The sequence below is a fragment of the Castanea sativa genome, chromosome 3, assembly GCF_040712315.1.
Source record: "Castanea sativa cultivar Marrone di Chiusa Pesio chromosome 3, ASM4071231v1".
NCBI lineage: Eukaryota > Viridiplantae > Streptophyta > Magnoliopsida > Fagales > Fagaceae > Castanea > Castanea sativa.
In genome coordinates, this window is record NC_134015.1 from 53508031 (window position 1) to 53652209 (window position 144179).

At 38.3% G+C, this 144179-nt stretch overlaps 6 protein-coding genes and 1 pseudogene across 6 annotated transcripts; 4 read left to right on the forward strand and 3 right to left on the reverse strand.

Moving 5' to 3' along the window:
* Positions 1-21638: 21638 nt before the first annotated feature.
* LOC142629612 (LEAF RUST 10 DISEASE-RESISTANCE LOCUS RECEPTOR-LIKE PROTEIN KINASE-like 2.5) lies at positions 21639-44665 on the reverse strand. The gene is made up of 3 exons (XM_075803624.1): positions 43809-44665; positions 23525-23557; positions 21639-22888 (listed from the first exon to the last, which is right to left on the reverse strand). The coding sequence occupies exons 1-3, from the start codon at positions 44584-44586 to the stop codon at positions 21774-21776; spliced, it is 1926 nt and encodes a 641-aa protein (XP_075659739.1). The 5' UTR covers positions 44587-44665; the 3' UTR covers positions 21639-21773.
* Positions 44666-69227: 24562 nt separating this feature from the next.
* Positions 69228-69948, reverse strand: LOC142629161 (uncharacterized). The gene is made up of 2 exons (XM_075803141.1): positions 69562-69948; positions 69228-69512 (listed from the first exon to the last, which is right to left on the reverse strand). The coding sequence occupies exons 1-2, from the start codon at positions 69946-69948 to the stop codon at positions 69228-69230; spliced, it is 672 nt and encodes a 223-aa protein (XP_075659256.1).
* A 6375-nt stretch (positions 69949-76323) lies between these two features.
* Positions 76324-86773, reverse strand: LOC142629611 (LEAF RUST 10 DISEASE-RESISTANCE LOCUS RECEPTOR-LIKE PROTEIN KINASE-like 2.5; annotated as a pseudogene).
* Positions 86774-120106: 33333 nt separating this feature from the next.
* On the forward strand, positions 120107-121378 carry LOC142628336 (glutathione S-transferase U10-like). Its single transcript, XM_075802439.1, has 2 exons — positions 120107-120531; positions 120746-121378. The coding sequence occupies exons 1-2, from the start codon at positions 120208-120210 to the stop codon at positions 121097-121099; spliced, it is 678 nt and encodes a 225-aa protein (XP_075658554.1). The 5' UTR covers positions 120107-120207; the 3' UTR covers positions 121100-121378.
* A 1163-nt stretch (positions 121379-122541) lies between these two features.
* LOC142626664 (glutathione S-transferase U10-like) lies at positions 122542-124158 on the forward strand. Its single transcript, XM_075800374.1, has 2 exons — positions 122542-122942; positions 123637-124158. The coding sequence occupies exons 1-2, from the start codon at positions 122622-122624 to the stop codon at positions 123994-123996; spliced, it is 681 nt and encodes a 226-aa protein (XP_075656489.1). The 5' UTR covers positions 122542-122621; the 3' UTR covers positions 123997-124158.
* A 648-nt stretch (positions 124159-124806) lies between these two features.
* On the forward strand, positions 124807-126004 carry LOC142626665 (glutathione S-transferase U10-like). The gene is made up of 2 exons (XM_075800375.1): positions 124807-125197; positions 125463-126004. The coding sequence occupies exons 1-2, from the start codon at positions 124874-124876 to the stop codon at positions 125814-125816; spliced, it is 678 nt and encodes a 225-aa protein (XP_075656490.1). The 5' UTR covers positions 124807-124873; the 3' UTR covers positions 125817-126004.
* Positions 126005-131585: 5581 nt separating this feature from the next.
* LOC142627146 (glutathione S-transferase U10-like) lies at positions 131586-132842 on the forward strand. Its single transcript, XM_075800948.1, has 2 exons — positions 131586-132040; positions 132316-132842. Exons 1-2 carry the CDS (start codon positions 131717-131719, stop codon positions 132715-132717), a joined length of 726 nt encoding a protein of 241 aa, XP_075657063.1. The 5' UTR covers positions 131586-131716; the 3' UTR covers positions 132718-132842.
* Positions 132843-144179: the final 11337 nt, after the last annotated feature.

Sequence of the window (144179 nt, forward strand, 5' to 3'; positions counted from 1 at the left end):
GAGGAACGTGGAAGGGCCCGAGGGTAGCAACACTCCTACTAGACCAGAGCGGCAGGAGACTAATCGGCCATCCGTCTCGGACACTTTGCCAACTCACATAGCAGCCGAGATACAGGAGATGAGGGAACGTATGGATGTGATGATGAACGCACTCAGAGGACGGATCTCCAGCGACCTGGACGACCTAGTCCATAGAACAGATTCGCCTTTCACAGCGCTCGTGAATTCATGCCCTCTCCCTCCAAAGTTTCGCATGCCTTAGGTGGAGAATTACGATGGATCCAAGGATCCATTGGATCACTTGGAATCTTTCAAGACCCTCATGCATCTTCAGGGCGTACCGGATGAAATCATGTGTTGGGCTTTTCTCACCACGTTGAAAGGGCCTGCAAGGGATTGGTACAGTAGGCTGACACCTAATTCCATCAGCACTTTTAAGGAATTAGGTGCACAGTTCATATCACACTTTATCGGGAGTCACCGGCATAAGAAGTTTACTACGTGTCTGTTGAACATTAGGCAACGAGAGGACGAGACCTTAAGATTATACATATCTCGCTTTAACAAGGAAGCCCTCTTGATAGACGAGGTAGATGACAAGATACTTGTGACAGCATTCACAAACGGGCTGCGAAAGGGTAAGTTCCTATTTTCTCTGTACAAGAATGACCCAAAGACTATGTTCGAAGTGTTTTATAGGGCAACGAAGTATATGAACGCAGATGATGCCTTGCTGGCTCGGGAGGACAAACCCAGAAAGAGGGAAAGGCAGGAAGAAACACAACCGGACAAGGGACGAAAAATGGCAAGAACCAGAGAATGACAGGAAGATCGACGACCCAAACCGCCTACGGGAATATTTATGAACTTCACCCCCTTCATAGCCCCAATTGACCAAGTGTTAATGCAGATCAAAGATGAAGGAACCTTGACGTTTCCTGGCAAGCTAAAGGGAGATCCGAACAAGAGGCCAAGAGACAGATACTGCCGTTTTCATGGCGATCATGGCCATGATATGAAGGACTGTTATGACTTAAAGCAACAAATTGAAGCCCTCATTAGGCAAGGAAGGTTGCAGAGGTTTGTGAGGAAGGAGAGAATGGATCAACTTTAGGAATAAAATTCCCGATGGGAAAACGAGCGTCCCAGACCACCTGTAGGAGATATACGAATGATTCTAGGGGGCACTACTTTTGCAGGGTTATCTAAAAAGGCCAGAAAGACCTACTTACGGACGGTTCAAAGCGTCCAGTCGACAGGTTCCTCACTAAAAGTGACACGACGAGATAGCCCTAGCATCGGGTTTTCGGAAGAGGATGTGCGATGCCTTCACCACCCACATGACGACGCACTTGTGGTCAACATACGGGCAGGAGACTACAATATGCATCAAGTTTTGGTGGATAACGGAAGCTCAGCAGATATCCTCTACTACCCCGCATTCCAGCAAATGGGAATTGCTAAAGAACGACTGATCCCAACGAATGCACCTCTTGTTGGCTTTGGAGGAACAAGGGTCTATCCTTTAGGCATCGTCACGTTGTTTGTGACGGTCGGAGATTACCCACAGCAAATAACCAAGGATGTAGCTTTTCTTGTGGTTGACTGCTCTTCAGTGTATAACGCCATCCTCGGACGACCCACTCTCAATGCATGGAAGGCTGTCACCTCTACCTACCATCTAATGATCAAATTCCCCACCGAATATGGAATTGGAGAGTTGCGGGGAAATCAGGTGGCTGCACGGGAATGTTACATCGCCATGATGGAAATGGATGACCACCTACAAGCAATGAGCATCGAGGAACAGAGAACAGTGGCAGAACTGGTGGAAGAGTTGGAAGAAGTACAACTGGATGATTCTAGGCCCGACTGAACAACCAGAATCGGCACCCTCGCCAACCAAACAGTTTGACAAGCGCTCGCATTATTCCTCAAAGAAAACCAAGATGTTTTTGCATGGAGTCACGAGGATATGCCGGGAATAGATCCAACAGTCATAGTTCATAGGTTGAACGTGTCACCCTCTTTCTCTCCTGTTTGACAGAAGAAGCGAGTGTTCACCCTCGAACGAGATTGAGCCATAACAGAAGAAGTACGGAAGCTACAAGAAGCAGACTTCATACGCGAGGTGTACTACCTTGATTGGTTGGCAAATGTAGTGATGGTCAAGAAGGCCAACGGGAAGTGGAGAATGTGTGTCGACTTCACGGATCTGAATAGGGCCTGCCCTAAGGACAGTTACCCACTCCCACGCATTGACACCCTGGTAGACTCCACCGCAAGACATGAAATTTTAAGCTTCATGGATGCCTTCTCCGGTTACAACCAAATCAAATTGGATAAGACTGATCAGGAGAAAAACTCGTTTGTAACGAGTCAGGGGTTTTTTGCTACAAGGTAATGCCTTTCGGGCTTAAAAATGCGGGAGCCACATATCAGAGATTGATGAACAAGATGTTCGCGCACCAAATTGGCAGAAACGTGCAGGTTTACATGGATTATATTTTGGTAAAAAGCGTAAAGGTGTCTGATCACTTGAGGGACCTCCAGGAGACTTTCAATACTCTTCAGACATACAAAATGAAGCTGAATTCGAACAAATGCGTGTTTGGAGTAACCGCATGAAAATTCTTGGGATTTATGGTATCACAGAGGGGCATTGAAGTCAATCCAGAGAAAGTAAAGGCGATTATGGAACTGTCTCCTTCAAAGACGGTAAAGGAAGTACAAAGCTTGACCGGGAAGATAGCAGCCTTGAACAGGTTCGTATCAAAAGCGACGTACAAATGCCTCCCATTCTTCTGAACACTGAAGAGATCATTTGAATGGATAGACGAGTGCCAAAAGGCATTTGAAGAGTTAAAGATATATCTCTCCACTCCGCCGTTGCTTAGCCCATCTATGCCGGGGGAAGAATTGTTTCTGTACCTTGCCGTCTCCTCAGCTGTGGTCAATGCAGCTCTTATTAGAGAAGAAGGAAAGGTACAAAAGCCCGTGTACTTTATAAGCCGGGCACTAAGAGGAGCAGAAGAGAGATACCCTCAGATGGAAAAACTCGCATTTGCTCTTGTGACCGCGGCTCGGAAGCTCAAGCCATACTTTCAAGCACACACCATAAATGTCTTGACAGATAAACCCTTTTGGAGAACAATGAACAATCCCGAAACTGTTGGACGGATGGCGCTATGGACAATCGAGCTAAGTGAATTCAATATCCAATATCAGCCACGGACGGCAGTGAAAGGACATATATTGGCAGACTTCGTTGCCGAATTCACTACCGCAAAGGAGCAGGGGGCAGAAGAGACGCCCATATGGAGAATTCATACAGACGGATCTTCCAATAAGCATGCTGAAGGTGTTGGAGTCGTACTCCACACCCTGGAAGGAGACAAGATTGAATGCATGATCCGTCTGGACTTCACCACTACTAACAACGAAGCGGAATACGAGGCCTTGGTTGCGAGACTAGAGCTTGCGATAGTGGCAGGAGCTAAGAAGGCGGTAGTCTACTCCGATTCTCAAATCGTGGCTAGTCAGATTAATGGGAGCTATGATTGCAAGAATAAGAGGATGAAAAGGTACCTTGGGGAAGTGAAGGGTCGAAGGAATAACCTCTAATTCACGATGATTCAAATCCCAAGGGAGGAGAACCAAGAAGCAGACTGACTCGCAAAGGTAGCTTCGGCCGAACCCATGAACATCCTTGAACAGGTATTGTCCTTCGTCCAGCTTTCATCATTATTAGATGACATTAGCATGCAGGAGGTAAGCAATAAGTATTGTTGGACGGCTCCAATTATGGCGTATCTCAAGGAAGGCAAGCTGCTTGATAACAAAGAAGACGCAAGGAAGTTGAAGGTTAAAGCTGCCAGGTTCGTCTTGATTAAAGACGTCCTATACAAAAGAGGATTCTCCCGACCATATCTAAGATGCCTCGGCCGCGGAAAAGCAGACTACATGATGAGGGAGGTCCATGAAGGACTTTGTGGAAACCATTCTGGATCAAGGTCTCTAGTGCACAAGCTCCTCCGAGCAGGATACTACTAGCCAACAATGCAAAAGGATGCCCACTCATATGTTAGAGCTTGCGACAAGTGTCAACGATTTGGCAATTTCATTAGGCAGCCAACGGAAGAACTTACCCCTATGACGGCTCCATGGCCGATTGCATAATGGGGGTTAGACATCATGGGTCCATTCCCAACAGCGGTGAGGCAGCTGAAGTTTTTAGTGGTTAGTATAGACTACTTCACCAAATGGGTGGAAGCAGAGGCTCTGGCTACTATCACGAAGAAAAACATCTGTAGTTTTGTGTGGAGAAGTATTATTTGTAGATATGGAATTTCGAGGGTGCTCGTTTCAGACAACGGGAAACAATTTGACAATGACACATTTAGAGACTTTTGTTCTCAGCTTGGAATAAAAAATCACTACTCATCGCCCGCCCACCTGCAGGCCAATGAACAAGTTGAAGTCACGAACCGGTCCTTGTTGAAGATTATCAAGACCCAGCTCAAAGGGGCAAAAGGCATATGGCCAGACAAATTACCATGTGTTTTATGGGCATACAGGATAACGGCGAGAACACCAATAGGAGAGACACCGTTTTGATTGGTGTATGGTACTGAGGCCTTCATACCGGCAGAGGTAGGATTAATAAGCTACTGTGTGGAAAGCTACGATGAGAGCAAGAATGACGAAACTTTGCGTTTACAACTCGACCTTGTAGACGAAGTCAGGACAGCAGCTGAACAAAGACTAGCGCGATACCAAGACATGATGGCAAAACATTACAACTCCAAGGTTAGGCACAGGGATTTCTAGGTGGGAGATCTGGTCTTATGAAAAGTACTTAGCACTACAAAGGATGCCTCCCAAGGAAAACTGGGTCCTAATTGGGAAGGACCATACATAATCATTTCATGGCATTAGACGGAAGAAAGCTGAGCCATCCATTGAACACAGAGCACCTGAAGAAATACTACCAGTAGACAAAGGGCAAAGACAACAGCAACATCTACCTCCTCGTTTCCAGTTTATTTTTAAATAGTCATAATTTTTACTTATTAAAGCCAAAGTTTTTTATTTTCCATGAACATATAGTCTACCAGTATGTCATAATGAGAGGAGTTTTATTTAAAACGTATGGAATGTGTTTTGCTCAAAATCTACTAAGTCCGTACAATAGACGGATCATCCAAAATGGATGAATATCTACTAAGTCCGCACAGTGGACGAATCATCCAAAAGGATGAAAATCTACGAAGTCCACACAGTGGACGGATCATCCAAAATGATGGAAATATGTAAGTCCACATAGTGGACAGATTATCCAACCAGGATGAAACTCTACTAAGTCCGCACAGTGGACGGATCATCCAAAATGGATGAATATCTACTAAGTCCGCATAGTGGACGGATCATCCAAAAAGATGAAAAGCTACTAAGTTCACACAGTGGATAGATCATCCAAAAGGATGGAAATATGTTAAGTCCACATAGTGGACGGATCATCCAACCAGGGTGAAACTCTACTAAGTCTGCATAGTGGACGGATCATTCAAAAAGGATGAAAATCTAGTCCATATAGTGGACGGATCGTCCTAAATGGACGAATATCTACCAAATCCACATAGTGGACGGATCATCCAAAATGGATGAATATCTACCAAGTCCACATAGCGGACGGATAATCCAAAATGTATTAAGTCCAGATAAGTGGACGAATCATCCAAAGTGAATTAGAATATAGTCCACATAGTGGACGGATCATCCAAAGTGTATTGAAACCTACCAAGTCCGCATAGTGGACGGATAATCCAAACTGGATGAAAAGTTATTAGTTCCACAAGGTGGACGGATCATCTAAAGAAGGATGAAAATGCATCAAGTCCAAATGTGGACGGGTTATCCAAGAAATATAAAAATACATTAAAATTCACAAAATGAACAGATTGCCCGACGAAAAATAAAAAACCAACTAGATTATAAAAAGAGAAAGTCATACACATTACCAAAATAAAGTTAACAAAAGACAATGATAAATTGTTTTCGTTCACTACAAAATTTACATTAGTCTTGAACTACAACGGTCTCTTCGTTATTCTCGGGACCTTCTGACAATGGCTAGTGGGTGTCGACGACGACGGTTTCTTTTTCAACTTTGGTGACCCCGTCATCACCAGGACCTTCGCCAAAGAGGTCCTCTGTCCCCTCATAGTCGACGGGGCGAGCAGGGGTCTGGGCCTCAGCGTCGATGTTGATGTGAGCAAGGTCCAGGTTAGGAAATGAAGCCTTCACCTAACGGAGACAGTCATCGAACCCGTCGCTAAAGGAGGAGCCAAGCTCGGCAAGAAGGGAGTTGGAGTCACGGTATTCCCTAATAGCTTCAACTTTTGCTTGGCGAATGTTGTCGTCATTAGCTTTTACTGTCTCCCTCAGCTACTCCACTTCTTTCTCCAAGTTCTCACGAGCCTGCTCGGATAGTTTCAGTTTCTGCTCATGACGAACCCTCCAAAGCTTTAGTTCTTCTAGCTCCTCTGCCATCGCCTTTGCCTTGGCGTGAACCCGTTCAAGAGCTCTCTCTTGGGCCAGGTAACGGTCCATCAAGCCTTTGGCCACAAGCACCCCCTGCACCAATTTCAATAAGTTAGTTCAAGGCATAAAGGAACAAGACGGAGTAAATATGTGACGGGTACTTCCCTGAGTTAAGCTGAATAGACATGTTTCCCCCATAGCCTTAGTAGCATGGTTTCCGAGATCTTCATAGTCCTCATCCGTTATTATAGACCCCATCTGATGGAGGGCATATTAGGGATCTTCCCAGAGCAGGATGGGAGGCTTTTCCTTGACGGGGTCTAGGTTAGTCATTAGGCCCTTACCCTTGCCTATTCCCAGCTTGGGAGGCAGCCTCATCATGTCGGACCCCTAACCGACAGGTAACCCCGTCACCAGCTTCTGTTTTTTGCTGTGACGGTCCCATTTTTCAGTGTAAGGTCTCTTTGTGGCAGGGGCAGGATGAAACAGATCTGTCTTAGGAGCATCACCTTCTTGCTTCTTTTTGGTTGCCTGCTGCTTGATAATAGCCCATCTCCTTGCATCGTCCATTTCTGCAAAAGAAGACGGTTAAAAAAGCTGCATAAAGTAGAGTAACGACGGAAGGATTCCAGAACTTACGTTTACGTACTCCTACGTCGTATCGACGGGCTGTGGGTGTGGGTTCAGGACCGTCACAATACCAGTGCAGCGTGTCTAAGGTGACGAGCTTTGACCAGGTCCCCTCTGATAACTTAGTTTATTGAAAAATTCTCTCCAAAAAGCCGAACTGCTCTGTCGTAATGGGTGGACGGTCCCTCACTGTTAAAAAAAGAATGCTAAGAATAAATCCATAGAAAGAAGGTGTGAGGGTTGAGAATAAGACGGGCTCATACCAGACGGGGGCATTATCCCCCAAGTTTTATCTACCAGCATGTAGTCGTCATCACCTGGACGACACATCTAGTTATCTTCTCGAAGGAAGAAGTATTGAGCCTTCCAGTTACGATTGGAGTCCGGGGTCTCGGACACTAGCCTAAGTACCGGACTCTTCGGCACAAAGCTGTACATGCCCTTTGATTTGGTAATCTTGGACGGACGGTAACAATGAAAGAATTCTTCCACTGTTAATCGTCTCGCCCCGTCCGACATTACACCGTACAACACCTCGACGCTCAGAAAAACCCTCCAAGCATTTGGTGAGATCTGGGTGACGGCCAGACCCAGGTATTGAAAAAGACGACGGTGTAATGCACTCAGAGGAAAATGGAGGCTAGCTTTTAGCATCTGCTCATAAACCCCGATGTCTTCAAGACCGTCATAATAACATTTATCTGATTTAAATGGAAGACGGATGGGTATGGTGTCGGGTATTTGGTACTTTTGCCTTAACGTATTGAAGTGCGCTGGCTTAATGGTTGAAATGAAGTCGTTCACCGTCCACAAGGGGAGCAGGACGAATTCTCTGAAACCATCAGGGCCTATGACGGATTGGACCAGTGGATCGATACCATCTAGGTCGTCGGTCGAGTCATACTCTGACCTGTCCCTATCCTGCCCTTCATCTTCCACATGGGAAGGAGAGCTACTTGACGGTTTCCTCTCCTCGCTGGAGGTGTCTTGGTCTGCTTGACCTGATGGGAACACCTCTTCGTAGCCCGCTCCCTTGTGGGCATAGGACTGACTACTTGACGCCTCACTAGACATCTGACACCTACAGATGACAGGTAAAGGAAGCCTAAGACTCTAGATCTATACCGACGACAGGACCAACATGCAAAATAAAGAACAAAAACTAAGTAAAAAAGGTACTTACAGGTAGACGGCGAGTAAATGTGACGGATGAGCTAAGAGAACGCTGGATCTCGGCTTTTAGAGGCGATGGATCACACAAGGTGGACGGTTGCTCTCTGAACAAGGTGGACGGTTGTGCTCTAAACAGCAGAAAATTCTCTAAAAGTGTAAAAATGAAAACGGTGGGTAGTATATATAGAGGGAATGGCGCGATAAACGAAGGGACGCATCGATTCCAGCAAACAACCAGTAAAGTACCCCCACGTGTCCCTGTGCATTTATGATAGCATTCTAGCCTGTCCGTCAAAAACACACCTGTCAAGTGTCATAGCTAACCGTCATTCTATGAAATCGCAAAGGATAGGTGACGGTCTCATGAAATGAGGGGGCAACTGAAGGGGAATAAAAGTGATCTTGACGGACCTACCTGGTAGATATGACGACGTAAGGATGACGGATGGGTACAATGCAGGGATCAACCTTCCAGGATTATTTCCAAGAAGTCTTAAATAAGGGTTCACACTATATAATTAGGGCTGATGTGGCCTTAATTAATCTCCACATAAAAACGTGCATATAAGGGATTCTTGCATTGCACGATCCCTCTTATGCACGTTTAGCCTTGATAGAAGGCATTTGAAAGGAAAGGGTTTTAATCTTATAAGGAAAGGACTTTTGTAATCAAGGCGTGGATGAACCCTACACCATTATAAATACACCGAAACCCTCACAAATCAAGGTACACATAATTAGTTCAACTCTGGCACTCTAGGGTTGTAAAAAACAGACTCTAACTTGGCCTTTGGAGGGTTTTTGGCCGGCACCACACCAGTGCTCTCTTTTAGGTCCTCTGTTTTCTTTTTTGCAGGTGTTGTTTCGATTTGGGAGTGCTTGCAGTTTACTTGTGATTTTTTCAGCATCATCAATTACAAAAATTAAAAAAGCGAATTCTGTCCTATTCATTTTGAATGCCAAGAAAAAGATGCGAAAGGTCATAGGCTACCAACTCCACAGCACAAGCTCACCAAATCCAGCAGTGTTGAGTACAACACATCTAGGGACAAATGGCCTTAAAACTTCTTATATTTTGATGCACCATCAGAAATATCTATATGACATTTACTCTCCTCATTGAAACTATCCTCCGGATCCATAACCAACCACCAGGAAATGCGTCCTTGAGTATCTTCTGGGTCCATGTGTGCCACCAGTCTAAGTGTTTTGCCTTGCTCCAGCTCAAAGGATAAGCATAAAAAATCTCGATTCACCTTTATTCCAACCAAAAGAGCTTCCTCATGAAGCCAACCAATAATTTGGCTTGCAACTACATAGAGAGTATGATCCGTGAGAGGTTTTGAGGAGGGAGAGTATTTGATCTGTTTAATGTTATGTTTTCGGCATAAAATGTGTAACTCTAATGGCAAATGGGAAGGTCGGTTACGAACCACTAATGGAAAGGACCACAGGTAGGTAAAGTATCAAAAATTAAACCATAAGTAGGTAAATTGAATTTTGGGCAAATCATTTGTGGGTAAGTTATAATTTTCCAAAAAAAAATTTCTCATGATCCTGTTGACTTATAAAAATGTTATGTTTTTTTTATTTTTATTTTTATTGGTTGATAAAAAATATGATAAATTTTTCTCCTTTTTTTTCCCCCTCAATGGAGGGTCTCTAATTTGAATTTAAAATATTACAAAAAAAATGTGAGAAATAATAATATAAATCAGTATTAATTAACCTAGAAAAAAGAAAGATACATAAGCATTAACAAACATGGTGAGGCTACACCATAATCACCAATCCTTGTTTTATAAAGTTATTTTTTAAAAATAAGGTGAGTTCAAAAGCATCTTATGCTCAGAGGAGCATTCTAGACAGAAATGTTATCACGATGGGCAAAACTTATTGCATACACTTTGTTGTACGCACATTTACACACACATAGAATGTAACTTGGAGTCACGATTTCCAAGAAGAGCATCTTGTTGAATTGGGAATGACAAATCAATATGTATATGGTTCAATAGTTGGCTCCCTTTGAAATCTCAACCACGTGTCACTTCTCTAGTCTTACACACCATCAAAGGGAAGCTAAGGTTAGTTCTTTGATTGATTCAATTTCTAGATGCTGTTTGGATGAAAAAATTGATGCCACCTTTCTACATTTGGAAGCTACAATGATCAAATAAATTCCACTAAGCCTTAGTTGGCTAAAGGATGTCTTGATTTGGCCATTAACTAGCAGTGATCACTTGATGAAGAGGGAGTTAGAGAGCCAATATTTATGAAATCCAACCTCTTGGATTTCTTTTTTGAATTAATAAAAGACTGAAGAAAAGAAAACTACAGAAAAGGGTCAGCCTCCTTTACGATCTCACCTTCGACACTGGGAGGACTACCAAAATAAATTGACTCAAGATAGACCCAGCTAAAGAATACATAACCAATTTCAATAGATGCAGAGTTAATAGCCGATACAGAACCAAGACCAGCCTCTTGGATGTCAACAATATGACTCCCCCTTGTACATATATTGATAGCATTTAACCCGTGGTATGATTGGTGTAGTGGCAAATTAGAAAGATTTATCTAACAGGCAAAAACCCCTCTTTAAATTACAATGCTTCTAGGATTTGCTTCTTATGTGGCTTGAGGCACATCACAACACAAGAAAACTTCGCTTTTGTTGGGATTTATAGACAAACCAGACATGTACTTGAACTCTTCAAGGTTTTCTGTCACTAATTTAATTGAGGATTACTCAGTAGCAGTGAATATTAAAAGATCATTTGTAAGCTTAGTTGAGTTAACTTCAAATCCTTGCAATAAGGGTGAAACTTGAATTGGCTTTCGCATTGTTCTAGTGAAGACCTCCAGGACAATGACAAGGAGAAAGGGGAAAGTGACCCCCATTGTTTAAGGCCTTTGCTTCCCTTGAAATAGCCAATCATGCTCCCATTTAGGCCAATAAAATAGCTTGTGCTTGTTATGCACTTCCTCACTTAGATAGCAAAATTAATTGGGTATGCAGCAGCTATCAAATACATCAGGATAAATTGTCAAAGTGATAAAAAACATAAGGCTTCCTCAAATCAGCTTTGATGGCACATCTACTAAGGGAATTATTCTTATGATAACCCATTACAAGTTCATAGGCTAGCAACACATTTTTTGAGATGTTTCTTCCTTTTATAAAAGCTGTTTGATTAGAGCTTACTGAGAAACCCAAGAAACCTTTAAGTCTATAGAAGGATTTTAGTAATACATTTGTAGACTACATTATAGCATTCAATTAGTCTAAAGTCAGCCATTGTTGAGGGATTTGGGACCTTAGGAACAAAGGCAATAGGGGTTGAGTTTACCTCAAAGAGGAGCTTTCTAGAATTGACAATAGGATCTAATGACAGCCACCACATCAGGTTTGACAGTCTGCTAGACCTGCTTGAAATTTTTTGCAATGAAGCCATCTGGTCCAGAGGCTTTATCATCTCCCGTGAAGAATAGAGCCTACTCAATTTCATAGTCAGTAGCCTCTGCTTATAGCCATGAACTCTGATTCTCAATGATATGGCATTTGGAGTTCCAAGTAGTCCTTGGAAGAAATCCACTACTAACTGCTTAATTTGCTCTGCATCCTCCAATCTTTTTCTTTTATTATCCAGCAAACCTTTGATACAATTCTTTGATTGCTTAATTTTAAGAAGGTAGTGAAAATTTGGAATTGTTTGGATCACCCGGATTAAGCCATTTGTTCCTAGTGGATGTCATACTACATATAAGCTTATTGTCACCTTTTGACAATTACAATAGTTCTCAAAATTACTATTATCTAGGTGATATATGTATACCGTACTGTTCACTTACCATACTAACACTAACTTTCCTTTAATTCTTTTTTTCCTACGTTGATATTTACTACACCAAAATTATAATATGATCTTGTCTTTCTTTTTTATATCATTTATTTGTTAATCGGGAAAACCAATTGAAGGGTAAAAATAAGAAATTCTGAGTTATGCAGATTGTGGAAAAGAAACTTAACAGGTTTCGAACATTGTCAAGCATTCAAAGTATCTTTTTATTTGAAGTGAAAGATTTCAATTTCCATACTAACTCGAGGTCGAGTTTTATTCAAGTGGAGGGGATTGATATAGAACAAGATGCAGGGCTTAATTTTTATTGCTTGTTAATTTTTGAATTTATGTGTAATTTTCGTAATTTTAAGAGAGATGACTTTATTTTGTTGATTCTAGATGTTTTAAGGGTTTGTTAATAAAAATAAATTCCTATTATAGTATTGTATCAATTACAATATCTTCAAGAATATTTTTACTTGAAAAATAAGTTTTGTGAAGCCATCAAATAAGCTTCCAAAATGTAAAACGGAAGTATAGTTCTAAATATCAATAGTATTTTGAAGAGTGTTATCTCTTCTTTCTGTTAGGATTAGTGCCCTTAAATCCTATTGTATGATGCTATGTATGATATTATGTATGACATTATGTATGACATGATGTATGACTTAATATTGTGTTTGATAAAGTTATTTTATTATTATCTAAAATAGTGGTTACGTGAATATGGGACATTATCATATAGTCCATGAGATGCATTGTATATGATTTATGTGAAAAGTCACAGAAGATGTAAATCACAAGTTCTTTGTAAACTCAGAATTAATAGTTCGTAGTCGGTGATGAAATTAGGCATTTCATCTGCGAAGACTATAACGTGTCAACTAAGATGATTTGTCTTGATCATGGAAGTGGAAGCTTCTAGTTGATATGTTGATATGTTTTAAGAGTTAAAACATATTGAACAGGACCGCTGTGAGATTTATTATTCTCCTAATGACTGTCAAATGAATAATAAATCTTACGACTTCTATTTGCATGAACTCTTAATCCTGAGAGAATAATGGACCTGATCATGAAGTGTAGGTTGCTTTGATATATCAGGAGTGAGATCTGAAGTGACGGTCAAAACCTCAGTATATTGGGCAGCCACATTTAGTGTTGATGGAACATATATTCTCAATATGGAATTCATAGTCTCTTGATGGAGATATAAAATATTCCCTTGAGATAAGTTTAATGGTTTCAGTTATTCAGAGAGTTAGGCCTAACCACTTTAGTAAGAAATTACTAAAGTATATATTTATGAAATTAGATTTCATAAATATATAATGAATAACTTTAAAGAATTAAACCGGGTACTCAAGGATAAGATGTAGTAATTTACAAAGTGGCAGTCTACATTTATGACTTTGTGTTACTACGAATATTTTATGAAGGGGTTACGTGTATAATAAAGTCTTGGGATATAATTTATTAATAAGGCCTAGAGTGCAATTATATTTATATAGTGGTATTAAATATAATTAATGGTAACTTTGGACTTGTCAAGAGTTGACGGAAAAGCCCAAGGCCCATTGGAGCTAGTGTCTTATTGGTCCCTTTTGGTCCCACTCCAAGCCACACACTAAAGCCCAATTGGAAAGGCCCAATAGGCTAACCCAATTAGATAATCAGTTAGTTATAAAGGGAGAAACATACAGAATTTTTATAAAGAAGAGATTAGAAAAGAAAAAAAACTGTGTGTGAGAGAGTGTGAGACACACTTTCATTCTCCCTTTGAAAAACTGATTGAGAGACCACACATCTTGGGAGTAAAGTGGAATTGGAGTGAAGATTAAAAGTGTTCCCAAGTGCTTCTAATCTTTGTTTTGAATTTCTCCACACCAAGGTACGCTATCTTGTTCTTAAATTCTGAAATTTACATTGTGCACGTTATCAATCATGAATGAAATAGATCCTGAGTCTCGTCGCTTCCGCCTGCTTTTGCATGAGATGCAAAACCAGAATTTTTCCATCAATTGGTATCGAGCCGAGGCTTTTCATATCATGATTTGGATAATATGTGATTAAATTTTAGAATTTAAGAAAAACCGTTGTCTTTGTGTTTTTAATTTTCTGCATCATATGAATATAATGAAGAGAATTGCATCACTTGTATATACATATCCGTTTCTTCACAAGGATATATTGTTTTTATGTGAAGCCATGTCTTGTAGAAAAGTGCTTGAATATGAATACAATTGAGTGTTGATGCATTGATTGTTATTTCATAGTTGATATACGGATTGCATGCCTTATGGTAGTTATTAATTGATGAAGTAACCGCTTGAAAAAGGATAACTGCTTCAGTTGTTGAACCCGACTTTGAATTCAATTTGCATTGTTTGAATTTGTTGCACGGGTTGACTTCACACATGGCTTGGTCATTTTGAATACCTTAGAAAAGGTGATGGCCGAATATTATATATTAATCATATAAGGGATCCATTCCTTGATGGCCCACGGTTCATGCATGAACTTTTACATATAAAGTTGTTCTTTGCATGAGACAAAACTTAACTTCATGGATTGTCTTAAAATACAATTCCTTGATGGCCCACCATGATAAATAATAAGACAATTCCATGGCAATTGTCTTGTTGGACGTTGTCTTGATGTCCAATAAATATGTATATATATATATATATATATATATATAATATAATGTAATTAAATAAATATTATATATATTAATTGGTATATTATATTATATATAATATAATATAAATTTTTATATATAATAAAGGTTTTTATTACGTTATATATATTTACATATATTAATGCTAGTTTAATGAAATTTATTCCTAATGAGATTAGGATTATATTTTTTTTCACGTGTCTAGCATTATTATCATTCTTGATCTTAAAAACCTTTATTTTAAAATATCTGTGGAGAGAGATTCAACCTTGGATCTCACGGCCTCCATCCGTCGTTCATAGTGTGAAATATATACCGTCTTTGCGCTCGAGCTTAGCATTCCATGCGGAGAGTATTTATTTTTCATCTACAAGATTGAATTTCTTGGTTTATAGTGGTTTGATAAACACCTTGTCTTAGCTTCGAGCTTTGCATTCCATGCGGAGGGTGTTTTATCATGGTACTACAAAATAAGCCTGTTAAAGGGATGAGATGTGGTTACACATGATTCTAGACAATGGTATACACTAGACTAAGTATTTTAGTATCCTCTATGCTGAGTTCTTACTATTATTACTTAGAGGCTAAATATAAAACGGCATATTATTAGTGTTTGATAAGAGTTGTCATGATAGCACTAATAATGAGAATAGTTCTCAATCAATCATAGTATTTTATGTTCACTCTATGCTGAGGGATATTGAATATGAGATTGGGTTGTCGTTGCATATATTATTTTATGGTTTTATTAAGGTTCCATATTATATGCTTATATGCTAAATTGATAATGTCTAGTTTACTTATTATATTCATGTTTATTATTTTCAGATTTTATCATGGCATCATTTAGCCCACTTGTTTCTATTCTTAACCAAAACAAACTGACTGGATCCAACTATGTTGACTGGAAAAGAAATTTGGACATTGTTCTTACTGCTGAAGAGCACAAGTATGTGCTTACTCAACCATGTCCTAAATTTCCTTCATTAGATGCTCCTCATTGAGGAAAAACAGACATATGATCGTTGGCAGGAAATCTAATGAGATGGCCAAGTGCTACATCCTAGCATCTATCTCAAATGTTCTACAAAGCATCAAATGCAGGATGTAGAACTTGCTTCGGAACATAATGCATAGTCTGAAGGAGATGTTTGGTGAGTGTGGCCGTTCTGCAAGGCAAGAAACCATGAGGCAAATTTATAATACCAAAATGGCTGCAGGAAGTTCAATGAGGGAGCATTGTCTTAGGATGATTGCTAATCGTAACACATTAGAAGTTTTAGGTGCCGACATCTGATGGAGAATCCCAAGTGGATATGATACTCCGAGATACTTACCGAAATCATTCAAGGAATTCAGACTCAATTATAATATGAACAAAAAAGATTTATTCTTTGTCTGAATTAATGAATGAGTTAGTGGCGGCGGAAGGCATCCTTGGTACTTCTAGTGTTGAAGCCAATGTGGGTGAAGCTTCTACTTCTCAACCTAAGTCGAAAGGCAAGGGTAAGAAGAAGAAGAAGAAGGACTTCACTAAAAAAGATGGTAAACAAATTGCCTTAGGAGTTGCTAACAAAGGAAAGAAAACCAAAGGAAAATGTTTCCGTTGTGATGAGAAAGAACATTGGAAGAGGAATTGTCCAACATTCAAGGCTGCCAAGAATAAAAGTATGAAAAGTTCATTTCTTCTTGAAATATGTTTGGTAGAGTAATCCAGAGATTCTCCCGGTGTGTGGATTCAGGTTGTACTAATCATATCTGCAATTCTTTGCAGGGGTTCCAAGAGACTAGAAAGTTGAATGAGAGAGAACTATTTCTTACTTTGGCTGATGGGAGCAAGATTCCGGTTGAAGCCGTTGGAGTGCTTAATTTATGTTTTAAGTCTAGAGTTTTAATATTGGAAGATTGTTTGTATGTACCTAATGTTTGTAGGAATTTAATTTCTGCAACTAACTTAGGTAAACATGGATATTGTATTATCCCGAAAGACAATGTTGTAATAAAGAAGGATAAAGTGTTTACGTTTCAGCAATATTGTGGATGGTCTTTATATTTTAACTTCCTTATAAGCATGAATTATACAATTTCGAATTAGATAGTAACTCTCATGTAAAATCATTAAAGAGAAACTTTCCTTCTACTAGTGATGCATATCTATGGAACTTGCGTTTAGGTCATATTAATTCAAGTAGGATTCAAAGACTAATCAAAGATGGACTTTTACAGCCCATGGACTTTGATGGTTTTCCAGCGGCGAATCTTGTTTGGAAGGAAAGATGACCAAACGACCTTTTAATTCAAAGGGTAGAAGAGCCCAAGATTTGCTAGAACTAGTACATTCGAATGTATGTGGTCCTATGTCAATCCAAGCAAGAGGTGGCTATGAGTATTTCATTACTTTCACCGATGATTACTCTAGATTTGGTTATGTGTACCTAATGAAACGGAAGTCTCAAGCCTTTGAAAAGTTCAAAGAGTTTAGGGCTGAAGTTGAGAATCAATTAGGTAAACACATAAAGGCCATTCGATCTATCGAGGTGGCGAATACCTTCTTGGTGATTTTAAGGATTACTTGACGAAAATGGGATTATATCCCAATTGACTGACCTGAACTCCACAACAAAATGGTGTAGCGGAAAGAAGGAATAGGACTCTTTTAGATATGGTTAGGTCCATGTTGAGTTATTCGACTCTACCAATTTCTTTTTGGGGATATGCCTTAAATACTGCAATGTATCTTCTGAATTTAGTACCTTCGAAGTCTATTCCTAAAACACCTGTAGAGTTGTGGAATGGGCGTAAGCCTAGTATGAGACATCTCCACATTTGGGGTTGTCCAGCACATGTGTTGAAAGGAAAGTCGACAAGTTACAGTAAAACAGAAGTGGTATTTTTTGTAGGGTATCCAAAAGGAACAGTTGGAGGTTTATTCTATAGTCATAAGGATAATAAAGTGTTTGTTAGCACAAATGCCAAATTCTTGGAAAATGACTATATGAATAATTTTACTCCGAGAAGTAGAGTTGTCTTGGCTGAAATGAATGAACCTATAGTTGAACAACCAATGGATGAAACTAGGGATGATGTGTTTGTATTAGATACACCACAAGATACTACTCATGAGATGTCTAGTACACAGGTGCCTCGTCGTAGTGGGAAAATTGTTCGGCCTCCTATAAGATTCATAGGTTTGGGAGAAACTTATGAGGCTATCTCAGAAGAGGCTGAATCGGATCCTTATACTTATGATGAAGCAATAAATGATATAGATGCACATCATTGGGTCCAAGCTATGAAATCTGAATTGGATTCTATGGATTCCAATCATGTATGGGATCTTGTAAAGGCGCCTGACGACATTAAACCTGTTGGTTGCAAATGGGTTTACAAGAGAAAGAGAGGGATAGATGGAAATGTTGAAACCTTTAAAGCAAGACTAGTGGCGAAAGGGTATACACAAAAAGAAGGTATTGATTATGATGAAACTTTTTCGCCAGTAGCCATGCTTAAATCTATCAGAATTCTCTTATCCATTGCTACTCATTATGATTATGAGATTTGGCAAATAGATGTCAAGACTGCATTTCTTAATGGCAATCTTGAAGAAGAAATATACATGTTGCAACCAGAAGGTTTCATAGCAAAGAACCAAGAGCATATGGTATGCAAGTTGAATAGGTCCATTTATGGACTTAAACAAGCATCTAGGTCATGGAACATCAGATTTGATCAAGCAATCAAGTCATTTGGTTTTGAACAAAATCTTGATGAACCATGTGTGTACAAAAGGCATCGAGACAAAGTAGTAATGTTCCTAGTGCTTTATGTTGATGATATTCTACTCATTGGGAATGATGTAAGGGTAATGTCATCGGTTAAAATTTGGTTGTCAAGTCAATTTGATATGAAGGACTTGGGTGAGGCTAACTTTATTCTAGGGATCAATTTTTGGCGAGATCGCAAGAATAAGATGTTAGGCTTATCACAAGCTGGATATATAGATAAGGTTCTAGAACGGTTTAGCATGCAAAACTCCAAGAAAGGATTGCTTCCTTTTAGACATGGAGTTCCTCTGTCTGATGACCAAAGGCCTAAGACTCAAGAGGAAGAAAATATGATGAGACAAGTTCCTTATGCTTCTGCAGTGGGAAGTCTCATGTATGCCATGCTTTGTACTAGACCAGATATTTGTTATTCAGATGGCATGGTCAGCCGATATCAATCAAATCCAGGACCAAAACATTGGCAAGCTGTAAAACATATTCTCAAGTATCTTAGGAGAACGAGAGATTATATGCTTGTTTACCATAGTGAGGATTTGATTCCCATTGGCTATACTTCGACTTTCACTAGATCTAGATTTCGAGGAAAATCCACTTCAGGATGTGTTTTCACCTTGGGAGGTGGAGCCATAACTTGGAGGAGCGTTAAGCAATCTTGTATTGCGGACTCCACCATGGAAGCCGAGTACGTTGCCGCTTGTGAAGCAGAGGAGGCTGTTTGGCTCAAGAAATTCCTTTCTGATCTTGGTGTTGTGAGAATGGAGCAAGTTCCCATCACATTGTTTTGTGACAATAGTGGAGCGGTTGCACAATCCAAAGATCCAAGAAATCACAAGAAAGGAAAGCACATTGAGAGGAAGTACCACATCATTCGAGATATTGTTGCTCGTGGAGATGTCAGGTAGCAAAGATTGAAAGTGCAAATAATGTAGCAGATCCTTTTACCAAAGCCTTACCTCAAAGGACTTTCGAGTCACATTTGGAGGGAATGGGAGTTAGATTAGTGCACAATAGTCTTTAGGGCAAGTGGGAGATTGTTAGGATTAGTGCCCTTAAATCCTATTGTATGATGCTATGTATGATATTATGTATGACATTATGTATGACATGATGTATGACTTAATATTGTGTTTGATAAAGTTATTTTATTATTATCTAAAATAGTGGTTACGTGAATATGAGACATTATCATATAGTCCATGAGATGCATTGTATGTGATTTATGTGAAAAGTCACAGAAGATGTAAATCACAAGTTCTTTGTAAACTCAGAATTAATAGTTCGTAGTCGGTGATGAAATTGGGCATTTCATCTGTGAAGACTATAACGTGTCAACTAAGATGATTTGTCTTGATCATGGAAGTGGAAGCTTCTAGTTGATATGTTGATATGTTTTAAGAGTTAAAACATATTGAACAGGACCGCTGTGAGATTTATTATTCTCCTAATGACTGTCAAATAAATAATAAATCTTACGACTTCTATTTGCATGAACTCTTAATCCTGAGAGAATAATGGACCTGATCATGAAGTGTAGGTTGCTTTGATATATCAGGAGTGAGATCTGAAGTGACGGTCAAAACCTCAGTATATTGGGCAGCCACATTTAGTGTTGATGGAACATATATTCTCAATATGGAATTCATAGTCTCTTTATGGAGATATAAAATATTCCCTTGAGATAAGTTTAATGGTTTCAGCCATTCAAGAGTTAGGCCTAACCACTTTAGTAAGAAATTACTAAGTATATATTTATGAAATTAGATTTCATAAATATATAATGAATAACTTTAAAGAATTAAACCGGGATTAACTAATAATAAGATGGTACCAATTTACAAAGTGGCATTACATTTATGACTTTGTGTTACTACGAATATTTTATGTGGGTTACGTGTATAATAAAGTCTTGGGATATAATTTATTAATAAGGCCTAGAGGTGCAATTATATTAAAAAAGAGGTATTAAAAATAAATAATGGAAACTATGCACATGTCAACAGTTGACGGAAAAGCCCAAGGCCCATTGGAGCTAGTGTCTTATTGGTCCCTTTTGGTCCCACTCCAAGCCACACACTAAAGCCCAATTGGAAAGGCCCAATAGGCTAACCCAATTAGATAATCAGTTAGTTATAAAGGGAGAAACATACAGAATTTTTATAAAGAAGAGATTAGAAAAGAAAAAAAACTGTGTGTGAGAGAGTGTGAGACACACTTTCATTCTCCCTTTGAAAAACTGATTGAGAGACCACACATCTTGGGAGTAAAGTGGAATTGGAGTGAAGATTAAAAGTGTTCCCAAGTGCTTCTAATCTTTGTTTTGAATTTCTCCACACCAAGGTACGCTATCTTGTTCTTAAATTCTGAAATTTACATTGTGCACGTTATCAATCATGAATGAAATAGATCCTAGTTCGTCGCTTCCGCTGTGGGTTTTGCATGAGATGCAAAACCAGAATTTTTCCATCACTTTCTTCAAGATCACTTACGAATTTAAGGGTCTCGAGATCTAGATCATTTCAAGCCGGCATCACGAGCTGAGTTTTTGAGGCATAAAAAACTCTGAAATAAGTTTCATCTTCTAGTTTCTTTAAGCCAAGAGGCACTCTAGAAGATTAAGCAGAATAGTTTCTTTAAGCACTAGCGGCAGGATATGTTCATCTTCTAGTCCCTCCTCTCCTTCCCCAAAAATAAATAAATAAAAGAAAGAAAGAAAAAATTTCCTTGCTTTGTAGTATACTTTTAATTTATTCGCATCAACCACAGGGAAGTATATAAACTTTTAAGGCTTTGCCTATAACACAATTTGGGTCGTTTGTGCTGTCAATTATTTTGGTTCTTAACTGTTTTCTTTTAACAATTTTCAAACGCTTTCCTTTTAGTTTCAACTTATAGAACTATCTTATTTTAGTATAGGTACCATATTGTTAAGACACATGACGATTACTACTGGTAGACTTGCAGCATTGCTAATTCATAGTCGAAGCCACAATGCCAGAAATTCATATTGTAGGTAATCATAAAAGGATGTTCATCTACAAGTCCAATATCAATATAGTTCACAAAGATGTTCATTACCATCTACGACAGATTAAAAGAAATGCAGAACAGAGTTGCATTTCATAATGACACTGTTGCAGTAGATGAATCTACAGTTCTTCTTGGTGGGGAAGACAAGAAAGGCTTGGGAGAAATTTGCAAGGAGTTGAGGCTTCCTTCCAACATATCCACCACTTTACTAATTGATGGTCGGCTTGAGGGATCAGTTTGTATACACCACAAACTCACTATTATCATCTTCTTTGCAATTTCTTCGTCCTCTTTGCTAATGAGGCCTTGCAGTCCTAGTTCTTCATCAAGTTCAATGCGCTTGTAAATCCAGTGTGGAAAATATATTTCACTGTCATGATCAACACTAAAATCAGTATTATTTCGTCCCCCAACCATTTCTAAAACCATCATTCCATAGCTGTAAACATCTGACTTATGGGAGACCCTACCAATATTTCTACAAAATACTTCTGGAGCTATATATCCCATAGTTCCTCTTGCTGTCAACATTGATATGACACTCTCTTCTCTAGGGCATATTTTTGCAAGGCCAAAATCAGAAATCTTTGGACAAAAGTTTTCATCCAAAAGAATGTTGTGAGGCTTTATGTCAAAATGCAAGATTCGTGTGTTGCAACCTCTGTGCAAGTACTCTAATCCACGAGCAATGCCAACTACAATCTTGTATAATGTTTCCCACCCCAATTGACGGTCAGCATTTGAGGGATTTTTTTTATATATGAATTTTTCAAGAGATCCATTTGGCATAAACCCATAAATGAGAGCTCTTTTAGATTCTTCAAAGCAAAAACCCATGAGAGTGACAATGTTAACATGGGAGGTCCTACTTATGCTTGCAACCTCGTTAAGGAATTCCTCTCCATTGCCCTTTGATTCTTTCAAAACCTTCACAGCCACAAAACAACCATCTTGTAACTCTCCCTTGTATACACCACCATAGCCCCCTTGTCCCAATTTATCGTTAAAGGAGTTAGTCATTTTCTTTATATCTGAATAACTGTATCTTCTAATTGCTAGTGGTTCATTTTTCCTTAGAAAGGCCTCTACACTCTGATAGGTTGAAGTTTCCTTCTTCCAAAAATAAATAATTTTCTTAGATGAGTGCTTTCCACAGAAGTAGCAGATTATAACGACCAGAACTCCAATTCCAGCAAATGAAGTGACTGTAATCAAAGAATAGAGATCACAAAGTCATTCAGCGCATAAAACAGAGTAGCTCAAATTATCCATTGAGATCTCTTGAGCCTTATATAATTTACATTTTCTTTTGGTGACAACAGACTAACAATGAAGAAAAAAATTGAAAGAATAGCTTGGCATGGGACTTGGGTTACCTTATGCAAAATAGAGTAGCGAGGTTTTGATTGACAGGCAGACTGGTTGCCTTGGAGAAAAATCATGAATTGTGAAATTTATCTATTGTAGGTCAATGAAGAAATTTATGCATCATCGTAGTTGAAATTTTGAGGACAAGTTTTAGAAGTCTTCTTATGGATTCTATATAATACAAGCACATCCTTTTGAATGATAAAATATAGGCAAGTTGAACCACGACCAAAACTAAAATAGAAGTTATTTGAAAACTTATCATTGTATGAGATAACAAAATAAGTGCAGTATAGCTTTGATGGTTAGCCATACCCAGTCAAGGAGAAAATCATGATGGCTTGGAACTGTACCTTAGATGTGTTGAAAAAAAAAATGTCACTTTTAAGATGGAATAATTTAATTTCCATATACTGTCCAAGCACACGTGAATATCAATTGCAACAAGAAGTATGATTGAAGAGGCATCTTACCTAATGCTATCACTAGTACCCTTTTGTTATTCCCTGCAGCAAGATCCATACAAAAATTTTGTTAGTTAAACAGAAAATATCAAAATGACGCAGCTAAATTGGCATGCTTTGAAATCTTAGCAGCCTTATGGATAATAAACATGGATACAAAAGGATGTAAGCGTAAGAATCAATATTCGTAGCAAAGTATCGCAATGCTTGGGTTTACTTAATCCATGTAAGTAAAAATAAAAAAAAAGAAATCTTAAATCCCATTTGTTTTTTTTTATTTACTTGTTCATAACATAAAAAAAGTGAAAGTTTCAACTAAAAACCAACTAGTATTGAATTAGTAATAATGTAAATATTTTGGATTTAGAAATCCAACTACTTCGGTTATTCATTTGATCTTTTTTTCATCTGTCTTAAATTAAATGAATTTCTATCACTAAAATAAAAATAAAATTTTGTCATTATAGAAGACGACATTTTTTAGTAGTAGACATTTTTTGGTAGTAATAATAAATAGGTATAAATAGAACAAAAGAGGGTGCTTATATAACTTTGTATAACCTTTTATATACTACTGCCCCCCCTCTTTTGTTCTATTCATTAATTGAATTTAATCTATTGATTAAGGCAAAGTTCCATAAAAACTCCCGCCTTCTTCGAAACACAGGCGCTATGAAAACCAGCTCATGTCTTATATATAGTTTTCATTGCAAAGGAGTTACTTTTATGACTCGTAACCTAAATTTATAAATTTTGAATTAGGAGAACCAGTTGTAGCAAATCTATTAGGAACCACTAAAACACACGTGTGCTCGCACGTGCACACACAAATTTTGATGTGAATAATCAGTCATCGAATAAAAAGGAAGTAATATTCTTTTGGAAAATTATTAGTACTTAACGACGAAATCGAACCCACAATTCCCTCCATTTCCCTCGCAAAGGCGGCAGTTGCTCGCCTTCTAGTTTAGCACAAACCCATTTCTCAACGACTCTCCAAAGTCCAATCCCACCTTCGAAAGCTTCAACTGGTGCTAGAACTGAAGACTTGCACTCCATTGATACGTTGCTTAGCTTGGGGTCCTGTCTACACAAGGCTGGAACGACATTGTTTTCGCCATAACAACTACGATAAAACTCTGAAGGCCAACTCTCATGCAGCGAAGAGCTACAATTATAAAACAGAAATAGATCGGTTTGGTTTGGTGCTAGATTGAACTGGCCACTCGGAAGGGATATACTATTTATAAAAGATATACAATTGGATTTGGTGGGGGTAAGATGTGGGTTGTGGTGGTTTGGGGGGTGGTACTGTAGGCTTTGGGTTTGTTTTGTAGATTTGTTCACCTAGGCATGATCATAGTAACACTTTACCCAATAGGCTTGGGCTTGCGAGAGTAGGAGATTCAAATGAGCCATAGCTATATACCCAACTCCATCGAGGACATTAATAAGTATAAGCTGAGAGCATGAAGTTATTTCCCAGGTGCTTTCCATTGCGGGTTTCAAACTTAGGACATCTACCTCCCAAACCCGTAGGAGTGAGCCCATGACCACTAGACCAACCACCTTCGGTCATGAAATTTGAAGATAGAGAATAACCGACCCAAATACCTTATAATAGTAATTGTATGATATGGACTTCTACCCCACATTTTCTAGAGGCATTTTTTTTATATCAAGACTATTCATTAATAAATCAATGCTCTGTTTGTTTCGATGGAAAACCTTCTATAAAGATAGTTTTTCGTGTTTTCCAGTGTTTGGTAGTATAAAAAAAAAAAGAGTCAAAAGAAAACTATCTTTGGTCAACAGAATAAGTATGACTTATTTTTAGAGATTGTTTTTTTTTTTTTTTTTGGAAAACAACTCTAACTTACAACAAGTTAAACAAGGGAAGTTAGAAGATTATTTTTCAACTCATTTAAAGTAATTAACAAACATAGGAAAATGAGATAGTTTTTTATGGAAAATAATTTTTAGAAAATAACTCATTTTCTAAAAAATATTTTTGCCTAAACAAACAAAGCGCAAATATTGAACCATAACAACTTTTGATCAAGTAATGGACCACTATACCATCGAAAAAATTACATGACGTAGTTAGGTAATATAATTTTTATTGGGAAAATTATGAAGAGGTTTAAACATTATTTATATATACTATAAAGATGAAACCTTTGACTTTTATTTGACTTTTTTAGAGCTTGCCATATAAGCTTTGCACTCAGCACAATTTTACACATCAACAATTATTATTATTATTATTATTATTATTATTATTATTATTATTTTAAAAACTCTATTTTTCTCCAAAGAAAAAGCCTAATAAAAAAAATTTTAAAAAGAGAGAGAATTTGTATTGCAACTCACGGCTAGAGTGAATTACAACAGGTACCGTTGGTGAGAATTTTAAGATTGTGGCACGTTTTATTCTAATTTAAAGCCTGTTTATTTATATAATCATTTCTATGTGATACTGTGATTAAGATGATTAATATTTTGGTAATTGATAATTCTCAAAGTTAAGTTGTATTATATATTCTTTATAGGTCTTTGTTAATTTCTTTAAGTTATAAATTTGCTTATATAGAACTGTTAGTGTTTAGATGTATTTTGTGTGTGGTTGTCTTTAGAATGAATAGATTATGGCTTTAGGAATTTACTTTGTGACTAAGTAGTTTATAATTCTTGGGGCCTTGAACCTTATTTTATTATAGTTTACCATAAATCCATTATGTAGGACCTATTATCTATGCCTTTAAAAGATAAGGTATGTTAAAGAAAGGGTTATTTTTTGCCATATTTGATGCTTTGTCAATGGCTCTCATGACAACAATCTAAAATCTAATTGTCATGTATAACTTATAAGTTTGAAAATTAATAGATTGATGAAATTATACCAGCAGCATCCCAAATAAGAAATGAATAAAGATTAATGTAAGCTTGAGAATTAATAAACCCAGCAGCACAATCACTTTTTTTTTTATTGATTCTTTTGAAGGGATGGACCAAAAACAATGGTGTTCCTAAGTCAGTATTTGATATGATGACTGATATTTTGTTAATTGATAGTTAATAAACCTAGCAACACAATCACAAGTTTTTATCGATTCATTTATATTATTTTGTGCAATTTTTGCAGTGGATTTTCTTATTAGATATGTACTAATTGGTAGTATCCGATAAGAGTACTAAAGATTCATAATGATATCACTTAACTCTTTCATATTGTTATTCTTGATATGCTGCTAATTTAAAGTAGTGAGAACGGGAATTGGAATTGTGCATGTTGATCTATAGAGCAAATAGGGTTTGATGGAAAGCTTAGTGCCATATTTTTATGTTCTAGTCTTTTGCAGGAATGTTGAATAATAAAAACACAACAAAATGGATATCATTTATTTTGTAGTGGGTTTTTGCATTGAAATTAGAGTTTGGGATTCCTCTGTAAATTCAAAATTTATAATGGAGAACAAATTGTGGGTTTTGTGAATTTGGGTCTGATTTAAAGGTGGCTTGGTGTCTTTGAATGTATAATGTATATTTGGAAAAGAATTATACGTCTGAGAATATGAAGTCATTTACATTAGATGCTCATTTTTCAAAGCCCAGCAGGAGGAAGAAGCCTAACAACGTGGGCAGAAGAAAGTGGAATGGAAATACCATTAAGCCAAAGCGGCAGGAATAATGGATCATGGGTTCATAAAGAAAACAAATGGACTCTGAAGAACTAAATGATCCTAAGAAGGCCCGGAAAGAAAGAAATAGCAAACCCAAGGGCAGTATGGATGTAGAAAAGTGAGAATGGGCCATAGTTGTCACTGCAGGCCCAAAGCAATGTAGGTAAAGAGAGTAAGGGGCAATGAGAAACCCATAAACCCCAAGGATGAAGTATAAAATACTTGGGTCAAGGAAGCCCAAGGAGTTAGTAAAACCCCATGGGAAGCACATAATTGAAAAGGTCCAAGGATGCCCCAAGAAGGTAGACAGGCCAAGGATTCCCAAAAGAAAGTAAGCGGGACGCGGGAACCTGTAAGTAATGTAGCAAAAAGCCCAATGAGTTTATTGGGCCATTAGAGAAAGAATGAACAGTAAGCCCAAAGAGGCCCAACAGCCCTGGGTTAAGCAAACATCACGGTAGGCATAACAGAATGATGTGGCAGGAAACAAATACCAAGGCTGAGAATAAAACACGAAAAACCCACAATTGGGCAAGGCCCAGCCCCTAAGGAAGCAAGCCATAAATGAGAAGTCAGAGAAAGCAGCCCACGACATAAGAAGTTAAGGATGAGCGGCAGCATAGGAAAACAGACTTTTAGACCGCGACAAACGAAGGAGCAGCTGGCAAGTTTTGGATGAGCATGGAAGTAAGGCACGTGCAAGGCCCAGACACCACCAGCCTGTACCCAGCCAATACAGGAAGTGGTGAGTCATGGATCAAAGGTAAGAGGGCATGGTCTGGCGGTGGGGAGGGGGAAAACCTATTTTCGTGTTTCCTGCTCAGGCCTTTTTGGAGGTAGTGTCCTGCTGGGATGACATACCACCCAAAAGAGGCTAAGTTGAGTTGGAATCACTAGGTGTATGCCATGAGCAACATAGAGGAATAGAGTTTTTACATCATGGCAGGTAAGAATGCCATGGCAAGCAAACAAACAAAATAGCCTTCTTTGTCGGGTGAGGTGGAGTGGCGTGGCCAACACAGGTAAGTGAAGCTGGTTAGGCAATTGACCAATCAGTAATGGTTGGAAAGGAAACCCACACTAGACAAAAACGGTTAAGAGCTAAAATGGTAAGCCAGCCGTGGCTGGCATTATATAAAGAACCCTTATTGTGCACGGCAAGGGGGCGACCTCTAAAAGGGGAGAATCACCATAACTAAGAAAAAACATCAAAAAGATAAAAGAAAGAAAAAGAAAGGAAAGAATCGGAGAGAATAGAAAGGAAAGAAAAAAAAGGAGAGAACAGAGTGGCAGACATGCACCAAATAGGTTAATCCCATCTCCCTCTCTAACCCATGTCTCCTGTTAATGGCAAAGGACCATTCAGAGTACGAGTCATTTAGGCCCGCCTCCTCAAAGCAGTTAATTTCTTCTCTAGAGAGGTTATTCGCGTTAAGGAGATGGCTCCCTTCTTGACTTAGACCCAGTAACACAACTTGATACAGCAAACTGACTCTTTCTTCTTTTAATAAGCTTATTACTATTCGTTCTGCACTTATTCTTTGTTGCTGTTTCATAAAACGAGTATTCATTACCAAAGCCCATTATTTATTTTTGTCTGAATAGTAAAAGAATTTCCATTATTATCTTTATTGTATCTACCTGCCGTAGCTATTATAACAATTCTGTCTGCCATGGGCATGTGATAAAAGACTCAGTGAACAAGGCATTGTTTGTGCACAAGCTGGACCAAGGATGGTTGATATTGGGCCGGTCCCAACTCCCTGATCCAGAAAACTTTGGGCTTAGTGCAGTAGGAGGCGGCCCAGCCTAACATTTGCTAAAAAGGCCCCCACATTTAAATTGGCGACTTCACTGGGGAGTTGGGAAGCAGATAGGGACAGAGATCCTTGCAAACAAATGCCACCAAAATCCAAGACAAAGCAAAACATGAGCGTTCTCCCCTTTCAGACCGAGTCGAGGCCAATAACGCCTCATCAGCCCAACCAGGCAGAAGACATCAATAGATTGGGGGTTGGACCCCAACCGCAGGGAAGGAATCCCATTGATAATGCCAATGCTTTTGTTCAGGTGTTACAAGCATTGCAACATTCACAACAGCAGATGATGGAGGAAATTCATCAACTAAAGATAGAAAAGACGAAAGAGAAAGGGAGCCAGCATGTCCCAGAGCATGCGGTGGACAAGGAGGAAACGCTAGTCGAAGGTGCTCCACAGAATGAAGGATAGCGATATATCACCATGGCCGAGGTAGCGGCTCTCTTGGAGCAGGAGAGGGCCAGAGCGCCCAGGGAGAGATTCTATGCGTAAAGACCTCAAGAAACGGTGACGCTTGTTACTTTGCAAGCTACCAAGCAAAGAAACAAAGAAGATTTAATGGAGTATATCAAGAGATTCAGAGATATAGCACTTGATTGCTATAACCATTGTGAGGAGAAGACATTGGTGGAGATGTGTATGACGAATATGATCAGGGAATACAAGGCTGTTCTGGAAAACTTGGAGATTTCCCAGTTTGTGTAGCTGTTACAAAATGCCAGAAAGACTGCTCAATCGGTGAGGCCAAGTTCTAACAAAAGGAACGCCCTTCAGGCCATGGCAGCATCCACAGGCGACAGAAAGAGGAAAATCGATGGGAGGGAATACAATACCCCTCCACCAATACCATGTACCCCAAAGGAGCTAGATGTACTCCTGGACAGATGGATAGCAGACAGAGTCTTTAAACCTAATCAAGTCTCCAGGGAGCCCATAGAAGAAGAACAGAGGGATCCATGCTTCTTCCGTCTGCATAATTACATGCAACATCCTACCGCAGAATGCTGGGCGCTCCGCAGACTGGTGCACCGCAGGATCAAGGAAGGAACCCTAGAGCTATCGTAGCAAGAAGTTCAAAGAAATTCCCTTCCAAACCACAAAGTGAAGGGTGTAGCTGCAGTGGTAATTTGTATAGATACAGGGGAAGACGAGGAGGAGAATCCAGCCCTGCCTACCGCAGCAATCACCACCCTACAGAAGAGCTCCAAGTTTAAAAATGTATTTGACCAACTAGGTCTTACTGGGAAAGAAAGGAAGATAGCCACAGAGGCCCTGGTGAGCATTGCTTCCGAGCAGGAGTAGAATGTTTGTCAACAGAAGTTGCAGATCATAGAGCTCTCTTACAAGAATCAACTGAAATCACTTTCATTAATGAGGATATGGAAGTGGGGTGCCCTGATCACAGGAGACCCCTTTACTTAGTTGCGTCCGTAAATCAGATCCCTATCATGAGGGCATTGGTAGACACAGGTGCCTCGGTGAACCTTGTTCTATTAAGCACCTTGCAGGCGGCAGGAATTTCAGAAAGAAAGATCCAAGGGTGCCTAATGGAAGTAACTGGGTTTGGAGGAAGTGGTGAATATACCGCAGACCACATTCAACTATGGTTAAATGTGGGCCCTATAGCCTCTTTAGCTCGGTTTCATGTGGTAAAGACGGAAGTTTCATACCATGTGCTCTTAGGGAGGCCATGGATGCACAAACACTGACTCGTGTTGTCTACCTATCACCAGTGCATGAAAGGGAGGTTGAATGGCAAAATGATATGTATAGCGGTAAACCCATCGCCGTTTGAACAAGTGGAGGCCCATCTAGTGGAAACTATGTTCTATGACCAATGGGCACCATCTGGGGAAAGCTCAGTATCGAAAGCAAGAGGCACCTTTGTCCTTAGGTTGGAGGACATTTGAGGTGACCTAGAGCCCGATCTGAGAGAATTACTCTCTTAGAAGAAGAAGAGATAGGAAGCGCTTACTACAGAGTCAGATGACATGCCACAATGCATCAGGGTTCGAGGACCCAACGACAGGATTGTGAATAAACTATGAAGGTGCGTGGGGCCTATGAGTGAAACACAAGCGGGCCCCAGACAAGAGTGGCAGCACAAGAACTTGGTGTGTTATGTAGCTCAAGAAGGCTCAGAAGAAGAGAATCAGGAGGAAAGGACGAGGAGGTTACGACAGATAAGGATGTACAGGTTATGGTAGAAGATAAGTTAGAAGAAGTCAACTTGGGATCCGCCTCATAGGAACTAAGGCCCATTTCAATTAGTTTTAAGTTGTCAAGAAAGGAAAAATTAAAGTTGATACAGCTATTGAAGGAGTACAAAGACGTCTTCGCGTGGAATTAGAGTGAAATGCCAAGATTGGATCCTGGGCTAGTAGTGCATACGCTGAATGTGGATCCAGAGGCCAAGCCAGTTGCCCAGCCTGCCAGAATATTCCACACTGAAATAGAGGGGTAGATAGTCAAAGAGATACATAAGCTGTTGGCCGCAGGATTCATCAAACCCATTCAAGATCCACGCTGGTTATCCAACATAGTGCCAGTGAAGAAGAAGAAGAACGGGCAGATAAGGTGCTGTGTAGATTTCAAAAATCTCAATAGGGTCTGCCCGAAAGACGAATTCCCACTGCCAAACCTGAACTTACTAATATGACCCCTTGTGATTGATTAATTTATTAATTAGCCAAGTTTAATTAATTAATCAATTTAACTTGCAAACGCATGGTAGCATAAATAAATCACCAATAAACTATAGTGCAGCGGAAAATAAATTGACACAGTGATTTGTTTACGAATGAGGAAAACCTATACAGCAAAAAACCCCACTGGGTGTTTTTAAGGTCACCACTTCCAAAATTTCACTATTATCACAACAAGCAGTTACAAGTAAAGAAATCCCAAGCACCTTACCAACCTACAGTTGAACCTTTACCCCAATACCCAATTGGACTTGTTCTGTAGTGACAATTTCTCCTTTCAATGCACGGCTCCCAAGTACGTGACTAACCAATTGCACGGATCCCAGTACGCGACTTCAATCACCAACTAGAGAAGATTGTTGGCTGCAAAGTTCTTCAATTCTTCCACACGATGAAGATCAAGAAGATGCTCGGTTACAAAACCCTACGGTGCACATTACACAACAACTTCTTCGCTAGAGAGATGAACTAGGGAAAGAACTTTGTCTCTGATCACAACTTGCTTGAATAAGGATTTCTCAATGCTTGTGCAACTTGTGAACACTTTGACGGTCCTTAAAATAATCCTTTTATATGTCTAGGGTTAGGAGAAAAGAAGGCCCAAAGACATATCCAAGGATTGAAATCAAAACAGAACTTAAAATCTGTTTTTCTTAAACCTCGAAAGATAGAGGTGTCGAGATGCTGTCGAGTAGCTATCGAGCCACGAGGCTGGAACAACTCTTTAAACCTCGACACATGCTAGCTGTCGAGCTTTAATGAACTTGCACTTTTCAGCTTGTTTCTTGGACAGACTTGATGACTTCAACACTTGATCTTGAAACACAGTTTCTTAAAGTATAAAACTCATCCTAAATCTACCCAATTACAAGTAAAGTGCGTTTTGTCAAAGGATTATCCAATTACATATAAGAGTGACATATGTTCTAAACAAGTGAAACACATATGTCCTAACATAATAGATTCTGCGGCAGGAAGCGCCATGTTTTCCTTCATGGACGGGTTTAATGGTTACAATTAGATCAGAATGGCACTGAAGGACGCAAAAAAGACTGCTTTCAGAACACCTATAGGCAAATTTTACTATACGGTAATGCCATTTGGGTTAAAGAACGCAGGTGCAACTTATCAAAGGACAATGACGGCTATATTTCATGACATGATGCATAGAGAATTAGAAGACTATATGGATGACATAGTGGTAAAATCAAAGAAGTGGGAAGAGCATGTCCAAGTGTTGAGGAGGGTATTTGAAAGTTCCATGTCTAAGAATGAACCCTCTCAAATGTGCATTTGGAGTGTCTTTAGGAAAATTCTTGGGTTTTCTGGTTTACAGCAGAGGAATAGACATAAACCTGGCCAAAGCTACAGCCATAGCAACTATAAGGCCTCCAACCACAGTAAAAGAGTTAAAAAGCTTTTTGGGAAATGTCTCATATATCCGAAGATTCATCCCCAGACTGGCATCCATCACCTCTGCTTTCAGGAAACTGCTTAAAAAGGGGCAAAACTTTGAATGGGGGCAGGCACAACAGGCGGCCTTCAAAAGACTACAGCAGATTATGATGAATCTCCCTATTGTACAAGCTCCAATCCGTAGGAAGCCATTGTTGTTGTACTTAGCAACCAATCAGTATGTCGTAGGCGCGCTGATCGCCCAAGAGGACGAAGATGGTACGGAACAACCGGTTTATTACATTAGTCGAGCTCTAAAAGACACAGAAACTCGTTACCCAAGGGTATTGAGGGCATGCTTAGCCATCGTGTACGCCTCGTAGAGGTTACATCATTATTTCTTGGCCTACGAAGTGTAATTGATGACTAAGTCCCGCACCATCAAAGCTTTATTACAACAACCAATTCTCTTTGGTAGAATATCCCAGTGGTTGCTACAGTTGTCACAATATGATTTGAAGGCAGGAACACCCAAGGCGGTAAAGAGTCGGGCTATAGCGGATCTGTTGGCTCAGTTCCTAGGAGAAGAAGAATTTTACTGGATGATGAAGTCCCAGGAGAAGTAACCGTGGTAGAAGAAGTCGGAGAACGGTGGGTGATGAAATTTGATGGGTCTTCTATTACCCAATCGGGGGGAGTAGGAGTAGTTCTATACCATGAAGAAACGAGGTTGTAGCACCATCATTCAAATTGGAATTCCCCTGTTCAAACAACATGGCAGAATATGAAGCCTATCTAACTGGGTTAGCCATGGCCCTTGAAATGGAGGTCAAACACTTGAGAGTGATAAGGGACTCAAACTTAGTGGTCTGCCAGACCAAAGGTAGCTACTCTTTAAAAGAACCCAACCTAGCCCCTTACAGAGCAATGGCCCAGAAGATGGAGGAAAGGTTTTCAACCTTTGAAATAGAGCACATGCCGAGAAGCAAAAATCGGTTTGCAGATGCGCTGGCCGTATTAGGCTCACAAATAGTCTTCGAAGGCGATAGCACCAGGATAAAAGTCAGCAAGAGGAAAGAATCCATTATCAAAATATTGGAAGAAAGGTTCCAGGAGGAACAGTGTAAAGAGGATTGGCGGAATCCCATAAGGGAGGTCATGATGAAGGAAGGAGAGCCTGCGAAATTAAAGGTACTAAAAGATTATGCCCTGGTAAGAGGAGAACTATACCGTAGAATGCCAGGAAAGGTCCTGTCTAGATGTGTGGGGCAAGAAGAGGCTTAGAGAAAGTTGAAGGAAGTGCATGACAAGACTTGTAGATCCTACGGAGAGATCAGCCTTTACCGCAAACTCTAAAGGGCATGCTTTTATTGGTCGAGTATGAGAAGAGACGCAGACTAGGTCCAAGTCCAATGCTAGACCTGTTAGCTTGCAGTTGACAAAGAAGAAAGCTACGCTGTGTTTGTCAGTGAGGATTGGAGAAAACCATTCACCCAATACTTCACAGAAGGTATCCTGCCACAAAAGCACAGTGAGCGATACAAGCTTAAAAGGCTGGCAACACGCTACTTTATGCACAACAAGGTCCTCTTAAAAAAAGGGTATAATGGAGACCCACTACGCTATTTGGGCCCTAAGGAAGCAAAAAGTATGATAAAGGAGGTACACGCGGGAGAATTTGGGGAGCATCAAGGGAAGAAGAAGTTATACAGATGCTTGCTACAGATGGGTTACTACTGGCCTGCCATAAAAAGAGACACAACAGAATTTGTAAAAAGATGTCATAGCTGCCAGATACAAGCCAACTTAATTCACACCCACTCGTAGCACTTGCACAGTATGGTTACCCTATGGCCATTCCATACTTGGGGGCTTGATTTGGTGGGGCTAGTTAACCCACCTTCGCGTGGATACATATGGATCCTAGTGGTTATAGAGTATTTCATTAAATGGGCAGAGGCAATGCCACTTCGCAAAGCCGCGGGAGGAGCAGTGGCAAACTTCATTAAGGAAAATATAATTGTCAGGTTTGGGGTGCCCCATAGAATCATCAGCGACAACGACACACCATTTGTCAACAGTGATGTGAGAAGGATGCTGGAATTTTACCAGGTCAAACACCATCGATCATCGCCTTACTACCCACAAGGAAATGGGCAAGCAGAGGCAACAAACAAAACCCTCATAAAGATCATCAGCAAAATGAGTCAAGAATATATAGGAGGATGGGCAATGCATCTGCCAAACGCCCTTTGGGCCTACAGAAATTCACCAAAGTCAGCCACAGGATTCTCACCTTTCTCTCTGGTCTACAGAACAGAAGTGATGAGCTTGACAGAAATAATAACCCCTTCCTTACAACTTATGCAAATGAAAGAAAACGAAAAGGAGGAGGAGGTCTTTGCGGCAGAAAGGTATGAGGACTTAGAAGGGCTCGATGAGAAAAGAGAAGAAACTCAGGATTGCAGCAGCAGATATAAACAAAGAATGACAGAAGCCTATGGCAGGAAAAGAAAAAAAAAGTGTATGAGCTGGGGTCCACTTTTCGAAAAAGCCCGTGAAGGAAAAGAAGAAGAAGAAAACAAAAGGGATAGGAAAGTCTTTATTCACATATGAACTGCAAGAGCATTTCATATGCTCAAGGGGCTAAATGTAGATGCTCATTTTTGAAAGCCCAGCAAGAGGAAGAATCCCAACAACGTGGGCAGAAGAAAGTGGAATGGAAACACCATTAAACCCAAGCGGTAGGAATAATGGATCATGGGTCCATAAAGCAAACAAATGGACCCTGAAGAAGTAAATGAGCCTAAAAAGGCCCAAAAAGAAAGAAATAGCAAACCTATAGGTAGTATGGATGTAGAAAAGTGAGATGGGCCACAGTTTTCACTGCAAGCCCAAAACAATGTAAGTAAAGAGAGTAAAGGGCAATGAGAAACCCATAAGCCCTAAGGATGAAGTATAAAGTACTTGGGCCAAGGAAGCCCAAGGAGTTAGTAAAAGCCCATGAGAAGTATAGAATTGAAAAGGGCCAAGGATGTCCCAAGAAGGTAGATGGGCCAAGGATGCCAAAAAAGAAGTAAGCGAGATGTGGGAGCTCGCAAGTAATGTATCAAAAGGCCTAATGAGTCTATTGGGCCATCAAAGAAAGAATGAACAGTAAGCCCAAAGAGGCCCAGCAGCCCTGGGTCAAGCAAAAATCACGGCAGGCATAACAGAATGATGTGGTAGGAAACAAATAGCAAGGCGGAGAATAAAACATGGAAAAACCCATAATCAGGCAAGGGCCAGCCCCTAAGAAAGCAAGTCATAAATGAGAAGTCAGAGAAAGCAGCCCACGCCATAAGAAGTCAAGGACGAGCAGTAGAATGGGCAAACAGACCTTTAGACTGCGGTAAACGAAGGAGCAGCGGGCAAGTTTTGGACGAGCATGGAAGTAAAGCACGCGTAAGACCCAGACACCACCAGTCTGTACCCAGCCAATACAGGAAGTGGTGGGTCATGGGTCAGAGATAAGAGGGCATGGTCTGGCGGTGAGGAGGGGGAAAACTTATTTTCGTGTTTTCTACTCAGGCCCTTTTGGAGGCAGTGTCCTGCTAGGATGACGTACCACCCAGAAGAGGTAAAGTTGAGTTGGAACCACCAGGTGCATGCCATGAGAGACGAAGAGGAAGAGAGTATTTACACCGTGGCAGGTAAGAATGCCATGGCAAGCAAACAAACAAAATAGCCTTCTTTGTCGAGTGAGGTGAAGTGGCGTGGCCAGCATAGGTAAGTGGCACTGGTTAGGTGACTGACCAATCAGTAATGGTCGGAAAGGAAACCCACACTAGACAAAAACGGTTAAGGGCTAAAATGGTAAAAGTCAGCCGCGGCTGGCATTATATAAGGAGCCCTTATTGTGCACAGCAAGGGGGCGACCTCTAGAAGGGGAGAATCACCATAACTAAGAAAAAACATCAAAAAGATAAAATAAAAAGAAAGAAAAAGAAAGGAAAGAATTGGAGAGAATAGAAAGGAAAGTAAAAAATGGAGAGAGCAGAGTGGCAGGCATGCACCAAATAGGTTAATCCCATCTCCCTCTTCGACCCATGTCCTCTGTTAACGGCAAAGGACCATTCAGAGTATGAGTCATTTAGGCCCGCCTTCTCAAAGCAGTTAATTTCTTCTCTAGAGAGGTTATTCGCGTTGAGGAGATGGCTCCCTTCTTGACTTAGACCCAACAACGCAACTTGATACAATAAACTGACTCTCTCTTCTTTTAATAAGCTTATTACTATTCGTTCTGCACTTATTCTTTGTTGCTGTTTCATAAAACAAGTATTCATTACCAAAGCCCTTTATTTATTTTTGTCTAAGTAGTAGAAGAATTTCCATTATTGTCTTTATTGTATCTCCCTGCCATAGCTATTATAACAGTTCTGTTTGCCATGGGCATGTGATAAAAGACTCAGTGAATGAGGCATTGTTTACGCACAAGCCGGACTAAGGAGGGTTGCTATTGGGCCGGTTCCAATTCCTTGATCCAGAAAACTTTGGGCCTAGTGCAGCAGGAGGCGGCCCAGTCCAATATTTGCAAAAAAGGCTCCCACACTAATATAAAAGACTTGGAACTTTTCAATTTCTGTGATATAAAAGACTTGGAACTTTTCAATTTCTATGAATGAGAGAGGTTTATATAGTAGATAGGAGATGAAACCAAAAAAAATAAATAAAAACATAAAAGCTCAACTTATATCCCTTATTTTTGTGACATATATAGGGGCAATTCTAAGCTTCTAACCATTTGGTATCTCAAAATTCTCTAAACGTGATGACCACTTTGTTGGTTACTAATATGGCAATTTGACTTGGTTGTGATAAAGCTTTGTCTTTTTTTTTTAAGGCATATTTGATTATGTTGATTTTGAGATAACTGGTAAAGAAAACAATTATTTGTTTAATGACAGGCATACATTGGTTTTGAAATATTAGAGGGTGAGTTCGATCGAAAGGACCAGAAGCTTTATGAGAGATTCTTGGACAGGTTAAGGCACCTAAATGTATGGATAAGCTTTACAAAGTTAGAATTTAGTGTTTAACAAACTTCAGAATTGCTCCATATTGATTTATTTTTCTGGGTTTTAAAGTTTCTGTTGCTTGCTTGGGTGGTGCTATGCGGGCATTAGGATTAGGACCTAAAATAAAGATATTAGCCAGGAAATTGACTAGATGGCCAAATCACTAATACACCAGTACTAGACTGGGTAGAGCAGCAACTTGTGAATAGTGCAGCAGCATAGTAATAGGGAACCGCAAATGATCGACTCTGTCACACACTAAACAACTTTCATATGAATTTAAAAGGCCTCCACAACGACTGTTTTAGGATAGCACAGCACATAAAATTCAGCTATATAATCCTAGGATCAAAACCTATCACAACTCATAGATATGACTAAACGGGTCAGAATTTTCTGACTCGACCCGACTCGACCTAAAAAAATTCCTAACCCAAACCCGATTTTTTTTTAACCCGAAGCAAAAACAAGTTAACCTTTTTACGAGTCAACCCGACTCGACCCGAACCCAAACCATTTTTTAAAACTTTTTTTTTTTGGTAAAAAAAAAATAAAATTAAGATAATATTAGTTTAATTGTTTGTCGTGAGTTTAAAGAAAAAATTGACTTTTACATAACTGTATGCCAAATTGAAAGATGAATGATTGAGCATTCTATAATGAGTAAAAATTTTTAGATATCAAATAGAAAAGTACATGCCAAGATAATCTAGTTATAGTATAGTTAAAAACATAGATTTAAAATTGTAGACATGTGTGAGAAACATTCATAAGTGTGAAAATAGTGAAATCAAAATTTCAAATTAACATAAATTATGAATGCTTAGACCTATGTCCAAAATAAACGGCTTTTCAAAATAAATTATGATATTTCTTAGAGTGTGTATTACTTAACAATGAGTAAACAATCAAACGTTAATATATATCTCAAATTGAAATAGAGTGCCAACCACAATTGACATGCAATAGATTATAAAATTAATTTTCAAGATTGTAAATATTAATGTGAAAAATACGGGTCAACTTGACTTGACTTGACCCACAACTCGATTGACCCGAACTCACTTTTAACCCGCTTAAAATGACCTGTAACCCATTTGACCCACAACCCGATTGACCCGATCTGAACCCGACTCGACCCACTAGTTTTTCCATGTCTAAAGCTCAATAGGAATTAGTACTAGCAGTACGGTTTTAAAGGAAATGATTTAAATTAAATTTGAGAAGTCACTCTACCACAACAAAATATTCCCACTAAACCTGTCAGCGAAAGCAAATTTTAGATTCTTGCATAGCTCCTAAACAAGGTAGCACCTTAAAAAACTAATAGCGGGCCATGTCTCCAAGGTAGAAACAATATTTATACTATTATTTAAGGGGCTTCTTTTGTTTGGACTAGATTTTTTCTCCCAAAATACCCTTACAACATACGTTTAAATAGGGGCAAAACTTGGTAAAAATGTTTCTTTAATTTCCACTAAAATACTGTCTACAAAAGAGGACCACTCTCCTAATGGTTTTCAAATTGCTTTATCCATTTATAAAAAAAATTAAAATTAAAACAAACATTGTTTCCCGGATTAAAAAAAAAAACACGTGTCGTTATTGCACAATATAAGTATAACACTCATCACACCTTTAGCTTTTTTTGTGATTAAAAAATATAGTGTTCCTAATTTATAATGAATGCAAATTATTAACTTTTACAAAAAAAAAAAAAAAAAAATAGAATAGCCTCTAAGCACGCACGTGAGCATGTGCTCAAAGGCTAGTATATATATTCTCCCACAATTTCTATTCTTCAATTCGACCTTTAAAGCTTTCAATATAGAGCAATTTATTAGGTAATATGAATGACTTACACAAGTTAGGAGCATTGTTTTACTTAATGCGTTAGAATTCTAAAATATAATGTGTTGCTAATCCATTATATTATATTGTACAAAGAATTAATTTGGGATTTTCATTTGAATAAAACAAATTATCTATAAGGAAAGCAGTGTTATGGTCAAGGGTAAAAGTTTTTAATTTGAATACTTTGACTTGGCTTTTGGATCCTTTGAGCATATTTTGATATGATTAGGCAAGGTGGCTACTCAGAATCCATTGTACCATTTAGGGTACTTAATATTTACAAATTCACTCCATAGAGTGCATTTGATTTATGTGTAGGAACTAAGGGCAATGGCATCTAATATTGAGCCAAAGCATGAGAATGATGTCATGGCATTGATGTATAATTACAAGATTTGAATACATTGAACGTAGTCCATTTTTCTCTATCTCTCTTGCCTTCCTTTTTCGTCTATAAACTATATGTGGAGGTTGCCTTGGACCTGGCCAACGCACCACTCAAAAATTATGAAAACTGACCGAGAAAAGAGTAAAATAAAAACTCTTCCATTTTTATGGACCATACAATAAGGGTCAATTTGTCTCTTTAAGCTTTTTCTTTGTTGTTATATCTTTTAGATTATTCAAGAGAGATACAGTTATCTCAATGCATTATTTCTAATACCTTTCACAAATTAAGAAGGATTAGGATCTCTATGTACAGGTCTCAAAATTCCAAAATTTTGTAGGTAAAGCAACAATTGGACACGGGGAGTATAACTGTAAATGAATCAAACCGATCATGAACAACTCAGGTTCGGCTTGATAAAAAGTTTATTCATGTCTGTTTGTTTATAAATAAGCCAAGCTTGAGCCTTAGTATTAGGCTCATTTAATAATCAAGCTGAACCCAAGAAAAAAAATTTGTTCACGAACAAACTCGTGAGCTATTAGACTTGATACACAACAATTCAAGTATAGACTCATTTATAAGTTTATATGTGTTAGCTAAATATACACATTACACATATCTTAATAATGACATGGCCAACATGAAACCACTACCTATATTACCTTAATTTTTTCCTTCCCTTTAAACTGATCAAGAACCACTTTAGACTATAGTTACATTTAAAAATAAATAAATAATTAAGTAGGCCACATATGATCCTTCCCTATCGATCATCTAAAGTAAACTTATGAAACATGTTAATATTTTCTAATTCATAATAGTTACAAATAGGTATTTTTCTAGTCCTTCACCATCTAACGTGAATGTAAAAATTGTGTTTTGAACAATTGCTGAAATTGTAGACAAGGAATGATGAATGAATGAATTTAATTATGTAAATTATTAATTTGAATAATAGCTAATCATAAGTAAGACTAGATGCATGATAAAATGAGTGTACTATTTTCTTTTTCTTTTTTCTTAATTTTAGAGATTTAAGCATTTAATAATGTAATTTTTTTAGATCTCAAGCTCAAAAACTGGACTTGAGCTCGAATTTGAGCTTGATATTAAGCCTGAGTTTGGCTTGACTAATTAATCAAGCCAAGCCAAGCCAAGCCAAGCTCAAGCTTTTTGACTTTCCCACGAGCTCAGTTTCAAATACTATTTTTAGGCTTGTCACAAGCTCAAGCCAAGCTCAAACTTTTGATTTTTCTTGATGAGCCAAGTTTGAATATGTACTACTCGATAAAGCTCAGCTCGTTTACAACCCTAATGGGGAGAATGGAAAGATTGCAAAAAAATTGGTTCAACTATTTAGTACTCTTTGTTTCTTAGTCAAAACTCACAACTATGAACGCAACAGACACAATCAGTAGAAAGAAAATGCCAAATTAGGCTTTTACGCACTCAATTGAGCTTTAGATTAAATGTTATGGTTTATCTCAACACTATATAATAATACAAGTGTTATCAGTAGAATTTTTGTTTTCCTCATAGTTGATGCTTTAGCAAAATTTGTCAACCACTTCTAAAAACAGGTGGCTACGTCAAGCCTAGCATGTGACACATTTGGCTAATGGACATTAAAGGTCCATTTGGTTAGAAGAGTGGTAAAGTGATAAAATAGAAAATATTTAGTTTTCTCTTATGTGTATCTGGTTGGAGGGGTAGAAAGGTGAAAGGGTGGAAATCTTTTTTATTCGGTTAAAGAGAAAAGTGGGAGGATAAAAAACATAATTTATATAAATTTAATCTTATGCTCTTGTTATATAATATATAAGAAATAATTTATTTGTATTAGTTAAATAATATAAAAAAATTATATTCTCAATTTATATATATATATATATATTAACATATTGTAAATTTATATTATTAGTTTAGTAACTCATTGAGGAAGGAAGGTCTCAAAAAAGAACTGAATAGAAAGAGTGGGGTTGGAGAGAAGGACAGTTGGGGTTGGGGCAATTTTGTCTTTTCACAGCAAATGGCATGAAAACGCCTGTTTTCTCTCCAGTTTGGAGAGAGATTGAGTTTTTTGTGAAACTGGATGGAAAATGCTTAGGCCTTACCAAAAAATTTCATCTCCTTCTCTCCAAAAAATACTTAGGGTCTGTTTGGTTAGAGGAGTGGAAAAGTGAGAGGATAGAAAATGGTGGGAGGATAGAAAATATTTTATTTTCTCTCATTTTTGTTTGGTTGAGAGTGGAAAAGTGGAAGGATGGAAAAAATGAGTTTGCATAAATTTACTCATATACTCTTGTTGAAGAATAATAGTTAATTAAAACAAAAAAAAGTGACAAATAATCACAAAAAAGGAGCAATCATCCAATCTTATTAAAAAATACAAATAATATCTCAAAGAAGAAGAGGCAATGTTACTGCCAAAAAAAAAAAAAAGAGGCAACAGCAGAAAAAGGCCAACGGTACTGATAATCAAAAGAAACAAAAAGAATAGAAAAAAAGAAAAAAGAAAAAAAAGGGCAATGTACTGCCAAGTGGAAAAGAAGAAGAAAAAAAAGGCAACTTGAAGAATGTGCACATGGGTATTTTTGTCAATTAAGAAAAAATTTATCCGTACTCAGTTTTCTCTCCATTTTGGAGAGAAAATTTTTTAGTAGGCCCGAAGAGAAAACACCTGGACCCCACCATTTATTTTTCATCCTCCCCACCCAACCAAACACACTTAAAAAAGTTTTCCTTCTTATTTTCTCTCAAAAGTTTTCCATCTTCTCTATTTCACCTCCAAACAAACACACCCTTAGGGTCCATTAATTTGGTTGGAAAAGTGGAAAAGTGGGAGGATAGAAAAGATTTGGTTTTCCCTCATGTGTGTTTGGTTAGAGGGGTGGAAAACTTTTTTGTTTGATTTGAAAAAAAAATAGGAGGATGGAAACTATAGTTTATATAAATTGACTATTATGTTCTTGTTATATAATATATAAGAAATAGTGGGAAAGTGAGAGGGGTAGGTGAGTGCAATAAAATGAGGGTATTTGTGTAAATTATATCATTCAACATTTTTTTCTCTCTATTTTCCTCCCAAATTAGGAGGATAAAAAAATGTGAGTCCGGAGGAATTATTTTTCTACTCATTTTTTGTCTCTCTTGTTTTCTCTCCAAAACCAAATGATAAAAAATGTCATTTTCTACTATATTTTCATCTCTTTATTTTTCATCCTCTCTATTTTCACCCAACAAAGCATACCCTACTCTTATTTTCTATCTTTTATTTTTCATCCTGCTCCTTTATTTTCAAATGTTTCATAATAATGTTACGACTAGACTGAGAAAGATAAATTTCCTATTGCCAAAAAGAAAGAGAAATTTCTAGAGAGAAAAACTGACCAGGAAGATACTCCAAACGATTAGTATTAGTGCAGTTCCAAACACGAGTCCTATCTGGGCAGAAGCACTTGAAATGATACTTAATATAATCGAACCCACATTTCCCGCCACTATCCTCGCAAATGCTACAGCTGCTGGCTTTCCATTTTAGCACAAACCCATTTCTCAACGACTCTGCAATCCCACCTCCATAAGCTTCAACCGGTGCTTGAACCGAAGACTTGCACTCCATTGATAAGTTGCTGATCAGCTTCGGTTCCTGTCTAGACAGGGCCAGAACGGTGTCGTTTTCGCCATAACAACTAGGATAAAACTCTGAAGGCCAACTCTTATGCACCGAAGAGCTACAATTATAAAACAAAAATAGATTGGTTTGGTTTGGTGCAAGATCGAACACACCCGGAAGGGATATGTTGCTTATAAAAGGTATACAACTGGAGTTTAGATTTGAAAAGGCAGAGTTTGAGACTCTAAGCGTCTCGTTTTGGTAGAAAATTTCATGGATGGTGTAATTGTTATTGGATATGAGGATAGTTGGATGGCCATTATTGTTGCAAGAGAGGTTGAATCCAGGGTAGCCACAAGAGGAGTTTTGCTTGTCTTGGATGTAGAATGGGTATCTTATGGCTTGCCCATCACCACAGGTTTTCGGCACACTGCAGGTTTGGAAGAATGGGTTCACATCACCAAAGGATTTTTGTGGTACAAGGGAAAAGAAGATTATAATGATATGGTGACAAACAGAGAAGAAAGAGGGCATGAAGTTTATTTGACGCATTTGTGGAGCTTGAAATTGTGGAGGTTAGAGATATAGAGAAAGATTATTATAATATGGTGACCGAATTCCTGGAAGAGGGTTTGGGGGGTGGGGAAGTGGAGAAGGGATTAAAATAGTAGAGATATAAGATAAGGCGGCCGAATGCCTTGGAGGCTGCTTCTGAGTTCTGACAACTTAGATTTCTTTAAGTTTGAAAGTTTTGCAACTGCCGACTTGACCCACTGTCCTTAGATGCAAATCAATCAGTTATTTCTTGGTCCCCTCGTAAAACTGGTAGTGGTTGGGCTAAGATTGGACTTCATGTTGCATTCTGACCCCACTCTCCTTTAGCTGCCATAATGAGTTTGGACTTTGGAGATGCTGTTGTTGCTCACTCCATCCACGTCCCTTCTTGTCCTTGTGACGGGGAGAAGTGCTTAGGAAGACAATTTAAACCCGAATTCATGGGTACCTCACCCGTTTTTAAAGGGGCGGGTTTTATCCGCTCTGCATTATAAATGGGGTGGGGATAGCCGGATAGAGGTTAATATTTTCACTCCACACTCGCCTGTTTATATATAAATAATGGAAAAAAATTATAGGTTTTTTTATAAGACATACATGTATTTTTAGCTTTCTATAAATTTATGATTTTTTTTATATTCTATTATTGAATTTATACTTTTATGTTTTAATATTTACATTGCTTATATTTTTTTTAATTGTTCAATATATGTTTGATTTTTTTTTTTTGGGTATTTCTTATTACTATTATTTTTGTATTGTTATGCTTTGAGAAGGTTTTATAATGTTAGTGTAAGTGCACAATTGCACCTGGACCCAAAAATATATGTGGGTTTAGGCCCAATGAGCCTTAAACAATTCAATTTGTAGAGTGTGGGTTCGCAATTTAATTTGATGGTGCTCGAAACTTGATGAACGGGCCAAAATATTACAATATTTATAAACAATGGACAAATAGAGAAAAATGAACCTCCTCGGACGTAGGCCGAAGACCCTTTGTATATTATTCCTCTTTTTTCTTATAAAGGTTACAGCTTCTAGTCCTTCTTAAGTTCTTTTCCAAAAAGCCCTCTTTCTCTGCTACCCCCTTCTTCCCTTAAATACTTCCTCTCCTTCTCCCTTTATCCACGTGTCACCCAAAATTTTTCTTCTACCACCTTCTTGACATCTTTAAATACTAGCTAGAAGGCTGAACTCCACTGTTCAGGGGTCACTTCCCCATTAATGCGGCCAGGGAGGTAGGTGCAGGGTCTTTAATGTGGAGGCAGCAGCCTTTTCCTGAGATATTTCTCTTATACCGAAATGTCTAGAGGGTATTTGGATTCCCTCTGTAACCTAAAGTCTTTCCAGAATTCTGCCCTGATCTTTCTAGTGAATCTCCAAGTAGTCACTGGTCTGTCCGAGGAGTGACTCTTCCTCGAATGAACCCTCGGACCCTCGGCTTGTGAGCCAACTCATGGCCCTAAAAGCCTTTAGTCAAGAACGAACTAGCGCCCATTGATAAAGCCCAAGGCCCAAATACCCACTTAGGTTCTTTCACTCCCCACAATAGCCCCTCAAAACTTTATTTTTCCCTATCCGAGGAGAAAAATGGAGTTTTGATCCGACCTAAACTTCCCCCACATGTTTCATACCTCACCACGTGTGTGGAAATCGTTTCATTTCCCAGAAAATGCCGTCTGGCGCTTCGAATTTCAAAAACGCGCGCATTTATGACCGCAAGTTACACCTTGTTTCTCACGTTCAACGGTGAGATGAACATCCAACGGTCCGTATTGCCCCCTGAAAATTTGGTGGGATGAATCCAATTTCGAGGCCGCTTTACGCACGTCATAACGCTTTGGAAATATGCGCCTTCATTTATTTCTTCAGAACTCAATCATATCAAAACATCAGTCATTGCCTTTTCTCTCAAGAAATCCGTGGAAACTTGCATAACTACGAACTCGTAAGTTCCTACTTTTTCTTTTACTCCTTTCTCCTTGGATTCTATCCTCGGCTCCCTTCCTAACCATTTTCCTTCTTAAAACTTTCCCTTTCCTTTCTCATAGATGAGTAGATTTAAGTGTTTAGTTGACACCGCCGCTGGGATGGAAGGTTTTAGGGCCAAATACCAGATTCCTAGCGATGTAGGCTTGAGATACTGTCCGGCGGAAGCCGTAGGTAGTTCTAGGAATAAGGGAGAGGTCATTATCCCTATGATTACTTTCATAGAAGGTGGGATGACCCTCCCTATGAGAAGCGTAACTAGGGAATATCTTCGCAATCACCGGTTGTGCCCTGACCAGTGTGCCCCCAATGTATTTAGGGTCTTAGGAAGCGTCGACGCCCTAAATGAGCAGATGGGCTTGAACCTCACTTGGCATGACGTTGTCTTTATGTACGAATGCCACAAACTTAGGAACGTAGGCTATTACATTAAATCCCGGTCTAGTGTAGTTAGGTTAATTTCCTGTTTGCCCAAGTCTAATAAAGGCATGAAGGATGACTACCTCATCGCCTCGAACAGCGGCACGACGGGCCGCCCGGTCGTATGGGGAGATCTAGGTGTGACTCCTTAGGATCTAATTTCCCAACCCCGTAATTCCATCTAAAAAATCCTTAAATGCTTATTTACTTTCACAAACTGTCTAACTCTGATTTGTTATATGCATTACTAATCTGACCACATTTGCCTTTTTGGGTGTCTTTTTCCTCAAACAAACAACTCGTGCGCCCACGCCTGAGCCATTGCAACGTCGCTGACCTGAACCGCGTGCTGCGCTCAGAAATTTTCGTGAGTGAAGACTTACAGCTTAAAGCGGCTCACTTAATACTAGGGTACGACCCAATATCCTCGGACTTCCAGGAGATAGAGAACGCGATTATCGCGGGAGATAGGAGGCGCAAGAGAATAAACGTAGCAAGACCAAACTTTCTTGCTGACTACGACATCCCCGACGACCCCAACACCATTCTGTACATGCGTGCCATTGCGGCGATCCCTCTCTCGATGCACTCTCAAGCAACTGCTGTCCTGGAGGAGCAAGTGTCCTCTTCGCACACATTGGACGACGAGATAGACAAGTTTCAGCTCGAGGACGTCAAAAGACCCTGAGGAAACCAGTTCGTCGTCCTTTCTAACGAGGAAGAAGAGCCCACTGAGGCCTCCGGAGTTGCAGGGTTAGTAGTTGCCCATCCAGAAGACGATTCCGAGGAGGAAGACATGGACAAGCTTCAAGGCCTTCTAACTAAGAGAGGCGAGAAAGTTACCCGAAAGAGAGCGGGAGGGTCCCAAGTTCCTCCGTCTTTGCCACCTCCCCCTCCTCCAGCCGAACCTAAACTTCCGGTTGAGGAGCCCAAGAAGAAAAGAAAGGGGGAGGCCGAGGAGACTGGTGGCGAAAAACAAACGAAGCCATGACAACAGCCACAGGAAGCTCAGCAGCAGAAGCTAGACAAGGGCAAAGGACGGGCTCGTTCAGTTGAGAGTGGGGAGATTAGAGACATGGCCGAAATGCGCCGAGCACCGGCCACTTGGTCTCCTGACTTAAGACTGGACGGAGCACCAATTTCTTGCCAGTCCAGCATTAGGGCAGTCCAACAAGGCCACGCCCACCACCTGGCCGACGCGTTGGAACGCCCTCTTCTGCTGCCCAAGGATATGGAAACCTTGGAAAAAATGAGCCAAACTCAGCTGTTCCTGTCTTTAAAAATGGAATTAGCCCTTGTAAGTTTAACTTCTTATGAATATTTCATTTTTCATAATATCGGATTACTAGTGAGTGTTTTGCTATATCTAATTCTCTATCACTTTGTCTTAGGTTGTTCAAGAAGTCTTTGTCGCCGGGAAGTTCATGGAGCTCTCAAAAGAAGGCCAGAATGGAGGCTGATATTCGGATGGAGACTGAGAAGTCCCTAGGCCAGGCCCTCGCAGAAAATGAGAAACTCACCTCTCAGCTGGCTGATCTGAAAAGAGAAAGAGACGGTGCCGAGGCCAGCCTGAGAACTATGAGGACTCAAGTAGAGGGGCAGCGCAAGCTTCTCCACCAAAAGAATGATGAGCTCTCCTAGGCCCAGAAGGAACGCTCGGACTTAGAGAAGGAGCTCGCGCAAATGAAGGAGGAAGCTCGCACCTTCAAGCGTTCTCTAGAGGCCACCAAGCAGGCAAGTTATGAGGAAGGGGTAGCTGCAACAGAAGACCACGACGATGGAGGCTTTCGCGGCCTTGTGCCGAGAATCCGTCAGGGCCAGTCCGGGGAAGCCTAAACGTAGCAGGGTTTCCTTCAGCCTCCGAGCTGAGGAAAACCGAGAACGTTTGGATTCCTCATGACAAACAGGAGATAGAAGAGGCTCCTGCTCGTTGCTCTCTGCCCCTAAGGCGGCCCTCCTCTGCTCTTCCTCCTATAGTCCCGAGCTCATTCCGGATCCTGGCGAACCTTCGAGTTCCAATAAAGAGAAGGAAGGGAGTGGGGATGCCGAGAAGGGCCTAAGCCAACGCATGGAGCCTATCGTCCCTCCAATCACTACAACAGACAAAGGGAAAAAGGTCATGTCTGCCTTTGAATTGGAACTAAAAAGCACCGAGGCTAGCAGTACTTCTTAGCAAGACCCCCCTCTAAAAGCTTAGGGCCGAGCTTAGGGCTTCTCTTTCTCTGTACTTGAAATTTTCCATGTAATGATATATATCGACATAATTAATGGAAGACAATTTTATTTGATTTTCATCTGAGTTATGTTTATTTTATCTTTTCATCTTTATGTTTACCATAAAGTTCTCATTAACACACAGCGAACAAAAAGAATGAGATAAATAGGTCCACTTTCCGCAGTTTGGAACAATTAAAACTTTAAACAGCAATACACATACTTGCCTTGTGAAGTAAAGCGTGGGGTAAAGCCTTATGAAATAAATAAGTCCACTTTCAGCAGTCCGAGGACCAAACCTTATCAAATTTTTGCCTTATACTTAAAGATATATAACTTAAGTCTCAATTTGACCACAGTTCTGTTCGACAAAAAATCAAACATCAATCTTAACAAGGCATGTGGTCAGAGGACCTTACAAAACCAAGTTTCTATTTGATACTTATTAATAGTAACTTAGGATGTTAATTTTCCCAAAGCAGAAGGCCCGAGGACCCGGCATAACTAAGGTTCTGTTTAACAAATAATAAGATATCAATTTCTACAAGGTATGTAGTCCGAGGACCGTGCATAACCAAGTTTCTGTTTGATACTTAGTAATAGTAACTTAAGATTTTAATTTCCCCAAAGTAGAAGGCCCGAAGACCCGGCATAACTAAGTTTCTGTTTAACAAATAATAAGATATCAATTTCCACAAGGTATGTAGTCCGAGGACCGTGCATAACCAAATTTCTGTTTGATATTACGAGAGTTGTAATTGATAAGTTCATATACATTTATAACTTAAACCATAGATGACAAAAGTGCCTTTTATTAATAATAATACCTTCGAAGGTTGTTTACATTCCATGGACGTTGTACAACTTTTTCATCTAAATTAGCTAGTCGATATGACCCTATGCCTGCTACGATATGGTCCTTCCCAGTTCTGTCCTAATTTTCCCCAAGCTGGGTTTCTTGCAGTACCCACGACTTTTCGCAGAACCAGATCCCCAGGCGCTAGGGGCCTGAGCTTCACACGGGCATCATACCCTCGTTTAAGCTTCTGCTGATAATAAGCCATTTGGACCATAGCTGTCTCTCGCCGTTCCTCCACTAGATCTAGGCTCTTCTCCAGGAGGCCGTTGTTGTTTTCTAGGCTAAAAGTACTCGTCCTTAGTGTGGGGAAACCAGACTCTAAATGGATCACTGCCTCGGCCCCATAAGTCATAGAGAATGGTGTTTCTCCTGTGGATCTACGCGGCGTAGTTCGATACGTCCATAAGACATGCGGCAGTTCCTCCACCCATCTGCCCTTCCCATCGTCCAGCCTTTTCTTAAGTCCACTAACTATAACCTTGTTGACGGCCTCGGCCTGCCCATTTCCCTGAGGATAAGCTGGAGTGGAGTATCTATTTGTGATGCCCATGTCACTACAATATTTCCTGAAAGCTCTACTGTCAAATTGAACCCCATTGTCCGAAATGAGTGTATGTGGTACCCCAAATCTAGTGACGATGTTTTTCCAGATGAACCTCTTGGAATCGACGTCCCTAATATTTGCCAAGGGCTTAGCCTCTGCCCATTTGGTGAAGTAGTCGGTCCCCACAAGCAACCACCTTTTGTTTCCTACAGCCCTCGAAAATGGTCCTACTATGTCCAATCCCCATTGAGCGAAAGGCCACGGACTGGAGAGAGGGTTAAGGGTTCCTCCAGGCTGATGAATGTTAGGAGCGAACCTTTGGCACTGATCACACTTTCTTGCATAATCCTGAGCTTCCTTCTGCATATTGGGCCACCAATATCCTTGAGTCAGGGCCCTATGGGCGAGGGACCTTCCTCCAGTGTGGCTTCCACAAATCCCCTCGTGCAGTTCTTCCAAAAGTGCCTCCGTTGACTCGGGGTGCACGCATAACAGATATGGTCCGGAGAACGATCGTTTATACAGCTTCTGATCCTAGGACAACCAGAAACGTGTTGCCTTTCGACGGATCTTGTCCGCTTCAAACTTGTTGTTGGGCAGAATGTCATTTTTCAGAAAAGATACCATAGGGTCAATCCAACTAGGTCTAGGCCTTATTAAGTGGATCTGAACTGCAGAAACAGTAGTAAAAGCTGGCTTTAGCAAATCTTCAACAAGGATAGTTCTAGGTAAACTCTGAACCGAGGACGTCGCTAAGGTAGCCAAGGAGTCTGCATGTGTATTTCCACTTCTAGAAACGTGTGATAGGATAAAGGAATCGAAACTAGATTGTAAACGTTTGACCTGGGCCAAGTATTCTTGCATTCTTGGGTCCCTAGCCTCCATGGTCCCTGTTACCTGACCGACCACTAACTGAGAATCCGAGCGCATATGAACTCCCTTTCCACCCATCTTATACACCATGTTCATGCCGACCAGGACTGCTTCATGCTCGGCCTCATTATTGGTAGCCGAGAACGCCAACCTCAGAGATTTTTCAAAGATAATTCCCTCGGGGGATACCAGGACAAGTCTGATACCAAACCCTTTCTGGTTAACGGCCCCATCAACATACACCTCCCAAGTCGGGGTTCCTATACCCGTGATCACGCCCATTGATCTTTCATCCATGTGCAATTCTTTTACAGCTTCTTCCAACAATGGTTCGGCGAACTCCATCATCAAATCCGCAAGAACCTGGCCTTTTATTGAGGTGCGCGGCATGTATTTGATGTCAAAAGCTCCTAAAATAGTTCCCCATTTAGCCACCCTTCCAGAGTAGTCAGCGCTACGCAAAACTGACTTGAGTGGCTGTTGGGTCAGAACTACAACGGTGTGGGACTGGAAGTAATGAGGAAGTCTCCGCGTGGCATGAACTATGGCTAAAAGTGCTTTCTCCAAAAGTAAGTAACACACCTCGGCATCATTCAGCGTTTTACTGACGTAGTAGACCGGTCTTTGCACCCCACCGTCGTCCCTTATGAGGACCAGGCTGACCGCATGGACGGCCACTGCCAGATACGCAAACAGGACCTCATCCACTTCAGGCCGAGACATAATAGGTGGCCGGGAAAGATATTCCTTAAATTGTTGAAAGGCTACAACGCATTCCTCAGACCATTGGAACCCCCTCCACTTATTCAGAAGTTGGAAGAAAGGCTTGCATCGGTTAGCTGACCGAGAGATGAACCTGCTGAGAGCAGCGATCATTCCTGTTAATTTCTGAACTTCTTTAGGATTTCGAGGTGGCTGTAAGGTCTGAATAACTCTGACTTGTGCTGGATTCACCTCTATACCTCTATGAGTAACCATGTAACCCAAGAAATTCCCAGAACTCACACCAAAAGAACACTTCGAGGCGTTAAGACGCAATTTGTACTTTCTAAGTACCTGAAAGGTGTCGTCTAAATCCTTCACGTGTGCAGATATCGTCTTACTCTTCACTACCATGTCATCCACGTATATCTCAATGGTCTTTCCAAGCTACAACTCAAACATTCTAGTCATCATCCTCTGGTAAGTAGCCCCAGCATTCTTCAATCCGAACGGCATCACTTTATAGTGATAATTCCCTGTTGGAGTAATAAAGGCAGTTTTCTCCTGATCTTCTGCTGCTAGTGGAATTTGGTGATAACCTTGGAAGGCATCCAAAAAGCTCATCCGAGGATGTCCGACGGTGGCATCCACTAGCTGGTCGATGCACGGTATTGGGAATGAGTCCTTTGGGCAGGCTTTGTTTAAATCTGTGAAGTCCACACATACTTGCCATTTCCTACTTTTCTTTTTGACCACAACCGTGTGCGCCAGCCACTCCGGATAGAAAACTTCCTTAATAGCCCCAGCCCTCTTGAGCTTGAGCACCTCTTCCTTAACGGCTTCAGAGTACTCCCTGGAGGAACGCCAAGGGGGCTGCCTTCTAGGAGGAATAGCAGGATTGACATTCAAATGATGACAAATGAAGATTGGGTCAACCCCTGGAGCCTCATAGGGGTCCCAGGCAAAAACATCGACGTTGTTCTTTAGAAACTCCACCAATTCCATCTTCTCCTGGTGTGGTAAACATACCCCAACTTGGAAGAAACTTTCGGGATCATCCGATATCAAAAACTTCTCAAGATCTTCGCACATGGCCTCCTCTACTGTCACCACGTCGGGCGCATCCAGAGTCGTTAATTGCTATAAGTCTTTCACAGCCGAGGTCGAGGACTGCATTTCAGTCTGATGCAGCACTGCGGCCGATATACATTGCGGGGCCATCAATTGGCTGCCGAGAATCTCTTCGATGCACTCCCCCGAAGGGAACTTAACCTTAACATGCAAGGTGGAGGAAACAGCTCCTAGAGCGTGCAGCCAGGGCCGGGCAAGGATGGCTGTGTACGGAGAATATGCATCGACCACGATAAAATCCACCTCGACCATCTCGGAGCCAGATTGCATGGGCAACCGAATCTGTCCCTTTGGTATAACGGCTTTCCCTTCAAAACTTATTAACGACGAGTCGTAAGGGGTGAGATCCTCCAATTTCAACTTTAGCCCCTTAAATAAGTCAGGATACATGATATCCGCGCCACTGCCTTGATCAATCATTACCCTTCTCACATCATAATTTACTATCCTCAGAGTAACCACTAGGGCGTCGTCATGGGGTTGGATGGTCCCAACCTTATCCTCCTCTGAGAATCCCAAGACGAGCACACTTAGCTTCAGTCTCTTTGGCTTGGAGCCCCCCTCCTCGGCTTGGGAGTCCGAAACGGAAATCACCCTCAGTAGGACATGAGCCAGTCCTGCTCGGCGCAGCGAAGATAACGTTGATCGTTCCCAAAGGAGGCCGAGATGAGTTATTCCTCTGATTATTCGAGCCAAACTGACTGCCCTGCTTGCTGGGTTGGTACATGTGCTGCTTTAACTTTCCTTCGCTAACAAGCTGCTCCAAGTGATTCTAGAGAGTCTGATAGTTCTCGGTAGTATGACCCACGTCTTGATGGTACTGACAAAAGAGATTTTGATTCCTCTTGGTAGGATCCCCCGCCATCTTATTGGGCGATCTGAAGTAGGGTTCCTTACGGACCTTCTCCAGTAGCTGGTGCACCGACTCTCGGAATATAGTATTAATTGTCTGAGGTGCCGCCGAGCCAGACTGCCCGGAGTAATCTCTTCTCGGCTTGTTGTTGTGATACCTGTCCGACCTGAAATCCCTTCTCTCCTGCGGGATAACCTTTGCCTTACCCTTCCCCTGCTGTTGGTCTTCCTCGACCCTTTTATATTCGTCAATACGGTCCATGAGGCGACGTACACTCCGTACGGGTTTTTTGGTCAAGGACTTCCTCAAGTCATGATCAGTTGGAAGGCCCACCTTAAAAGTATTGATCGCCACCTCATCAAAATCACCATCTATCTCATTAAACATCTCCCGATACCTGTCGGAGTATGCTTTCAACGTCTCGCCCTCCTTCATAGCCATAGACAACAGTGAGTCCAACGGTCGAGGAACTCTGCTGCATGTAATAAACCTTGATACAAATGCTCTGGTCAGTTCCCCGAACGAACTTATAGACCCTGATTTGAGACCGTTGAACCACCTCATAGCAACAGGTCCCAAGCTAGAAGGGAAGACTTTGCACATCAAGGTCTCATTGTCAGAATGCACAGCCATTCTCTGGTTAAAGTGGTTCACATATTCCACCGGGTCGGTCCGGCCGTTATAAATGGTGAAGGTGGGCTGGGTGAATCTCTTGGGGAGCCTCCCATTCTCAATCCTGCGCGAGAATGGCGATTTGGAGAGCTGATGCAACGCCCGGCTCATGGCATCGTTCCCTAAGCCCCTAGAGGGGAGCTTCCTGCTCCTATGACCCGATAGGCTATCCTTTTCTCAAGAGGATGTTCTGCTGGGGGGCGACCATGACCTCGAACTGTAACTACTTCCCCGGGATTTCCCGGAAGAGGTACTGGATGAGGGTGAGGCACGCCTCCACCTAACGCAACGCAGCTTCTTCTTAAGGTGATCAATCTCCTTCTGCATGGCTTTAGCACCATCTTCATGGGCGGTACTGGCCCCTCTACTATGAGTATGACTTGCTCTAGGATACTCGGTATGAACGCTACCCGCTCGACCCCTCCGGCGCTCAAGACGCTCGAAAAGATCCTCAGGTTACGATCCCTGAGATTCTGCATGGTGTGAGCCTAAGCCTGCCATGGTGTTCGAGTTCTCCCACCCTAGATTCCCACAGACGGCACCAATTGTAAGTGCACAATTGTACTTGGACCCAAAAATATATGTGGGCTCAGGCCCAATGAGCCTTAAACAATTCAATTTGTAGAGTGTGGGTTCGCAATCTAATTCGATGGTGCTCGAAACTTGATGAACGGACCAAGATATTACAATATTTATAAACAATTGACAAATAGAGAAAAATGAACCTCCTCGGACGTAGGCCGAGGACCCTTTGTATATTATTCCTCTTTTTTCTTATAAAGGTTACAACTTCTAGTCCTTCTTAAGTTCTTTTCCAAAAAGCCTTCTTTCTCTGCTACCCCCTTCTCCACTTAAATACTTCCTCTCATTCTCCCTTTATCCACGTGTCACCCAAAATTTTTCTTCTACCACCTTCTTGACATCTTTAAATACTAGCTAGAATGCTGAACTCCACTGTTCAGGGGTCACTTCCCCATTAATGCAGCCAAGGAGGTAGGTGCAGGGTCTTTAATGTGGAGGCAGCAGCCTTTTCCTGAGATATTTCTCTTACACCGAAATTCTAGAGGGTATTTGGATTCCCTCTGTAACCTACAGTCTTTCCAAAATTCTGCCCTGATCTTTCTAGTGAATCTCCAAGTAGTCACTGGTCTGTCCAAGGAGTGACTCTTCCTCGGATGAACCCTCGGACCCTCGGCTTGTGAGCCAACTCATGGCCCGAAAAGCCTTTAGTCAAGAACGAACTAGCGCCCATTGATAAAGCCCAAGGCCCACATACCCACTTAGGTTCTTTCACTCCCCACAGTTAGAATTTGTTTTTATTGTTTTATGAGTTTTAATTTAATGTGTTCAAAATAAGCTTTTAATAAATTATATATATAAAAAAAATTGCGTGTAATGGGATGGATACCCGCGGGTACCCACTAGAACAGGACAGGTCAAAAGCCCTGCCCTGAAGTGAAAGTGGGTGGGGCGGGGTCGGGGAATAGGACACCACCCAGTTAACTCATGCTACTTTCTAAGCCATCAAACTTATGTTATTTTTTAAAGGGATTCCAAAAGTCGGGGAATAGGAAACCACCTAGTTGCCCCATGCTACTTTCTAAGCCATCAAACTTATGTTATTTTTTAAAGGGATTCCAAAAGTGTCATTGAAGCCTTCTTGAACCTACACTCCTCCTCGTCTTGGCTTCTAGCTTCCTTCTTCACTAAATTGAAGGATGCTTTGTCCTCCCTTTTTGGTTGGTGTTTCATTTCGTTCCTTAGGGCAATGGTGAAAATGGCCAAATACCACCATTTTCAGAAATTTGTAGCAATTAAGCACTATTTCGGAACTAAATGAGAATCTACCACTTTTTATGTACTCGAGCTCACTAAACTCGAGTTCTAAACGTTACTCAAGTTTAGTAAACTTGAGTTCCTAGTTTCATTCCACCGTGGCGCTGCTGACCTGGAATTTGTGAAATTAAAAAAAATAATGTGATATTCAAGCTTGGTAAACTCGAGTTCCATGCAACAAAATACTTGAGCATACCAGGCTTGAATTCTTTGTAAATAAAATGCTAGTTACCGAGTTCCTCGAATCACCAAGCTCGAGTTCCTTGCATCAGCCATGCTAAAATACAAAAAGTGATCAAATTTACACAATATGGCACAAAAAGCACCAGCATTCGACTTTGTAAACCTTTGTAAAATTATAGAAGGTTGCTACAATAACTGTGTATATTTACACACTTGTTATAGCTTTGCATCTATTAGTTTATTCTTTTTTTTTTCTCTCACCTCCGCTCTCTTGTCATACTCTCTCCCCAGGCTTTCTTACCGTGAAGAAGAAGAAGAAGATTCCCAACATCAACCTCCACCACCCAACCACCACCACCACCATCACTACAACCCAAAACCACCCAAATACCATCATCACCACAAGACCCATTACAACACCTTATAATCCAAACACAAAATTGACCCATAATTAACAAAAAATCAAATCAAAATCAACAAAAATCCAAACCAAATTCAATGAAAAATCACAAAAGCACTTCTCCTCAACCCGAAAAACCAATTTCATCTCAACCCACAAAAAACCCATGTTTCGTGGTTATTGTTGCCAATTAGATCGAAAGAGTAAGTTGCCGATCAAGATCAAAGGATCAAAAGAGTGAAGTTGCCGATCAAGATCGAAAGAGTAATGTTGGGTCTAGGATGGGTTACATCGAGAAAGGGTAGAGGATGGTGTGGATTTGATGGTGGATCAAATTGAGAGAGAGAGAGAGAGGAGGACAATGGCAATGAAAGAGAGCATAGAGGAGAGAGGCATTTGAGATGAGAGAACGCAAAGAGGAAATAACATATAGAAAATTGAGAGAGCAAATAGATGAGAGAGAACAGAAGTTCAAGTAAATGTGAAAATAATAATAATAATAATAAATGAATATTTAAATAAAAACAAGTGTATAATAGATAATTTGACGTGGGTGTTTTGAGTGGTTACAAAAAATATATAATAATGAGTAGGTTCTTTCTATAAAATAAACAGAACTTTTAAAAGAGCTGATGTGAATGTTATTAGCATGTAAATTGTTTGTATAACAATGTAGCCCAACGAGCTGCCCTTTGTAATTGAAATGACCCTATCTCAATCTCTTTTTTCTTTAATATATCCATTTTTCATAAAATTAAAAATTAAAAATATTTAATATTAGTAGCATTGTAATAAGTACACAACAAAATTTACAACTTCATAAGATTCCTAAATTACCCTACCAACCCATGCCAATTAACTGCATGCTTCAACACTTGCTTCTCACTGTGGAACTCAGTAGTCAGTGGCTAATAGTAAACAGGTTTTTTTGTCAACGATCGATTGGTGTGATAATTGGGAACGCGATGAATGAAGACTTGGAAAGACTTTCATTTTCGCAACTATTGGAAAGCAAGTCATTCAACAATTTTTAGGTCCTTATTTGGTATAATATCAGCCAGGCATTTTACCGAACCTGAATGATTGAAGAGTCGGTAATTTATTAGGAGAGTGACTATATTAGATTTGTCAAGGTCCGATTAATGTGATAATTGGAAATGCGATGAATGAAGACTTGGAAAGAGTCAAAATTGTTTCATTTTCTCATCTATTGGAATGCGAGTCATTCAACAATTCTAGGTCCTTAATCTATATCTATATATTATTAAAAGTTGAAGCGTAGCATTTAAGCTGAGTTTGGATACAGCTTATGCGTCCGCGTCTGCTGCGTTTTGCGTTTTTTTTTTTTTTTCTTCTTCTGCTGCTGTACGGATCAGGGGACAAAGGCTACTATTCATGCACTGTGCATGAACAGTAGCCGCATTTTGCTGACTTTTCAACACATTTGTGGGTCCCGTGTACTGTTCACGGGACCCACAAACTTTACTTTACAGAATTTTTTTTATTAAAAATGGGTCTCACGACACTATTCACACATTTAAAAATTATTTTGGTACAGTGTTTTCAGTTTTCAGTTTTCAGCAATAAGCTCTATCCAAACGGACCCTTAATGTTACTACCCCACGTTAAACCACATTAACAGCCACGTCATCATTTTTTGTTTCCAATTTTTCTTTTATATATATATATATATATATATATATATATATATATATATATATATATATATATATATATATATATTATTTTTTAAACATTTTCTAATTTAAGTGACTTAAAAACTCAAAAATTAAAATATCTTTTAACCATTACTTTTATTATTAATTTTCCAAAAATCTCCCTCCCTTTTACCTCTTCATCTTCCCATTACTTTCTACCTTAATATCATTCTTTCTCTACCATTTTATCTTCCTTTATTTTGACTCTTCTTATTCTCAACATCTTACTATAAATTTGACATTTTCTTTTCATTTTATGCATAGGATTCTCACACACAAAAAAAAAGTTACTTCTCTCTCTGTCTCTCTCTCAATTTGTTTTTCATTTTTTGTTTAATTTTTCTTATTGCATCGATTCTTTAGGTTGATGAACTTTTGTGTTAATTAGAATTCTACTTTGGGTTGATGCAATTTAGTTTTGTGTTTTAAGTTGTTATCTTTTATATTCTCTTTGATTAAATATTATCCTACTGCACTATACATATAGAATATAATAATATAATGTTATTATATTACATAGATTGAGTGTGTCTAGACCTATAGATTGAGCAATTTGTAGATTTAAAAGACTATCGAGAATGAACATTTTGATTCAAGACTAAAAAAATATGAATTACTATATGTTATCTAGATAAAAACTTTTATCATAGATACTTTTTATTTTTGCCAAAAATTTAAATCACACAAACTTAATAATTTTATATTATGTGTTAGCATCATCTCTGCTTCTTCTTCTTCTTCTCAAAAATATTATGTATCATCTTTAAAGGATGCAAACAATATTGATCTTAAGGGAAAAGGTACATAAAATATTGAGCAAAAAATATTTTACATTACAATCTACTAAAAATGCTTTTTAAATATTTAAACCTTTCTATTTTCATATCATTGACGTGTTCTACACCTACCATATGTGTTAACTTAAGTCTTAATATTCTTAAGTTGTTTCACCAAAAAAAAAAAAAAAAAGTTGTCACAAAAGAGGAGTTTATGTAAAGTTTTTTGCAAAATGAAATATTTGTTTTGTAAGGCCACCAAACTTGATTTGCAAATGATGGAACCACTCACAACAATATTTGCATAGTTATCGAGTATACTTTTAGTCTTCAAAAAACACACATCTACCAGTAGTTAAACGTTCATTTTGGGTAATTTTAACTTTTCATATAATTTTACCTTCACATATCCATCTATTTTAATTTATATTTTTTTTTCAGAATAACTTTAGTTTAGATATTTATAAGTAAACAATGAAATAAATATTCATGAATAATCAAAAAAAAAATTTATCTATACATATTTATTTTGTGCAGTTGTAACTTTACATATAATTTTGCATTTATATATCCATCTACTTTAATTTAGATGTTTATAACTTAATAATGAAATCTATATACAAGGTAATTAAAACAATTGTCTTTCTACAATTCAAAAAGTCACAATTTCGTTTTTTTTTAAAAAGCCTTTTACATTTCATGGAATTTGTTTTTTTAAAATTTTTTTATAAAAACTTTGACATACCACTAACCTAACTACTTCATACATTAAAACAATTTAAGGCTCATTACTTCGTGTAGAGAGGGAAAATTCCCGACCTATCACAAGCTGACACATCATACTACTAAGTCCACAAAATACAACCAATTACAAAGCGTCACGTACTGCTGCTAGGTTTTGCCATCACTATTTAGAAACGAATAGAAATTTGCCAAGTGTCATTGAAATAAAGGCATGAAACGCATCAGCATGCGTAAGCGATGACACAAGCAGCCCTGCACGTGTAAGCGATGACACAAGCAATCCAGCATGTGTAAGCAATGACATAAGTGCACCAATCAGGCTGTGACATGTGTCACCAATTAGACTCTACCACGTGTCACTCACCCACCCCCAAACTCCTATAAATAGAAGCCTTCCTAAGACATTTGGGACACAGAAAAAGATATTGTGTGTTAAGAAATCCAGAAGCTCTGCCGGAATCAAACCCCGAAGCCTTCAGGAACTTCAAAAACTTCAACCTCGAATACAAACAACATTCAAAGAAAAATCATCCAAACTACTTGTCTAGATTTCAAAGGTCACTAGAATCAAGCTCAAAAGCCTCCAGAAACATCAACAAACCACAAATTAGTGAAGCTCTAAGGATTCTAGCCTCTAAAGCCCTGAAGAACTTCCACCACAAACTTTCAGAAAAGAAGAACGCACGAAGAACACGAAGAGCACGAAGAATGTGAAGAACAAAGAATTTCTAACAAGCTCATAGCCAAAGATTCATTGTAATTCCGTTTTAAAGATCTTCGGTCCATTCCTCAGCCAAATTGAAGGATATCTTGTGTTCGAATCAAAATTATATTACCACAATTCCAATTAACAAATCTTTCAAGGAGATCGAATCAGAGGATCACTCTTTTGTAATTACAGAGAATTGTACCACATATTCATCAATACAAATTCGCATTTGTGAAACTATTTTACTTGTTTGATTTATTTCGAACAAAGAATTTAGTCGTCTACACTTCCATTAATATATTATGGATATGTTAATTGATTAAGACCAAACTAGAAAAATGCCTTTCATATTTCCTTGAAAATTCAGAAGGGAAAAAAAAAAACCCTTTGACATACCACTAGCGTAACATTTATACACATTTAAGCCATCCATGATATCTATTTCTTATTGATAACCATAAAATTTACAAATAGCAAGGGAACATACAAAATAATAAAGAGTAAATGAATGAAGAAAGAAAGAAATGAAATCAAACGTCAATTAATAACTGTTATTTGAAAAATAAAAAGATGGTCAAGAGGAGTAAGAAATAAAATAGAGATGGCTATATAGTAGACATTAAAAACTTTATAATCTCATTTTTTGACATTTCATTTAAGCTTATATATATATATATATAATTTCATAATCTTCATACACCATGACTTAAAAAAGTCTAATGAATAGTTCTACCCCTTATTTAATGTCTATGTTATGCAAATCATCAACCAATAAATATATGATAATGGCTATAAAAAAAAAAAAACAGTATAGACAAGATTATGAAAAATATGATAAAACTTTTTTTTTTTTTAAAGAACTCTTTATAAAGTCTATGGACTAAAATAGTATTTTGCTTACAAAATTATCATGAGCAACGCGCGAGTCTGTGACTAGTTGGTATAATATCAGCTTCGAACATCGAAGGTCTTGTACTCCTCTCTCTCTCTCTCTCTCTCTCTCTCTCTCTCTCTCTCTCTCTCTCTCTCTCTCTCTCTCTCTCTCTTATTGATTCCTTTTTACAACTATACTTTAAGTTGGTGAATAATTGTATCTATTTATAACACTATTTTTGGTTAATACAATTGGTGGTGTTTTTTTGAGTTCTCCATCACTAGCCTTCTCTCTCCTTCTTATACTTTTTGTTTGATTTTTGTTTCACTAATACTTAGTTATTTTAGAAGTGAGAATTTGAATTTATATAAAAATAAAATTTTGGTTATGTATTTAAATGTGTATGTCAACTATTTGAGTAATATCAAATGTAAATTTGTAATGAGTTTTGATTATCATTATAACCTCCTTTAAGAGAATGAAAAATTTGAATATTATATTTGAAACTTGAAGAGTTTAGTTGTACTAAAAATATATATGTATAACACACCATAAAATAATTAGAAAAATATTGACCACCTTAAAAAGGAATAATATCAATGAAACACGTCGAAAATAATAAAATAATATACTTGTAGAGATAAATAAATGGAAAATAATTTTAGAAATTGTTTAATTTTTATGAAGAACAAATTACCTTCCACAAAATAAAGAGAACAAATCATCTATTATATTACACTTACAAAATAATTATCTATTCTCACAAATCGTATAGGTCTGTGACTACTACTACTACTACTACTAATAATAATAATAATAATAATAATAATAATAAGCATTAACAACATGGCAATGCCTCGTAATCATCAATCTTTGTTTTATAAAGTTTTTAAAGAAAAACTTTTATCAAATGGAACAGTGATGGAGGCAAAGGTGAGTTCAAAAGCATCCTATGCTTGGAAGAGTATTCTAAAAGAGACAGAGATGTTATCAAAAGGGGCAAAACTTATTGCACACACTTTGTTGTACACACATTTACACATATAGAATGTAACTTGAAGTCATGATTTCCAAGAAGAGGATCTTGTTGAATTGGGAATGACAAATCAGTTGATATATGGTTCAATAGTTGACTCCCTTTGAAGTCTCATCCACGTGTCACTTCTATAGTCTTACACACCATCAAAGAGAAGCTAAGGTTAGTTCTTTGATTGATTGAATTTCTAGGTGCTAGTTGGATGAAAAAATTGATGTCACCTTTCTACATTTTGAAGCTACAATGATCAAACAAATGCCACTGAGCCTTAGTTGGTAAAAGGATGTCTTGATTTGGGCATTAACCCAAAGCAATGACTACTAAATAAGGGTACAAATTCTTGTGAAACAGAGAGACAATATTCATGTATAAAAATTAAGAAGTTCTTTCCAAAAAAAAAAAGTGAATTAAACTCTAATTATCAAGTCCAACCTCTTGGATTTTTTTTTTTTTAAGTGAATAAAGGACTTTATCGAGGAAGAAAAGAAAACTGCACAAAAAGGTTGGCCTCCTTTACAATCACACCTTTAACAGTAGGAGAACTACCAAAATAAAATTGAATGTGAGACCATTTAGCTAGTTCATGGCCGCTGAATTCATTTCAAGATTGATGAAGCTAAAAATCGTCAGTAAGTCACACGTTCCTCACGTGCTCCCGATGAAGAACCTGCACAACACAAAAGCTGAAGACCTTAAAAGGAGTACTGGTGTGGTACCGGCCAAATACCCTCCGAAGGTCAAGTTAAAGGAAATCTCTTATTCACAACTCTAGAGTGCCAGAGTTGAGATGAATTATGTGTACCTTGATTTATAATGATTTTGGGGTATTAATAGTAGTGTAGGGTTGATATCCGTGCCTTGGCCAAGAAGTTTTTTCCTTCTAGGAAAGGACCTCTTAGATTCTACATATCTCCTAGAGTTCTTTTTCTTGTAGGAGTCTTCTTGATTAGGGTTAAGCGTGCAGCGCAAGATATCTCCTTGTACACGTATGCGTGGAGATCAAGTAAGGTCGTGTCAAACTCGACGGAGGTACATACATTCCATTCTACTTATTGCCTTCATCTTATCCTCTTCAACTTACTATCGTCAGCTTATTGCCTTCAGCTTACTGCCTTCAACTTATGGTGCCCAAGATGTAGCCGTCAGGTATAGAGGAGTTGTAGACTTTACAACAAGATCGTCTCTTATGAGTAAAGCTGACAACCTTGTTACCTCCGTTGCCTTTTGCTTCATCATGGGTTAATTACAAAATTATCCTTATCAGCTACCTCCTACTCCATAACTTCGTCAGCTTTAGCTGACAGACTATGGAGTTAACGTCGTCAGAAAGGTCATTCATGTGTGATGGCCTCGAGCTGCCTTCATTAAATGCTTGAACACGTGGCACAAGTTGATTGGCTCCGCGTCTGGACAAGCGTGTCGCTTCGTCTTTCGTGCAACCTCTGCCTATATATATCTTAGTTCTTCCCTCATTTTCAACATTTTGTCCTTCGCTGATCTTGAGAGAAAGAGCCCGTCACCTCCTGAACTCCTTTTCTCTGTCAGCCTTCCGATCTCGTCACCTTCCACGCTGTCATCTTTCCCGGAGCGTCCTTTGTCAAGGAATCACTTGTAAGTTCTCTTTCCTTTTATTCTTCATTTTATTTTTATTTTTCTAGCTAGTAGTCTCCATAGTGAGGTCGTCGACTTAGGTTCTTAGAATGAATCTGTCATTTGTAGGTAGTCAGATGTCTAGAGAGGCGACGAGTGAACAATCGATCCGTGAGGGTGTGGGTTATGACGAGGTCTTTCAATCAGGTCATGAGCCCGAGGAGGGCTTCTCCTGGTCGTCAGAGAGGGAAACGTCAGCCCATTCTTCTGACGAGGAAGTGGAGAGTTGTAGAGAAGGTGAGGTGAGTGAAGGTGAAGATGAGGATGATGAAAGGGAGGAAGAAAGAATAAGTGACGGAGACAAAAAGATTGGTGAAGAGGAAGGAGAGAAAACGAGTGATAGGGGTGAAGGTGACGGTGGTGAGGAGGTCTTAGAAAGCACCTCAGGAGTCCCCGGGGATGACCGTCCTTTCATTCTACCCAAGAAATGGACTGTCAATGAATTCTTGCCGACGATGTCGGTTAATGTCTACAAAAACTTAAGTGCCCGTTACCAAATTCTAGACGATATCCAAATCTGTCTCCCTAAGGAGGGAGAGAAATGTTATTCAAGGTAAACCACGGATGTTGGCATATATGACGCCATGTTCGCAGCAGGATTGAGACTACCGTTGATGGAACTTCATTGTCAGCTGGCTAATTTTTTGGGTTTATCCATCAGCCTGATTGCCCCCAATGCTTGGCGGATATTTATCGAGGCTGAGATCTTGTGGGGTCATCTGAGTGGCGAGAGCCGTCAATAAACCCTTGACGAGTTCTTTTGGTGCTATCGACCCCAGCACATCTCCTCATTCCAGGGGATATACCATTTTGCAATAAGGAAGAAAGAGCTAAAGTTGGTGTCAGATATGCCCAATTCAAATAGGAATTGGAAGGGCAGGTACTTTTTTGTTGAGGGGACGAATTAGGTGTGCCGTCAAGAGGAGTGGGAGTCGATGCCCCCATGGTTTTGACAACACTTGGGCTTATGTCAAGGACTCAAGTTAATCTCGTTTGCTTTTTTACCTAGTCCATTTATTTCAGACCTCTAACACCGTCCAGTTTTCTTTTCAGCTAGCATTCGTTCACGTATCACTGTGGAACAAGAGGACTTTATCCATTTGGTAATGGCCATCTCATTGGACGAACAGAAGTGTTGAGACCTGATTACACTCGACACTTTACAATTATACTGTGGAGGTCTAGAGCCGACGTCGGAAGCTTGTAGGTTAAACGCCTACTCCCGTCAATGTACGCTTCCCTTAATTTCTCCCGTCTCTCTTTTTTTGACGTTTTCTCTTGTCTCTAATTATCACCTCCTGTCTTTTGCAAAAATGGAAGCAACTAGACAAAGAGTACGAGCTGCTGCGGCCAAGAGAAAGGAAGAGGAGAAAAAATTAAAAGGGGAAGGGACGTCTTTGTCAGCCCCCAAGGCTGTCAGGAAAGCAGCTACTAAACGAAAAACTGACGAGAAGGATGTTCTTCCTAGTAAGAAAGCTGCTATAACCCCTGGGGATAAAATCCCCAAGAAGTCGTCGCCTCCTAAGTCTGGCCACGGGGCACGCAAAGGGCTAATGACGACATCAAGCCCTGTCAGCCAAGGACCTGACCGTCGCCTCCTTACCCACAAGGATTATGCCATGGAGGTGATGGAATCCATCCTAAAAGGTGAAGAGATGGATCCTTGCGCTGAGCAGGCGATGAAGGAGCTAGGGGCGTCAAGCCTTTTTGATCTTGCTCGGGTATGTTTCTTTCCTTACTTCAATACTAGACGGGATTCAGTAGACTGACGTCATTTTTTGCCGTGTAGGCTATGGTTCGTATGAAGGCTTTGCAAGATAGGGGCGTCGCTAAAGAGGGAGTGATTACCCATCTGCATACGCGCATCCAGAACCTGATCGACAGATAAGAGCAATACAAGGAGTCTTCTGGTCTTCTCAGTAAGGAGGTGAAGGCGCTAAAGGAACAGTTGGCAGAGGAGGGTTGTTAGAGGAAGTAGGAACAAGAGGCTACAGTGATGGTGGAAAAGGAGTTGAAAGCTCTTTTGAGCCAGGTGGAAACGGCCAGGAGCAACACTGTGGCGGAATTTAAGGACTCATAGCCCTTCATAGACGCTTGTGCTGTCTACTATGGTGATGGATTTGAAGACTACCTAAAGTAGGTCAAGTCCGTCTACCCTGACTTAGATTTATCCAAAGTCAATATGGACGAGCCTCTACCATCGACTCCTGTGGGTGACACCATCTTTGGGGAAAGTGACAATGCTACCAAGCTCGAGGCGGACCCAAAGGTTGATAGCGTCGTCCTTGCCCAACCTGCCGTGGATCAACCCGTCAGCCTTTTGACCCCGTCAACCAACCCTCCAATTGCAGAAGGCCTTCCTTCTCAGGGTGTCTAGGACCTTCCTTCCAAGAACGTCAAGAATCCTCGAGACACCCTAGCCTTTTGAACTCAGTTCCTTCTTTTTGTAAATTGGATTCAAATCTAAACAATGTTTGATGCCCATTCGTTTTTGGGTTCTACTTGTAAAAAATTTACTTTATTTGTAGTATTTTACATACATCACTCTTAATATATGTGCTGCTTTTCATTTGGTATGTATGCACTTGTATGCCAGGGTACTTAGTGAAATAGGGCGAAGCCGTTTACTTAGGTTGTCCTTATGCTCGTCTTCTTTACTGATTTCATCCTGTCATTTTGGTTACTGTCATGGGTCCGTTAGCTTATGGATAACGGCGTCAGCTTTCTTTTAGTTGACTACTTCGTCCACTTTTTGGATTCTAATTCATTCATTTTGTAAGTTTAGTAATGAACCTGTCTACTTAGTGAACGTTATATTGAGCCTATCAACTTCGTGGACTTGATATTAAATTCGTCTATCTTGCAAACTCGTCCACTTTGTGGACTTATTAGTAAGGCCGTCCACTTGAGCTTAGCAATAAGGCCGTCCACTTGGTGGACTTAATGATAAATTCGTCCATTTTGTGGACTTAAAAGTAAGGTCGTCCATTTAGTGGACTTAACTATAAATTCGTCCATTTTGTGGACTTAGTAGACCTGTCCACTTTATGGATTTAGCAGTAGACTCGTCCACTTTTTGGACTTAGCAGTAGACTTGTCCACTTTGTGGACTTAATAGTAATGTTGTCCCCTTAACAATAAGGTCGTCCACTTGGTGGACTACAAATTCGTCCATTTTCTGGACTAAACAGTAGACTTGTCCACTTTGTGGACTTAGCAGTAGAATCGTCCACTTTGTGGACTTGATAATAATGTCATCCTCTTGGTATTAAAGATTAGCTAATTTCGTCCACACAACAAATACGCCAGTCGTTTCTGAATAAATTCCTCTTATTATGATGAATGCATATATAAGTAGAAAATTGTTAAAAAAGAATAAACTTCAGCCCTTTGGGCTTAAATGTACTGTAGACAAAAGTAAACTAAGATAAACGACTAAAAGAAATAAACTGAAATTAAGGAGTAGCTATCTTTATGCTGTCTTCTACTGGTAGTACATCCTGAGATGCTCGGCGTTCCACAGATGACATAGCTTTTGCCCATCAAGTGTCTCCAAGTGGTAGGTGCCTTTCCTCAGCCATGATGTGATTCTATAGGGTCCTTCCTAGTTTGGGCCAAGCTTTCCTTGTGCGGGGTCTCTGGCGACGCCCATCACTTTCCTCAAGACGAGATCTCCAACTTTGAAGTCCTAGTGTTTGACTTAGGAGTTGTAGTGTTTGGCCATGAGGTCCTAGTATCGCGTGAGTCTCTGTTCAGCTGTCGCCCTGACCTCGTCAACTAGATCAAGCTGTAGACGTATGGCCTCGTCATTCCTTCCCTCGTCGTGATTGTCCACCCTATAGCTCATGAGTCCAACCTTAGCTGGGATGACCGCCTTGCTCCCGGATGTCAATCGAAACAGAGTTTCTACTGTAGGAGTTCTGACTGTCATCCTGTATACCCATAGTACGCTGGGCAGCTCCTCTGGCCATATACCCTTTGCCCCCTAGAGCCGAGTCTTGATGATCCGAAGCAAGGATCAGTTCGTGACCTCAACTTATCCGTTGGCTTGAGGATGGGCAGGGGAGGAGTAGTGGTTCTTGATTCCTAACTGTGAATAGAAGTCCCGGAAGGAGTCATTGTCAAATTTCTTACCGTTTTTCGAGATCAAGACCCTTGGGATTCCGTACCTACAAATGATGTTCTTCCAAACAAAGCTCCGTTCGTTCTTCTCAATGATTGTGGCCAGGGATTCAGCTTCTACCCATTTGATGAAGTAGTCTATGCCGACTATTAGGAACTTCAATTATCTCACTACTATTGGGAATGGGCCCATGATGTCCAATCCCCATTGGGCGAATGGCCATGGAGCGGTTATTGGGGTCAGCTCTTCCGTCGGTTATCTAATGATGTTGCTGAACCTTTGACACTTATCGCAGGCTTTGACATAAATCTAGGCGTCCTTCTGCATAGCAGCTAGTAATATCCAGCCTGAATCAATTTATGCACCAACGACCGCGACCCTAAATGGTTGCCACAGATCCCCTTGTGTACTTCTGTCATGACATAATCCGCTTCTTCGGGGCTTAAACATCTTAAGTACATTCGGGAGAAACCCCTCTTATACAGAACGTCCTTTATCAAGACGAATCGCACCGACTGGACCTTCAACTTTCTCGCGGCTTCCTTCCCGTCAGGCAGTGCGCCGTCTTTTAAGTAAGTAATTAAGGGGGTGGTCCAATGGTTTTCGGAACCTATCTCCTGCACATCGACAACGTCTCAATGGTGAGAGCTAAATAAAGGAGAGTACCTTGTCAGGGGTGATCATGTATTCTGCCAATGCGACCTTGGCAAGACGGTCGGCCTGCTCGTTCTCTCCCCTTGGAATTTGGATAATCTTGGCCTGTAGCTTGTTTACCCTTCTCTTTGCTTGCTCTAAGTACTTTTTCATCTTTTCACCTTTATGTTCATAATCACCGTTCACTTGGTTTGTGACGACCTGGGAGTCGCAATGGATAACCATATTCGCGGCCCTTACTGCTTTGGCGAGATCTAGCCCCACTATTAGGGCTTCATACTCTGCTTCGTTGTTAGTTGTAAGGAAGTCGAGACAGACCATGCATTCGACCTCGTTGCCTTCTAGAGATTGAAGTATGACCCCTACTCTACCAGCTTGTCTATTGGACGATTCGTCCATGTATATGTTCCATTGGGGATATTTTGCCCCCTAGCCTTCCGCGTTAGTGAACTCTGCAATGAAGTCGGCGACCACCTGTCCCTCAACGGCAGTACGTGGGTGATATCGTATGTCGAATTCACTCAACTCTATTGCCTACAGCGCCATACGTCTGGCAGCTTCGAGACTGCTCATCGCTTGCCGTAAGGGCTTATCAGTTACGACGATCACTGTATGGGCCAGGAAGTATGGCTTGAGCTTACAGGCGGCTGTGACTAGAGCGAAGGCGAGCTTTTCCATTGGAGGGTACCTTTCTTCTGCACCGTGAAGCGCCCGACTGGCATAGTAAACAGGCCTTTGCACCTTGTCGTCTTCTCTAACTAAGGTCGCACTAACGGCAGCCGGGGAGACAACCAAGTAGAGGAACAATTCTTCTCCCAGTTGTGAGGGACTTAGTAGCGGTGGTGAAGAAAGGTAGGCCTTTAGGTCCTCGAATGCTTGCTGACATTCGGTCGTCCATTCAAAAGACTTCTTCAGAGTGCGGAAGAATGGTTGACATTTATCCGTCGCTCTGGATACAAATTTATTAAGCGTGGTGATCTTGCTTTTAAGGCTTTGTACTTCTCTTATGTTTTAGGAGGTGCCATTTCTATTATAGCTCAGATCTTGTCCGGGTTAGTCTCAATACCTCTCTGGGATACCATGTATCCTAAAAATTTTCACACCGTCACTCCGAAGGCACACTTGCCTGGATTAAGCTTCATACTGTAGGAATGAAGAGTGTCGAAGGTTTCCCTGAGATCCTCCAAGTGATCGTCTTCCCTTCGGCATTTCACTAGCATGTCGTCAATATATACCTGGACATTTCTCCTAATCTGCCATGCGAACATCTTGTTCATAAGCCTTTGATATGTTGCACCCATGTTCTTTTGGCAGAATGGCATGACCTTGTAACAAAAAAGGCCTTGGCTTGTTGTGAACGAAGTCTTCTCCTGATCAACTTCGTCCATTTGGATTTGGTTGTATCCTGAAAATATGTCCATGAAGCTCAACAACTAGTGTTGAGCCGTAGAGTCCACCAGGAGGACGACCTGCGGGAGGGGGTAGCTATCTTTAGGGCACTCTTTGTTTAGGTCCGTGAAGTTGACGCACATCCTCCATTTTCCGTTGCTCTTTTTGACCATCACGATGTTCACCAACCAATCAGGGTAGTAAACTTCCCTAATGAACCCTGCCTCTTGTAGCTTGCAGACTTCTTCTGCCACAACCCAATCTCTTTCTTGGGTGAACACTCATTTCTTTTGGCGAACGGGTGGAAAGGAAGGTGACACATTCAACCTGTGCACCGTGACTAACGGGTCGATTCCTAGCATGTCTTCATGGCTCCAAATGAATACGTCCCGATTTTCTTTGAGGAAAGTTGAGAGTGCTTGGCGAACTGTCGGGTCTGCAAGGGTGCCATCTTGGTTGTTCGTTTTGGTCGAGAATCGTCAAAAGGTCTATCTTAGAGTCTTTCAACGGGCTCCGTTGTTGTCCGATGCTTTTCTATGCTCATGGCTTGGAGGTGGTCATCCATTTCCATCATAGCTACGTAACACTCGCGCGCGGCTACCTGATCTCCACGCAATTCTCCTACTCCATAGTCCGTAGGGAATTTTATCATCAAATGGTAGGTTGAGGTTATAGCCTTCCACGAATTGAGGGTAGGCCGCCCTATGATAGCGTTGTAAGCCGACGAGCAATTGACCACGAGAAATGTTACATTCTTAGTGATCTGCTAAGGATAGTCGCCTATAGTTACAGCCAAAGTGACGACATCGAGGGGGAATACCCTCATCCCTCCAAAGCCAACGAGTGGAGCATTAATTGCAACTAATCGCTCCCTACCAATCCCCATCTGCTGGAATGCGAGGTAGTAAAGGATGTCAGCCGAGCTGCCGTTGTCAACCAGAACTTGGTGCATGTTATAATCTCCTGCTTTTATGGTGACGATGAGTGCGTCATCATATGGGTGGTGAAGACATCAAGCATCCTCTTCCAAGAATCCAATAAGGGGGTTGTCGATCCGCGTCATCTTGGGTACGGAGCCTATCATCTAGATGTTCAAAACCATCCTGAGGTAAGTCTTATGAGCTTTTTTCGACGACCCAATAGTCGCGGTGCCTCCTACGATCATTCTTATATCTCCCACGGGCGACCTGGGGCCCTCATTCTCCCATCGGAGAGCCTGTTCCTGCGGCGGGTCTGTTCATTCCTTGCTAACGAACCTCTATAGCCTTCCTTGTCTAATAAGAGCTTCTATTTGTTACCTCAAGTCATAGCAGTTAGTTGTGTCGTGGCCATGGTCACGATAAAAACAGCAATATTTGTCCCTTGATCTCTTGTTAGGATCTCCCTTCAGCTTTCCGGGAAAGGTCTGGGCTCCTTCATCCTTAATTTGCATCAATACTTGGTCGATTGGGGTAGTCAACGGGGTAAAGCTTGTGAACTTTCCCGCTAGTGGTTTGGAGCATCGATCCTCCCGTCGTTCTCCAAGTCTAGCCATCTTCCGCCCTTTTTCTGATCGTACATCTTCCTGCCTTTCCCTTTTCTTGGGCTTCTCTTCTCGAGCCAGTAGCGCATCTTCCGCGTTCATGTACTTGGTCGCCTTGTAAAGTACCTCAGACATGGTCTTCGGGTCATTCTTATATAGAGAAAATAGGAACTTACCCTTCCGCAGCCCATTGGTGAACGCCACTACGAGTATCTTGTCGTCTGCTTCGTCGATCGAGAGGGCCTCCTTGTTAAAACGAGTTATGTAAGACCTCAACGTCTCGTCTTTCCGCTGCTTAATGTTCATCAGGCATGCGGTGGATTTTTTATACCTGTGCCCCCTCAATGAAGTGCAAGGCGAATTGGGCACTTAACTTTTTGAAAGTACCAATGGAGTTGGGCGTCAACCTACTAAACCAGATCCTTGCGGGCCCCTTCAGCGTGGTGGGGAAGGCTTTGCACATGATTGCGTCCGACATCCCTTTAAGGTGCATCAGGGTCTTGAAAGACTCCAAGTGATCGAAAGGATCCTTGGACCCATCGTAGCTTTCCACCTGCGGCATACGAAACTTTTGTGGAAGGGGGAATGAACTAACCGACGCTATGAATGGCGAGTCGATTCGCTGGACCAGGTCATCAAGGTCGCTAGAAACTTGTCCTCTAAGGGCGTTCATCATGTAGTCCATTCGCTCCTTCATCATCTGCATCTCAACGACTATGTGAGGTGGGACGGTTTCGGTGACAGATGGCCGGCTCGTGTCCTATCGTTCCGGCCTACTTAGGGCGTTGCTACCTTCCGGCCCTTCCTGGCTCCTTCTCTCCGTGCTAGCTCCTTCTTGATCTTCCTCCTGGGTGTTAGCGCCCGCGTTCCTTTGGCGCAATTGTTCTTCCAAATCTTGGTTCTGTTTGGTAAGGCGTTCCACAGCGGCGGCCAGAGTTTGGACTTGTCTCTCGAGCGCTGTCGTGCGTGGTTCGTCTCCTTGAACGTGTTGGTGGTCGTCATCGAGCGAGTGAGTACCATGCAACTCTTTCTCCAGGAAGCGATAACATAGCTTTACAAATCGCTAAACTTCCCACAGATGGCGCCAACTGATGAAATAAAAAATCGTCAGTAATTCACACGTTCCTCACGTGCTCCCGATGAAGAACCTGCACAACACAAAAGCTGAAGGCCTTAAGAGGAGTACCAATGTGGTGCCGGCCAAATACCCTCCGACGGTCATGTTAGAGGAAATCTCTTATTCACAACTCTAGAGTGACAGAGTTGGGATGAATTATGTGTATCTTAATTTATGATGATTTTGGAGTATTTATAGTAGTCTAGGGTTGACATTCATGCCTTGGCCAAAAAGTTCTTTCCTTCTAGGAGAGGACCTTTTAAACTCTGCATATCTCCTAGAGTTCTTTTCCTTGTAGGAGTCTTCTTGATTAGGGTTAAGCGTGCAGCGCAAGATGTCTCCTTGTACACGTATGCGTGGAGATCAAGTAAGGTTGTGTCAGACTCGACGAAGGTACATACATTCCCTTCTGCTTATTGCCTTCAGCTTATCCTCTTTAGTTTACGACCGTCAGCTTACTGCCGTCAGTTTACTGTGCCCAAGATGTAGTCGTCAGGTATAGAGGAGCTGTAGATTTTACAACAAGATCGTCTCTTATGAGTAAAGCTGACGACCTTGTTACTTCTGTCGCCTTTTGTTTCGTCATGGGTTAATTACAAAATTATCCTTATCAAAGATAGACCCAGCTAAAGGATATAGAACCAAGGTCAACATATGTAGAGCTAACAGCAGATACAGAACCAAGACCAACCCCTTGGATGTCAACAATATGACTCTCCCCCTTATACATGAATTGATAGCATTTAACCCATAGTATGATTGGTGTCGTGGCCATGCCCAATGAGTTCACTATTATATACTTTTGTTTTTTGTGTGGGGGCAAATTAGAAAGATTTATCTAACAGGCAAAACCCCTCTTTAAATTACAATGCTTCTAGGATGTGCTTCTTATGGCTTGAGGCACAGTACAACTGAGAAGAAAACTTCACTTTTTGTTGGGATTTATTGACAAACCAGACATGTTCTTGAACTCTTCAAGTCTTGCTGTCACTAATTTAATTGAGGATTTTTCTGTAGAGAATATTAAAAGATCATCTGTAAGCTTAGGTGAGTTAACTTCAAATCCTTGCAATAAGGGTGAAACTTGAATTGGCTACTCTTCTGAACCTTGTTTTGCATTGTTCTAGTGAAGACCTCCAGGACAACGACAAAGAGAAAGGGGAAAGTGGCCCCCCTTGTTTATGGCCTTTGCCTCCCTTGAAATAGCCAAATCATGCTCCCATTTAGGCCAATTAAATAGCTTGTGTTTGTGATGCACTTCCTCACTTAGATAACAAAATTAATTGGGTAGGCAGCAGCTATCAAATACATCACGATAAATAGTCACAAAGTGACAAAAAACATAAGCCTTCCTCAAATCAGCTTTGATGGCACATCTACTAAGGGAATTATTCTTATGATAACCCATTACAAGTTCATAGGCTAGCAACACATTTTTTGAGATGTTTCTTCCTTATATAAAAGCTGTTTGATTAGAGCTTACTGGGAAACCCAAGCAACCTTTAAGTCTATAGAAGGATTTTAGTAATACATTTGTAGACTACATTACAGCATTCAATTAGTCTAATGTCAGTCATTGTTGAGGGATTTGGGACCTTAGGAACAAAGGCAATAGGGGTTGAGTTTACCTAAAAGAGGAGCTTTCTAGAATTAACAATAGGATGTAATGACAGCCACCACATCAGGTTTGACAGTCTGCTAGAACTGATTGAAAATTTTTGCAATGAAGCCATCTGGTCCAGAGGCTTTATCATCTCCCGTGAAGAATAGAGCCTACTCAATTTCATAGTCAGTAGCCTCTGCTTATAGCCATGAACTCTGATTCTCAATGATATAGCATTTGGAGTTTCAAGTAGTCCTTGGTAGAAATCCACTACTAACTGCTTAATTTGCTCCGCATCCTCCAATCTTTTTCTTTTATTATCCAGAAAACCTTTGATACAATTCTTTGATTGCTTAATTTTAATAAGGTAGTGAATATATGGAATTTTTGGATCACCCAGATTAAGCCATTTGTTCCTAGTGGATGTCATACTACATATAAGCTTATTGTCACTTTTTTACAATTACAAATACAATAGTTCTCAAAATTACTATTATCTAGGTGATATATGTATACCGTATCAATGGTTTGTGAAGCCATTAAATAAGCTTCCAAAATGTATACCGTATCGAGGTGATATATGTATACAATAAAATAAGTTTTGTGAAGCCATTAAATAAGCTTCCAAAATGTAAAACGGAAGTAAATTTCTAAATATCAATAATATTTTCAAAGTGTTATCTCTTCTGTCTTCAAGATCGCTTACGAATTTAAGGGTCTTGAGATCTAGATCATTTCAAGCCGGCATCACAGGCTGAGTTTTTGAGGCATAAAAAACTCCGAAATAAGTTTCATCTTCTAGTTTCTTTAAGCCATGAGGCCCTCTAGAAGATTAAGCAGAATAGTTTCTTTAAGCACTAGCGGCAGAATATGTTCATCTTCTAGTCCCTCCTCTCCTTCCCCAAAAATATGTTCTATACTTTCAATTTATTCGTATCATCCACAGGGAAGTATATAAACTTTTAAGGCTTTGCCTATAACACAATTTGGGTCGTTTGTGCTGTCATTTATTTTGGTTCCTAACTGTTTTCTTTTAACAATTTTCAAACGCTTTCCTTTTAGTTTCAACTTATAGAACTATCTTATTTTAGTATAGGTACCATATTGTTAAGACATACATGATGATTACTACTGGTAGACTTGCAGCATTGCTAATTCATAGTCGAAGCCACAATGCCAGAAATTCATATTGTAGGTAATCATAAAAGGATATTCATCTACAAGTCCAATATCAATATAGTTCACAAAGATGTTCATTACCATCTACAACAGATTAAAAGAAATGCAGAACAGAGATGCATTTCATAATGACACTGTTGCAGTAGAAGAATCTACAGTTGTTCTTGGTGGGGAACACAAGAAAGGCTTGGGAGAAATTTGCAAGGAGTCGAGGCTTCCTTCCAACATATCCATTACTTTACTAGTTGATGGTCGGCCTGAGGGATCAGTCTGTATACACCACAAACTTACCATTATCATCTTCTTTGCAATTTCTTCATTCTCTTTGCTAATGAGGCCTTGCAGTCCTAGTTCTTCATCAAGTTCAATGCGCTTGTAAATCCAGTGTGGAAAATATATTTCACTGACACGATCAACACTAACATCAATATTCTTTCGTCCCCCAACCATTTCTAAAACCATCATTCCATAGCTGTAGACATCTGACTTATGGGAGACCCCACCAATATTTCTACAAAATACTTCTGGAGCTATATATCCTGCAGTTCCTCTTGCTCCCAACATTGATATGACACTCTCTTCTCTAGGGCATATTTTTGCAAGGCCAAAATCAGAAATCTTTGGACAAAAGCTTTCATCCAAAAGAATGTTGTGAGGCTTTATGTCAAAATGCAAGATTCGTGTGTTGCAACCTCTATGTAAGTACTCTAATCCTCGAGCAATGCCAACTGCAATCTTGTATAATGTTTCCCACCCCAATTGACGGTCAACATTTAAGGGATTGTCTTTATATATGAATTTTTCAAGAGATCCATTTGGCATAAACTCATAAATGAGAGCTCTTTTAGATTCTTCAAAGCAAAAACCCATGAGAGTGACAATGTTAACATGGGAGGTCCTACTTATGCTTGCAACCTCGTTAAGGAATTCCTCTCCATTGCCCTTTGATTCTTTCAAAACCTTCACAGCCACAAAACAACCATCTTGTAACTTTCCCTTGTATACACCACCATAGCCCCCTTGTCCTAATTTATCCTTAAAGGAGTTAGTCATTTTCTTTATATCTGAATAACTGTATCTTCTAATTGCCAGTGGTTCATTTTTCCTTAGAAAGGCCTCTACACTCTAATAGGTTAAAGTTTTCTTCTTCCAAAAATAAATAATTTTCTTAGATGAGAACTTTCCACAGAAGTAGCAGAATATAACGACCAGAACTCCAATTCCAGCAAATGAAGTGACTGTAATCAAAGAATAGAAATCACAAAGTTATGCAGCGCATAAAACAGAGTAGCTCAAATTATCCCTTGATATCTCTTGAACCTTATAAAATTTACCTTATAAAATTTACAATGAAGAAGAAAAATGAAAGATTGGCTTGGCATGGGACTTGGGTTACCTTAGGCAATATAGAGTAGTGAGGTTTTGATTGACAGGCAGACTGGTTGCCTTGGAGAAAAGTCATGAATTGTGAAATTTATCTATTGTAGGTCAATGAAGAAATTTATGCATCATTGTAGTTGAAATTTTGAGGACAAGTTTTAGAAGTCTTCTTATGGATTCTGTATAATACAAGCACGTCCTTTTGAATGGTAAAAAAAAATAGGCAAGTGGAGCCATGACCAAAACTAAAATAGAAGTTAATTGAAAACTTATCATTGTATGAGATAAAAGATAACTGCAGTATAGCTTTGATGGTTAGCCATACCCAGTCAAGGAGAAAATCATGATGGCTTGGAACTGTACCTTAGATGTGTTGAAAAAACAAATGTCACTTTTAAGATGGAATAATTTAATTTCCATATACTGTCCAAGCACACGTGAATATCAATTGCAACAAGAAGTATGATTGAAGAGGCACCTTACCTAATGCTATCACTGGAACCCTTTTGTTATTCCCTGTAGCAAGATCCATACAAAAATTTTATTAGTTAAACAGAAAATATCAAAATGACGCAGCTAAATTGGCATGCTATGAAATCTTAGCAGCTTTACACAGGCACCATGAAAACCAGCTCATGTCTCTTATATAGTTTTCATTGCAAAGGAATTACTTTTATGACTCATAACCTAAATTTATAAATTTTGAATCAGAAGAGCCGGTTGCAGCAAATCTATTAGGAACCACTAAAACACACGTGTGCTCGCACGTGCACACACAAATTTTGATGAGAATAATCAGTTATCGAATAAAAAGGAAGTAATATTCTTTTGGAAAAATTATTAGTACTTAACTAGCCTTATCACATGCGCTTCGCGCGTGCGATGAGGCTTTTTTTTTTTGTTTAGTGTTATAATTTTTCACTCATTCTAATTTGAGATTTACATTTTTTTTTTCCACAAAAATTGTGCATTTAAGACTACTAATATAGCTAGAAGTGTCACAAGGTTAGCTAAAAACCCATTTCTCAACGACTCTCCAAAGTCCAATCCCACCTCCAAAAGCTTCAACCAGTGCTAGAACCGAAGACTTGCGCTCCATTGATACGTTGCTCAGCTTTGGATCCTATCCACACAGGGCTGGAACGGTGTCGTTTTCGCCATAACAACTATGATAAAACTCTGAAGGCCAACTCTCATGCACCAAAGAGCTACAATTATAAAACAGAAATAGATCGGTTTGGTTTGGTGCTAGATCGAACTGGCCATCCGGAAGGGATATGCTATTTATAAAAGGTATACAATTGGATTTGGTGTGGGTGAGATCTGGGTGGTGGTGGGCTGTGGGTTGTGATGGTTTGTGGGGTGGTACCATAGGCTTGGGGTTTGTTTTGTAGATTTGTTCACCTAGGTGTGCTCATAGTAATACTTTATCCGCTAGGCTTGGGTCTGCGAGAGCAGGGGATCCGAATGAGCCATAGCTAAACACCCAACTCCATCAAGGATATTAATGAGTATAAGCTGAGAGCAAGGAGTAATTTCCCAGGAGCTTTCCATCGCGGGTTTCGAACCTAGGACATCTACCTCCCAAACTCTTAGAAGTGAGCCCATGACCACTAGACCAACCACCTTCGGTCATGAAATTTGAAGACAGAGAATAGCCGACCCTAATACCTTAAAATAGTAATTGTATGATATTGACTTCCACCCCACATTTTCTAAAGACATTTTTTTTATATCAAGACTATTCATTGATAAACCAATGCTCTATTTGTTTCGATGAAAAACCTTCTGTAAAGATAGTTTTTCGTATTTTCCAATATTTGGTAGCATAAAAAAAATGAGTAACAAAAGAAAACTATCTTTGGTTAACAAAAAAAGTATAGCTTATTTTTAGAGATTGTTTTTTGTTAATTTTTTTTGGAAAACTACTCTATCTTACAACAAGTTAAATAAGAGAAGTTAGAAGATTATTTTTCAACTTATTTAAAGTAATTACTAAACATAGGAAAATGAGATAGTTTTTTACGGAAAATAATTTTTAGAAAATAACTCATTTTCTAAAAAATAGTTTTGCCTAAACAAACAAAGCGCAAATATTGAACCACAACACCTTTTGATAAAGAAATGGACCACTATACCACCGAAAAGATTACATGACATAGTTAGGTAATATAATTTTTATTGGGAAAATTATAAAGAGGTTTAAATATTATTTATATATACTATAAAGACGAAACCTTTGACTTTTTTAGAGCTTGCCATATAAGCTTTGCACTAAGCACAATTTTACACATCAAAAAACTCTATTTTTCTCCAAAGAAAAAGCCCGATAAAAAAAATTAAAAAAAGAGAGAGAATTTGTATTGCAACTCACGGCTAGAGTGAATTACAACAGGTACTATTGGTGAGAATTTTAAGATTGTGGCACGTTTTATTCTAATTTAAAGCCTGTTTATTTATAATTCAAACCCTGTTTATTTATATAATCATTTCTATGTGATATTGTGATTAAGATGTTTAATATTTTGGTTATTGATAATTCTCAAAGTTAAGTTGTATTATATATTCTTTATAGGTCTTTGCTAATTTCTTTAAGTTATAAATTTGCTTATATAGAACTGTTAGTGTTTAGGTGTATTTTGTGTGTGGTTGTCTTTAGAATGAATAGATTATGGCTTTGGGAATTTACTTTTTGACTAAGTAGTTTATAATTCTTGGGGCCTTGAAGCTTATTTCATTATAGTTTACTACAAATCTATTATGTATGACCTATTATCTATGCCCCTAAAAGAAAAGGTCTGTGAAAGAAAGGGTTATTTTTTGCCATATTTGATGCTTTGTCAGTGGATATCATGACAACAATCTAAAATCTGATTGGCATGTATAACTCATAAGTCAGAAAATTAATAGATGATGAAATTATACCAGCAGCATTCCAAAGAAGCCATGAATAAAGATTAATGTAAGCTTGACAATTAATAAACCCAGCAGCGCAATCACCTTCTTTTTTCTTTTCTTTTTTATTCTTTTGAAGGGATGGACAAAAAACAATGGTGTTCCTAAGGTAGTATTTGATAAGATGACTGATATTTTGTTAACTGATAGTTAATAAACCTAGCAATACAATCACATGTTTTTATCGATTCATTTATATTATTTTGTACAATTTTTGCAGTGGATTTTCTTATTAGATATGTACTAATTTGTAGTATCTGATAAGAGTACTAAAGATTCATAATGATATCACTTAACTCTTTAATATTGTTATTCTTGATGTGCTGCTAATTTAAAGTAGTGAGAACGGGAATTGGAATTGTGCATGTTGATCTATAGAACAAATGGGGTTTGATGGATAGCATAGTGTCATATTTTTATGTTCTAGTCTTTTGCAGGAATGTTGAATAATAGAAACACAACAAAATGCATATCATTTATTTTGTGGTGGGTTTTTGCATTGAAATTAGAGTTTGGGATTCCTCTGTAAATTCAAAATTTATAATGGAGAACAAATTGTGGGTTTTGTGAATTTGGGTCTGATTTAAAGGTGGCTTGGTGTTTTTGAATGTATAATGTATATTTGGAAAAGAATTATAGGTCTGAGAATTTGAAGTATTTTACATTGGAGACTAATAGAAAAGACTTGGAATTGGTCTTAACGATGGTATTTACCCTTTTCAATTTCTATGAATGAGAGAGGTTTATATAGTAGATAGGAGATGAAACCCAAAAAAAAAACATAGAAGCTCAACATATATTCCTTCTTTTTGTGACATATATAGGGGCAATTCTAAGCTTCTAACCATTTGGTATCTCAAAATTCTCTAATGTGATGACCACTTTTTTGGTTACTAATATGGCAATTTGACTTGGTTGTGATAAAGCTTTGTCATTTTTTTTAAGGCATGTTTGATTATGTTGATTTTGGGATAACTGGTAAAGAAAACAATTATTTGTTTAATGGCAGGCATACATTGGTTTTGAAATATTAGAGGGTGAGTTCCAAAGGACCAAGAGCTTTATGAGAGATTCTTGGACAGGTTAAAGCACCTGAATATATGGATAAGCTTTACAAAGTTAGAATATAGTGTTTAACAAACTTCAGAATTGCTCCAAATTGATATTTTACTGGGTTTTAAAGTTTCTGTTGCTTGCTTGGGTGGTGCTATGCGGGTATTAGCATTAGGACCTAAAATAAATATATTAGCCAGGAAATTGACTAGATGGCCAAATCACTAATACACCAGCACTAGACTAGATAGAGCAGCAACCTGTGAATAGTGCAGCAACATAGTAACAGGGAACCACAAATGATCGACTCTGTCACACACTAAACAACTTCCATATGAATTATAAGGTCTCCACAACAACTTCCATATGAATTTAAAAGGTCTCCACAACGACTGTTTTAGGATAGCACAGCACATAAAATTCAGCTATATAATCCTAGGATCAAAATCTATCACAGCTCAATAGGAATTAGTACTAGCAGTACGGTTTTAGAGGAAATGATTTAAATTAAATTTGAGAAGTCACTTTACCACAACAAAAATATTCCCACTAAACCCTTCAGCGAAAGCAAATTTTAGATTCTTGCATAGCTCCTAAACAAGGTAGCATCTTAAAAAACCAATAGCGGGCCATGTCTCCAAGGTAGAAACAGTACACATCTAATCCCCCACAATTTCTATTCTTCAATTCGACATTTAAAGCTTTCAATGTAGAGCAATTTATTAGGTTATATGAATGAATTACACCAGTTAGGAGCTGGGTTGCACCGACACGCCATTTTTGGCATCGTGTCGGTGTCCGACACGTATCGGACACCGGAACCGGTACGATTCGCCGGACTCCGGTGTCCAAGCAGTGTCTCTTTTTTTTTTTTTCGCTTCTCCGACACGGCACCGACACGGCTCCGACGCGGCGCCGACGCGGCTCTGACGCGGCGCCGACACGGCAGCAGTGGAAAAAAAAAAAGAAAAAAGAGAAGAAAATCACAGATTCTCAAGTCAGACCGAAACCCACATCTCAGATTCTCAATTTCTCACTTCTCAACCCACCCACCCTCCCTCTGACCTCTGCTCGCTGCCGCTGCCGCTGCCGTTGCCCTCTGTCCATCGCCGGAGCTAGATCGGGCCGATCGGCGAGCTCCATAGACGTCGCCGCCGTGCCCAGTCCCTCCCGATCTCTCTCTCTCTCTCGGCGTGGACATCAGGTCCCCGACCTCCATTAACGTCCCGTCTCTCTCTCTGTTGTTGTTGTTTTTTTTTTTCTTTTCTTTTCTTTTAGATATTTGGCCGGTGACGTTTGGGTCATTGGGTGAACGGATCAGTTATAAATAGTCACTTATTATAAGTGACTATTTATAAGCACAACGTGCTTTTTTTTTTTTTTTTTTTTTTTTTTTTTAAATCCCACTATCACTGTCACTTTGTGAGAGTGGGATATAATGTAATGTTATTATTGTCATTATGTGCCAAATATAATGTTGTTAATTGTTATAATATAATATTGTTATTTCTATAGTTTTATTAATTTATTAAAGTTAAACTTAAATATTATAGATGATTTTACTAAAATAAATACTGAAAGTATAAATTGAAAATGAATATGATAGCTTTTGAATGTAGCTTATTTAAACTTTTGGTTTGTACTTTAAACATTTTATGTGTATTATTGTACTACTTTGAGTGTTAGTTTACTTATTTGTAGTTCTTAGATAATTTAAATTCTAGACATAAACGTATTTTATGACTAAAAATATGCCTAAATATAAAATTTAATTAATTATTTAATTGCCGTGTCCATGCCGTGTCGTGTCCTTGTTTTTCAAAAATTGCCGTATCGCCGTATCAGTGTCCGTGTCGTGTCCGTGTCCGTGTCGTGTCCGTGTCCGTGTCCGTGTCCGTGCATCATAGGTACTTAGGAGCATTGTTTAACTTAATGCTTTAGAATTCTAAAATCTATTGGGTCGCTAATCCATATATTATATTGTACAAAGAATTAATTTGGGGTTTTCATTTGAATAAAGCAAATTATCTATAAGGAAAGCAGTGTTACAGTCAAGGGTGAAAGTTTTTAATTTGAATACTTTGACTTGGCTTTTGGATCCTTTGAGCATATTTTGATATGATTAGGCAAGGTGGCCGCTCAGAATCCATTGTGCCATTAATTTAGAGTACTTAATATTTACAAATTCACTCCATAGAGTGCATTTGATTTATGTGTAGGAACTAAGGGCAGTGGCATCTAATATTGAGCCAAAGCATGAGAATGAGGTCATGGCATTGATGAATAATTACAAGATTTGAAATCCATGGAATGTAGTCCATTTTTCTCTATCTCTCTTGCCTTCCTTTTTGTCTATAAACTGTATGTGGAGGTTGCCTTGGACCTGGCCAATGCACCACTCAAACATTATGAAAACTAACTGAGAAAAGAGTAAAATAAAAACTCTTCCATTTTTATGGACCATACAATAAGGGTAAGTTTGTCTCTTTAAGATTTTTCTTTGCCGATATATATTTTAGATTATTCAAGAGAGATACAGTTATCTCAATACATTATTTCTTATACCTTTCAAAAATTAAGAAGGATTAGGATCTCTATATACTGATCTCAAAATTCCAAAATTTTGTCAAAATTTTGTATGTACTGATCTCAATGCTCATACCTTGTGGAATGCAGTCCTTCGTTTGTTTGGGGTTCAATGGGTGATGCCGAACAATGTTGTTTCTCTTCTCTCTGCATGGTGGAATTGGTTGGGGAGTCACAATTCAGATGTGTGGAATATGGTTCCAGCGTGTCTTATGTGGTTAATTTGGAAGGAGCGCAATGCCCGAACTTTTGAGGAAACTGAAAGACCTGTAGACTATGTAAAGTCTTTGCTACTTAGGACTTTGTTTGAGTGGTCCCGTATTTGGGGGTTTACACATTGTCATTCTTTGTTTGAATTCCTTAATTTTGTTAGTCTTTCTTTTTGATTAGTTTGTATTCTTTTTAGTGCAGTGAGTTTACTATCGTAAATTCATTGTACTTTTATTATCAATAAAGTTTGTTATTACCTATCCAAAAAAAAAATTTGTAGGTAAATCAATTAATTGACTAGAGTTTTATGTGTAGATTACCATGTAGGAGTTTAGTGAAGCAACAATTGGACATGGGGAGAATGGAAAGATTGCAAAAAAATTGGTTCAACTATTTAGTACTCTTTGTTTCTTAGTCAAAACTTAACAACTATTAATGCAACAGACACAATCAGTAGAAAGAAAATGCCAAATCAGGCTTTTACCGTTTTACGCACTCAATTGAGCTTTAGATTAAATGTTATGGTCTATTTCAACACTACATAATAATACAAGTGTTATCAGTAGAATTTTTCTTATCCTCATAGCTGCTGCTTTAGCAAAATTTGTCAACCACTTCTAAAAACAAGTGGCTACGTCAAGCCTAGCATGCAACACATTTGGCTAATGGGCATTAAAGGTTTGTTTAATTAGAAGAGTGGAAAAGTAGTAAAATAAAAAATATTTAGTTTTTTCTCATGTGTATTTGGTTGAAAGGGTAAAAAGGTGGAAGGGTGGGAAAAAAAGCAAAAGAATAAAAAACATAATTTATATAAATTGAATCTTATGCTTTTGTTATATAATATATAAAAAATAATTTATTTGTACTAATTAAAAAATATAAAAAATTATATTCTCAAAAAAAAAAAAAATATATATATATATATATATATATCATACTTATAAATTTATATTATTAGTTTAGTAACTCATTGAGGAAGGAAGGTCTTAGAAAAGAACTGAACAGAAAGAATGGGGTTGGAGAGAAGGACAGTTGGGATTGGGGTAGTTTTGTCTTTCCCCAGCAAAAGGCGTGAAAACGCCTATTTTCTCTTCAATTTGGAGAGAGGTTGAGTTTTTGGTGAGCCTGGACCAAAAAATTTCCTCCCCTTCTCTCCAAACAATACTTAACTCTTATTTTCTCAATGTAATATTTTTCCTCCACCGTGTCCTGCTCCTTTATTTTCAAATGTTTCATAATAATGTTACGACTAGACTGAGAAAGAGAAATTTCCTATTACCAAAAAAGAAAGAGAAATTTCTAGAGAGAAAAACTGACCAGGAAGATACGCAAGAGTAGTATCAGGGCAGTTCCAAACACGAGGCCTATCTGGGCAGAAGCACTTGAAATGATACATAATATTATCGAACCCACAGTAACCTCCACTATCCTCGCAAATGCTACAGTTGCTGGCTATCCATTTTAGCACAAACCCATATCTCAACGACTCTCCAATTCTAATCGCACCTCCATAAGCTTCAACCGGTGCTAGAACCGAAGACTTGCACTCCATTGATACGTTGCTGATCAGCTTCGGGTCCTGTCTAGACAGAGCCAGAACGGTGTCGTTTTCGCCATAACAACTAGGATAAAACTCTGAAGGCGGCCAACTCTCATGTACGGAGGAGTTACAATTATAAAACAAACATAGATTGGTCTGGTTTGGTGCTAGATCGAACCGGACACCCGGAAGGGATATGTTGTTTATAGAAGGTATACAATTGGAGTTTGGATTTGAGAAGGCAGAGTCTGAGACTCTAAGCGTCTCGGTTTGGTAGAAAATTTGATGGATGGTGTAGTAGTTATTGGATATGTCGATAGTTGGATGACCATTATTGTCGCAAGCGAGGTTGAATCCAGGGTAGCCACAAGAGGAGTTTTGCTTGTCTTGGATGTAGAATGGGTATCTTATGGCTTGCCCATCACCACAGGTTTTCGGCACACTGCAGATTTGGAAGTATGGGTCCACAGCACCTAAGGATTTTTTTGGTACAAGGGAAAAGAAGATTATAATGATATGGTGACAAAGAGAGAAGAAAGAGGGCATGAAGTTTATTTGACGCATTTGTGGAGCTTGAAATTGTGGAGGGTAGAGATATACAGAGAAGATTATTATAATATGGTGGCCGAGAGAGTAGAAAAACTGAAAGAGAGTTCTGGGGGTGGGAAGTGGAGAAGGAATTAAAATAGTAGACATAACTCATAAGATAAGGCGGCCGAATGCTTTTGACTTGCTGACTGGAGGCTGCTTCTGAGTTCTTACAAGTGCGCATACTGTGGGTGCACTGTATGTGCACTGTTTATATACTTTTTTAACTATTTTTTATTAAAAATAGGTCTCATAGTACTATTTATACATTTAAAAATTATTTTACTATAGTGTTTTCAGTTTTCAATTTTCAGTTTTCATCAATAAATTATATCCAAACGGACCTTAGACTTTTAAGTTTGAAAGTTTTGCAACTTGACCCACTACCCTTAAATGCAAATTAATCAGTTATTTCTTGGTCCCCTCGTAAAACTGGTTGGGCTAAGATTGTTCATAAAAGTTGCAATCTGAGCCCATTCTTCTTTAACAGCAGCATTATGCCATAATAAGTTTGGAGATGTTGTCTTTACCCACTCCATCCACGTCCCTCCTTGTCCTTGTGACCTGCTGGGAGAAGCCCACGGGATGGCCATTTAAACCCGCACTTGCAAGAATCTTGGGGCTAATGTGTGCATCAATTACAACAGGTGGAAAATGCATTTTCTTTAATATTAAAACCTCAGTTTTCCTCACATGTTTATAGAGATTGATGTCTTTTAGTATTGTTTTTTGCAATGATTATTATGTGATAAAAGAAGTACAACTAATTAAATGTTCAATGGTACTGTGAGTGATTTTTAGTGAAATCAAATGAAAAGTTCAAGTGTAAAGGGACAAAATCTTGTTCACATAAGTATGGAAGAATCCAATTTTCAAAGTAATAGAGGTATAATTTATTTTGTTTTCTTGTGTTTTATTTCATTTTTTAAAGAATGTATTATGATTTGTTGTGATATGTTTGCTCCTAAATAAAATATATAGAAATGTAATGAGGTTAGAATTTAATGCCCTTTTTTTTTAGGTGAAAAATTTAATACTTTGTTGTGATATGTCTACTCCCAAATAAAACATATAAAAATGTATTGAGGTATGAATTTAATGCTTTGTTGTGATATGTTTGTTCCCAACATTTTTACAACATTTTCACAACAAATCACAGGTGGTTAGTTGTTATTGATTTAAATTTGAACCTAACATGAAAATTATTTTTTTCCCCAACAATAACAATCAGTAACAATTTGTCATTTAGGATTTGTTGTAAAAATGTTGTGGACATATCATTTCTCTTAAATAAAATATATAAAAATGTATTGAGGTATGAATTTATTGTTTTGTTGTGATATGTTTGCTCCCAAATAAAATATATAACAGTGTTTGCTCCCAAATAAAATATGTGTAGTGATATATGTTTTTGTTTTTGTTTTTTTGTTATTATATACTAAATTTATGTGTGTGTATATAAATATATATATATATATATATATATATATAATATGATAGGAATAAATAATATATTCATCTTTATATTGGTAACTATGTCTAATTTATAATTATATTTGTGCCTAGATGTGGGGAAGCTTTGTAATAAAGCATACCATAGGCCTTTAAGACCACGTAAAAAATTGCACATATAAGATAATTATTGTATTGTAAATTCCTTAATATTTTATTTCTAACATTTATATTTTTCATAAAAATTATTGTAGTTATTTGCAATTTAAGTGATATTGAAGGAATTGAAGAGGACTGTTTGTTCGTTGAACGACTAGAAAATAACGATGAAAATTTGTTGGATAAGGTGACAGATTCTGAAGATGAAGCATACATTTTATACAATAACTATGCATCATGAACATGTTTTAGTATACGGAAAGGAAAGCCTAGATATTTTAATGGGACAAAGAACATAAGGCAACATGAATTTCTATGTTCTAAAGGGGGTTTTAAAATAGATGAAGATCCTTATGAAGAGAAAAATTGGAAGAAACTGGAGACTAGAACTGGCTGTAAAGTATTTATTTGTTTCACAGTTGAAAATAATGTGCGGAGGGTTACTGCATTTAATCCAAAGCATAATCATAAACTTGCACTACCATCAGAGAGACATTTGTTAAAATCTGGTCGTCATATTTCAAAACCTAAGGCAGGTATAATTGATTCCATGGTGAATGCTAATATGAGTACAAAGAATACTTATTCGTATTTAACTGAAGAAGTTGGAGGGAGTGAGAATGTGGGCTTCACTGAAAAAGATTGTTATAATCATGTGAACACAAAAAAGTTGTCAACGATTAGTGCTAGAGATGCTCAAAGCCTATTGAATCATTTTAAGAAAAGGCAAATAGAAGATCCCATGTTTTTTTTTTACATGATTCAAGTAGATCAAGAAAATCGCATGACGAATTTTTTTTGGAGAGATGGAAGATCAAGGGTTGATATGATTGTTTTGGAGATGTTATGGTATTTGACACTACTTATCGCACCAATAGATAAAATTTGATTTATGCTCCATTTGTAGGTGTTAATCACCATTGGTAGAATGTAATATTTGGATGTGCATTTCTTTTGGATGAAACCACTACTTCTTTCAAAAGGTTGTTCAAGTCATTCTTAGACTCTATGGGGAATCGATCTCCAATAACAATTTTTACTGACCAAGATCAAGCCATGTCAAATGCTATTGAGGAAGTGTTTTTAAACACACATCGTCAACTATGTTTGTGGCATATTTCAAAAAATGCACCTTCCTACTTTGGAGAGTTAAATTCTAATTCAGAGTTTCAGTCCTTGTGGAACAAGTGACAAAAATATTGTGATTCAGAATTAGAATTTCAAAACACATGGGATAAAATGATGCATAAGTTTAATCTTGAAGATCATCACTGGCTTAATATGATGTATAAAATCCAACATAAATGGAGCACTGCATTCACTAAGGATAGTTTTACAACTGAATTTAAAGCTTCCTTGAGGAGTGAAAACACAAACCATGTTTTGAATAATATAGCAAATACAACAAGGCGCCCCCCAAAGAGTAGTTAAGAAGAATGGTATTTTGGGTCATGCAACTCAAGTTTACACATGTAAGATATTCAGATTATTTGAATATGAATTCCTTAATAGCCTTGCAATAAAGTGAAAGCAAGTTGATTGTCAAGATACAATTGATGTCTTTGAGGTGAAAGAAGAAGATAGTGAAAGAGTACGCATTGTCCTTTTTGATCATTTCAATAGCAACATTTCTTGTTCTTGTAAGAAATTTGAGCCATTGGGAATTCTTTGTTGTCATGCATTGCGGGTCTTCAATTTAAAAAATTTGACTAAAATTCCAAGCCAATACATTTTGAAACGTTGGACAAAGGAGGCTAAGAAAGAGATGATGGCTTATGAACAAGACAATCATTCAAGTGGCAATGCTAAAGAGGCAGAGATAGTGTGGTTTAATAGCATGTAACGTATAGCTAATACAATCGTATCCAAAAGCCAAGGGGATGATAGCCTTAAAAGCATTTGTCAAAAGATACTATTGGAACTTGATGAAAAAATTGAAAGAGAGTCATCAAAGTTGGGTTCAAATGCAAATTTGGAAGAAAATGAAGTTGTGGAGCATGATAGAGCTAATGAAATGATTGGCTTATCAAATCATGTGTCAGTGTTAAATCCCCCAAGTGTCATTTATCCTGACCCCAAGCTTCTTTTGTTTGTTATTTCATTTTTGAGGAGTACATTTTTTCTCTTTGGATTTATTTTGACTTGTTGCCAAGTGAAAGTTATGGATTAACTATAGTTTTAGTGTTAATGGAGATAGGAGTATGGAATTGGAGTAGAAAACCGTGATTTGTTGTTTGCATTATCAATATTACGCTCAAGGTTAAATTCCATGTCATAAAATAGCATATGTACAATTGGTGGTTTGGCTCCAAGTTCAGACTGTAATTATATTATAGTAAAATTGATCTTTTGTTTGCAACTTCTATACAATGCTTGTTTCAAGGCTTATAAGCTTAAAAGGAGTAAGGATAACATCTTAAGCTTTAAACTTGTAGTCGATGCTTATTGCAAATGCAAATAGTGTTCACTGTTCATAGCTATTGGTCACATCATAGAGAACATAAGACACCTAGCAAGTCAGGTAGGAAGCTTGGCCTTTTAGCATACATGCAGAGATGTGAATTTTGCACCTCATACACTAGCAAGACATGCACAATTCTTGAATGATGAGGTCATATGGCTAGAAGATATTCCTAATTGTATAGCAAATATTGTTCATGATGAAAATTAGAAATCACTGATGTTTATTTGAAAGTAGAAACACAACCAACACCAAAATTTCTTTAAGGATAAGAATGTAAATAGGATACAATTATGCAACATTATTTTTCATTCATTGGAAATACAAATCAAGATAATACACTGGCAAAATTCTGCATCTTCTACTGTTCCCCGTTGTCTTTATCCTTGGTTGTTCAATTTTCACAAATTCTCTATTTTTCTGCCTCTAGCATATTTTATCAAGAATGACTTCTAGACTGCTTGCATTGCTTTGCTTGGATTAGCTTTCATTGAGGTTGCCAGCTTCTCAAAACTCCTGCTCTCATATTCCACAAATACACCCTTTAAGCACCTATGATTCCATGAAAATGGTGATTACAACTTAAATTTGGCATCAAGTTTTTGCAATTGAGCATCTATTTCACAGAATCAAAAACAATAATTGAGCACCAATTTCAAATTTTCATTCCCCTTCATTAAAGCACAAATAACAATTAAGCACCAATTTGGCAATTTCAGAATGCGACTCCCCATCACATAAATTCAGAGTTAGAGTCCAACGAACCAAGTAACGAGGCAAAATTTTCTAAAAGCCTATTTAGTACGAAATAATTGGCTTAAGAGAGATTGGAAAATTATAATAGAACTATAGAAATGAAGCGTAAACAAACTTAAACAGTTGATGTTTTTCAAAAGGCTAACTTTTTTAGAATTAATTGCTAATTGAATTAGAGGTCAATGCTAAGTGACTCCTTCATGGACAAAGATCAACTTCAAAATTCAAATTTTAATTTCTATCAAATAGTTCAGTCAATTTCCATAAGGAGCAACCAAATCCTTCATAAGACTATATCTAAATGGAAGAAGATAAATTTGATTTTAGTTCATCAACACTTTTTTCCTTCTATTTTCTCTAGAACCAAACAGAGGCTAAGAACTTCATTGATGATTTAGAGCAGTATAAACAGAAACATAAAACAACACTTAATTGAGTAAGAGTGTAACACACTTTTTGAGCTTTTGAAAGGAGAAAAAAATTCCGTACAATAATGGAAACAGTGGTTAATTAAGACATTTACAATTGATTTCACATCCAATTTCTTGTAGATATGCTTTTCTTTACAATACATTACTAAGCTTGTATTCTATGTATTAAGTTTTATTCTATCTATTAAGGAAATCAATCCATTTAAGCTATACATAAGCATAAATAATATTTTTACAAAAAAGATAAACATAACAACAACAATAGTAAAGGCAGAAACTCAAAAAAAAAAAAAAAAATCTCATGATCCTATTGACTTATAAAAATGTTATGTTTTTTTTTTTTAGTATTTTAATTAAAAAAAAAAAAAAGGATCAATTTTTCTCTTTTTTTTTTCCCACGATGGTGGGTCTCTAACTTGAATTTAAAATATCACAAAAAAAATGTTTTACATACCACTAAATGAGAAAAGTAAAGATTGTGAGAATCACTAATATAAATTAGTATTAATTAACCCCAAAAAAAAAAAAGATACATAAGTATTAATAAACATGGTGAGGCTACTTCATAATCATCAGTCCTTGTTTTATAAATTTTTTAAAGGAAAATTTTCTCAAATGGAATAGTGATGGAGGCAAAGGTGAGTTCAAAAGCATCCTATGCTTGGATGAGCATTCTAAAAGAGGTAGAGATGTTGTCGAAAGGGGCAAAAATTTTGCACGCACTTTGTTGTACACATACTTACACACACAGAACTATACTCTAACTTGAAGTCATAATTTCCAAGAGGAGTATCTTGTCGAATTGGGAATGACAAATCAATCTGTATATGGTCCAATAGTTGGCTCCCTTTGAAATCTCATCCACGTGTCACTTCTCTAGTCTTACACGCCATCAAAGGGAAGCTAAGGTTAGTTCTTTGATTGATTCCATTTCTAGGTGCTGGTTGGATGAAAAAATTGATGCCAGCTTTCTACATTTTGAAACTAAAATGATCAAACAAATGCCACTAAACCTTAGTTGGCAAAAGGATGTCTTGATTTGGCCATTAACCCAAAGCGGTGATTACTTGATGAAGAGGGTACAAGTTCAGAGAGCCAATATTCATGAATAAAAATTATGAAACTCTTTCTTTAAAAAAAATTAAAATCAAAAGGGTGAATTTAACTCTAATTATCGAGTCCAACCTCTTGGATTTCTTTTTTGAATTAATAAAAGATTGAAGAAAAGAAAACTACAGAAAAGGGTCAGCCACCTTTACAATCTCACCTTCGACACTTGGAGGACTACCAAAATAAAATTGACTCATGATAGACCCAGCTAAGGGATACATAACCAATATCAATAGATGCAGAGTTAATAGCCAATACAGAACCAAGACCAACCTCTTGGATGTCAACAATATGACTCCCTCTTGTACATAAATTGATAGCATTTTTAACCCATGGTATGATTGGTGTCGTGGCCATGCCCAATGAGTTCACTATGATGTACTTTTTTTTGTGTAGGGGCAAATTAGAAAGATTTATCTAACAGGAAAAACCCCTCTTTAAATTACAATGCTTCTAGGATTTGCTTCTTATGGCTTGAGGCACATCACAACACAACAAAACTTCACTTTTGTTGGGATTTATAGACATACCAGACATGTACTTGAACTCTTCAAGGCTTTCTGTCACTAATTTAATTGAGGATTACTCAGCAGTAGTGAATATTAAAAGATTATCTGTAAGCTTAGGTGAGTTATCTTCAAATCCTTGCAATAAGGATGAAACTTGAATTGGCTAGGCTCCTGAAACCATTTTTGCATTGTTCTAGTGAAGACCTCCAGGACAATGACAAAGAGAAAGGGGAAAGTGGCTCCCCTTGTTTAAGGCCTTTGTCTCCATTGAAATGGTCAATCATGTTCCCATTTAGGCCAATTAAATAGCTTGTTTTTGTGAGCACTTCCTCACTTAGATAACAAAATTAATTGGGTAGGCGGCAGCTATCATGTACATCAGGATAAATTGTCCAGTGACAAAGAAACATAAGCCTTCCTCATATCAGCTTTGATGGTACATCTACTAGAAAATTATTCTTATGATAACTCATTACGCAATATCACATGATGAATGTATCAACCCATTAAAGTTCATAGGCTAGCAACACATTTTTTGAGATGTTTCTTCCCTTTATAAAAGCTGTTTGATTAAAGCTTACTGAGAAACCCAAGCAACCTTTAAGTCTGTAGAAGGATTTTAGTAATACATTTGTAGACTACATTACAGAATTCAATTAGTCTGAAGTCAGCCATTGTTGAGGCATTTGGGACCTTAGAAACAAAGGCAATAGGGGTTGAGTTTACCTCAAAGAGAAGCTTTCTAGAATTGACAATAGGATGTAATGACAGCCACCACATCAGGTTTGACAGTCTGCTAGACCTGCTTAAAATTTTTTGCAATGAAGCCATCTGGTCCAGAGGCTTTATCATCTCCCGTGAAGAATAGAGCCTACTCAATTTCATAGTCAGTAGCCTCTGCTTATAGCCATGAACTCTGATTCTCAATGATATAGCATTTGGAGTTCCAAGTAGTCCTTGGTAGAAATCCACTACTAACTGCTTAATTTGCTCTGCACCCTCCAATCTTTTTCTTTTATAATCCTGCTAACCTTTTATACAATTCTTTGATTGCTTAATTTTAAGAAGGTAGTGAAAATATGGAATTGTTTGGATCACCCGGATTAAGCCATTTGTTCCCAGTGGATGTCATACTACATATAAGCTTATTGTCACCTTTTGACAATTACAATAGTTCTCAAAATTACTATTATCTAGGTGATATATGTATACCGTATTATTTACTTACCATACTAACAATAACTTTCCTTTTCTTCTTTATTTTCCCCTCCTTGATATTTACTACTTATGGTAGGTGATATCTAATCATAAAATAAAAATAAAAATTTGCTTTTTGCCCCCCTAAAATAAAAATTTTAACACTTTAATCCTAAATTTTTTTAAAACATAGTTGAAATAAGCTTGAATATAATCATCATAGTATTACTTTCACAATAATTTTACAATAAAGCTTAAGTGGCAAGTTGTAACTGGTTTTTATATAGACACACAACTGACATCACTTTTTTACATACCTTTAGCAACTTGTCATCTAGATTTTGTTGTGGAAGTGTTGTGTCTTTAAAATTGCTCCTTCATTAAAATAATTAATTAATTAAACTTCTTTCTGGACTTTGGTTTCTTTTGCCATTGACAGAGAAATGAAACAATTTTTTCTTGCACTTTTCTTCTTCTTTAGCAAAAAATTACACCACTTTTAACAACAACAAAAAAAAAAAAAAAAAGAATTACACCACTTGTACAACCAACCAATCTATATCTATATCTATGATTTTTTTCATCATTTTCTCTCTCCATTTCTCCCTTCTATGCTTTCTTTCTTTCTAATCAAGTAATTTGATAAGTGCTCTATAGATTTCCAAGTCCAAGAAATCTTTTTGTGCTTGCTCTGTTTCCAAGAGAATAAGCACGTGTATAAAAAGTCATACACTTCAAAAGCAAAAACTTATATCAATTATTTTTTTTTATTAGTTTCATGTTTGCTCTCAATCCTACTTTTAGGTGTGTTGCTATTCTTCTTTATCATATATTTTTATTTATTTGATATTACATATAAATATAATAAATTATTATTAATTTGACAAAAATGTATGTTCAATTATTTAATTTTATTTATTTATGCATTCAATGATTGTTGTCTTGCCGATCTTTAAACTATTAATAATTTTTTTAGACTATTGTAAAATATAGTTGTTGTAGGGTCATTGGGCCTAGGAATATATGTGGGGTGGCCCAAGAGTATTCTTCAGGCTAGAAGCCCAATTCGAGGACACTGAATGGTCTGAGGGTGTATGAATGTTAACTCATAAAGAAAATACTAGATAAAGAAGAGATAATGTTTTGAATAAGTATGTCCGAGGAAGATTGTGTCATCGGCTATGTGAAGCTGAGATAGGAGAAAGGTTGGTTAATATTCACAGGCTATGTTCTAGAAAAACCTATAAGTTAGGATAGACACGGTACATGTGGAGGATAAGAAGAAGGGCGGTGGAATATCTAAAATAAGCTGTTACCACTGCCCTGCATTGAATGCTCTGCAACTGATATTCTGGCCGCATTAATGGGGAAGTGAGACCTGAGCATCATGGTGGAACTTGGCTCCTATCTCCACAGACTTCAGGGGAGGTGGATGGGACAAGTATCTAAAATGAGCAATCTAACCGTGACGTGAAGGATGAAGAGGAAATGAATAAGAGAGTATAAAAGAAAGAGGAAACCTTAAGCAAAAGGGGGGAGAAAAGAAAGAAAAGGAGAGTAAAAAGGACACTGGAGACCTCACCATCCATAATTGTAATCTATTTTAGGAAGAAGTAATATAAGTCATTCTCGGCTTATGTCCGAGGAGAAGATTTCTTTTGTATTCATATAAACAGTTCTTCATGTGTGCCATTGTGATCAAAGCCTATCATTCTTTGTTACCTAAACATCATTAGAACTTAGATTTCAAGCCCACTCTTTCTACAAATTTCATTGTAAAAAGGCCTCTCAGACCCATCCCCTTCTAATTGTGAGTCTGGGCTCGAACTATGTCCTTACAGTTGTATTGTATACTAAATTGCATTTTGAATACTATTTTAAATTAATGTATTGAATATGAAAGTTGTATCTACATGGGAAAAAAAATCATTTTTTTTTACTCCCCCAACAACAAATTCCTAATTCCTACACTTCGAAACCCTAGAAAAAAAAAAAAAAAAAATCTTGGAGCTGCCACTGATTGCAACATATGAAAAATCAAAGATTAGGAAATACTAGATATATGGCCCTAAAGCTCAATGTGAGCAGCGCATATGAAAGGGTTGAGGGAGTTATGGATAAATTGGGCTTCAATGAAAAGTAGGTGGCTGTTATGAGAGAATGCATTACTTCTATATCGTATTCAATTTTGGTCAATATACAACCACGATGTTTTATAAAACCAACAAAAGGAATCCTTCAAGAGACTCCCTCTCTTCCTATTTGTTCTTATTGTGTACGGAAGTGTTGCATGGGCTTATTAGTAAACTGATACAGATGGTGACATAAAGGGAGTATCAATTAGTCGTTAGGGCCCTAGACTGACGACCTTTTATTTTTCTTAAAGATGATAGTCTACTATTTTACAGGGCTACCCCAAGTGATTGTTGAAAAATTCAAAACATTCTATCTTCATATGAAATAGCCTCGAGAGAACAAATAAATCAAAAGAAGACTACTTTGTTTTAATAGTTCAACCCCAAACAAAAAGGCAAATGTTAATTAAAAATTTATCAGGAGTTCCGAATATAAAGCAATTTGAGAGGTATTTAGGTCTTCCATCTCATGTAGGAAGGAATAAAAGGGAGAGTTTCACAAATATAAAAGAGTGAGTTTAGAGAAAGTTGTAAGGATGGGAAGAGAAGATCCTATCACAAGTGAGGATAGAGGTTTTAATAAAATCTGTTGTGCAAGCAATTCCAACTTTCACAATGAGTTCTTTTAAAGTCCCATTTAACCTTTGTCAATATTTTAAAGGATTAATCCTAGAATTTTGGTGGGGCAACGTGGTGAGAGGAGAAAAACTCATTGAGTGAAGTGGGAAAATATTTGCAAATCTAAGATGCTTGGTGGTATGGGGTTCAGAGTTTGTCAATGTTCAATGAGGCTCTTTTAGCAAATCAAACATGGCGCCTACTTCCTAATCCGCAATTAATTCTTGTTTTATAGAGTTTTTAAATGAAAAAAATTTCCCAAATGGAACAGTAATGTAGGCAAAAACAAGTCAAAAGGATCCTATGCTTGGAGGAGCATTCTTAGAAGTAGAGAGATTATCAAAAGAGGAACATCTTGACAAATTGGGAATGACAAATCAGTCCGTACATGGTCCATGGTAGCTGGCTCCCTTTGAAATCTCATCCAAAGGGAAACTAAGGTCATTTTTTTGATTGATTTGGTTTCTTGGTGCTGGTTGGTTGAAAAATTTAATGCCACCTTTTTTATATTTTGAAACTACAATGATAAAACAAATGCCACCAAGCCTTATTTGGCAAATGGATTCTTGGTTTGGCCATTAATCCAAAGTTTTGATTACTTGATGAAGAGGGAACAAGTTTTTGCAGGAGAAAAGAGAAAGCCAACATTCTTGAATAAAATTAAGAATTTCTTGAAAATAAAAGTGGATATATATATATATATATATATATATATATATATATATATATATATATATATATATATATATAATTTGAAGCACAATATTTATTGTTTCTACACTTATGTTGAGCCACATTAGCAATCACATCATCCACATATTTCAAACCATTTCTCTCTTATTTTTGGACAAAGTTTAGTTACAAAATTAATTGTAGCCTAAAGATACAACTTTACTCAATAAAATAAATATTATTACATATTTTAAAAATATAACCATGAAATTGCATGATCTTTCTGCTCTTAATACACGTAAAATTTTATATTAATCAGATATTATTTATTGTATGATTTATAAATAATTTTAAACTATAAAAACTTGCAATTTAAACAATTTATTGATGACATAACTATTGATCTTTAATTTTCTAGAAAATTTTCAAGTATGAAGAATATAAGAAGAAGATGAAATTCAATGATGGATTTATCAAAATTCACATCCAATAAAAAGATGTTAAGTAATGTTATAACTTAAAGCTATAACCAATTTTGTAACTAAAATTTTCTCTTATTTTTTTTAACCTTTCTCTTTTATTAAATTTGTACTATACTATTACATTTTCTCTAACTTTTCTCCCTCACTTTGACATTTTCATCTATTCACTACTCTCAACCTTAATGGCACTCTTGTTTTATCAATTTGACTTCATTTTATTTTGGCTCTTCTTATCTTCATTTTCTTACTATAAATTGGTTATTTTCTCTTGCATTCTATACATATTTTCCCCACAACAAAAATGTTATCTCTCTCTCTCTCTCTCTCTCTCATAATTTTTGTTTGATTAATACTTAGTTATTTGGGAAGTTAAAATTTGAATTTATATCATAATACAATCTTTGCTATGTATTTACATGTGCCTGTCAACAATTTAAGGAATATCAATTGTAATTTTGTGATGAGTTTTGATTATCATGATAATCTCTTTTAAGAGGTTGAAAATTTTGAATAATATATTTGAACTTGTAGAGAGTTTTTTTTTTTTTTTTTTTTTTTTGAGAATGTGAAACTTGAAGAGTTTATTTGTACAGCAAAGAAAAAAGGAAAATATAATGCACTATAACATAATTTAGAAAAAGATGGACCACTTCAAAAAGGAATAATATCAATAAAACACATCCAAAATAATAAAATGATATATTTGTACAAATGGATAGGTGGAAAATAATTTTAAAATTCTTTAATTTTTTGAGAAAACAAATTATCTTCCACAAACTTTAGAGAATAAATTATATATTAATTATACCACAATTATAGAATAATTATCTATTTCAACGCATCTCATGGATCTATGACTACTAAACATAGATAATAATAAAAAAATAAACATTACAACAACAATAATAAGGGCAAAAACTCAACATTTTTTCTCTTATCATCCTATTTGCTTATACAAATGTTACATTTTTTCTTCTTCTTTTTTTGGTATTGTTTATTAAAAAAATAAGTTTTCAGTTTTTTTTTTTTTTTACTCAATGGAGGATCTCTAATTTAAATTTAAAATATTACCAAAAGAAAAAAATATTTTAATTACCACTATCAGGAAAAGTAAAGTTTGTGAGAATCACTAATATAAATTATTACCAATTAAAATAGATATATAGATCTCAAACCAACCAGACCTCATCCCCTAAGCTAGATTCTTCTAAATGTTCGACCCATATCTTTTATATATATATATATATATATATATATATATATATATATATATATATATATATATATATATATATCTGAACCATGGAATTATCATATACTTATTCTCTTTATCAACCAAATTGGAGATTCGAGCATCCAAAATATTGTTGCATACATGTACCTTGTAACATTGGAATGCGCTAGTTTTTAATTAACCATAAAGGAAATTTAGGCATTTGATACATTAACGTACCAAGTACCACAAATTACTTTGTACCTCTAGAATATGCTAATATTTTTAACTATTTAAGTTTTAAATATATTATTCAAAATTATCAACCTCTTAAAAGAAATTTTCATGATAATCAAAAACTCATCACAAAATTACACTTGATATTATTCAAATTGTTAACAGAGACACATGTAAATACATAGTGAAGATTGTATTATGATATGTTATTTGGTTAATGAAGAAAGTATGTATATAATAATTCAATGATTTAAATATGGGTCGGACATCTAAAAAAATCTAGGTTAAGGAGGCTAGTCCAATTGGTTTGAGAGAGAAATATATGTAGGATTTCATCCATAATATCATTGACACTATTATTGCTCCATAATTTCTAGGAATAAAAATTACATAAGTACTCCAAAATTCTCAATAGCCTTCAATGATAGCTTACTGAGTGTTTTTATTTGATTTGTAGCTTTATTTTTCTATGTTATATAGGCTTGAGTTATATTGCTTTGTAGAACAATAAAACTATTCTATATGGTGGTCTTGTAATTAAAAGTTTTGCTAATTTATGTCTTCAACGTGCACTCATCCACTCAAAATTGTAAATAAATAAATAAACATTGATATATGAGAATATAAAATTCAAAATAAACTCGGTAGATCTTCATCCTTTTTGTAGATGTGATTTTCTTAACAATACATTACTAAGCTTGTTCCATGTATTAAATTATATTATATCTATTAAGGATATCATTTCATTTACGCTACACATAAACATAAATAATAAACAAAACATAAACATAACAAGAACAATAAGGGCATAAAATCAAAACACAATCTCATGATCCTATTAACTTATACAAATGTTTTTTTTAATTAAAAAATAATGTCAATTTTTTATTTATATTTTGTTTCCTTGATGGAGGATTTCTAATTAAATTTCAAAACATCACAAAATAAAAACGTTTTACATAACACTAAATGAGAAAAATGAAGATTGTGAGAATTACTAAATATAAATTAGTATCAACTAACTCAAAAAAAAAAAAAAAACACATAAGCATTAACAAACATGGTGAGGCTATTTAAAAATCAATAATCATTATTTAGTCGAACTTTTAAAGAAAAATTTTTCTCAAATAAAACAGTGATGGAGGCAAAGAAAGATGAGTTCAAAAGCATCCTATGCTTAGAGGAGCATTCTAAATGAGGAAAAAATGTTATCAAAAGGGGAAAAACTTATTCACACACTTTGTTGTACACACATTTATTTAGGAATGACAAATTAGTCTGTATAAGCTATCTATATTTGTTATTTGAAAGTGTTTTAAATTTATTATTTTATTTTTTTAAAGAAACATAATGTATTTTACATTCAATTATTATATAAGACGGGATATTTTGTAAACAATGTAATGTGTTGTTGAAATTTGTTCTAGTACTCTTTACAAACGGTTCATTCTCCATATGTCTTAAATGACTGAAAAAGAAATCAAATTAATATAACTAAATCCATCATCTATATTAGAAAAAAAATTAAAATACTTTAATAACATATGTAAAATTGTGATTTACAACTATGTTTTATGTTGGCTTTATTCCATGGCAAAAAGTGTTGTATTTGCTTTAATTTGTTCCTTGTATTTTGTGAGATTTTATTGTATTGGGTTTAGTATTAAGTTGGCGAAGAATCGAGCATGAATGAAGAATCAATGCAATATCACGACTAACTCGCGAGAAGAGTATCCCGTGAAAAGAGCACGTGAGAAGCACATGCTAGAAGCTGAAGAGTAGTGCCAGCCTAGAGGATTTCGCGAGTGTCTTACGGGTAAGACCTTCCCGCGAGATCCCATAAAACTCTATACTTGGAGGATTTTTAAGTATGACTTTCTTACCTTTCACCCATACTATATGTAAGTGCACAAATGCACCTGGCCCCAAGAACAGTTATGGGCCCAGGCCCAATGAGCCTTAAACAATATGAATTTGTAGAGTGTGGGCTTGAAACCCAGGTTAGAAGTATGTGGGAATTAAATAACAAACTAAGGATTGTAAATACTTGGAAACAACAAGGAATATTGCAAATTGGCCTCTTCGGACGTAAGCCAAGGGCTGTTCTTATATTATATCTTTCTCCTTGTCTGTTTTCTTTTTTAGATTACAAAAAGTCCCTCCCATTTCTGTTCTAGGTTCCTCCTTAAATACTCCTCTTTTTAATACTTTGTACACGTGTTGCCCCAACTCCTCCCTTAGCCAAGATATTTCTTTTCTTAGTGCCTTTGAACAGTAACTAGAAGTTTCCCTTCCACTGTTTAAGTGTCACTTCCCCATTAATGCGGCCAGGGTGGTAGGTGCAGGGTCTTTAATGTGGAGGTAGCAGCCTTTATCTTTGACATTTCTTCAACACCGGTGCTTCTTGGGCGTTCTAGGGCTCCCCCCTTTTAACCATTGGCCTTAACCATGTCATCCCCTAATCTTTACTTTGAAATTCCGAGTTCTTCGGTGTTCATCCGAGGGTAAGGTCACCCTCGGTTGGATCCTCGGATCCTCGGCGTATGGGCCGACCCATAGTACTAACAAATTCTAAACCCAGGATCAGGTCGGCCTTCTTTAACACGGCCCAAAAGGCCCACGTTCCCATCAGGATCTTTTTGCCCCATACAATAGCCCCTCAAAACTCTAATTTTCAACATCCGAGGAGAAAAATAGGGTTTTGATCCGACGAGAACCTACTCTACTCACTTTGCGAGTAATGGCACGTGTGGAAATCGTTTCGCGTCCCAGAAGATGCCATTTGGCGGTTTTATTTTGAACAACGCGCGTATTTATTACTGCCAGTTACATTTTGTCCCTCACGTTCAACGGTGAGATGGACATCCAACGGACCTCATTATTCCACGAAATTTTAGGCGGGACAAATATAATTTCGAGGCCGCCTTTTCGCACGTCGTGACGCTTCGGGAACCTGCGCCTTCATTTAATTCCTCAGGGGGTAATCCCATCAAGACATCAGTCATCATACCTTACTTGCAGAAAACCGTGGATATTTGCACTCCTTCAACCTTGTAAGTTCCTGCTCCTATTCTTAACCTTTTTCTCCTCGATATTTGTCCTCGGCTATCACTACAAACACTATCCCTTTTAGAGTTTAGTCTATCGTTCCTCTGTAATGGGAAAATTCAAGTGTCTAGTTGATACCGCCGCTGGGATGGAAGGCTTTAGAGCCAAATACCATATTCCCAGCGACGTAGGGTTAGAATATTGCCCGGCAACAGCCGTGGCCGGTTCTAAGAAGGAGGGAGAGGTTATCATTCCTATGATAGCCTTTATAGAGGGTGGAATGACCCTTCCAATGAAACCTGTAACTAGGGAGTACCTTCGCAACCACCGACTGTGTCCCGATCAATGCCTCCCAAACGTTTTTAGAGTTTTGGGTAGTGTAGATGCTCTAAACGAGCAGATGGGTTTAAACCTCACATGGCACAATGTCGTGTTCCTATATGAGTCCCATAAACTTTCTAAGGTAGGTTATTATATTAAGTCTCGGTCCAGCACCGTTAGGCTAATCTCCTGTCTGCCCAAATCAAACAAAGGCATGAAGGACGACTACTTGATCGTGTCTGGGAACTGGTACGACGGCCTCCACTGCCCAGTTCAGTGGGGGGATCCAGGTGCGATGCCGTAGGATTAATCTCCCCACAACACAACCTCTTCTAACACACACAGAAATGCGTATTCGTACTTACTTAAATTTGTTAAACATCTGTGTGAATCTGACCAAGTTTGTTTGTTTTGACGTCTTTTTGTAGATAAGCAGCACGTGCGTCCTCGTCTGAGTCACTGTAACATCGCAGATCTGAACCGAGTACTTCGCTCCGAGGTGTTCGTTAGTGAAGATCTACAACTCCGGGCTGCTCACCTTATTCTAGGGTACACCCCCCTTTCCAAAGACTTCCAGGAGATAGAGAACGCCATAATTGCGGGTGACCGAATACGAAGGAAGATAAACGTAGCTCGGCCCCACTTTCTGGACGACCGCGACCTCCCGGACGCTCCTAACACTATTTTGTACAACCGGCCAATAGCAGCAGTCCCCCTTACTGTGCACTCACAAGCAACTGTCATTCCAGAAGAGCAGGTGTCTTCTTCACACACACTTGACGACGAGATAGATCAATTCCATCTCGAAGACACCGAGAGACCTCGCGGGAACCAGTTTGTGGTACTTTCCGACGAGGAGGAAGAAGGCACCGAGGCCTCTGGAATTGCAGGGTTTGTGGTTGCCCTTCCCGAGGACGAATTTGAAGAAGACATGGGAAGAATGGAGGGTCTCCTCACCAATAGGGCTGCTAAAGTAGCAGAGAAAAAGAAGGGGACGTCTCAAGTTTCCCCATCCTTACCACCTCCCCCTCCTCCAGCTGAGCCAAAACTTCCAGCCGAGGATCCAAAGAAGAAGAGGAAGGGGGATAACGAGGGTACGACTAATAAAGACCCCAAGAAACCACGACAACAACTCCCACCGGCCCAGCAGCAGAAGGTGGACAAGGGCAAGAATAGGGCCCGCTCGGTTGAGATCGGGGAATTCAGGGACGAGGCCGAAGTGCGCCGAGCACCGACCACCTGGTCCCCCGATCTAAGACTGGACGGCGCACCCATCTCTTGCCAGTCCAGTATAAGGGCGGTTCAACAAGGCCATGCCCACCACCTGGCCGAGGTCCTGGAACGCCCTCTCCTGCTGCCCAAGGACATGGAGACCTTGGAAAAAATGGGCCAGCCACAACTGTTCCTCTCCCTAAAAAGAGACTTAGCGCTGGTAAGTGTTTCTCCTTTTAACAATATTTATAAGTAAGTTCGTTTTTTACTGTTCCTAACACCATCATACTTTATTACAGGCTATTCAGGAGGTCTTCGTAGCTGAGAAGTTTATTGAAGACACTCGGAAAATAGCCAGAACTGAGCTCGAAATCAGGATGGAAACTGAGAAGTCCTTAGGCACAGCCCTTGCTGAGAATGGGAAGCTGACCTCGGAGGTGGCTGATCTGAGGAGAGAGAAAAATGGGGTCGAGTCAAACTTGAAGACCATGAAGACCCAGATAGAAGGACAGCGCAAGCTCCTTCGTGAAAGAGATGAAGAGCTCTCCCAAGCTCAAAGGGAGTGCTCGGATCTGAAAAAGCAACTGGCGCTGATGAAGGAAGAAGCCAGCTCCTTCCAACTCTCTCTTCAAGCTGCCAAGCAGGCAAGTTTCGATGAAGGGGTAGCAACCACAGAGGAGCAGCTGACAGAGGAATTCGCGGCTTTATGCCGGGAATACTGTCAAAAAGTATGGGGGGAAGCTTTAAACGTAGCAGGAGTTCCTCCATCTTCGGATTTGAGGAAATCCGAGAACGTTTGGCTTCCTCTGGAAATACAGGAGATTGAAGAGGCTCCTGCTGCAACTCCTACCCCCGAAACAATTCTTCCTGCTCTTCCTCCGGTGGTCACACAGCAGATTCATGATCCTACAGAACCTTCTGGTTCCCACAAAGAGAAGGAAGGAGGAGAAGATGCAGAGAAGGACTTGAGCCAGACAGCGGAACCCAACGTCCTTTCAATGAAGACAGCAGATGAGGGAAAGCAAGTCTTGACTCCCTTTGAGCTGGAGTTGAGAAAGACCGAGGGCACCAGTACCTCTCAGCAAGATCCTCCTTCACAAGCTTAAGACTTTAGCTTAGGGCTTCTCTTTTTCCATTTTTGAATTATATATGTAATGTACATTTAACAGATTAATGAAGAACAATTTCGTTTGCTTTTTACTTGGGTTATATTTATTTTTACTTTATTCTTTTTGTACTTATTACAAAAGCTTCCCATTAAGTCATAGCAAAAGTTTCTCAGAGTACACAAATCTAACTCCAAGGATTGCACAAACATAACTTCCACATAATCACGCGTATATTATTAAAGATTCAATAAAAGGTGACATGGTTAATATATTTGAACAATGCCTCGATTAAGAAGAAGAGAGGGCCTCATATAACAATTAAACCCTTGTAATGCATAGCTTTGTTTCTAGTAAGATGTAAGATCCAAGTTAGGAATCAGTAACGCATTAACATCCAGACATAATAAGAGAATGACTTTGATAAAAGTTGTGGTCAGAAGATAAGACTTAATCGATTCTCCGTTTGACTCTTAAAGGTTATAACTTCAAAAGTAAAATTCCCCAAAGCAAGAGGTCCGAAGACCCAACATAACTGAGGTTCTGTTCGATTCTTAAAATTGTAACTTCAAATGTTAATTTTCCCAAAGTAGGAGGTCCGAAGACCTGACATAACTAAGGTTCTGTTTAACAAATGACAAGACATCAATTTCCACAAGGTTTGTGGTCCGAGGACTGCACTTAACCAAGTTTCTGTTTGATTCTTAAAATTATAACTTCAAATGTTAATTTTTCCAAAGTAGGAGGTCCGAAGACCTGACATAACTAAGGTTCTGTTTAACAAATGACAAGACATCAATTTCCACAAGGTTCGTGGTCCGAGGACTGCACTTAACCAAGTTTCTGTTTGATTCTTAAAATTATAACTTCAAATGTTAATTTTCCCAAAGTAGGAGGTCCGAAGACCTGACATAACTAAGGTTCTGTTTAACAAATGACAAGACATCAATTTCCACAAGGTTTGTGGTCCGAGGACTGCACTTAACCAAGTTTCTGTTTGATTCTTAAAATTATAACTTCAAATGTTAATTTTCCCAAAGTAGGAGGTCCGAAGACCTGACATAACTAAGGTTCTGTTTAACAAATGACAAGACATCAATTTCCACAAGGTTTGTGGTCCGAGGACTGCACTTAACCAAGTTTCTGTTTGATTCTTAAAATTATAACTTCAAATGTTAATTTTCCCAAAGTAGGAGGTCCGAAGACCTGACATAACTAAGGTTCTGTTTAACAAATGACAAGACATCAATTTCCACAAGGTTCGTGGTCTGAGGACTGCACTTAACCAAGTTTCTGTTTGATTCTTAAAAATATGATAACTGCGAGCGTTAGAGCTACTCATAACTTTGAAATACAAACTGACAAAAGCTCATTTTATTAATAATAATATCTTCTAAGATTATTTACATTCCATGGACGTGGTACAATTCGCTCGTCTAGATCAGCTAGCCTATATGACCCTATGCCTGCTACTGAAACAATGCGATAGGGGCCTTCCCAGTTAGGTCCCAGCTTACCCCAAGCTGGGTTCTTAGAAGTGCCTACAACTTTCCTTAATACAAGATCACCAGGTGCAAGTGGTCTTAGCTTCACATGGGCATCATACCCTCGTTTTAGCTTCTGCTGATAATAAGCCATTTGGACCATAGCTGCCTCACGTCGTTCCTCAAGTAAATCAAGATCTTTCTCTAGAAGTCCCTTGTTATTCTCTGGGCTAAAAGAACTTGTCTTTAGAGTAGGAAAACCAGATTCCAATGGTATCACCGCCTCGGCACCATACGTCATAGAGAATGGCGTTTCTCCAGTGGACCTGCGCGGTGTGGTCCGATACGTCTACAGGACATGAGGGAGCTCTTCTACCCATCTGCCTTTCGCATCGTCCAACCTCTTCTTGAGCCCGTTAACTATGACCTTGTTAACTGCCTTGGCTTGTCCATTTCCTTGAGGGTAAACTGGGGTAGAATATCTGTTTATGATACCCATGTCGGCACAAAACTTCCTAAAAGCCTTACTATCGAACTGGACACCATTATCAGAGATGAGTGTATGTGGTATTCCGAATCTAGTGACAATATTTTTCCATATAAATTTCTTGGAATCAACATCTCGTATATTGGCTAAGGGCTCAGCTTCAACCCATTTAGTGAAGTAGTCTGTTCCCACGAGCAGCCATCTTTTGTTGCCAGCAGCTCTCGGAAATGGCCCTACAATGTCCAAGCCCCATTGTGCGAAAGGCCAAGGGCTGGAGAGAGGGTTAAGAACCCCTCCAGGTTGGTGGATATTAGGGGCGAACCTCTGACATTGATCACATTTTTTGGCATAGTCCTGAGCCTCCCTCTGCATATTGGGCCACCAATAACCCTGAGTCAGGGCTCTATGGGCTAAGGACCTTCCCCCAGTGTGGCTCCCACAAATTCCCTCATGCAATTCCTCCAGTAATGCCTCTGTTGATTCAGGGTGTACACACAACAAGTATGGTCCTGAAAAGGATCGTTTGTATAGCTTCTGGTCCTCGGACAACCAGAAACGCGGCGCCTTTCGACGTACCTTTTCTGCTTCAACCTTGGCTTCGGGGAGAACGTCATTTTTAAGAAAGGATATGATCGAATCCATCCAACTAGGGCCAGGCCTTATTAGATGGATGTGAGGTGCGTTAGCAGTTACAAGAGAAGGTTCTACCAAATCCTGAACGAGGATAACCCTTGGCAAACCTTGAGCCGAGGATGTTGCCAACGTAGCCAAGGAATCTGCATGAGTGTTTCCACTCCTAGAAACGTGAGCTAAGGCAAAGGAGTCAAATTCAGCCTGCCGACGTTTGACCTGGGCCAAATATTCCTGCATTTAGGGGTCTCTAGCCTCCATGGTTCCCATGACCTGGCCGACCACTAACTGAGAGTCCGAGAACACGTGGATTTCCTTGCCACCCATCTTATGTACCATTTGCATGCCTACCAAGACTGCTTCATACTCGGCCTCATTATTAGTAGCCGAGAAGGCCAATCTCAAAGATTTTTCGAAGACAATTCCTTCAGGGGATATTAGAACAAGTCCAACACCAGACCCTCTTTGATTAGTGGCCCCATCCACATAAACTTTCCAAACCGAGGGCGATACGTCTGTGATCACACCGACTGATTTTTCTCCCATGTGTGATTCTTTTGAAGTTTCTTCTAACAATGGTTCAGTAAACTCTGCCACCAAATCAGCGAGGACCTGTCCCTTTACCGATGTGCGAGGCTTGTATTTAACATCAAAGGCTCCCAAAATGGTTCCCCATTTTGCCACCCTGCCAGAATAATCAGCACTACGCAACACAGCCTTAAGAGGCAACTGGGTCAAAACAACCACAGTATGAGATTGGAAATAATGAGGAAGTTTACGCGTGGCGTGGACTACAGCCAGAAGTGCTTTTTCCAAGGGCAGATAGCGCACCTCGGCCTCATTCAAGGATTTACTAACGTAGTAGATCGGTCTCTATACTCCGCTTTCGTTCCTTATAAGGACTAAGCTCACTGCGTGAATAGCCACGGCCAGATAAGCGAATAATACCTCGTCTACATCAGGGCGAGATAAAATAGGTGGCCGAGAAAGATATTGCTTAAGCTGTTGGAAAGCTAACTCGCAGGCCTCAGTCCATTGAAACCCTTTCCAACTGTGCAACAACTGAAAGAAAGGACGACACCGGTCAGCTGACCGAGAAATAAATCTATTCAACGCAGCAATCATTCCAGTCAATTTCTGAATCTCTTTTGGGTTCCTAGGCGGCTGCAAATTTCGAATAGCCTTAACTTGCACTGGGTTTACCTCTATGCCCCTATGAGTAATCATAAATCCCAAGAACTTTCCAGATCCCACGCCAAAAGAACACTTGGAGGCGTTAAGGCGCAATTTATACTTCCTTAGCATCCGAAAGGTGTCGGCCAGATCTGTCATGTGTGAAGGTACTGTCTTACTCTTCACCACCATATCATCCACGTATACTTCGATGGTTTTCCCCAGTTTCTGTTCAAACATTCGGGTCATCATTCTTTGATAAGTAGCCCCAGCATTTTTTAATCCAAATGGCATGACCTTATAATGATAGTTCCCGGTTGGAGTAATGAAAGCAGTCTTCTCCTGATCCTCTAATGCCAAGGGAATTTGGTGGTAACCTTGGAAGGCGTCCAAGAAACTCATCCGAGGATGTCCAACAGTAGCATCTACCAGTTGATCAATCCTTGGCATTGGGAACGAATCTTTAGGACAGGCCTTGTTCAGATCAGTAAAGTCCACACATACTCTCCACTTGCCGTTCTTCTTCTTAACGACAACAGTATGAGCCAACCAGTCAGGGTAAAAAACTTCCTTGATAGCCCCCGCCCTTTTGAGTTTAAGAACCTCTTCCTTTATAGCCTCAGAATGTTCTCGAGAAGACCGCCGTGGTGGCTGCCTCCTCGGAACAATGGCAGGATTGACATTTAAACGATGACAAATAAAGTTCGGATCTACGCCTGGAGCCTCATAGGGGTCCCACGCAAAGACATCTAAATTGTCCTTCAGAAATTTCAACAACTCCATCTTCTCTTGGTGTGGCAAAAGTACACCAACTTGGAAGAACCTCTCTGGATCATCTGCTATTACAAACTTCTCTAACTCCTCACAAACAGCCTCGTCTCCTGTCATCGCTCCAGGTGCCTCCGGAGCTGTTAATTGCTATGACTCCTGGATGGGCAAAGTTGATGACTCAATTTCCGACTGACGTAGCACCGCAGCCGATATGCATTGCCTAGCCACTACCTGGCTGCCGAGGATTTCCTCAACATGCTCCCCCGAGGGGAATTTCACCTTAACATGTAAGGTAGAGGAGACAGCTCCCAAAGCGTGCAGCCATGGCCTGGCGAGGATGGCTGTATATGGAGAGTACGCATCAACCACAATGAAATCTACCTCAACCGTTTCCGTGCCGGATTGAACGGGTAAACGGATCTGTCCCTTCGGCACAACGGCCCTTCCTTCGAAGCTTATAAGTGGAGAGTCGTAAGGGGTTAGATCTTCCAACTCCAACCTTAGCCCTTTAAATAGATCAGGGTACATGATATCTGCACCGCTGCCCTGATCTATCATCACCCTCCTGACATCATAGTTCCCAATCCTGAGGGTAACCATAAGAGCATCGTCATGGGGCTGAATAGTCCCTACTTTATCCTCCTCGGAGAAACCTAAGACAGGTAAAGTGCCCTTTAATCTCTTCGGCCTGCTACCCACATCCTCGGCCTGCGGATGGGAAACTGCCATCACCCTAGTGGGACCTGAGCCGGTCCTACCAGGTGCAGCGAAGATAACATTAATTGTTCCCAATGCTGGCCGAGATGAACTGTTCCTCTGGTTGTTTGAACCAACTTGACTGACCTGCCCAGTGGGCTGACACAAGTGCTGCTTTAACTTTCCTTCACCGACGAGCTGCTCTAGATGGTTCCATAAGGTGCGACAGTTCTCAGTAATGTGACCCACATCCTGATGATACTGACAGAAAAGGTTTTGATTTCTTTTCGCAGGGTCCCCTGCCATCTTGCCGGGCCATCTGAAGAAGGGCTCCTTACGAACCTTTTCTAATAACTGGTGCACTGGTTCTCGGAACACAGTATTTACAGCCTGAGGTGCTGCCGAGCCGGATTGTCCGAAGTAATCCCTCCTCGGCTTATTGTTGTGATATCTGTCCGACCTGAAATCCCTTCTCTCCTGTGGGATAACCTTCTCCTTTCCTTTTCCCTGCTGCTGGTCTTCCTCTACCCTTTTATATTCATCAATACGATCCATAAGACGGCGTACGCTGCGGACAGGCTTTTTCATCAAGGACTTTCTTAGGTCGTGATCAGTAGGGAGACCCACCTTAAAAGTATTAAGCGCCACCTCATCAAAGTCGCCGTATATTTCATTAAACATCTCCCAGTATCGGTCGGAGTATGCTTTCAGTGTCTCCCCTTCCTTCATGGCCATGGATAGCAACGAGTCCAATGGCCGAGGGACTCTGCTACACGTAATGAACCGCGAAGCAAATGCCCTAGTTAGCTCCCCAAATGAGCCTACGGATCCTGATTTGAGACCGTTAAACCATCTCATAGCCACAGGTCCCAAGCTAGAGGGGAAGACTTTACACATCAAAGTCTCGTTGTGAGAGTGCACTGCCATCCTCTGGTTGAAGTGACTCACGTGCTCCACCGGATCAGTCCGGCCATTATATATGGTAAAGGTGGGCTGGGTGAACCTCCTGGGAAGCCTCCCCCTCTCAATCCTCCGTGAAAACGGAGATCTAGAGAGCTGGTGCAACGCCCTACTCATGGTATCGTTGCCTAAGCCCCTAGAACGAAGCTTCTTACGTCTGCGGGTTGGCTGGTCGTCCTCCTCACCGAAGGATGTTGCGCTGGTGGGAGAAAATGACCTTGAACTGTAGCCAGGTCCCCTATCTTTCTCTGAGGAAGAACTAGACGAGGACGGGGAAACCTTACGTTTAGCGCAGCGTAACCTCCTCTTCAAACGATTGATTTCCTTCTGCATGGATTTAGAACCCTCATCACGGGTAGTGCTACCCCCTCTATGAGTATGGCTAGCCCCTGGGTATTCTGTATGGACGCTTCCCTCACGATCCCTACGATGTTCAAGACGTTCGAAATGATCTTCCGGTTGTGATCCTTGTGACTCTGCATGGTGAGAGCCTAAGCCTGCCATAATATCCCTACCTCTTCTAGACTAGATTTCCCACAGACGGCGCCAATTGTAAGTGCACAAATGCACCTGGCCCCAAGAACAGTTATGGGCCCAGGCCCAATGAGCCTTAAACAATATGAATTTGTAGAGTGTGGGCTTGAAACCCAGGTTAGAAGTATGTGAGAATTAAATAACAAACTAAGGATTGTAAATACTTGGAAACAACAAGGAATATTGCAAATTGGTCTCTTCGGACGTAAGCCAAGGGCTGTTCTTATATTATATCTTTCTCCTTGTCTGTTTTCTTTTTTAGATTACAAAAAGTCCCTCCCATTTCTGTTCTAGGTTCCTCCTTAAATACTCCTCTTTTTAATACTTTGTACACGTGTTGCCCCAACTCCTCCCTTAGCCAAGATATTTCTTTTCTTAGTGCCTTTGAACAGTAACTAGAAGTTTCCCTTCCACTGTTTTAGTGTCACTTCCCCATTAATGCGGCCAGGGTGGTAGGTGCAGGGTCTTTAATGTGGAGGTAGCAGCCTTTATCTTTGACATTTCTTCAACACCGGTGCTTCTTGGGCGTTCTAGGGCTCCCCCCTTTTAACCATTGGTCTTAACCATGTCATCCCCTAATCTTTACTTTGAAATCCCGAGTTCTTCGGTGTTCATCCGAGGGTAAGGTCACCCTCGGCTGGATCCTCGGATCCTCGGCGTATGGGCCGACCCATAGTACTAACAAATTCTAAACCCAGGATCAGGTCGGCCTTCTTTAACACGGCCCAAAAGGCCCACGTTCCCATCAGGATCTTTTTGCCCCATACACTATATATACCCTCATTACCCACAAAAGTAAAGGAAGCTATTCAAAGAAAAAAACTCTAGATAGGTTCTCTACAACACACACACACCCATCTTTAAAGAGAGAGTTACTCATTCTAAGAGAGAAATCATTGTAGCCTCTTCTCCTTCCCTCTCCCATTGTCATACCTTGAGAGTAGATTTGTACCCAAATACAACCTACACCTTTTCAGAGTGTAGAGAGTGTTTTGGAACTTGGGAAGTTTTGGAGATTTGCCAAAAGAAGTTGGTGAGGCTTGGAGGATGCAATCAGGCGTATTGCGGGATCCCAAAAGCTAGACAAGACACGGTTCCAAAAAGCCTTGTTGGAGTAGGAGCTTGAAGGGCTTAGGTGCATTAGGTAGATTAGGCTTGAAGGGTCTCTTGCTATTCGTGTATCCCAACTTATTATCTAGTGGATCGATTTACCGCTTGGAAGGCTACAGAGAGGTTTTTTAACGAGTTCTTCAGTTTCCTCTTCGATGACATATCGCCGTGTTATCTTATGTTTGCATTCTCTCTTCCCTTACTCTTATGCTTTACTTTTATTGTTTGTTATTTATGTTTATGCACTTGAGTAGTTATCAGTTTATTGCGCTTCATTTACTCTTGTTCCGCACTTTGATTAAATAAGAGTAAAATCAACTGAGCTGTAATTTTAATTAAGGGTCTAAACAAGCTCTTGTGTTTTTAGTACAAATCCGAGCTTTCAATTGGTATCAGAGTGGGTACACTTGTTTTGGTTTCATTATCTAAGTGTGATCCTTGACCCCTTGTATGTTTCGCCATAAATAGTGTTTTATATGCTTCTATGGATGTTTTGGATGTTGTTGAGTGTAACACGCCATGTGTTTGTGAAAATGCATCTATGAGTGTATATTCTCATGATTGTGATGACATACTACATGAATCTATAGGTGTTGTTAATATACCAAATGTCAAACTATTGAAAAAAAAGGCTAAGAAGGTTCATGAGAATTTAAGCAAATTCATGTGTGAAAAGGATGATTTGATTGCTAAGCTCAATGAATCTAACAAATTGATTGAAAAGTATAAGAAACTTGCTAAACATTCTCTTGAAAAACTAAAGGAGTTTGAATGTTTGAATATGGACTTGGACGCTAAACTTATTTTGTCTAACAAACTTGTTGATGAGCGAAAATGTGAAAATGAATCTCTTAAGATGCATGTCAAGTGTTTGATTGCTGAACCTACTGCTAAAAATGATAAAAATATTTGTTGCAATCATATTGTAGTACTTGATTTTATACCTATTGTGAGTTCTACCTCTAAAGACAAATCGGTGTATATTCCTTCCGTACAAAAAAAATCAAAAGGTGGAGAGAGAGACTCTCAAGCCAAAGCCTTTGTTTAAGTCTCAATCTAAGGTTTTGGATGGATCTAAGTTTGTTTCAACTTGCCACCATTGTGGTGTGATTGTTCATATAAGACCTCAATGTCTAAAGTTGAAGAGAGAACAAAACCATGTTGCTAGATCCCTTCCCAAAAAGCCTAGTGGACCTAAACACATTATTTGTCACCATTATAGTGCCTTTGGTCATCTTAGACCTCTTTACTCTAAGTTTTAAGCTCTCAAAAGAATCAAAAGAAAAGAGAAACTTGAGCTTCTTAGAAGTTATGCTATGAAAGCTAAACCGGTTATGGGGAAAAATGGTAAATTGTTGAAGAAATTTTTTGATGTTCTTACCTCCTTGTCTATATGCATCTCCAGTTCTCATTCTTCCAACCCTTGTCTCACTTCTCATGAGACACTAATTCCAAACAATCGTTCCGTTTGGATGATGAAAGGTTCCTATGGTTGAGCTTATGCTATTTTGGTTCTTGATCTAATTCTTTCGATCTTTGTAGAACTCTTCATGCATTAGATGCTTCATTGACATGCATTTGTGTATCATGCATCTCTTTATATGCATTATTTTTATTATTTTTTGCATTTGATCTTACTTTCATGCTTTTATTTTTGTGTATGTAAAAAATCCAAAAACACATAAAAAGTGAAAAATTCAAAAAGTTTGATCGTATATATTTGAGCACATTTCACACGTGAGTTTGGCATAGTACTTTCATACTAATAGCGTAGTGCATTTACAAGCTTAGCTTGTTTTGTATGCACATCTATCTGTGTGGGAAAAATCTTAAAACCTATGTGTGATTGTTGTAAATCAATCTTCAAGCTTGTCATGAATGATTAGTCAATAGTCTTGTTGATCTTGATACCATGCATAGACTTGTGTTTATATATCTTCCCACTTTTTATGTTTTTGCTCTATAGCTCAACAAATGTCAAATCTCGAAAAGAGATAATGAGCTTCAAAAGTCGTCGCACATACTAATATTTGACTAGGAAAAAGGAAAAGCGACTTGTATTGAAATGTATGGTGCCTCAAAAAGCCAAAGGCTTACTCACAAAATTGAAATATCTAAAATTTCAAGTATCGATCTCAAAATGAGATGTAATGTTATTATATGATCAAAAGTTATAAGTTGTAAGAAACTAAAAAGAAAAACTTCAAAGTTTTGTGATCACTTTCTTGTGGAAGGTCATATATGTTCATTTCTACAATTGAGATAGACCACTTGACTTAGCACTAGTTGTATATGACTTGATTGAATTGATCATTGAAGCTTCACTCTAGACTAAGGACTATTCCACATTTGATATACACACACAACACACAAGTCTATTGTTCAATGAATGCTTATTTTATTTGTGTGGTTGTACATGTTCAAATGTAATGTGTGTATGCTCAACCATATATGAATCAAACCAAAAAGATTTTTGTTCATTTTGTTTGCTTTTGGAAGTGATTTGTATCACTCATGTTTTTCAATGTTTTTCAAGTTGTTTTTGTGTGAAAACAATGTTTTCTAAGTGTTTTCGTGACCTATATCATGTGTAAGCTCAGTCGCGAGTTAAATGGTCAAATTCTCAAGTTTTTCAACTTTGGACAAAGAGTTTCGTGACTATTTCGCAACTGTTTCGCGAGTAAGGCTTACCAGTGAAATTTTTGTGAGTAAGGCTTACCAGCGAAATTTTCGCGGGAAGCTTACCAGCAAGTTACCCGCGAAAATCTCTAGATTAGCTTTTTAAAGGGCATTTCGTGGAACATTTGTTTTAAATATCTCCCATCTTCTCCCAAACCCCTATTTTCATGATTCTACATCTAAACCCAACTAAATTCAAGTGTTTTTCATTCCATTAACATCTCCAAGGTAATCTTTAACGATTTTCATTAATTTTGATCATTAGATTATGTTTTTGAGGTTTTAATGTTCATAATTGGGATTTTCTCAAATGGGGCTGGAAAACTTATTTTTTATCAATCTTTTTTATTGTATTTTGTTTTAAATGATGATTTGCTTTGAATGTTGGCCCCTTGTGACAAAAATAACATGTATTTAGGCAAGATTTTCATATGTTTATGCATTATTTAACATACATGTGTAGTGTGTGCATTCTATGTATTTGATAAAATTCTTAAATGGCATTTTCTCATTGTTTTGGACTCCGATGAGTACCAAACTTTGGGGATTACCACAAGTATGCATGTTTATCATGTTTTGATCATTAGTTGTGTATTTTACACACTTTGCCCCATGAATTCTTGCTCATGCATTAGTCACGCATCTCACATGCACATTAGATGCACCTTTGCTGCACACACTCTTACACTTGAATTTGCTCATGAATTCGCTCATGCTGCACACACTTTTGCATTCGCTCATGCTAGTTAAGTCTTTTTGGGCCTTTTAGCACATATAGCAGGTTCTTGTGTCTATGTTATGCCTAGGTCTATATCATGTGCCATTATCTTTAGTATGTCATGTTTATTTTATGTTTTATAGCATTTTTTAGATGTCTTTGTCTTTCATTTAAGTTTCATTTTCTCATTCATCTTGCACCCCTCATGCATCTTATTCTTGTTCATATCTTCTTTTCTCTCCCTCCTTCCTCTTTATTCGTTTGTCTATTAGTGACAAAAAGGGGGAGACTATACCGAATTATATACCGGAGTATATCGTCGTTTCAATATGACTCATGTGCACATTCTCAGGGGGAGAAATTCTATCTCGTGTACATTCAAAAGGGGAGAAAGTCATAGGGGAGATGCATATACCAAAGGGGAGAAGACATTTTTTTTAGAAAACCTTGTTGTGTTTGTTTTACCTTATGCTTGTTTTCTCGTTGTTTTATGGTGCTTTAAGTTACATTTAGTATCTATGCTTTGTTGCTCTCATCCCATCGTGCTTATGTGTTGGAACACACTTGTGCCCTTGTTAGATCTTGTATCTTTAATGCTAAGACCTTTTGTGTTTTGCATTGGTTGTGTTTTGCATTAGTTGTGTGTTGAGCATGCATACATCCTTATGTTATTGTGTTTTATTGGTTGCATGTTCAGATGATCATTTACTTTGCTATATGATCATTGTTGTTATTTCCATATGACTATTTTCGTGTATGATCAAGTTGCTCACATGATGTTTACTTGATCGCAATTTACTTGTTACATTATACTTGTTCTTTTATTACTTGATTTATCTTGAGGATCTAATGCGTTTTGTGCAAGTGTTTCAGGTTACAGGTATTTTGTTCCAGGTTCATCACAGGTTTTAGATTTAGGTGTGAGTGAGTTTTGTCATTGTTCCCAAACTCACGTTTAAGTCTAGAGTCTATTATAGGGTGTTTTGTCACGGAATAGGCAAAGGGGGAGATTATAAAGTTATGATTTACAACTATGTTTTATGTTGGCTTTATTCCATGGCAAAAAGTATTATATGTGCTTAAATTTGTTCCTTGTATTTTATGAAATTTTATTGTATTGGGTTTAGTATTAAGTTAGTGAAGAATTGAGCATGAAATGAAGAATCAGTGCAATTTCAAGACTAACTCGCAAGAAGAGTATCCCGCGAAAAAGGCAAGTGAGAAGCACATGCTGGAAGCTGAAGGATTTTGTGAGTGTCTCGCGAGTAAAGCCTTCCCGCGAGATACCCATGAAACTCTCTGCCTGGAGGATTTTTAAGTGTGACTTTCTCACCCTTCACCCATACTATATATACCCTTCATTACCCACAAAAGTAAAGGAGGCTATTCAAAGAGAAAAACCCTAGATAGGTTCTCTACAACACACACACACACACACCCATCTTTTAGAAAGAGAGTTGTTCATCCCTAGTGAGAAATCATTGTAGCCTCTTCTTCCTCCATCTCCCATTGTCATACCTTGAGAGGAGATTTGTACCTAAACACAACCCACACCTTTTCAAAGTGTAGAGAGTGTTTTGGAGTTCGAAATTTTTTGGAAATTTTCCAAAAGAAGCCAGTGAGGCTTGATGGATGCAATCAAGCGTATTGCGGGATCTAGAAAGCTAGACAAGACACAGTTCCGAGAAACCTTGTTGGAGTAGGAGCTTGAAGGGCTTAGGTGCATTGGCTAGATTAGGCTTGGAGGGTCTCTTAGTCTTACTATTCGTGTATCCCAACTTATTGTCTAGTGGATCGATTTACCGCTTAGAGGACGGTGGAAAGGTTTTTCGCCGAGTTCTTCCATTCCCTCTTCAATAATACATCGCCGTGTTATCTTGTGTTTGCATTCTCTCTTCCCTTATTCTTGTGCTTTACTTTTATTATTTGTTGTTCATTTTTATGCACTTAATTAGTTATCAGTTTATTGCGCTTCATTTACTCTTGTTCCACACTTTGATTAAGAGTAAAATCAATTGAGCCGTAATTTTTATTTAAGGTCTAAACAAACTCTTGTGTTTTTAGCACAAATCCAAGTTTTCAACATAAAAAATAAATAAAAATGTAATTATATCAAGAACTTATCAGCATTGCGCTGAGAATGTGACATAATTGTCAATGACCAAAGTAGACCGAAATTAACCAAATGAACCGAAATGGACCAAACTAGACCGAATAGACCAAAATAAATTATAAACAAACTGCATAGAAATGGAGCAAAGTAGACTGAATGAACAAAAGTGGACCAAAATGGACCAGATGAACTGAAGTAGACTGAAATGGACCATGGTAAACCAAATAGACTGAAGTAGACTGTAATAGACTAAATGGAGCAAAATGGACTAAAGCGGACCAAAATAGACCAAAGTGGACTGAATAGACAAAAATAAACCTAGTTGGACAAAGATAACCCAAAATGGGCTGAAATGGACCGAAGTTGACCAAAATACTATGCTGATGTGAGTCAACTGGAGCGTGACAATAATAGATACTACACTTTAAAAACATATGCATAAATGAGCATAGCCGAGAGCCTTATAGCTCAACTGACATCTCTCAATATATCTAACAAAGATGCTCATGATTTGAATCTCTCTTCCTAACCATCAAATTAAAAATATATATTAATTAAAAAAAAAAAAAAAATGTTAAACATTCCTTCGACTACAAGAGCACTCTCCATGGCTGACTTTTCCATGTGGACTCAATAGAAATGCTTTTTTTTTTCCCTGATATTGGACGAAGGCCAAAAATTATAGGAGGATTTTACTCAATGGGACCTTTATAATGACTTTTAGATGCCGGGGCTCTCTGTAAGTTCATTTCCACTGTACACACTTTAGGCTTATCTTTACTAAAAACCATTATAATAACGAAGGCCTATGATCTTGCGTAAGCCTTTACCTGCTTCTTTATCCAATTATAAAAAAACATAATCATGTGAACACATGGATCTGAGATCCCATATGGGGGTCAATCTTATCAATTTCCTTGTCAGCTTCCTCAACCAAATATAAAAGACCAAATAAAAAAAACTTATTGACTGACCAATTAAATGAAGATGATTGGAAGAAATTTCTCATATGAACTCAACAATTAAGGCTTCTCAGTCTAATAGAAAGCCAACTGAGAGAGAATGGAGGAGAAGAAAGGTGAAGTTATCCTCTTTGGAACATGGGCCAGCACATTCTGCACTAGAGTTGAGCTAGCCCTCAAACTAAAAGGCATACCCTATGAGTATGTGGAGGAAGATTTGACAAAGAAAAGTGAGTTGCTCCATAGCCTTAATCCAGTTCATAAGAAAGTACCTGTGCTTGTTCACAATGGGAAATCCATTGCTGAGTCACTCATTATCCTTGAATACATAGAAGAGTGCTGGAATACCACCCCAAAACTATTGCCTGAGGATCCTTACCAAAGGGCAAAAGTCCGCTTTTGGGCCAACTATTATGATCAAAAGGTGAGTTCTCTCTCTCTCTCTCTCTCAACTCTAATGCTTCAGTACACTAAACCCGATCTAAACATGAGATATGTTCAAAATCATGCAAGTATTGATCTTGTATCCCGGCCAGTGCACTAAAACATTGGGCGGAAGCGCTTGATTTGTTGATTTGCTATTGCCAATTATGTAGCTTTTGTGTTGAAACACTAACAAAAGCATTTTGTGTCATCAGATTGTGCCAAGCTTCTACGTCATCTTCGGGTCCAAAGACAAGGAGAGAGAGAAAGCCATTGAAGACTTGAGCCAATTGCTTAAGGTGTTTGAAGAAGGTATTGAAAAGGATTTTCCGGGGCAGTCTCCATTCTTCAATGGTGAGATCCTAGGGTATCTTGGTATCGTTATTGGCTCACATGCATGCAACTACCAAGCTGTTGATGAGGCCATTGGTGTGGTACTCATATCAGAAAAGAATCCAGAGTTTCTCTCATGGGTCAATGCTCTGAAGAAATGCCCTCTGATGGGGGAGACACTACCACCTCATGACAAATTGGTTGCCAGGTTGAGTGCTAGACTTAAGTCTACTTAAGTTTAATATTGAAGCTGAAGGAAGGGTTACCATACATCAAGCTCTGATTGAAGATGGTTGCACCTTTTAATTGTTTGGAATAAATCCTTGTCTCATAGCCAAGTAAAAAAAAAAAAAAATTGAGTGTAAGCAGAACTATGATGCTACTGTTTGGTTTCTATGAAGTGTTGCCTATGTGTTTTGTTTCTACTGCGTGTTCACTTCTTAACACTAGATTTGCCTAAAATGTAAACTAGAGCAAATGAAAAAAGTCGGCTAAAATGCTTTTTACACACTAAATTCGTGGTTGCTTCTAAATCCACAGAGTTTGATGTATGTTTAATTGGAAGAAAACAACCTAGTTGACCAATATGGTAGGTGATATCTAATAAGGATCGTTAATTAATTGTAAGTTTAACTGAAACAAAGCAACCTAGGTGACCGTTATATAGGTAATACTTAATAAGGAAAGTTAAGATAATTTTTCATCACAACACTAGAAGATTGAAGATGAGACATGGAACTGTGTGGAAGGGTTCAAGCAAGCCCATTTATATTATCAAAATATGTTGGGCATGTACTTGGAGCCTTTGTTTTAAGTCAAGCATAGCCCGGATGCAAGCCCACTCCAAGTCATTGCACTTCTGAGTTTAACCATGGATAACTTCGGATTGTTAGCCCTGTTAAAGTGTAGGCCCAGATTTTTTTTTTTTCTTTTTTGTTTTTAGTGAATGTAATCTCCTCTCTCCTCGTCCTACACAAACTAGGTAATTATAAAAAGATATCATTGTCTGAACTATTTATTAAGGACTCGGCTTAGATGCATTGAACTTGTTGGGTTGATAACATATGGCTAAAAATAGACCCATATCATCATTGTGATAGGTCCAATATAATTGAACACTGGACTCAAGTTTTGCCCATTAAATAATAAACTAAAATCTAAGATCTCGTGGATTACATAGACATAAAAACCATTTTATCAATCATTTAATAATACGAGCACATAACATGTTGGGTTGATAACATATGACTAAAAATGGACACATATCATCATTGTAATAGGTTCAATGTAATTGAAGACTAGACTCAAGTTTTGCCCATTAGATAATAAACTAAAATCTAAGATCTCATGGATTATATAGACATAAAAACCATTTTATCAATCATTTAATAATACGAGCACATAACAATCTTCTTTTGCTTTTTCTAAATTTCTTGTCACCCAAGAAGACGATGGCTGCTATGACACTTTTCTTATCCCATATTTGACTACTAAAATCTAGAACTAAGTACAAATTCTTAAGACTTCTTCTCCAAGTTTTGTTCTAGAAACATGTAGTCCAACTCTAATAAAATTTTAAATCTTTCTATTATCACCATTGACTAAAGTGCTCTCTGATCCACCAAACACCACAATACAGTGCAAAAGATCTCACAAAAGGAACTCTATAAATCAATGCCTCAAGCAACCATACAGGCATTACACACCAATATTTAAGATACAAGACAGAGAGAGAGAAAGAGAGAAAAAGATATCATAATGGAGAAGCAAAATGAAGTTGTTCTGTTTGGCACATGGGCTAGCGCCTTCTGCAAGAGAGTTGAGTTAGCCCTTAAAATCAAGGGCATACCTTATGAGTACGTAGAAGAAGATCTAACAAATAAGAGTGAGTCTCTCCTCCACTACAACCCTGTCCACAAGAAGGTACCTGTGCTTGTTCACAATGGCAAACCCATTTCTGAGTCACTTGTAATTCTCGAATACATAGATGAGTGCTGGAATAACACACCAAAACTATTGCCAGAGGATCCTTACCAAAGGGCTAAAGTTCGCTTTTGGGTCAACTTTTTTGATCACCAGGTGGGTAGTATCTAATTACTTATGCTATTACATTTTTTTATAAAAAATAATAAGTAGCACTAGTCTATATATTTGTCATTTAAAAAATTAATTCTAAAATCATTTGTTTAAACTTCAATTTGTCCATATAGAAGTTCAAAACTATATATTAATAGACGTTTAACAAATAGGAAATCATGAACAAAAGAAAAAACTGTATCCCACCGCACGCCTAATTAATAATGATATCTTATCTAGGTATGAATATGGTGATAATAACTCTACTTTAAAAAATAAAAAAATAAAAATAAAAACAAGCAAACAAACAAACAAAAACAAATATCTAAAAAGAAAGGAAGTGATCGAAATTTATAAATAATATATATTGCAATCATCTTCCTCTCTCACCCTCCCCCTCTCTGTTCCCTACCTCTCTTTCTGTTCCAAATATATTATGAATAAGAATATGAAGTCTCAAGTACTCCTTAAAAGGAGAAAGTATTTCACATATCAAATATATGCATCATTTCTCACATAATGTATAGGTCCTACACACTTGTATAACTGTGGGATTTGCATGCAATAAGAGGATAAATGCATATATATCATTACTCTTAAGGAGCCTAGCTTGTATAACTTCAACTATTATTTATTGAAAAATTGGGCTCTCTTTATGATGTTAAGTAATTGCTATTTACATACATCTTGTTAGCAGATTATGGCAAGACTCTTACCCATCATAATGACTAGAGGCGAAGAGAGAGAGAAAGCAATCAAAGAATTCAACGAGCTGCTAAAGGTGTTTGAAGAAGGAATCAATAAGGATTTTCCAGAAGAATTCCCTTTCCTTGAAGGCAAGACCTTGGGATATCTTGATATTGTTGTGGGCACAGCTTTATGCAACTACGAAGCTTTTCATGAGGTTGTTGATGTGGTTTTTAGCCCTGAAAAGAACCCAGTAATCATGGCATGGGTGAAAGCTCTAAAAAACCATCCATCGATGAAGGAAACGCTCCCACCTCATGACAAGTTTGTTGATAAGATGCGAGAAAAGTATTTGGGCCAATATCCTTGAGTTTGATCCTTAGGCCAAAGGAAATCCTAAATATACTAGCTACTTCAAAAAAATGGTTATAAATATCCTATGGTGTTTATCGAATAACGGATATGTAAAAAAGCCACTTCTTATTGTATAATTTTTTTTAATGAATAAAAGACTTTATTAACAAGAGAAAAAGTAAAACACTATAGAGGAACATGCCTCAATCTTGATAACAAACTCAAAACAAGAGGGATAGCTACCCAAATCAAAAGAGCCAAAAACATTACACTTAAGAGACCATTTAGCTAAAGTATGAGCTGTTACATTTGCTAAATTCTTGACATCAGCATTTCATTGTTACGATATAGTTTAAGTTTTAACTATACAAGCTTGTGGTGTATTTCAATTGATAATTTAGTAATAATAACATTTTTTTTTTTTTTGGTAGTACTCATCTGTCCCCCTCCCCTACTAAATACCTATATGAACGTGTGTGATCCAAAAATAAATAATCATTCCTAGTCAAGAGCACTCCATATGGCTGAGTGGAAATTGTGGACTCAGTTAATAGCTTGGACGAAGTCCTTAGTTTACTTCCACTGCATTCACATTATATCTTGGCTCATCTTTACCACTATAACAATTGTAATGCTGTAGGCCAATTATCTTGCGTAAGCCTATGCATTTTTCCTGCTTCTTTATCTAATTATAAAAACTGTAAAACACATGCTGGGTCAACCTCATCAATTTCCTGGTCAGCTTCCTCAACCAAATAGAAAAAACTTGTTGACCTAAAAGATAAAGATGATTGGAAGAAATTTCTCATATGAACTCTTTAAATTAAGGATTTTCACAATCTGAAAGAAAGCCAACTGAGAGAGACAGAGAGACAGAGAGACAGAGAGAGAGAATGGAGGAGAAGAAAGGTGAAGTTGTCCTGTTTGGAACATGGACCAGCGCGTTCTGCACTAGAGTTGAGCTAGCCCTCAAACTAAAAGGCATACCCTATGAGTATGTGGAGGAAGATTTGACAAACAAAAGTGAGTTATTCCTTAGCCTCAATCCAGTCCATAAGAAAGTACCTGTGCTTGTTCACAATGGGAAATCCATTGCTGAGTCACTCATTATCCTTGAATACATAGAAGAGGGCTGGAATACGACCCCAAAACTATTGCCTGAGGATCCTTACCAAAGGGCAAAAGTCCGCTTTTGGGCCAACTATTTTGATCAAAAGGTGAGTTCTCTCTCTCAATTCTAGTGACGCGATATGAACATGACATATGTTCAAAATTAATAGTCAAGTATTAATCTTGTATCCAGTCCAGTGCACTAAAACATTGGACGAAAGCCTTGCCTCTTGGTAAACTAATTCAATAAAAATTAAATTAAATATTTTAAAAAATGAAAATTTGTATCCTCCTCTTTGTTGATTTGCTATACTTGTACCAATTATGTAGCTTTCGTGGGCAAACACTAACAAAAGCATTTTGTGTCATCAGATTGTGCCAAGCTTCTATATCATCTTCGGGTCCAAAGACAAGGAAAGAGAGAAAGCCATTGAAGACTCAAGCCAATTGCTTAAGGTGTTTGAAGAAGGTATTGAAAGGGATTTTCCAGGGCAATCCCCATTCTTCAATGGTGAGATCCTAGGGTATCTTGGTATCGTTATTGGCTCACTTGCATGCAACTACCAAGCTGTTGATGAGGCCATTGGTGTGGCCATCATATCAGAAAAGAATCCAAAGTTTCTCTCATGGGTCAATACTCTGAAGAACTGCCCTCTGATGGGGGAGACACTACCACCTCATGACAAATTGGTTGCCAGGTTGAGTGCTAGACTTAAGTCTACTTAAGTTTAGTATTGAAGCTGAAAGAAAGGGTTACCATACATCAAGCTCTGATTGAAAATGGTTGCAACTTTTAGTTGTTTGGAATAAATCCTTTTCTCTTAGCCAAATAAAAAAAATTAAGTGTAAGCAGAACTATGATGCTACTGTTTGGTTTTTATAAAGATTTGCCTATGTGTCTTGTTTCTACTGCATGTTCACTTCTTAAAACTAGAGTTGGCTAAAATGTAAACTAGAGCAAATGAAAAAAGTTGGCTAAAATGCGTTTTACACTCTAAATTTGTGCTTGCTTCTAAATCCACCGAGTTTGATGTATGTTTAATTGGAAGAAAACAAGCTAGCTGACCAATATGATAGGTGATATCTAATAAGGAAAGTAAACTAATTGTAAGTTTAACTGAAAGAAAACAACCTTGATGACCATTATATTGGTGATACTTAATAAGGAAAGTTAACTAGTTGTTAGAAAAATTCTCATCACAACACTAGAAGATTGAAGATGAGAAATGGAACAGAGGAACGGTTCAAGCAAACCCACGTATATTGTCAAAATATGTTGGGCATTTACTTGGGTCCTTTCAAGTCAAGTATAACCCAGGTGCAAGCCCACTCCAGGACATTGCAGTTTGAGTTTAATCATGGATAACCTCGGATTGTTAGCCCAGTTAAAGTGGAGGCCCAGATTATTATTTTTTTCTTTGTTTTGTTTTTAGTGAGTGGAATCCCCTCTATGGCCCTATCATTGTCATACACAAACTAGATAATTATATATAAGAAGATATCACAGTCTGATTTATTAAATAATGACTTAGTTTGAGTACATTGGACCAATTGGGTTAATGATATGTGGCCAAAAGTAAACACGTGTCTCCATTGTGATGGGTCTAATGCAACTGAACACTTGACTCAAGCTTTGCCCATTAAATAATAAATTAAAATCTAAGATCTTATGGATTACCTAAACCTAAAAACTATTTGATCAATCCTTTAAGGATGCAGGCCAAAAGTGTTTGTTACGAAACATGTAAGTCATTGTACATGTAACATAGTTCTTATGCTCTCTCTTCATTTCTTGTCGCCCAAGAAGACAAAGGTTGCTATCATGCTAGGCCAATTTTCTTATCCCATATTTTACCATTAAAATCTTGAACCATGTACAAATTCTTTGACTTCTTCTCCAAGATTTTAATCAAGAAACATCTAGTCCAACTCTAATAAAATTTCAAATCTTTCCATTATCACCATTGACTAAAGTGTTGTCTGACCCACCAAACACCACAATACAGTGCAAAAGATCTCACAAAAGGAACTCTATAAATCAATGCCTCAAACAGCCATACATGCAATTCTTGAAATATGAAATTTTCAACAACAAAAAAGAAAATGGTTACTTAAAAAATGTTGAAGCAAGATTTCTTAAAGAATATAAATTTTGGACAAGTTTGTAGGACCAAAAAAAATGCCCTCCAAAATTTAAAAAAAAAATCAATTATAATAACAAATAGTGAAACAAAAAAAACATAAGGATCATATAAAAAGAAAAAAAATACTAAATAAATCCCACACTCACGTCACGTGCAAAAGACGTGGGGTTGTTTATGGCAGCCTAAGCTTACAGTCCACACCAAAAATAAAAAAGAGATACACGGACAGAGCATTTGCAAGCAGAAAAAAGAAAAGAAAAGAAGAGAGCGAAAAAAAAAAAAAAAAAAAAAAAAAAGGAGAGAGCAAGTGAAGAGGAGGAGCACGCAGCAATAGGTTTATATATGAGATTTTATTAGTCTCTTTCTTCTCTAAATTTCTCTCTATCCCTCTTTCTTAAAACTGAATTTTTGTTTGGTAAAACAAATAGAGTGAAGTTTCTTGAGAAGTTCTTAACTCCATATATGAAATTTGAAGTTCTACGAATCAAACAAACAAATAAAGTCTTTGACTTTACCACTTTGAATCAAATTTATGGAATCATTGATTCTACCATTATATGGAGTCCTTGAGTTTACCAATTTAAAAATTGGAGTCTTTGACTCTCCTCCATTTAAACAAGTTGATGGAATCTTTGGTTCCACCATTATACTTGGTAATTCCTCCAATTAAACAATTTGAAATTATTGATTCTACCAATTTAAAATAATACACTTAATGGAGTCCTTTACTCCTAAAATTATTTTAAACAAAGTGGGGTTTTTAATTCCTTCAAAATCCAATATGACTAATTCTTAAGATTCCTAATTCTTTAAACAAAATTGGAGTTTCTAATTCACAAAATAAAATGACCATAAAATTGATGTGAGGAAATTTTTTGATTCCCAATTTCTAAAACATGTTTGTAAAAATAAAATTGCTTCAAAGGAGTTTTTTTTCCCTTAATTAAATTTGGAAACTTCAATCAAAATATCATTGCTTGTTAAAATTCCTACAAAGAAGTAAATGAAAGAAAGGGAAATTTACTCAAACATACAATTTCTCAAAAAGAGAATCCTTAGTTCAAAATCCATAAAAACATGGGTCCTTGATTTATCTTTGATATTAAAATAAATTATCTCACCCAAAACAAAATTAAGTCAATACTTAATTAAATACCAAGTCTTTGAATTAAATGTCCATCACTTATATTGGACAAAATCATATTTGAGGATTTTAAATCTAAAACCTCAATTTAAGAACACGAATTAGCTTGATCTCTACCAAGGGTACATAGGCAACTTAAATAAATTATTAGGTGCAACCACAAATGAATAAAAACATATATCCCTCCAAACATAAAAATAAATAAACTTATATACAAAAGCAATGTGGTTGAAATCAAAAGATCTTCCCTTGAAACAAAAGATTGTAACTAAGAGATACATTATCTTTAATGGACAAAACTTTATGAAACTACGAAGCTTTTCATGAGGTCGTTGCTGTGGTTTTTAGCCCCGAAAAGAACCCAGCAATTATGGCATGGTTGAATGCTCTAAAAAACCATCCATTGATGAAGGAAATGCTCCCACCTCATGACAAGTTGGTTGCTGAGATGAGAGGATAGTATTTGGGCCAATCTCCTTGAGGTTGATGCTTAGGCTAAAGGAAATCCAATCATATACTAGCTACTTAAATAAAAGCAGGGGAAGCTGTACGTTATCTTCAGGGGTCAAATTAACCTCCTGACTTGGAAAGTAAAAAATATTATTTATGTAAAATATTTGTTTTATTAGTTTGATTTACACTTAAAAGTATTTTTCACCTTTGATGATAGCTCAATCCAAAATCAAGTAACAACACAGATCAGTCAATCTCAAAACCCAAAACAGTACAAACTACTCTCACTTTCTCTCTTTGATTTGATTTCTAATCTCATTCTCATGAGTCTCATCATATCTTTTTTTTTTAACTATCTAAATCAGTATCTCTCTTTACTATAAATTTATATTATATATGTGTGTAATATTGATTGTATGCATAATTTATTTATTTTGTCATAATATTATTTGTGTGAATTGTAATGTGTGTGTATTATAAATATAATATAACTTTATATAATTTAATAATTAGAAAATACAGATAGTTTGTTACATGTGTGTATATTGTTAAAAAAAAAACAAATGATGTTTCAAATATTTGATTGGTTAAGTAGACACTTAGTATATTATTTATGTATAAATAAATGTGGTTATATGGGTCAATAATTAATACAATGTCAATGGATTTAGTTTTGTCATTTAGTTTAAATATTTTTTATAAAAACAATGAAATATTTTTTATAAAAAAAAATGATAAATAGGAAATAACAATTGAATAAAAATAAAAATGTTGTACAAACTTAAGAAAATAAAATGGTCACACTTATCCATATTAACAATAAATAATGGCAATTAATAATGAACTATCATGTAACTATTTCAAAACATGAAAACTCTTAAAGTGAAATTGTAAAACTTCATATATTTCTTTTTTTGTAAAAAAAAACTTCATGTATTTGCATTTTTTTTGTCAATAATTCGATAAATTCAAATTCTATTTTTATTAAATCAATATATATATAAAAGCAGAGACCTTATATAGGAGAGTATGAAGTTCTGCCATGTGGCGCACTCTATGAAGAGAATTGAAATACCTTAACTCACATTAAACGTAAGAACAAATTAATTATTGACTTTTGGTTTTATTTGGTTCAATATTTTAAGACTTTTCTAATTAAAAAAAAGATATTCTTTGTATTATTTGGTTCAATGTTTGAAGACATTTCATCGAGTCAAAATCTTCTGTCCCACTTTTCCTGCTCCACTCTATACTCCACCAATAAAAATTTGTCACGTGTTCACCTAATTAATTAAATATTACTATTAATTAATAACGGTAGCATTAATAAGTGAATAATGATAGTATTTAATTAATTAAGTGAACACGTGGCAAGTTTTTATTGGTGGAGTATAGAGTGGAGCAGAAAAAGTGGGACAGAAGATTTGGACTCCATTTCATCTCTCACACATACACACAAAACACTTTGCATTTTAATTCACTTTTTCACATCTTGCACTTCTAACCCTTTATATATACCTACTTATTGCCCTTCATGCTATCCCATGTCAAATACGCATAGACAAAAAATGATGTTATTTACCTTCAATCTTTCAACGACACCTACCTAACTCTAACGTTGTTGCTTCATCTGCTCGTACCCCGTTTGAGTTGGCTACAACCAAGGAAGGAGGGTTTGCGTTTTATATTGAGTGACAATGGCGATTACGATTTTGATGTCAACGTCGGATGTTGTAAATTTATGGGTTTTGTAAATGATGTGATTAACTGTGGGTGTTTGACATGTGTATTTTGTTTTAGAATTAAGGAGAGAGAAAGACACATTCTATAAGAAAATTTATTCTATAATTTTTCTTCAAAGTTTTTTTTTTTTTTCATTACTTCAATTGAATAATTATAATGAATATGTGTATGCAATTTATAATTGTTACTTTTTTTGATAAACTCATTACTAATAAAGTTTTATAACAACTATGCTATAATATATTTACAACATTCTCCAAAATCATCTTATATAAAATATTACAATATTATTCATGCATTGCACGGATAACTTACTAGTTATTATTAATTTAAGTTTTTTAATAACAATCCTGAAAAACAATTTTGGAGCCGCCACTGAATAAAAGGGATATAAATATCGTACGGTATTTATTGAATAATAGATATATAAAAAAGCCACTTCTTATTGTATTATTTTTTAATGAATAAAAAACTTTATTTACAAGAGAAAGGTAAAACTATATATATAGAAGAACATACTTCACTTCTGATAACAGACTCAAAACAAGAGGAACAGCTACCCAAATCAAAAGAGTCAAAAACATTACACTTAAAAAACCATTTAGCTAAAGTATGAGCTACTACATTAGCTAAATTCTTGGCATCATCATTTCATTGTTACAATGTAGTTGAATTTTTAACTATATGAGTTTGCGGTGTATTTCAATTGATAGTTTAGTAATAATGACATTTTTTTTTTTTGTAGTACTCCATATTTGTGACATGAATTCACGTCCCCCTCCCTTACTAAATACCTATATGAACATGTGTGGTCCAAAAAAATAAATAAACATTCCTACTTCGGAGCACTCCATATGGCTGAGTGGAAATAGTGGACTCAATTAATAGCTTGGACAAAGGGCCAAAGGCCAATAATCTTGCGTAAGCCATTACGTTTTTCATTATCTAATTATAGAAACTGTATAACACATGGATCCTACATCTCTAATGGGTCAACCTCATTAATTTCCTGGTCGGCTTCCTTAACCAAATAGACAAAACTTGCTGACCAAAAAGATGAAGATGATTGGAAGAAATTTCTCATATGAACTCTATAAATTAAGGCTTTTCAGTCTAAAAGAAAGCTAACTGAGAGAGAGAGAATGGAGGAGAAGCAAGGTGAAGTTGTCCTGTTTGGAACATGGATCAGCTCATTCTGCACTAGAGTTGAGCTAGCCCTCAAACTAAAAGGCATACCCTATGAGTATGTGGAGGAAGATTTGACAAACAAAAGTGAGTTGCTCCTTAGCCACAATCCAGTCCACAAGAAAGTACCTGTACTTGTTCACAATGGGAAATCCATTGCTGAGTCACTAATTATTCTTGAATACATAGAAGAGTGCTGGAATACCACCCCAAAACTATTGCCTGAGGATCCTCACCAAAGGGCAAAACTCCGTTTTTGGGCCAATTATTACGATCAAAAGGTGGGTTTTTTCTCTCCCTCACACACACAATTTCGATGCTATTGTGTATTGAACACAATATGAACATGATATATGTTCAAAATTGGTTTAGTGTTGATCTTGTATCCCATCCAGTGCACTAAAACATTAGATGGAGACCTTGCCCCTTTGGTTAACTAATTCTATAAAGATAAAATAAACAAACATTTGTACTCTCCTCTTTGTTGATTTGCTACTTCAACCGATTATGTAGCATTTGTGTGCAAACACTAATAAAAGCATTTTGGTGTCATCAGGTTGTGCCATTCTTCTACATCATGACCAGGGCCAAAGGCAAGGAGGAAATAGAGAAAGCCATTGAAGACTTGAGCCAAGTGCTTAAGGTGTTTGAAGAAGGTATTGAAAAGGATTTTCCAGGGCAGAACCCATTCTTCAATGGCGATAGCTTAGGGTATCTTGGTATCTCTATTGGCGCACATGGATGCAACTACAAAGCTGTTCATGAGGTCGTGGATGCGGTAGTCATATCAGAAAAGAACCCAAAGTTTCTCTCATGGATCAATGCTCTCAAGAACTGCCCTCTGATGGAGGAGACACTACCGCCTCAAGACAAATTGGTTGCCAGGTTCAAAGAGCATCTGCTCAAGCTTAATATTGAAGCGGAAAGACAGGCTTACCGTGTATCAAGCTCTGATTGATGAGGTTGTACCTTTTAATTGTTAGAAATAAATCCTTTGTCTCTTAGCCAAAAAATTAAATATAAGCAGAACTATGGTGCTACTGTTTGGTTTCTATAAAGGGTTGGCTGAGTGTTTTGTTTCTACTGTTCAATGCTTAAAACTCGCATATGTTAGAAAGATTTCCATTTGAAGTTAGAAATTGCAGCTTGTTGAAATTGCAGAGAGAGAAGAGAGACTTTTCTCAAGGATGCCTTTCAATAGTCATTGTCAATGTCATTGTATGGCCGTAAGATTTTTCTTAAGCTAGAAATGTTGCAGGCCCTTCTTGACATTCCAAGCAATTATCAACTCACAATGTTCCCCAGACTTTAAGGGCTGACCAAGGAAACCGTCCATCTAAGACATCACTCCAAGAAAGCCCAAATAGGAGGAAGAACGCAAGTCTACACATAAGCCAACCGAGGAAGTCAATCTCACCCGAGGCTGTACCAATTTGGCCAGCGAAACGATATATTTCAATACCGGTATATCGTTTCGAGTTTATCGCTATTTAAAAAATATATATGATTTGTATATATTTTAAAAATAAATAAATAAATAAATATTATTTGTATGTTTATAACTTTAATTACTTGGTAAAAGTTAATTTTTTAAGCCATTAAACTTGTTTAGCTTATAAGAGCACTAGCATTGGAGTGTGTAAACACTTCCTAGTTGCTATCTTACAACCTAAACTACCCAGAATCCACTCCATCCGAGTTTGTAAACTTAAATATATATATATATATATATATATATATATATATATATATATATGCAACCTTACTATTCATAAGCTATAAAAAAATATATATTATTTTAATATGTGGTTGTGTGTGAAGAGAAAAAGTGAGTGGGGAAAAAGAGAGAATAATACTTTTTATTATTTTATTAGGTACTTTGTATTATTTTATTAGATTGTATGTAAAAATAAAAGTTGGGATGTAATGTGAATGGTAAAATGGGTTGGTAAAATAGATAAAGTGATGTTTGAAAATATAAAATAGGTTTTTTTTTTTTTTTTGCATTCCCGGATGTTAATGTTGTAGATTTAATATAAAAAATATGAACAAAGATAAAAGTATAAGACAAAAATAAAATAAAAAATAAAAAAAGGAGTAGTAAGTGAGAAATGAGAAATTACGCGAGAGAGAGTTGGTAGAAGAAGATTAAATAATTAAAAAAACTAAAACAGTGGTTGATAAAACCAAAGAATACAATTTTTTCCATCTTTCAGGTAACTTTTGTTAGCTTTTTACTCCACACATGTTAACTTACTGACAAGCCCAACTTCTCATTTCACACAATTTAAACTTCCAAGACTTTCTCCATCTCACGTGAATTGCTATATTTCTCTTCCCACCGCACATACTTTTAGATTTTTCTCTCCAACATGGGACTATTTCCCTTTCATTAGCCGAAACATGTTTTCAGATTTGATCTCTCTCTCTCTCTCTCTCCCTCTCTCTTAGATCAAGCATTCAACTCCATTTCACAGCTTCAGTGCCGGTGCCGCTGTTCATTGCCAGCCAAATTCACTATCACCCGTGCCAGATTTGCTATCTCCAATGTGAGGCCAAGATGAAGAGATCCCAAATCAGTGCGAGGAGGAGAATTTCTGGGTTATTATGTGTGTGTGTATCTCCTTACACAGCCAAAACGGGTCCAATACACAACCGAAACGGGTCCAATATTTAAACGGATTGTTAGCCCAGTTAAAGTGGAGGCCCAGATTATTATTTTTTTCTTTCTTTGTTTTTAGTGAGTGGAATCCCCTCTATGGCCCTATCATTGTCTTACACAAACTAAATAATTATATATAAGAAGATATCACAGTCTGATTTGTTGGATAATGACTTAGTTTGAGTAGATTGGACCAATTGGGTTAATGATATGTGGCTAAAAGTAAACATGTGTTACCATTGTGATGGGTCTAATGCAACTGAATACTTAACTCAAGTTTTGCCCATTAAATAATAAATTAAAATCTAAGATCTTATGGATTACCTAAACCTAAAAACTACTTGATCAATCCTATAAGGATGCAGGCCAAAAGTGTTTGTTACGAAACATGTAAGTCATTGTACATGTAACATAGTTCTTATGCTCTTTCTTCATTTCTTGTCGCCCAAGAAGACAAAGGTTGCTATCATGCTAGGCCAATTTTCTTATCCCATATTTTACCATTAAAATCTTGAACTATGTACAAATTCTTTGACTTCTTCTCCAAGATTTTAATCAAGAAGCATCTAGTCCAACTCTAATAAAATTTCAAATCTTTCCATTATCACTATTGACTAAAGTGTTCTCTGACCCACCAAACACCAAAATACAGTGCAAAAGATCTCACAAAAGGAACTCTATAAATCAATGCCTCAAAACAGCCATACATGCAATTCTTGAAATATGAAATTTTCAACAACAAAAAAGAAATAGTTACTTAAAAAATGTTGAAGCAAGATTTATTAAATAATATAAATTTTGGACAAGTTTGTAGGACCAAAAAAAATGCCCTCCAAAATTAAAAAATTCAATTATAATAACAAATAGTGAAACAAAAAAATATATAAGGATGATATAAAAAGAAAAAAAAATACTAAATAAATCCCACACTCACATCACGTGCAAAAGACGTGGGGTTGTTTATGGCAGCCTAAGCTTACAGTCCACACCAAAAATAAAAAAGAGATACACAGACAGAGCATTTGCAAGCAGAAAAAAGAAAAGAAAAGAAGAGAGCGAAAAAAAAAAAAAAAAAAAAAAAAAAGAGCAAGTGAAGAGGAGGAGCACGCAGAAATAGGTTTATATATGAGATTTTATTAGTCTCTTTCTTCTCTAAATTTCTCTCTATCCCTCTTCCTTAAAACTGAATTTTTGTTTGGTAAAACAAATAGAGTGAAGTTTCTTGAGAAGTTCTTAACTCCATATATGAAACTTGAAGTTCTACCAATCAAATGAACAAATAAGTCTTTGACTTTACCACTTTGAATCAAATTTATGGAATCATTGATTCTACCATTATATAGAGTCCTTGAGTTTACCAATTTAAAAATTGGAGTCTTCGACTCTCCTCCATTTAAACAAGTTGATGGAATCTTTGGTTCCACCATTATACTTAGTAATTCCACCAATTAAACAATTTGAAATTATTGATTCTACCAATTTAAAATAGAGAAATGATATGTCCACAACATTTTTACAACATTTTTACAACAAATCCTAAATGGCAAGTTATTACTAGTTGTTATTGTTGGGACAAAAAAGTAATCTTAGTTTTAGATTCAAATTTGAACCTATAACAACTAACCACCTATGATTTGTTGTAAAATTGTTGTAAAAATGTTGTGGACGTAGCACCTCTCTTTAAAATAATACACTTAATGGAGTCCTTTACTCCTAAAATTATTTTAAATAAAGTGGGGTTTTTAATTCCTTCAAAATCCAATATGACTAATTCTTAAGATTCCTAATTCCTTAAACAAAATTGGAGTTTCCAATTCACAAAATAAAATGACCATAAAATTGATGTGAGGAAATTTTTTGATTCCCAATTTCTAAAACATGTTTGTAAAAATAAAATTGCTTCAAAGGAGTTTTCTTTCCCTTAATTAAATTTGGAAACTTCAATCAAAATATCATTGCTTGTTAAAATTCCTACATACAATTTCTCAAAAAGAGAATCCTTAGTTCAAAATCCATAAAAACATGGGTCCTTGATTTATCTTTGATATTAAAATAAATTATCTCACCCAAAACAAAATTAAGTCAATACTTAATTAAATACCAAGTCTTTGACTTAAATGTCCATCACTTATATTGGACAAAATCATATTTGAGGATTTTGAATCTAAAACCTCAATTTAAGAACTACGAATTAGTTTGATCCCCACCAAGGGTACATAGGCAACTTAAATAAATTATTAGGTGCAACCACAAATGAATAAAAACATATATCCCTCCAAACATAAAAATAAATAAACTTATGTACAAAAGCAATGTGGTTGAAATCAAAAGATCTTCCCTTGAAACAAAAGATTGTAACTAAGAGATACATTATCTTAAATGGACAAAACTTTATGAAACTACGAAGCTTTTCATGAGGTTGTTGCTGTGGTTTTTAGCCCCGAAAAGAACCCAGCAATTATGGCATGGTTGAAAGCTCTAAAAAACCATCCATTGATGAAGGAAATGCTCCCACCTCATGACAAGTTGGTTGCTGAGATGAGTGGATAGTACTTGGGCCAATCTCCTTGAGGTTGATGCTTAGGCTAAAGGAAATCCAATCATATACTAGCTACTTAAATAAAAGCTGGGGTAGCTGTACGTTATCTTCAAGGGTTCAAAATGAACCTCTTGACTTGGAAATTAAAAAATATTATTTATATAAAATATTTGTTTTATTAGTTTGATTTACACTTAAAAGTATTTTTCACCTTTAATCATAGCTCAATCTAAAATCAAGTAACAACACAGATCAGTCAATCTCAAAACCCAAAACAGTACAAACTACTCTCGCTTTCTCTCTTTGATTTGATTTCCAATCTCATTCTCATGAATCTCATCATATCTTCTTTTTTTTAACTATTTAAATCAGTATCTCTCTTTATTATAAATTTATATTATATATGTGTGGAATATTGATTGTATGCGTAATTTATTTATTTTGTCATAATATTATTTGTGTGAATTGTAATGTGTGTGAATGTGTGTGTGTATTATAAATATAATATAACTTTATATAATTTAATAATTAGAAAATACAGAGAGTTTGTTACATGTGTGTATATTGTTAAAAAAAACAAATGATGTTTCAAATATTTGATTGGTTAAGTAGACACTTAGTATATTATTTATGTATAAATGAATGTGGTTATATGGGTCAATAATTAATACAATTTCAATGGATTTAGTTTTGTCATTTAGTTTAAATATTTTTTATAAAAACAATGAAATATTTTTTATAAAAAAAAAAATGACAAATAGGAAATAACAATTGAATAAAAATAAAAATGTTGTACAAACTTAAGAAAATAAAATGTTCACACTTATCCATATTAACAATAAATAATGACAATTAATAATGAACTATCATGTAACTATTTCAAAACATGAAAACTTTTAAAATGAAATTGTAAAACTTCATATATTTCTTTTTTTGTAAAAAAAACTTCATGTATTTGCATTTTTTTTGTCAATAATTCAATAAATTCAAGTTCTATTTTTATTAAATTATTATTAATTTAAGTTTCTTAATAACAATCCTTAAAAACAATTTTGGAGCCGCCACTAAATAAAAGGGATATAAATATCCTACGGTGTTTATTGAATAATGGATGTAGGGAGTAGAAGGACCCAAATGGGCATATGGGCCTTTGGACTGTAGCAAGGAGGGTCAACCTGCTCTTGAGCTAAGAATTTGTTAGTACTGCGAATCGGCCCATACGCCGAGGATCCGAGGACACATCCGAGGGTAAGTTTATCCTCGGATAGACCCAGGAGAACTCGGAGCTTCACTATGAAGGTCAAGGCAATATTCCGGAAAGACTGTTGGTTAAAAGGGGGAAACCCTAAACCTTCGAGGTACACCGGTGTTAGAAAGATACCAAAAGCAAAGGCTGCCACCTCCACATTAAAGACTCTGCACCTACCTCCCTGGCCGCATTAATAGGGAAGTGACCCCTGAACAGTAGAACTGAAACTTCTGGTCACTATTCAAAGGTACTAAGAAAAGAAATATCTAGGAGGGAGGGGGTTGGAGCAACACGTGGATAAAGCATTAGGAAAAGAAGTATTTAAGGGGGATGAACGCCAAAGAAAAAGGGGGGTCTGTAACGAAGAAAAGAAGTTAAGAATTGTAACTTTTAAGAAAGAAAGAGAAATAATACAGAAATAGTTCTCGGCTTATGTCCGAGGAGGCCTATTTGCAATTATCATTTGTTATTTACAAGTGTTTGTAACTCTTAGCCTGTTATCAAGTTCTCAGTGCCTCTAACCTAGATTTCAAGCCCACACTCCATAAATTTGATTGTTTAAGGCTTATTGGGCCTGAGCCCGTAGTTGTCTTTGGGGTCCAGGTGCAATTGTGCACTTACAATTGGCACCGTCTGTGGGGAGTCTAGTCTAGAAAGGGTTGGGATACTATGGCAGGCCTAGGTTCTCACCATGCAGAATCACAGGGATCACAACCGGAGGATCATTTCGAGCGTCTTGAGTGTCAAAGGGATCGTGAGGGAAGTGTCCATACAGAATACCCTAGGGCTAGCCATACTCATGGCGGGGGTAGCACCACCCACGAGGATGGTGCTAAAGCCATGCAGAAGGAGATTGGTCGTTTGAAAAGAAAGCTGCGCCGCGCTAAACGTAGGCCTTCACCGTCCTCATCTAATCCTTCCTCAAAGGATGTCCGGGGAGGCAGTTATAGCTCAAGGTCATGCTCACCCCCCAGCGCAATGTCCTCTTGTGAGGAGGACGACCTGCCAGCTCGCAGATGCAAGAAGCTTCCTTCTAGGGGCTTAGGGAACGATGCTATGAGTCGGGCGTTGCACCAACTCTCCAAATCTCCATTTTCACGGAGGATTGAGAAAGGGAAGCTTCCTAGGAGGTTTACCCAGCCCACCTTTACCATCTACAATGGCCGGACTGATCCGGTGGAGCACGTGAGTCACTTTAACCAGAGGATGGCGGTGCACTCTCATAACGAGACCCTCATGTGTAAATTTTTCCCCTCTAGCTTGGGACTTGTTGCTATGAGGTGGTTCAACGGCCTTAAATTGGGGTCTATAGGTTCGTTTGGGGAGCTCACTAGAGCATTCGCTTCGCGGTTCATTACGTGTAGCAGAGTACCTCGGCCATTAGACTCGCTGCTATCCATGACCATGAGAGAAGGGGAGACGTTGAAAGCATACTCCGACCGGTACTGGGAGATGTTTAATGAAATAGATGGTGACTTTGATGAGGTGGCGCTCAATACCTTTAAGGTAGGTCTTCCTACTGATCACGACTTGAGAAAGTCTTTGACCAAGAAGCCCGTCCGCAGCGTACGTCGCTTCATGGACCGTATTGACGAGTACAAAAGAGTGGAGGAAGACCAGCAGCAAGGAAAGGGTAAGGAGAAGGTTATCCCGCAGGAGAGAAGGGATTTCAAGTTGGACAGATACCACAACAACAAGCCGAGGAGAGATTGCATCGGGCAGTCCGGCTCAGCATCAACTCAGGCTGTGAACACTGTGTTTCGAGAACCAGTACACCAATTACTTGAGAAAGTTCGTAAGGAGCCCTTCTTCAGGTGGCCTAGTAAGATGGCAGGAGACCCTGCGAAGAGGAATCAGAACCTCTTTTGTCAGTACCATCAGGATGTGGGCCACACTACCGAGAACTGTCGGACCCTTTGGAACCACTTGGAGCAGCTAGTCACTGAAGGAAAACTAAAGCAGCACTTGTGTCAACCTGGTGGACAAGGCAGTCAATCTGGCTCAAACAATCAGAGGAACGGTTCATCTCGGCCGGCGTTAGGAACAATTAGTGTTATTTTTGCTGCACCTGGCAGGACCGGCTCGGGTCCCACCAGGGTGATGGCAGTTTCACATCCTCAGGCCGAGGAGTCAGGCTGCAGGCCGAAGAGGTTGAAGCTGAATTTTCCCGTCTTGGGATTTTTCGAGGAGGATAAGGTGGGGACTATCCAATACCATGACGATGCTCTTGTAGTTACTCTTAGGATAGGGAATTATAATGTGAGGAGGGTGATGATAGATCAGGGCAGCGGTGCAGATATCATGTACCCTGATTTATTTAAGGGGTTAAGGTTGAAGCTGGAAGATCTTACTCCTTATGACTCCCCACTCATAAGCTTCGAGGGAAGGGCCGTTGTGCCGAAGGGACAGGTTTGTTTGCCCGAGGGACAGGTTCGTTTGCCCGTTCAATCTGACTCAGAAACGGTTGAGGTGGATTTCATTGTGGTTGACGCGTACTCCCCATATACAGCCATCCTCGCCAGGCCATGGCTGCACGCTCTGAGATCCGTCTCCTCTACCTTGCATGTTAAGGTTAAGTTCCCCTCTGGGGAATATGTTGAGGAAATCCTCGGCAGCCAATCGGTGGCCAGGCAATGCATATCGGCCACAGTGCTTCATCAGACAGAAGCCGAGTCATCAGCTTTGCCCATCCAAGAGTCATAGCAATTAACAGTTCCGGATGCACCTGGAGCGGAAACAGGAGAAGAGGCTGTTTGTGAGGAGTTAGAGAAGTTTTTGATAGCGGATGACCCAGAAAGGTTCTTCCAAGTTGGCATACGTTTGCCACACCAGGAGAAGATGGAGTTGTTGGAATTTCTGAAGGACAATATTGATGTTTTTGCGTGGGACCCTTATGAGGCTCGCGGCGTGGACCCGAGCTTCATTTGTCATCATTTAAACGTCAACCCTGCTATTGTTCCGAGAAGGCAGCCACCGCGGCGTTCTTCCAAAGAACATTCCGAGGCCGTGAAGCAAGAGGTACTCAAACTCAAGAGGGCTGGGGCTATTAAAGAGGTTTTCTACCCCGAATGGTTGGTGCATACGGTTGTGGTTAAAAAGAAGAATGGAACGTGGAGAGTATGTGTGGACTTCACAGATTTGAACAAGGCCTGCCCCAAGGATTCGTTCCCAATGCCGCGTATTGATCAACTAGTGGATGCCACTGTCGGACATCCTAGGATGAGTTTTTTGGACGCCTTCCAGGGTTACCATCAGATTCTCTTGACGTTGGAGGATCAAGAGAAGACTACTTTCATTACTCCAACGAGGAACTACCACTATAAGGTCATGCCATTTGGGTTGAAAAATGCTGAGGCTACTTACCAAAGAATGATGACCAGAATGTTCGAACAGCAACTGGGGAAGACCATTGAAGTATATGTGGATGATATGGTGGTGAAGAGTAAAACAGTACCTTCACACGTGAAAGATCTGACCGACACCTTCCAGATGCTAAGAAAGTACAAGCTGCGCCTTAACGCCTTAAAGTGCTCTTTTGGCGTGGGTTCTGGAAAGTTCTTGGGATATATGATTACTCATAGAGGCATAGAGGTAAACCCAGCGCAGGTTAAGGCTATTCAGGATTTGCAACCGCCTCAGAACCCAAAAGAAATCCAGAAATTGACCGGAATGATTGCCGCATTGAACAGATTTATATCTCGGTCAGCTGACCGGTGTCGTCCTTTCTTCCAGTTGTTGAACAAGTGGAAAGGGTTTCAATGGACCAAGGACTGCGTGTTAGCTTTCCAACAGCTTAAGCAATATCTTTCTCGGCCACCCATTTTATCTCGCCCCGAGGCGGACGAGGTCTTCTTTGCTTATCTGGCAGTGGCTGCCCACGCGGTCAGCCTGGTCCTTATAAGGAATGAAAACGGGGTGCAAAGACCGGTCTACTATGTTAGTAAGTCTTTGAATGAGGCCGAGGTGCGCTACCTACTCTTGGAGAAAGCACTTCTGGCTATAGTTCATGCCACGCGGAAGCTTCCTCATTATTTCCAGTCCCACACGGTGGTGGTTCTTACCCAATTGCCTCTCAAGGCGGTGTTACGCAGCGCCGATTACTATGGCAGGGTGGCAAAGTGGGGAACCATTCTGGGAGCCTTTGACGTTAAATACAAGCCTCACACCTCGGTGAAGGGCCAGGTCCTCGCTGACTTGGTGGCAGAGTTTACCGAACCATTGCTAGAAGAAACTCTGAAAGAAGCACACATGGATGGAAAATCAGTTGGTGTTATCACGGCTGCAGCCCTTCCGACTTGGAGAATGTATGTGGATGGAGCAGCTAATCAGAAAGGGTCCAGTGTTGGACTTGTCCTGATATCCCCTGACGGGATTGTCTTCGAAAAATCTTTGAGATTGGCGTTCTCGGCTACTAATAATGAGGCCGAGTATGAAGCAGTCTTGGTGGGCATGAAGATGGTACATAGGATGGGTGGAAAGGAAGTCCATGCGTTCCCGGACTCTCAGTTAGTGGTCGGCCAAGTCACGGGGACCATGGAGGCTAGAGACCCCAGAATGCAGGAATATTTGGCCTAGGTCAAGCGTCAGCAAGCCGAATTTGACTCCTTCGTCTTAGCTCACATTTCTAGGAGTGGGAATACCCATGCAGATTCTTTGGCTACGTTGGCAACGTCTTCGGCTCAAGGTTTGCCCAGGATTATCCTCGTGGAGGATTTGCTAGAGCCAACTCTTACCATTGTCAGCGCAGTTCACATTCATCTGATAAGGCCTGGACCTAGTTGGATCGACCCGGTTATATCTTTTCTTAAGAATAACATCCTTCCTGAGGACAAATCTGAAGCAGATAAGATACGTCGAAAGGCGCCACGTTTCTGGTTGTCCGAGGACCAAAAACTGTACAAACGATCCTTTTCGGGACCCTACTTATTGTGTGTACACCCGGAATCAACGAAAACGCTTTTGGAAGAATTGCATGAAGGGATTTGTGGAAGCCACACTGGGGGAAGGTCCTTAGCCCATAGAGCCCTGACTTAGGGTTATTGGTGGCCTAATATGCAGAGGGAGGCTCAGGACTATGCCAGAAAATGTGATCAATGCCAGAGGTTCGCCTCTAATATTCATCAACCTGGAGGGGTTCTTAATCCTCTCTCCAGTCCTTGGTCTTTCGCACAATGGGGATTGGACATAGTGGGCCATTTCCGAGAGCAGTAGGTAACAAAAGATGGCTGCTCGTAGGGACGGACTACTTCACTAAATGGGTTGAGGCTGAGCCCTTAGCAAATATCAGAGACGTTGATTCCAAGAAGTTTGTTTGGAAAAATATCGTCACTAGGTTCGGAATACCACATACGCTTATATCAGACAATGGCGTTCAATTTGATAGCAAGGCTTTTAGGAAATATTGTGGTGATATGGGCATCATAAATAGATACTCCACCCCAGCTTATCCTTAGGGAAATGGGCAAGCCGAGGCCGTTAACAAGGTTATAGTTAGTGGGCTCAAGAAAAGGTTGGACGATGCGAAAGGCAGATGGGTAGAAGAACTCCCACATGTTCTGTGGACGTATCGGACTACACAGCGCAGGTCCACGGGAGAAACACCATTTTCTATGACTTATGGAGCCGAGGCGGTTATATCTTTGGAATCTGGTTTTCCCACCCTGAAGACGAGTTCTTTTAGCCCGGAGAATAACAATGGACTCCAGGAGAAAGGTCTTGATTTACTTGAGGAACGACGCGAGGCAGCTATGGTCCAAATGGCTTATTATCAACAGAAGCTAAAACGGGGATATGATGCCCACGTGAAGCTAAGGCCACTCGCACCTGGGGACCTTGTACTAAGAAAAATTGTGGGCATTTCTAAGAACCCAGCTTGGGGTAAGTTAGGACCAAACTGGGAAGGCCCTTATCGCATTGTTTCAGTAGCAGGCATAGGGTCGTATCGGCTAGCTGACCTAGATGAAAGAATTG

Bases quoted from the DNA above. Each gene is read 5' to 3' on its own strand.
- LOC142628336 (XM_075802439.1), top strand. From the start codon at position 120,208: ATGGAGGAGAAGAAAGGTGAAGTTATCCTCTTTGGAACATGGGCCAGC. The intron at 120,532-120,745 runs GTGAGTTCTCTC...TTGTGTCATCAG, and splicing joins CCAACTATTATGATCAAAAG to ATTGTGCCAAGCTTCTACGT.
- LOC142629612 (XM_075803624.1), bottom strand. From the start codon at position 44,586: ATGCGTCAAATAAACTTCATGCCCTCTTTCTTCTCTGTTTGTCACCAT. The intron at 23,558-43,808 runs GTCAGTTTTTCT...ATCTTGCTGCAG, and splicing joins TCGTTTGGAGTATCTTCCTG to GGAATAACAAAAGGGTACTA. The intron at 22,889-23,524 runs GTAAGATGCCTC...CTTTGATTACAG, and splicing joins GGTACTAGTGATAGCATTAG to TCACTTCATTTGCTGGAATT.
- LOC142626665 (XM_075800375.1), top strand. From the start codon at position 124,874: ATGGAGGAGAAGAAAGGTGAAGTTGTCCTGTTTGGAACATGGACCAGC. The intron at 125,198-125,462 runs GTGAGTTCTCTC...TTGTGTCATCAG, and splicing joins CCAACTATTTTGATCAAAAG to ATTGTGCCAAGCTTCTATAT.
- LOC142627146 (XM_075800948.1), top strand. From the start codon at position 131,717: ATGGAGGAGAAGCAAGGTGAAGTTGTCCTGTTTGGAACATGGATCAGC. The intron at 132,041-132,315 runs GTGGGTTTTTTC...TGGTGTCATCAG, and splicing joins CCAATTATTACGATCAAAAG to GTTGTGCCATTCTTCTACAT.
- LOC142629161 (XM_075803141.1), bottom strand. From the start codon at position 69,948: ATGGACGAATCGTCCAATAGACAAGCTGGTAGAGTAGGGGTCATACTT. The intron at 69,513-69,561 runs GTACTCTCCTTT...GTCGATGTGCAG, and splicing joins ACATGATCACCCCTGACAAG to GAGATAGGTTCCGAAAACCA.
- LOC142626664 (XM_075800374.1), top strand. From the start codon at position 122,622: ATGGAGAAGCAAAATGAAGTTGTTCTGTTTGGCACATGGGCTAGCGCC. The intron at 122,943-123,636 runs GTGGGTAGTATC...TCTTGTTAGCAG, and splicing joins TCAACTTTTTTGATCACCAG to ATTATGGCAAGACTCTTACC.